This window comes from Lepisosteus oculatus, chromosome 20, assembly GCF_040954835.1.
Source record: "Lepisosteus oculatus isolate fLepOcu1 chromosome 20, fLepOcu1.hap2, whole genome shotgun sequence".
Classification (NCBI taxonomy): domain Eukaryota; kingdom Metazoa; phylum Chordata; class Actinopteri; order Semionotiformes; family Lepisosteidae; genus Lepisosteus; species Lepisosteus oculatus.
In genome coordinates, this window is record NC_090715.1 from 8,480,222 (window position 1) to 8,624,400 (window position 144,179).

The following is a 144,179-nucleotide window of genomic DNA, read 5'->3' on the forward strand; positions in this document are numbered from 1 at the left end:
TGCATAAAGTGGTGTGTTAACTTTTCAAAGGAATTTGAGTTTGTTCCCCATCTGCTTCTTAAGTTTTTTATCTGATTAAAAAAGTCTGCACCTATGTCCAGTGCAGTTTTTCAATTCTCATATTCCAGACAATGTTTGTTATTCATTGTACAACACTAAAGATCCAGCTTTAACTCAACCTTAATTTAATACATATCTCACTGTTCTATCTGAAAAGAGAATTCTAATTAATGCTGCTCTTTAGAGATGTATGAAGATTTTTTTTCCTTAGTCTTACCTTTTGGAGATATGTTTAAAATGGTTGTTTTTATTGACTGTTTTGAGCTTTTCACACCATTGATATATATTTCTACAAGTATCTGTGGTGTTCTAGAATATGCTTTTCATAAATTGTCTGTTTTCCTTACGTCTGAAATCTCTTACGGACATTATACATTCAGTGGAATTAATTCTTGATTTGAGCAAAGTTTCTTATCTTCATTTAATAGGAAAATGTAAATATCGCTAAATAAAATTTCCAGACTAGATTTTTTAATTCATTATGCTGCATACAAAACCTCATGAGAAGAATAATATTTTAAGCCAAGCCTAGTTACATCTATATATTTACAGTATATTGTAACCAAACAACTTTGTCCTCAAACACTGCTGCTTTTGGTTAACCTATTCTTACTCCAAAAAAACATCATTGCCATTTCCCAGTGCTACTAATCCAAGACGTCTCTTTTGCAAGAATGAGGATGAAAAAGTAAAACATGGCTCCATTTTAAACCTCTTAAACAAATTGCAGGTGCAATAAAGCAGCACAGTTAATGTCTGCAGTGCTGGTGTCAGAAAAGCCCCATTGATGAATGGTTTCTTGGGATGATTCTGACACTTTTTTTATGGATCAGAGAGATAAGAGACGGACAGTCTGTTGAAATGCATCGTTCCTGAGCAAGAAAAAAGACAAAGGTCAGAAGTACAGCGGAAATCCAGGGAGAAACATTAGATTGCAAGTATCCTCAAGGGCAAGATAATAGCCTGTGTTGGGCTGCTAATAGAGTGAAAGATCAGTCTGTAGTGCTCTGGAACAACAAGAGGGGAGACAGGGGAGCTTGGGGGTTCAATACAAAATCTATAATGGGTGATTGTAAGCAACACCAGCTGTGGGCAGGCACCATGTGACCTTAGAAATTTACTGCTGGGTTTTAAACCATCTGCCTTGCTCAGTTAGATAACCTTGCGGAAGAGCAAGAAGTAAATCCAGACACACATAATTCATAAAACAGAAACAAGTTATTGGGTGATTTAATTGGTGCATTGGGTGAAAATGCATTATTGTGTGAATATCCATTCTCTCTGGAAATTGTCTTTTTCAAATGGATAATGATTAAATAATTATTATGATACTATTAGTTGAATGTATATTCTTGATCTTTTTGTCTCCACTTCACTAGTAGTTTAGACTGACAGGAAAAACAAACTTAAGCTGCTAAAAGATATTCAGCAAAAACTGGGCCTCGTATCGGAAAAATACGACCTTCTCAGTGCTTGACAGGCAAAAGAAGGGCTGTGATTATAAGTGAAAAGCCACATATGGGTAGTGGTATAGACATTTTCATTTCCAGAAATTAATGCTGATCAGGAAATCTGCCACATATTGGTTTGTTTCTGTGCGTACTATTGATAATAGTACTTACTATAATGTTTTTTTAAAAACACTATGCAAATCATTAACAACGTCTTAGTCTGGCTGTAATATTTGCATAACATAGAAGAAGACACATAATATACCTTAATTCGTGTGCTGCAGTACAGAAAATAATATTTCCAATTATATAAATGCAGTTTGTTATATAAAAGCAAATGCCCATTAAAATGAGGAGGGGGGTTGTAGAGAGAGACCATTTCAGGGCTCATATTTCCTAATCCTTGCAGCTCTATAAGGGTTTAAGTCTGTGATATAACATTCCTTCATTAAACTTCACATAAAGCAATAGACCTGACTTTCCTGATTATGAGAAAACAGGATTTAAAGGAAACAGGAGAAGACAATTCACCGAAGATTACTGTTACATGTGTTAATCTGAATATAACCCACTAACCATTGTTCTGTTAAACATTTAACAATATGGCTGTAGGTCCAGGATGAAATAGGTTTTATTTCTTTTATTTACATCTTTTTCCCATGGCAAAAGTGATTTTAAACTGTTTTCCTTCAAGCATCAAATAGTTTAATTTTATTCTCTTTCCACTCCATTGTTTTCAAAGTACCTAAATGAAAAATAATAATTCATTGGAGAGGCTGAATAAGTTCTTTCTCAAAATGCTCAGTTCTTTGTTTTTGCAGTTAAAAGTCACTGGGGTGATTAAAGTGTAACATTTTTCTACAATATCAGCTTTTTGAATACCCTCTGATTTTCAGATATCTGACTTAGATCAATGTATATTAATGCCATTTTATTGTATTCCTTTCAACTTGTTCAGGACAATACAGGATACTGTACCAATACAGGACACTGGATACGGTACAAACACTTGATTTGTAGTATACCTAAAAAAATATGAAATCATCTTGTTACTACATATTTATTAGCACCACGGTAAAATTATTTTTATAAAAAGGGCATTTATTTAAAAGTTTTTGCTTCTTAGAGTGAAGCACATATTAAAGCAACAGTACAATGTTCATAAAATATAAGTGTGATGTTGTAACATTTTCTTACATGTTGAAATACTGATATCTGTATGTATACTAAAATAAGAACTTTTAAAATTGTACAAATAGGTACCATAAAATCGACATAGAAATTAGGCGTCTTTCACTGCGACAGGACAGACTTGTTTTTTTCTCTCTAGCATATGTGAGAGTATAATGTATGCCAGGAGAGAAAAAAAAGAAATAAAGAAACCTAAATAACAATAATTATTATAATAAAAAAGGAGATTTACAAGAATCAATAGGCGCAAGTTTGATCCTCAAGAGACATAATTTGCACATTGTACTGTACAGACGTTATATGGATTTAAGCTTGCTTCAGGATAATATTTTTCAAGTTACAAAAAATACACTGCGCTGCAGAAGAGTCCATTATTTAAGGCGATATTTGAGCTCACAGCTTGTTCATTGTGATTGAAAATTTATTTGGTGGGAGTGGGAACTTTGTCTTCTGAATTTAAAAAGAAGAAAAAATGGGAATAGTCCCAGTTTCTTTTTAATCCAACTTCAGGTGAAAGAAAACTCTTAGAATGAAAGGGTACTCCATATGCATGATGGAAGTACTGCAGAAGCGATCAATATCATTCTGTTTTTCTGTTTTTTTCTGTTTCTGTTTGTTCTTTTTATGTAAGGCAACCATTTTTCCTTTGTGAGCTCCTTCACAGTATCAACAATTCCTTTTCCTTTTGCAATTTGAATTCCGCCCACAGCAAGCTTCATTAAAGCCGAGCCTATATTAACCATAATCTTAAAAAGTGACATACTGAACTTTTCTTTGATGTTATCACAATGTCTCAGATTTGTTTGTTACATATCAGTACATCCCACTGAGGTTATTTTTTTCTTCATTTTTACTTATTTTGGCTTCCCCTTAGAAAGTTCAAATTCAGACCCCTTATCAGAATGTAGCATACTACAAGTATACTTAAGAGAAAAAAATTGTTTACTATAAATAGATGAACTAGTAGTATACTTATAGTGAACTAAGACTACGCTTCCTGTAGGGGCACTGAAGGAACCTTCCAGCCGTTAAGAGTCATCGTTATCGGCAGGGTCTTTGGTGCCATAGAGATCAGCAAGCTTCTTGAATCTCGGGCCCCAGCTCTGGAGGTAGTCGTAGTCCAGGTCTGAGTCTGTGGTGGCTGATTCGAGAGAGCTGAGAGAACCAGCAATGGATCCTCGACCTTCATAGCCATAGATCTGGATGGAGTCATAAGGGGGTGCAGTAGGGTCATTGTCTGCGTCAGAGATACGAGTCTTGATAAAATCATCCACATCAACGCTGTTGGGCACAGGTCGCACTCCAGGACGGAGCGGGTACTGCATCTCAGGCTTGATGTCTTTGCGTGGCAAGAAGCCATTGGCACCATCAGGGTTTTGCAACGTCGCAATGTCGAAGGCCTCTGTGTCCTCCTCACCTCCACCCTCATCATCATAGGTGATGATGTTCTCTCGCACGTCCTCCTCCTCAAACACGATGAGAGGCTCCTTCTTCTGTCTCCTCAAAGCCACAAACAAGACTACTATCACTAATAGGAGAGAAAGAAAAATGTTTAAATTAAATTTCAATAATCTCTAGTACCGACATCGGTAAATACTAACGTTAGATAATAATGTTGTATTATGTCAATATATGTTTATGTCTCATACAGTGTTTGTAACAAATAAAAAATGCAAAAGCAGAAAATGAAGCCTGAATCATCTTTCCATTTTCAATTATCACTCCAATGCAGGGGCCACACTCTAACAATGTGCAGAAGGCAGTATTCACACACACACAGGAACCATACAGACAAAATCACAGGACAATATAGAGATGTTAATTAACCTAGACCTTTGTCTCTACACTGTGGAAGGAATGAAACCAAAACTCCCGATGAACATACACATGGCTATGGGGATAAAAAAAATATACAGAAAATGATGTAAACCTCATACAAAAGGCACCCCAAAACAGAATCAAACCTGGGACCCCACAGCTGTAAGGTAGCAATGATGCCCGCTTGCCAAGTCAAAAATTTTTTTTACAACATTAATTTATTTACTTAATTTCTTCCTTTTCCCAGAAAGTTTATTTTAATTATTTAGACAAAATTGCTAAACAGTCACAGGATCACAGCCTATCTTGGCAAGCAAAGACACAAGGCAGAGCACACGCTTGGTGGGAAGCCAGTACATCACAGGGCAGACAGATAACACACATACTGTACCAAGGCTAATTTTCCCAGAAACCAATTAACCTACAAGTATGTCTCTTGGCTGTGGGTGGAAACCAGAACACCTGGAGGAACCCCACATGAACTTGGGGAGAACATACAAACTCCAAGCCGAGAGCACCCCAGGGCTGGAATTGAATCCAGGGCTCCGGCACTGCATGGCAGCAAAATGGGCCCTGGAGTGAGTGGGTGCATGTTTGTGTCTTTGTGTGCCCTGTGATGCACAGGCATCGCATCCAGGGTGTATCTTGCCTTGCACCTGTTTTGTTGGTATGATCCTGTATTGGATGAAGCAGATCAAAAATAGATGGACAAGAAGGGGTTGAATAATTTTGAAAAGCAATATATGTGATTTAAGAATGAAAATAGATATAGAAAATGTTTAACAAATATCACCCAAGATACAAAAAATATGTTGTTCACTACTGTTTCCCAACAAAAATCAAAGGGTCTCTAAAGTTGTTTCTGGGAGTATTGAAGGGATGCTTTGCGCAAGAGCTCAGAGAAATACTAGCATTGTAAAAGGGTGTTCATATTACTTACCTAGCAATATTACAATGCATGCCAGGATTGCAATAAGGGCTCCAGTGCTCAGTCCTGCAGGTAGGATGTGGGGCTCTGCATTGCAAGATAACACTGTTCCATCGCTGTCACATCCACAAACACGGATAGTCAAGGTGTTGGTGCTGCTCAGTGAGGGGTTACCATTGTCAGAGATCTCAATCGGCAGAAGAAAGAGATCCTGTGTCTGTCGGCTGAAGCCTTTACGGCTCAAATAGATGTTTGCTGTGTTATCTAAAAAATAGAGGATATATCAGGTTAGCGTATCCATTCATCAGTGCACATACTGTAGACTGACAAACATGCAATGCCAAAGGTAAACTTAAAAAAATGGCAAAGACTTACAATTTGTGTATATAACAAAATCTTTCCCTCGTTTTCTTTCATTTGTGTGCACGAAATAATGAAATCATTCCTTAATTTTCTTTAATCCGTGAGCATAAAATAATGTTTTCTCTTTGCTTTGTTTTCTTTGTGTCATGGTAGTCACATGCACATAGAAAGTTTCTAAAATGCCAGCATTGTCCCTAACTCCTAATAACAATGCTATCAAACACTAGTTAACACGTTACTGTGTCTTTATATTAGTACAATTAAGGCTAACTATCTGACACTGCTGTAGATTAGGATAATGCATAGAGATAAACTGATTTTTATTTTGGTTTGGGGATGAGTTATTAGGGTACTGTAGCTACTGTAGTCTTGAACTACTAGTTAGGAATGCGCCTCTCTTTCACTGCTAGTGCCACACCTGTCCTTGTGAAGGAAAGAGTTAGAAACTAAATAGGGAACTATTTAGTTATTTCATGCACATTAATTATAAATTGTTCCCTCAATAACTCTTTTATCCTACTGATGACCCCTCCCTGGCTCTGTACATAACAGAACCATAGTAGTTTAAGTTAACTTGGCCTAGCTGTAGTCATTTTTTTCAGTCTCCGTGTTGTGATGCATGTTATCTTGTTTTATACCCTGATTTAAATGTCTGTTAAAATCAAAACACTATTATTTCCTTCTTATTATTATTTTAAATTAATTTTAAGTAATTAAGAGAATTAAGAGACCCAAAGGATAAACCAAAATATCTGTGTGAGACCTAAAATTGTATTTTTTTCCAAAACTTTATGTACATCTGGTATATACCCATCATTTTTCATTATTTGTTTTTCGTCATATCAGGACAAATAAGCTCTTTAAGAGTTTGTCATTCATTTGTTCAATGAGAAAACTAGTGTAAAATGCATACTGCATATAAATCAATCGTTTTCTTTCATTAAAAGTTTAAGGGAATGAATCTTGTATAGCAGTATAAATGCGTTTACGTACTTCTGGTCTCTACATTTTAAATTTCAAATTCTATGCTTAAAATGACTTCTCTTTAAAAATATTGCATAAGATACAGGGTATTAAGAGAATGCACATAATATAATTAATAATGCAGCTATGACAGTGCATAATTACTTTTAGTTATTGCATGATATCAACAAAAGAACATTACTCATTTTGGTGTTCAATGTAAGATGTTTTTACACATTTAGATTAGATGTGAGCTGGACATATTAAGCTAGGGTACAAATCATTTACTAGTACTCTTGGACGCTTATCCTCTTTTAAGTTTTCAAAGGTAAATGTTTTATATTTAACATGCCTTGCTTCTTATTTATTTAAATTTTATTTTCAATTTTTTTTGGTTGAAGGTTGAAGAATTAGTTTTCTGAATATTTTAACATCTTAACAAAGCGTTTTTCATATACTAATAATTTCAAAGCACTACGCTTCGCTCTTATGAAAAAAGATGACAGCTTGTATGAGTCTTGTATCATCCCTAAAGCAGCAGGTGGAGACTTAAAAAATGTTGAAATCAATGTTTTAGTCACTGCTCCCTTGGACATACCAACAAAAGGTAAAAAAAAGAACGCCTATTTTAATTAGAAAGTTTTTAAACTATGCCAACTGATTTGCTGGTAGCAAACCAAAGTTCACGCGCTTGCCAACACCAAATCTGTCATAAAAAACATACACCAAAATATGCATAGAAAACATAGATGGTAAAAGTGAAATTTGCTAATTTAATTCCACTTCCTAATTCCGGTCCTAATCTGTGTGATTATTTCTCTTAAATCAAAATAGATTAAGTAAAATATAAAATTATTTCAACACTTGTACAAAAAAGTCACAGTTCAGAGCAATGTTACACTGACCTCTGTTATTTCTAAGGGTGAAATTCTGGTTGTTACTAGCCTCTGGAGCAATACTGAAACGTAGGTGCTGTCTGATGCTCATTTCATCCTTGTCCACAGCACTGATTGTCTGAATAAGCTTGAGAAAAAAGAAGACAGAACTTATTTAAGCCAACAATATTCATCATTGCAAATGAAAAAAGCTTTATATTACTTTTGTGAGTTGAGTTTGGAAAAATTAAGAGGAAGAGAAACATATCTTACTGTCACTAAAAGAACCCTCCGGTTAAACTTCCGAGTTGTTTATTTCTAGTTATTTGATTCCTTAGAAAATGATTCAATTTACATCTGGAGCAGACATATTACAACCTATTATCTACAGTCATATGTTCAAATCACCTTGAGCGCCTTATTTTAAGATGTTTTATTCTGTGCAGGCATATATTATAAATATGCATTTTTATCTTCATATCAACTATAGAAATAAAGAAAAAAATGAACTAACTTTCTGGTGATAGTTTAAGGTAATGTAAAACATATTTCTTACATCAAAGTTTAATTACTATTGGCTGTATTTAAATGTTTCTAACCCTGGATGTAGTTTACCTTATTTTGCTTACAATGAATGTAGTCTTACCTTACCAGCTGGGGTGTTCTCACAAACAAATGTTTCATACTGGGTGGCAAATTCTGGGGCATTGTCATTAACATCTTTAACCTTAATGGCAACATGAGCTTTGGCTTTTTGTTCAAAGTCATGTGAATCTAGCAAGAAAAAATAAAAATTGTATTTTCTTTGTGACTTTCTTTTGTTTGTGACTTCAAAAGCAAAAACATTCCCACATTGTAATAATAAAATATAATTTAATCAATATCATAGCTTTGTGATAAGAGTTACATGCCATGTAAATACAGTATTATTGCAGATCTCCTTTTATCAAATATTCATGGTGATACCACACGAAGTTGTTTCAGTAACACAAAATAACAAAACTTAATTTTAGATTTCAAAGTTGTTAACAGTAATAAAGAGGTGTCTCATCAACCGTCTTTGTAATTCCTATAAAATGATATGAAGTACACAGATGTAATAAAAATCTGTTGCCACGGAAAGCATTTATGAAGATCACTAAAGATTATTTGATGAATGAAGCTGAAGATATGAATTTAATAATCCCAGATAGTGTAAATAGAGCACATTGGATAACCAATAAAGTTATAAAATGATATCTATTCTCAGAGTATTAAAGTAGCCCTAGTGACAGAAAACAGTAATAGGTTTTCAGACTTCTGTCTTTGTAATCTATAAACTGTGATGTACAATAATTACACTGCATCTAAGCTAGACAAGAATAACCATGTATGGCATATTATATAACAAACGATGAAAAGGAGAACTAGCTTTTGCATTTGTATTAAGTAAGCAGGATATAATACATGTAAAGGTAGGAAATTCTAAAGCAAAACATGATGGTTGAGGAAACCTTTTTTTTTTTACCAATTTATCCACTGAATGATGTTTATTAATTATCTAATGGCTTAAAAGCTACATGGGTAAGTGATGCATATAGTATACTACACTGAAATGCATCACAAATATGCCTAAGTGTTGCTGAATTGCATTTAATGGGTTTAAAGTGAGTTCCCTGCCTGAATTATAGCTTTGCTTGATTTCCTGGCACACTGCCTCTTCTGTTCTTCAAGGTAGTAATCTTAGCAGAAACAATAACACAGAATGATGTGAAAATGCATAATACCAAGTAATTTACAAACGAAGAAATTGTAGATTAGGACATCTTAAATTCCAAAACACTTTAGAGATGCAAAATACTTGTTCATCCTAATTATTAATTATGCATCACTACATTATTGAACTGTTTGAGTATGGTCTTCTGAGAAGTAGTGATATGCTTGTAGGAAATATTTTATTGGGCTTCTCAATACCCCCTAAGGATGAAGCTACAAGAATTGCAACTACACATTCTAGGTACGGATGTATAGAAAGTTGCTCTGTGCATTCTTTAAAGTCATGCAGGCTTTCCATCCTGCAATTATGTTGTAGGATTTTGGAGGGATCGCTTTCCCACAGCTACAGCAAATCACCATGGCTGTTAACAAAACGTTGTGGAAAACCCATTAACTTATTGAAGTCGACAGATCACTCCAAACTGCTAGAATCTGTGCAGATGGAAGCATCACGATTTAAAGTCACTGGCCTATTCCGCAGCAGTTTGCACATCAGCATGCACACTCCCCTTGACTTCTACAGGTTTTCTAGATTTAATCAAAGCAACAATCTCTGAAAAGATGGAAAATTATGCTAAATTAGTTCACTTAGGCTAGTATCTAGCTGATTTAGCTTGTTCAGTTACAATGAAAACCAGCAGACAGAACTGATATATATATACCAGCATATATAACTGATCACAAATATAATCTGTGTTGTGGTACTTCGTATATAAACTAGAATGTAGTTCATTCCACATTTAAAATGTGAGCTTAAACTTTAACATTGTTCCTTCTTATTAATTTTCTTCTATTTTGGGTTACAAGTTTTTAAGTATACATTAGTTCTTTTACAGTTTTGTAATAATAAAAACATGAAGACCTACCAGTTTCAAAGGCTGTAACAGAAATATTGTGCCAAGGCATGAGCTCTCGGTCGAGTGGTCTCGTTGTCCTAATGATACCATCTTCAGAATTAATGCTGAAGTACTTCTCAAGGTCAGTGTGGCGATCAATTAGATAGCTGAGGAGGTAGAGAGTTTGTCACGTGTTGAAAATGTTGTTACCATATTTCAAACTACATGTAAGATTTATGAATTAAGTTTTAAATTTAGTGTTGTACTAAGTCAAGAATAGCAGTAATATTAAGTACTAACATTGAGCGGTAATTAAAAATTAACAGTATAGATAGATAATCATAAGCAAAATCAACTAATTTAATACAGACCTAATGGCTGTATTTAAAGAAATGCTATGTTTCATAATATCCTCTTACTTAATAGGAACTTTGGCAGCATCTGTGTCTTCAGCATGAACACGTCCCACGACTGTGCCAGCAGGAGAGTTTTCTTCTACCTCTAGGATGTAGTTAGGATGTTTGAAAACAGGGGGCTCATTTGCATCCTCCACCTTAACTTTTACAGTTGCTGTATCTTTGTATGGACCGTTGCTCATAAAACGTGGATCCAAGTGTAGATTTGATGCCTCCACCCTAAGGATATAATCCCTTTTGGTCTCATAGTCTACAGGCTGCAAAGACAGATGGAAATGATTAGTTAGTTAGTCTGTGATTGTAAAATTTAGAGCTTGAAGGTATTTCTTCTCAAGATAGCTACAGCTACTAGCTAACACTGTTACAGATGTTAGGGAATACAGGAATAATCTTAAGAGCCTGGTGGTATACTTTTACACAGAGTGAATCTCTATAAAGCAAGAAGATTTGCAAATACTCTGGAAATGCCTATTCCTTCAAAAGACTTTTGTTTAATTAGAAACTGAGTTAAAGGAAAATCAAAATCAAAATGTTAGTCTGTGTATTAGCTTTACTACAACACAACACGGGCATAGTCTCCTTCACTGAAGTCTATCAGAAGGTCAGTGGGTCTGGTGTTTTTTGGAATGAAGAAAGGAGAAATGCAGTGAATGGCAAATGGAGGAAAAAGTAAACTCTTATAGTTAGTAGACTCTAAAAGTGTACTGGCTTAGAAAATTCAATTAATTTAATAAATGTGTGTCAGTGTATAATAGCAAAGCTTTTTGTCTTTAGTGGTGGAGACATTCTTCTCTTATAAACAGGTAAGGCTGATATGTTTCAAAAAAGCCCAACCACCAGTAGTCATGTTTGTCTACGGGAAGCACTTACTATTTCATTTTTCCTACATCAACTAAGCCCGGAAACCAAAGGAATATGGAACTCATAGGCTGCCTTTTCTGTTTTCTTATTTGAAATTTTAATGTCTTCTGACATTCGGATACAGAGAGCTTTTGTTTGCGATTGCAGCAGCATGTTCTTTTGACTAATATTATAAGTTATGCAGAGATCAAAGTAATAGTAAAAGGTAGACCTATCTTTAAAACGTTTTTTGTCTGTTTCTAGAAAGTCAATAAACAAAATAGTAGCACATCTAATTAAACCGGACAAGGTACTAATAAGAAAAGTTAAAAAGACATACATTTATATAATTTCGCTCACTTACTTTTACTTTTAGCATTGAAAAGCATTCACATTTTTTTCAATATCTCTGTTTACTTTCACAAATGGATTTTTCTCAATTGGTATAATTCTTTAAGTTTTATATCCACCCAATTCTTTCCAGTTTTAGTATAACAAATAAAAAAAAATACAAACTCAATTCATTTAATATCTATCACCCAAAAGAAAGACTCAAAAAAGTGACTGAATACTCTTCTGGATCACATAGTCTTTATGTACAAAACAAATTAATTTCTGTCATAAAAAGCACTGAATATATATACAGCTGAATTTAAAAAGGTTTTTATTTATTTTTAGTTGCTTGTAGTATATATTTATGAGATTTAACTTTTATACAAGAAAACAAAAGGTGGTTCAAAGAAGAGACAAATCATTTTCAATAATAAATCCTGTTCCTGCCATTCATGTAATTGCTTGTTCAGTGTTTTCCAATTTAAAAGTCTAGTTGCCTTTCACTTGCAAATTGCGAAGTGAGAATCAAGGTTTAGGAGGGAGGCACTAAAACATGTATTGCCTTGATTTGTGGTGATTTGTTAAGTTTCTTTTCTGTTTCAGTCTTGGTAATAAAGCTGCCAACACTGAAAACAAGTGTGACCCAGTTACTTCATCCAGCAGGTTTAAAGCTGCTTTCTCCCATCTCTTGACAAAAGAGGTCCTCAACAATCCTTTATTTCGGCACCTAATAACTTGTTCCCTGAAACTAATCAGCACCAGATAATATCCACAATAATGTGAGGCCACCTCTTAATATTCACGTGGCACTGTCTGCCTGAAGTTGAAACAGAATACTTGATTAAAACCCCAGCAATTCCGTCAGTAATTTCGACTTTAATTTTCAACATGCTTTGAAGAGCAAAAGGTGATGATTTCCCAAGAGGTATATCAGAGAGGCATTATGTTATTGAGTGTAGCATCTTGGCATCAAAGTGATTGTTGCCAGCATGCTACATTGTCTATGTCATCATCATCATCAGCTGTGGTAGCCTGTACTGAAACAGAGAGTATTGTCTCCAGTGGCATGCCAAGTCCTGCTGTCTATCACATTATTGCTAACAATTTCTCTGCTTCCATTCATTATCAAATTATTTCTCATTCAGTATTTGATTCTTCGCCTATTCTATATATTTTCCAAAATTTAGAAGAAAAAAATATTTTTTATCATACACAACCCACTTTGAAATCATCAATTTTTAATCAGCCTTTGAACCAGTATTGGGATAGATAAGGATCATGCACAATTTTCTTAAAAGCATGTGCTGTCAGAACCATCCATTTCCTCCTCACAATGTAAGATGCCCACAGCTAAATTATCATCATTTGGGTTAGTAATGCAGCTCTAATTGACAAAAATGGTCTCACATAAACCCAGAAAAACATATGGGTCACTCTTAACCTAGCTGATTCATGTTATTCCACAGCACTTAGGGAATTCCTATCATAGTCATCTCATAACATAGTCAAAATTCACAAATTCCAGACTGTAGGGCTCATAACAAACTCGGATATAGAGCCCTTTACTGGTGGAGTCTTGGAAGCTGTCAGTGGTGATTGTTTTATATCACAATGTCCATTTTTATTTATAGTGTGGGAAAAACTATACTACAGTAAATGACCCTTAAAAGGCTTGCAGACAGTGATGCAGACAAGTTCCAACAGGACATAGGCAGAAACATTACCAATTTTAATTTTAATTGGTGTTTTAAGAAGGCTTGAATGGCCCAGACAATTTTTAACAAAAACCTGTTTATCTTTGGAAAAAGTAAAGGTTTATTCCATGCTGAAAAGAGAAGAAAAAAAGCACAATGTTTTGGCTGTGGAGCCTTCTCCAGGTGTCTCACTTTTACTTGTTCCTTTGCAGCCTATGCTTGCTGACACAGCTACCTACTTGAACTGTTTATCTTTGTTTATGTAAGGTAAATTATTTTCTTATAGGGAGAAAATTTTACATTCAAACGAATCAAGCTTAAAACTAAAAAAGGATGTATTCTGTATGGTACCATTAATAGATGTGGACATAATAAAAGAGTGAAAATAAAAGGGGTTGTTATAGATCTTCAACCCAGGGAGGTAGAGAAAAATCTACAAAATAAAAGCATTAAATGAACATAATCCACCAGGTGGCATTGTATCATCTTTTGTGTTGCAGTATGAGTGGACTGAGGCTCATTTTTTCTATACCATGACAGTGCGGCAGCAGAGGCTGAAGCCTGAGAAATTCCTTTACTGAAATATAGAGCCAGTGGTTCTGGATAGAGCAGGGACATCATAAAAAAGTAAAGGAGTATTCCTTTACTTTTTTATGATGCTTATAGCTGCTTCTGTGCATTACCTACTGCTTATAGCTGTAGGGTATGAAGAGCAGCAAGCTGCTGTGATGACCATAGACTGGATCCTTGAAAAATGTCGATGTTTTGAAATTCCTCAAACTCTACATGCATTCAGGTATACATACTAATTCCAGAGTACATCTTAATTTTTGTATGTGGAGGAGTGGTGGTAATGATTTTTCATGGTTTCAGTTTATGATCACAATAACAGACACACATGCATATATCACCGCAATGATAAGCTTCTTTTGTGAGCACATATGGTTCATATACTGTATACTACATTTAAGGAGGTTACTAGATAATCTTTTAAAAATAACACCATCCTAAAATTGTAAAATACTGACAAGACCTGCTTTTGTCATTTACCTTTCTGAGTTTCAGTACAGCCTCCCGAGTCTGGGAATCAGTAGTGATTTCAAAATTGCCAAACTTATCCTCATCAATCAGGCGATATGAAACCAATCCATTCTCTCCCAGATCAGGATCTTTTGCCTTAATTCTGCCCACCTCTTCACCAGGAACTGCATTCTCCGAAACAGACATAGTATATACACCTGGAGAATTGAGATGAGTAAAGGGGATGAGTAATGCTTAGAATTGATTCTTAACAAGTAAGAATCCTTACAATACTGTGCCAGTATCCTAACTGTAATTTCTAATGCCTAAATTGGTCCTATTGTTCTACTTTTCTTTGATCATACAGACTCACAGATTCCGGGATCATGATATATTTCTAAAACTCTAATATGCACTTCATAAATTTGTTGTCTGTTACTTTTTAAGCTTTCAACCTTATTATTTTTAAAGCCAGTATCTAAAAAAGAATGGGATAAAAAAAGATGGATACATTGACACATTAATTCCTGCTAGAGCAGTTGGAGAGGGTGCTTCATACAGTACATACTGTACAGCACCTGTTTATTAGAGCCAATAACAGTACACCTAGCAGAATGGATTCAGACACCTGCTTGCAGCCTGGGCATTGGGAAACCATATGGCTCCGTGCTTTTTTTATTCAGGTGATGAAAGCAACTTACTGTATATTTATTGTACTAAATAGTTGTACAATATTGTCCTAAATAGTTAGTGCCAAAAACTATATCCATGTGCCTATCTGACACCTTGTCTTTTAGATAAGATGGACATTGTCAACCAAACTGCAATTCCACACAGATTCAGTTAAAATGTTTTGTTAAAATTAAATATTTTTCAAAAAGATCACAGGCTGTTTAAAAATGGTGACATAGCTCAGTATCTTTTTTAACTATGCAGTAATAAAACATGTCACCATGATAAATAAATCTGAGACACAGACACTATGAGCAAGATATCACACATATATTTGCAGATTTTTTAAAACAAAAACAATACTTTAGCTACTAACTACTCCTGGTGTTTCAAAAAAGCAATAAAAATAAAATGGTATAATAAATTATACTTTCCATTAACTGTAATATTTATAGACATGTATATAGGTGATGGTAGTGTTTTTATTATTTCAAGAAATAATGATTTAGCACTCTTTTCCTCAAGATTTCCAATAGAAAAAGTACAGCTGAAAAACGTAGGGAAAATGATTTGCTCATAAATCAAGACTAGAATAAATCACTAAAACCCCATCTCAAACATATTCCAATAACTAATTTTTCAGCAGATCTAAGGGAGTTGTTTGAACAATTGCTACTCTTGTAAGCACTGGTACAATGCAGAGTTGCAGTTATTGTACCCAGAAAATGACTTACACATTTTAGTTTGTTGAAGTCAACAGCAGAGAGCTTTTCTGCTGAAATCATGGAAAAAAAACTACCTCTTGGGAGAAAGGCCTCTGCTAGGCATTCAAACACAAAAGAAGGACTGAAAGAAATTGATGAGGGGGATTTTAAAACACTAAAAGAATAAAATATGCCAGCTCAGTATGCACTTTAAGTTCTATATTATGTTTTTAACTAAATAAGTCTTGTAAATATAAAGTATTAGCATTAATTGAACCCTAAGACACATAGTTTATTATATGCATTTCATGAGAAGAAAGAATTATATTATTGCATATTAATCCCCTTGTCTTTGGAGTTTTTAATGGCTATGTTTCTTGTAGTTTGGTTTACATTTAATTTTAAGAAACTGTTTTATCCCTTATGTGTTCTTCCAAATACATGTTAAACATCTATATACCACAAGCTATATTTCTACATGCCTGAAGTCTGCAAAAAATATAAACACTTTTCCTTCAAACCTACATTTCCTCCCAAGGCCTGCAAAACAACATATACAGTAAACAAGCTAGTTGTTTGTACAAGGTAGCATGAGACATCACTCAGCTTCTGGTTTCCTACCATATTGCAGGCAAATGTTCAATTAGAAAACTTCCACAGTCTTTACTTACTCTGAGGAAACTTGGGTGGGTTGTCATTGACATCTGTCAGAGTGATTGTCACTTTTGTTGTCCCTGACAAGCCTCCCATATGTCCACCCATGTCCTTGGCTTGGATAACAACATTGAATTCCTGACGTGCCTCTCTGTCCATGTTGGGGAGTGCTGTCCTGATAATCCCTGGAGAATAAAAACATTCTTAGGAGAGGCACATGACCTTAATCTAACAAACAGCTGGTTTTAGCATGGAAAATGTTAAATGACCTAAGCAGTGGAAGATTATTCTAAAGATTCTACAATTATTTTTTTATTATTATTATTTACCATTATTATTCCTTGACAACTGAGGGTATATAGCATTTTGTAAATGTTTTTCAAGGTTAATTTGGATGTTCAAAATAATTTTGTAATAATTCTTATTTGTATTAATACATAGAAACAAAGCAGTGAGTTTATATTCTGGTTATAGTTTTATATATTTGGAAATATCATTATGCCTCAAGTAAGCTTGTACTCTCCAGAACACCTGTTGCACTGTAATACGTAGCCAAGCTTTAAGATAAGAAATTCAGACAAGCACAGCATGAATGTGATGTGAACATTGGATGTGATAAATTTACATCTCCACCTTATGTTTGGACTACAAAGTAAAGTGAATGTTATTCTGTAAACTAATGATAGAGAATCAGATGAAAGCTTTGGAAATTCATACAAGTATGAAAAGAGAAAAGCTATTGTTTTATTGGTATTTTGACACTAGTAATTTTCCTTTACCTGTCTGTGGCTCAACGGAGAAGTAAGGCTGCCCCTCCAATATGCTGTACACTAATTTTGCACTATTTCCATAGGTGGGGTCATCTGCATCAGAAGCTGTTACCTGTATTACTGAAGTACCTATAATACAAAAGAAAATAGATATTACTAGAAAAACTCTTGACCTTATAAGGTATGAATACAAATCAACTTTGTGTAAGGTCGAACACAAAAGTATACCTCACATGCTATATTTGTCCAACAATGGACTTGAAATTATCTTTTGAGAGAGCAAATTTGTCTTTGTTGCAGTCAGCGCTCAGCTGATAATTCTTAGGGGAGAAAGATCTAAAATAGATTTGCACCAGTAAACAGATGAAAACTGACAGTATTTTTTTAATGGAAAAAATAAATAAATACACATTTCTAATTTATTTAGCTCTAGCTTTTACTCCATTTGTACCTTACAGCTGAATATAGTGGCAAATTAATCCAAAAGTAAAGTTTCTGGTAACTTCATGTTTTCTTTTTAGGATAAAAATTTCTCTAGCTTCATCAACATTGCACCAACAGTGCAGCTTTGTAAACTGTTGATGCAAAGATAAACATGAGTATGCAATGATTCAATGATTATACAAAATATTATCAAATTCATTATATATGGATACTCTAGCCTTTGTACCTCCTATAAAAACATTATTTTATAATGTTACTTAAATACTAATATGAGACTGATGTTAAAATGTTAAAAGTCTTATGTATTGGAATATTATTACTTTAAAGATTTTACCATTATTTGTAGAATCTTGATATAGATTGAAGTTAATGTTTTAACTTTTGAGAAGCAACATTTATCTAACCCGCTTCACTTTTCTGTATGGTGCATGCACAAATATAATCAGCTCAAAACAAGTATTTTAAAACACTCCAAATTTATTGGATTAAACTGCCCCCGTTTCATTAACTAAAATGCATGTTATGTCATTAATATTCCCTCCATGTAACTACTTCTCCTCTAGAGCATGGTTCAGGGTTTATTGGTTGTCCATCAATGGAAAGGCTGAAAGAAATCTAAGAAGCAAAACTAATTCCCCAAGTCTGATCATTTCAAATCAATTTGCCTACAATGTTTACAGCAAGCTGCAGATCTAAATATATTTAAATTGGCCAGGACCAGAATCCTATCCTGAACCACCACAAGAATTATTTATATTGTCAGCAGGCAGAATCACTGAGTAACAGATCGTTACTCTGCGACAGAGCTGCATTAAGGATGATATATGGCTGGGAGTCCTGTGCACAGTCTGTACCAAAAAAGAACAAGAGCTGGATTTCAGTAGACATGACCAGACTGGATCTTTATAGCAAAACATGAAATGCTTAAGAATTTCTTTCTTACATTTTGTCAAACAAATATTTGTTTTACATACCTCTATTGAAAACGTGTACATATCTAAATCCACACAGGAAGAATGCAAATTAAAGTACCTAAGTGTGCTGAACACAAGACCAACAGGAATTTATTGGGTCATGTACTGAAAGAAATGTACAAAATTCGAATTCAAATTTAAATTCTCAAGTTTTCAGAAGATGTCAGTACATACCAACATTGGAATTCTCAGGTACTGTAGCATGATAGGGGCCATATAAGAATTGTGGTGGGTTGTCATTGATGTCCTGCACCTTGACAATAAACTCAGAGGGAGGCTCCAGTGGCTTGTTGGTGTCACGATCAACTGCCTGGGCTGTCAATGTGTACTGAGCTTGCTCCTCGCGGTCTAGAGTCTTTGTAGCATGGATATTTCCTGTTTTGTCATCAATAACAAAAATGGTCCCTGCGCCTTCCCCTGAAAGGATGTACTTGATTGTCCCATCACCAGCATCAACATCTGAATGCAGCTAGAGAACAGAAAAAAGATTTGATTAAAATTAGTTGTGTAGTTTGACAAAAAAGGATACACCTTATGATGCATACAAACCTAACAGAGCATATGTTAATAGTAACAAATTAAACATGAAGACATAAACTTTGATTAAACATGAATGTATTCAACATGAGGACTTTAAAATCTGGGAAATGTATAATGCAAAAAAAAAACCTACATGTTAAATCTTTGTTAAAAGGCTCAAAGAGTTCAAATGTTTTTTCCTTTTAGTATTGATTATTGTTTATTGATTTATACTCAGAAATACATGCCAATGTCAACAATTGATTATATCATTTGGACAAGTTGTCCCTAGGGATTTCAGTGCAAAATTAAACATTTCATGAAAAACTAAAAAAAAGTATTCTGTAACATGTTTTGTTATTTCCTTAAACACGTGATTCAATAATTTAACATTTGACATTTAAATTAACATTTTGGGGGATCATACCACTATTAAAGATTAAATGTAATTTCTATTTGCTTACTGTAGGGACAGTAGGAATTTCAGCAGGGACAACAACATCCAACAATTGAAAACGTGGTGAGATAGGTTTGGTTTAACCCGCTTGGCTAATGGCTAGCCTCCTGGCCATAGGCAAAGGAAGCTCAAACCCCAGAGAGGAGTGAGCCAAGTGGCAGCTGCAAGGGGGATGGAGTGTAGGACGGATGTTTGAACAAATGGGAGGTGACTATATGTGATATACAGTGCAGCATATTTAAGTTTTGACTTCCTTTAAGATATCTGCTGATAAATAACTAATTATGCCTTTAAAATATTCTGTTTGAACATGTGAGTTTGCAAAGAAATACTGATTGGAAAAAGATGTGTATCATTTGTGGACCAGCAACATTTGAAAACTTTCAAAGGGTCTGAATCTTTTGGCAAGGCACTGTAAATAGCTAATTTCCATAATGACAGTGATTAGGTACAGCTGTGTGCAATTGACCTTTTGTTGTTATCCCTCCTGAACTTAATAACTATAATTTAATGTAAGATTATTGTGAAGACCAAGGTGAAGGGGATATTTTAAGAAGCTACCTCTGCAAAAAAAAATAAGATAAGATTGCTTTATTGGCCATATACAATTTCTTGTATTAGGAATTTGTCTTTTCACATACCCCAAGTTGTTCTCCATGAGACATAGGGAGAAGCCTGGGGTCAGAGCGCAAGGTCAGCCATTTATACAGCACCCCTGGTGCAGCTGGGGTTAAGGGCCTTGATCAGAGGCCCAATGGAGTAGGATTCCTCTGCTGGCTATGGGATTTCAACCGGCAACCTTCCAGCCACAGGCACAGATCCTGAGCCACAGAGCCACCACTCCACCGCAATAGCCATCTCTCACTCAAAGCTAAATAAAAAAATTAATTTAAGGAAAATCACCTTACCCTGCCCACTAGTACGGGATCTGGTCCGGTGTACTCCTCGATGACAAAGAACTGATTCCAAACCCAGCCTCTCTTGGATCTGTGGAGAACCTGGCCCTCTTTTCCCCTTTCTCGGTGTCTTTGCATTGAAAGTCGTCGGTGATGACTGTGCTCAAAAGGTGCAGATGCATGGCTGCAAACTGCCACGCTCAAGCACATAAGAAACACCTGGAGACCAAGGCCTTCCCACATCCTTCTGTTGATTTTCTCTCTGAGTACGTGTCCCTGGGAAACTGATAGACTCTTGAAGGCGAGTTCCAATCCTGCTGCTACTGCTGCACACTCAAACCCAAACCTCACTCCTGAAATCCAAAGCCTTCTCTGTGGTTCATCTCAGCTCTCTTCTCTCCCACGTTCTGTTTCTCGGTGCACTTTTCCAAACCTCGCTCTGAAAGGTCAAAAAGAGAGAATACACTTTAAGCCACAGGAGAGAATCGAAATTCCAGTTCAAATATAAACTTCACAACAATGAAGACATGATTTATTATTGAACATCAGATTGTATTCACAAGACAGATTGCGGAATTTTACAGTTTAAACCCCAGCTAGAGTTAGGGTTAGCATTCCCAGAATACTTAGACATCTTCTAACCTTAGGGATGTATTTTGAAGTCCAAGTGAACTTTTTTTCTCCCAGCTTGTTTTTTTTTAGATAGATTTGGCTGCTTACATTTTATTGCACAATTGAGGAATTATGATTCCAAAACTGAGTCAGAACAACATTGTCATTTCAAGTGGAATCAGAAGTATAAATAGAATCAAAACTGGATGGTTCTTGCAACCCTAACCCTAAGCCTGAAATGCATCGTCATTCAGGTAATTGATGATAACCATGTTAACATTGTTTTTCATCTGATTAAAACTTTGCCTGAAAAAGATACGTTATTGAAGCAGATGTATTTTCAGGTTCTCAATGGAATGGATTGTTTTAGGTTCACCTTCTTTTTTTAGGAACATTTTCAAATCTGATGAATGGAGGGCTTCATAGACATATTACAGGATTGCTCAGTTTAAACCCCAGCTAGGGTTAGGGTTAGCATTCCCACAGTAATAGGACATTTGTTGACCTCATGCTTTTTTTTTGGAGACCAACTGAACTTTAGGAAGAATGATTCTTTTCTCCCTACTTGATTGTTTGGGATATATATTACTGCTTGCATTTTATTGCACAGTTCGGGAATTGTAATTCCAAAACTCAGCATGATAAAAAATATTTAAATACCCATTCCATTGGGTTAACTGTCTCAACTTTGTCATTTCAAGTGGAAGCAGAAGTACAGAGTTAAAATTGGATGGCTTTTGGAACCCTGACCCTAAGCTGGCCTGAAGTACGTACATGGTCAATGAAATACCAAGTTAACAGTGTTTGTCATCTGATTTAAATTTTCCCTAAAGAAGATACGGTATGTACCATTACAAACATGGCCTGAGATGGTCTGGTGTCCTGTCTAGGGTGTACTTCCACCTTGCTTCCTGTTCTTATAGGATAGGATTTGTAGGTTTAGGGTGAATGATGACTGGCATAGTACATGAAGTCTATGAAAGAGCATACATGATAAACAGATTACAAATTTCTGCAACAAAAGTAACAAACACTGTATTCCCTGCACTAAAAAATAAAGAGCTTATCTGATTTACATGCACAGTAACCTTAGGGCCTTCAAATACAATTAATTTCACTTTTTCTCAGAATTGCCAGTTCTGAGTTGCCTACCACAAAAATTAAAATGTCAATTAAAAAAAATCATTTTTAAGCAAAGGCACACTTACAGTATGTCATGCTTTTCTCTGAATTCTTTGTGCAATGAGTATGTTTCTTTGCTTGTATGATAAATATTATTATTTAATGAGACACATGGTCACTCACATTTTATTTGTTGAAAAGGTCAGCTTCGGTATTCCATTTTTAAAATAGTTCATTTTGCATTCTGTACATAGAACACAAAATCTTTATTTTACATGAAACCCACTGCTCTTAAAGCTCAAGATATTGGCTTGTTAAACATTTCAGAATATTATTATTTATGACCAAAGTATTATTTATCCATGAATCAAAAAAAAAAATAGAAGATATTGTATTGTTACACTGCTGCTGGTGTTTTTCACCTTCAGACCATTCATACACATTCAGTACGCACACTTAATAAATATTCCACTGCTATATACTTCAAATCAAGGGAGGTTGAGATTTTGAGTATCTGGCAATAAATTTAACATCCAGAAGATTTATTATTAGCTTTATTTATCGTATCTTATGTATTCAAGGTATGTATATTTTCTCCAACACTGAAATTAACCAAATGGGTGATTAATACCAGTATCATGATGTTTTTAATTAGTTTCTGCTTCGCCAATCAATGATCGACAAAAGGGCAAATGAGCCTCCAGAGTAGTTTCGTATTCAGTGAACATGAATTGCAGATACATTAACTTCTGTGTTAATAGTTTGTTATCATCTGAAGTTTAAAAAGTGCTTTGAGCAAGAACCAACCTCAGTCATCTTACTGCACAGCTTGCAAAGAAAGCCAAACAAACTGTCATCATACTGGTAAATCTGACCATATCCAGCAAAGGAACTAAATTAAAAGATGAAATACTTCCAACTCATAAATATTCATTGACCTTGCATTATTTCTTAAATTCTAGTAAAATCATGTCACTTCTTATGTATTAATGGAGGATCTACAAAGGTGTTCTAACAGCAAAACAGATGTTTCATCATCAATTTATTCAAATAAGGATGTACATTAATATGATCTTAAATATGATAAATAATGTGCTTATTAGACAGTATGTTGGCAACAGTCTTTAAATGTGTGTTGTCAACTAATGTCCAGAATGTAGATGAGAGAGACTGATTTTATCCTCAAGCAACATTGTTTTCTTAATTATAACTTTCTCTTAAATCTTCACTTTTAAATTATAATGAAGTGAAATTTAAAACAATGATGTTTCTATATAAGCTATAAGTTATAAGCTTAAGTAAACTTGCAACACTAGTACTAGTACTAGTAATCAATAAAGATATTGTTGTAACCAGGTCTGCATGTACAGTATCCATATAACAAGACAATGACATATTATTTGTTACTGTATCAATATTAATAACAGTACAACAGAATCAGATTATTAGTGACAATGAAAGGTGAGTCAAATAATTACTCTTCTTAGCGTGCTGTAATTGAGTTTAGAAAACATCCCCTTGAGCTTTTATAGTTGTGTGTAAATGAAGGACATTACTGTCACACCAGAAATTCTTTTGCCACAGGCACAGTCATCACACTGAAATCATCTTTTTATCATTTCTATTTTTTTTTTACTTTATCTTGTTTTCATCATAGTGAGATGTACACCGCTGTAGGAAAGCTAGTCCTGAAAGAAAGCTATCAACCTCATAATGTGAAACAATTAAAATGAACCCACTGGTTACATATATTTACAATGTTCTGAATACCATAACTGAATTAACTGAATACAAAGTAGACAAATAGAACTACATTTTGTCTTTGAATTACTATAGACATATTTGTGAAGCTATATGAAAAATATAACAAGGAATCAGTTCTTTTTTGACAGCAAATTTCATTTTCTAAAGCATGAAGTCAACTATGCTTGACTGACAGTATATACTGTAGCTTCATATATATGATTATGTTATGAAAGCATTCAATATTTGATTTGCACTGGGATGCTGCTTTTTGGCAGCAAAATTGGTTCTGGAATGCTCTAGTTGATATTGATCTAAGCTACACATTTTAAGTATGACTAAGAATTTCCACATTTGGTACACCACAAATATAACAAATTCATTAATTTTATCATTTGGATTGTCTTGCTAAATTGGCACTATATACCAAGATTCGATTTCTGTTGCCTGATACTTTACAAATATGTCTCTTCAAAGGCAGTATTTAGTGCAGACTACAAAACCTCATAGAACTACAATACATTGTATTGAAAATACAGCATTTCTACTTCATTTTTATACTCTCTTTATACTGTATAGTTTGTACATATTGCCAAACTACCATATTACAATACATACCATAAATATTCAATGTACATCGCATAAGCAGTTTTTAACAATTCCTTTTAATACTGCATTATTTTTTATGTGAAACAAAAACAAAAAGTATTAATTTGTACAACAGAAACCAATAAAGACAAGATAAACAATTACAAAGTCTGTTTTAAAACATAATATATTATTCACATGTACTAAAGTATTTCTTATGTGAAGAAGAAATATACAGTATTGACTGTATATCTGAAGCCTAGATCAGAACTTCTGTGTTCTATATTAAACCTTATGGGGGGAAAAAAGATCTATCTTTTGATTCCCAGCACATAGCAGGGAATACCTGTATTAAGAATGTAATGATACATTTTTAATTTGTTCAGGCCTTTGACTTTGTTTATTTTTTAGTACTGTACCATAGCATGTTACAAAACCAGCCTACAGAACCTTGCACTCTTGCACAGCATTTAAACAAAAATTGTGCAGAAGGTACCTCCCTTGCTAATCTAACCTCAACAGAGCTTTGATATAGTTGTATTGATTCTATTCACGTCGCATACTACCATTTAATTAAACAGTGCCTATAATCATTGCCATACATTTACAACTTACAAAATCCTCTCACAAATGTAATAGTAGTAGAGAGATTAAGAATAAAAAATATAAACCAACTGAAAAGCATGTATTTACTTGTCTAGGTAGTAGAGAATGACTTGGAACATTTGTGTTAAATGGAAATGCAAGTGTGATTCTTTCAGGAGCTTATTTTCCCTCTGTGATTATAGTACAGTTGAAATCAAAACTGTCAATCACATGTTTTTTGCAGAACTTCTTCCATGCCAATCACTAAAAAAATCAGCTACAAATCTACAACAGACACTGTCTAAAGATCTTCTCACATATATTCCTGTTGATTTAATTCAGCAAAATGATCAATTTAACTGGATAAAATTGCTCTAAAGTAATAAACAAGTTTAATTCATGCAGAACTAAGGCATGTCTGTACTTTTAAAGATCCACTGGGATCATAATGTAAGCATTTATAGCTTTCTGTTCACATAGGTAAAATGGATGCAGTTGTTGAGAGAATGTTTGACAGAAAGTACTTTTCCATAAAAAAGCCTTCATTTGCCTTGGCATAGTTACCTGCCCCATCAGACCTAATACCTGCTGCTTTAGAAAAGCAAAGGGGAAAATATTAAGAGCTCATACTTATAGTAGAGCTCTGCAGGCACGAATGAGATTTTAATATAACTAAGCCTGATATGCTTCCACCCTGTTGTTCCATATTAATATTTTCACAGTTCATACTTCAGACTTGAGACTCATCAGGGCAGACTGTTCATGGTGTGAAGCAGACATAGAGCTTAAGACTCCCCCTTAGATGGGAAACCAGTCCATTGCATAACATACTAGATATGATATACTTGATTTTTAGTTAGCACAAATCAAATGCTAATACTTTTTTTCTGTTTCTCTCCAATTGTTAATTCAGCTTACAGTAAAGCAATCATTGAAATTAAATTAGGCAATGAGGGGAAATATCTCTTTAATAATATAGATGTTTAAATAAACCCACTCTTCCATACTTTTCTAACAGATTCAGTAATAATTTGAAAAAATATAAATATAAATAGTGCCAGTACGAAACTTCTGGTCACTGCAGAATCCATCCAAAATAACATTGAGCATCTTTTTCAAAGTACTCCATGATGTCAGAAAGTACCTATGAGTTACAAGTTGACACACAAACATTTCATTTTACTACATTCCATCCTGTAGAACTATTTCTCCGTGTAGATCAGATTTTCTTCAGCATCTAACATTACATTTAGAAAATGCTGCATTGAAAAGAAAACAATTGAATGTATTGGAATAATATTAGCTAGAACATATGAAAAGCTTGGAAATCTAGTCTGGCAATTTTCTTTTTTCTTTGAAAATGTCTTCTTTCTGTCCAAATTGAAAAAATGCTGCTCATCTGATATGTACACTAAGAAAATAAGAGGTCTGCCCTTTACAAAATAAGATCTTGTTTGTGTTTTACTTGATAATCAATGCAAGGTACTTAACTACTAAATTTAAATGCACCTCTTTATGTTTAGACTAATTAGGTGTTTCAGAAATATGTTATCACACAAGTTATACCTATGCAGACCTTCCTGAAATTTCTAATGGTAACTTTGAGAGCTAGGGCCAAAACACAAAGTGTTTTATTATCCAACTGATAATAAACCATGGCGCAATAATCTGGGCAGTAAAAAAATTGCAGTTTCTCATTACCAAGGTTTGTTTCCAGTAGCCGCTAATAGAAAAGATATTGATTGTGCTCATACAAAGGAACCTGAAACTTAATTGGCATTCAATTACAAAGACTAATCGGTATAGGTATTAGGAAGCAAAATAATGGAGTCTAGGTTTATGCACTGCAGTCCTGAAGACCTGATTTGTATTCAAACAGGTGACTGATGCAAACTGTTTCCCAGTGAGCAGGATTCATAAATATGCAAATGATTTCATCATAGTCTGCAGGAGCAGCTACAGGTGAAGACACGCTGTTGTTGTTGCTTTGAGAAACAGACAGCAGGTTGACTGCAACTGAAGCTTCAGTAGAAGAAAACTGTTAATTGACTAAAAGAAAAAAATGTGACTCACTGAGCTGAGAGCAATGGTACAACTTGTGTCTAACTATTGACACTAGGTATGTACAGAATATAAGTAAAACAGCTTTATAGAAGACCACTACTTCAACTGATGTTATTTCTGAATTACTTCTCATTCAATGCACGTCTGCTGATAAAAATTGTCAAAAATGCCCTTTGTTTTCAAATCTTTACAGTTACGTGATGCTTTAATTCATCACGTGATGCTGTGTAGAGAGTATGTTTCTCTTGGTTAAGTACCACTAAAAGTATTACTAAACTGAAATTACAAATACAAATAAATAACACATGGTATGTGTGCAACAATGTTCATGTCTCAGTAATGTTCCCTCTTTACAGTACATTATCTCATATATTTTTAAGCAGTTTTACCGTATTTATGTGTTATATTTATGTGATTTTGATGTGATAAACAAAGCTTATTGTTCCTTTGCACATATGACTATGTATTGACTTGAGTCAGATCCTACCAAAACACACCTTAGTCTTTGCACCACAAACCTGAGAGAGCTTTGCTGATTACCTGACATAAAGTACCATTTGTAGGCCACCATCAAGTAATCTGAGCACACAGGACAGAAGATTACATAATACACATTTTGGATCAGAAATGGGCTGCAATACCAGACCAGACTTTCTGATTTAATCCACAAAAATATGTACTGTAAGTGCATTACTGCCTAGCATAAAGCAAAGACCCAGCATAATAGAAAAACTACATTTGGAGTGGAGTGGAGTATTTTCTCATAACACTCTCATGACCATAGTATAAATATAAACTTTTTGTTTGAGCATTATCATCAGACACTGAGAAATGCACAAGGCCAGATCACCAAATGCTGCTCTGGTCTTCATATTGAAAACGTACTATTGTGCAAGGGTGGAAAAGACAGTTTGGTATTACCAGTGAAGCAGTGCGAGCTGGTATGCAAAAATCCCCTTACAGAGCCCTGTGGGACCCCTGTTGACAAGCTCTGTAATACAGAAACCATACTTCCCTGTGACACTTGGCAGGACCTTCCAGAGAATTAAGATGTGTACCAGCTTAGGGCATTGATCTGTCAAAGGGGATGTCAAGGTTGGCAAGCATGTTGAGGAGAATCTGGTGATTCACTGTACCAAAAGTTGCACATCACAATTAAATAAGCAGTAAGGATTGTTATTTTCATTAAATACCTTACATCTAGTTTTATCAGAGCTGAGTAGGAAATGTCATTGTAAAAATACAAGACAATTTTGTAACTGTGCAATTAAATATTTTGCTGTATTAGAAAACAGTCTACTGTAACAAGACAAAGTAAGACTGAACAAAGATAAGAGCAGAATTGTAAGGAAACATATTAGTTAAAAGAAAAAAAACATTGTTGCCTTGTTGGTCATGTAGGGCGAAGACTTATAGATGGTTTATAATTCATTAATTAAATGGCACTTTTCTTCTTTTCTAGAAGTGTTATTTATTTAAGAATTGCTACTTATTTTTGTTATAACTACCCAATCTGAAATAGCCTTTTTTATGTTTTTCTTGTCTTGGGTCACAGGTAGAACCCTGTGATTACACACGGGGGAAAATAAGGAAGTGTAGGCAGACTCCTCCAACCCACTCAATTTGGAGCCATTCATCTTTAAACATGTCATGTTTAAAGATGAATGACCCTGAAACAGCATCAGTTGGAGAATAGGCGTATCTCTCCCTGACAGAATCACAAACCTGCAAACAACCAAGAGCTGCAAAGAACGCTGTGTTGCTGAGAGCCGAAAGAGCCCTGACAGACGAATACTTCCCTACCCTCAGTGGTGCTCAGCCAGGTGTGCACTGCTATTTGGGATATCCCAGTCACAGTTGGCTAAACTCAAATTAAACCAGGCTCAAATGCACGATTATAGAGTTCAATCTGTGTGAGGCTAACTCATAATGTGTTAAAGGAAATAACTTTGCTATTTGCACATAATCAGGCAGTCATCTTTAGCAATATAGTTTTCAACACAGTCATAGTCAAATAGACACAGTCTATTTATTTTTTTTTAGATCTGATCTTACAAATATATACTGTATAATTATAATCTATTACAGTACATCTGGCTCCAACATTTTTCCAACATGCACACAGAAAGAAGCATGAGTAAATCCTACTGAAAGAAATTTGTGAATAAATATAGTGTTCTTAATACTTAAATAAGAAATAGCCATAGCAAAAACATTAGAAAATATTGAAAGCTACAATAATATGACACTACCAGCTATTACATGATTTCCAAACAGGAGTAGTAACAGCAATCTCTCCCTTTTTTATTTCAGTTAAATAGCACAGGTTATATAATACAGATAATACAAAACCTATTTTCTATTTTGTTCACGTAAGGCATGCCACAGAATATACTCTAACACTGTTGAGTGGTGTAGAAAACTAAAATAAAATAATTCCTCCTGTATTATTTCTGTAAGACCATAGCACAAAAGACATGAAAATTATCTATAGCTCCTAGCATTTATGGAATTATCCTGCTATATCTCTTAAAAAATATAAAACATCCCAAAAGTTTTAAAATAATGTTGAAAGTAGATTTAGGAGACACTGGGTTATGATCAGAAAACTAAACATAATTCAGCTTCATTGTATGAAGAAATGTTAATCTGAGCTAGAAAAACTTAATTTAATTGTTTAAATTATTATTTGACACTATAAAAGTTCTTCTATGAATGTTAAAGATTATTCTTCTTTTCAGTGTGTTTAAAAAATCATATCTTTCCATTTCAGATGAGTTTTGTTTATTTAACAGCGAAAAGGAAATGACTGAGTTTATTTTCCAACTATGTAAATACATTCAACATCTCTCGTTTTTCAAATGCAGAATCACAAAACGTAGGTTTTCATTTCCTTGTAAAAACTGGAGCAGCAGTCTGTATAGCAGACAACCCTGTGGGATAAGAGTAGCAGGAAATGGTGGGATCTGGAATTGATCCTACAGAAAGGAAAAATAAAATGCCTAGAATTCTTAAAGCTTGGGACAGAAGACAAAGGCCCATAGATTTAAATGATGGGGGATGGAGAGACGCAGAGCTGGGGTTGAAAAAACAACTGGAAATAAGAAGGCTTGAGCTTGAGGGCAGACTTTGGGTCTTTGAGGTTAATGAAGTGCTATGGCTCTATTTTTTTAAGCTTAAATAAGCAACAGACCTAGTGCACTTCTGAAGTTCGTAACTTTCCCTTCACTAAACAATGCCAGACTAAACATACTGTAAAATGTCTCCCAACTGAATTTCATTCCTTTTCTGATACAAGTATTAGAAATACACAGTTTTCCACTCTGTAAGGTTTCCTGTAAAGAAATTCCCCTGGCAATCCTTGACAGCTGAAAATGACTGATGGCTCTGTTTTATGAGTTTTGCAGGTATAACTGAGAATCAAACACCACATATTAAAACACTCACAGGTTCTCAACAGCTATTCTACTGGCCCTTGTCTCTAGAGTAATTCCACTCTCTGAGTGGTCAATAGCAATATGGAATGTATGATGTAGTTTTCATATTGATGACTCTATTGGGAAGAAAGTAGATAAGAATCAGAGCACTGAAGCCCTGAGAAATGGCTAAAGGAGATTGTATACTTGGATTGTATTGCGTTTTTAAGGGAGTTGCAAGGACATTTGCTTGAAAAACCAAGAAAGCAATGAAAGCATTTTAAAGCTCTTCCAATATCATAGTATTATTTCACAGCTAAAGTGTAATTGCAAAGCTAAAATAAAATATTCTAATCTATATTCATATTTTTACTAGTGATTGCACATTTACAGGACTGAGTCTGTCCATCTTTTCTGCCTCAACTAAAGTACAATGCATTTGAGCCTAATAAAATACTGCACAGAAATAAGATTTCACAGCAGATTCACGAAGTACATTATTTACAATACACAATGACAGTGATTCACTGTAAATGCATTTACAAAAGAAACAAAAAAACAAATAAAGATGTTACAAACTCTCTGTGTTTTGCAGTGTAACATCCATTCAGAGACAGAGATAGCGCTGGGATGAGCACCAGCATGGCAAATACCTTAAGCCAGCCTAGCTGTCAGCTCACTTGATCCAAATCACTCATAATGATGTTTAAGTGAATATCTTCCATGTTCAGAATTTTTCATTAGGTCCAAGAAATGGCCCTTAGAAAGGGGCAACCATGTGCACTGTTAGTGTCTATCTTATAATCTGGCCTTCCCGTGTCATAAAAAGCAGTCTAAAGCCACTATTTCATAGCCAATGAACCGCTCATATCCCTGACAATGTACAACACACCTTTAACTGACTTCAGGTTTTTAAACAAAATAGATATATAACTGAGGAGAGACAGAGAAAATAAACAAGACAGAAAACACAAAATGCAAGACTATACCAATTTACTCTTATCAGTGATGAGGACAGAAGGCAGAAAAGAGTACAGCCACCTTAAGAAGGAAAACAGCTGTTCTCTTTAGTGTGTGGTACAAAACTTTTCTGGAGGCAATTTAAAAGGCCTCACTCTGACTTTGCACATTCTTAAAATGGATCAGTTTAGTAACTCTGTAGAAAAGTGTCACCCCCCAGGATTTTTCTCATTAATGTAGGATAGGGATAAAAAAAAAAACTCTGACCTCAACAAAAGAGTATTTCATTGAGTAAATCTTCCTGATTGTGCCTGGAGGTGGTGTCTCCAGAAAATGCCACCATAAGCTGCTTTTGGAAAATTTCAAAGACCATCAGAAGAACAGAACTGCTTTTTCCAGTCAGGCACATTTGATTTAAGCTTCTATCTTATTAAAGCTTAAACGTACTTGTGAGGCTTCTTAAACAAGAGACCTGTTATTACCTTTTTCTTACACTGCTGGTTGAACAAAGAGACTCTGTGTCAGTAAAACATCTGGTGACAACAGATGAAAGCAGGAATCAACAAAAAAAACTGATGCATGGATGCTTTGTAAAACTGTCCTGTACAGGAACAAATGCAACAATGATCACTTTACTCAACTTCAAAATACACGATAGGCATGCACACTTAGCTATCATTTTTGCACATTTTTTAAAACATTAAAATTCTTTTTAATATGCACAAACAATGAAAATCTGGCTCATGGTTCATTCACATCTTAGAATATTTTGAAGTACAATTGAATATAATCTGGTTGTTTTAGTAAGGAAAAAGGAGATCATTTTTAATTAAGCAGTTAAGAAACTCATACAGATTGTGTGCTTCAGATTTTTGGCCAGTTACTTTAACAGCAAATATAATTCAAAATTCTATATTACATAATATGATGAAGTAAAGCTACAAGACTGGAAAATCTTTATGTACTTATTATGGTTGTTCCTGGAACTCACTGTTCTATACAGCAAAAACTTAATTGGCTATACATTGCACGTTCAAACCTGATATGTCTATTTATGAATAATAATCCCATAGATCACATACCATCAATTCCAGAGACATAAGTTGATGAGCCAGAATACAAAGTCAATTAAATCCACCTCTAAGCTTTAGGAGTCTCATTTGGGGAAATTATCCATCACACTGTACCTTACAGTAAATTATTGTTAGGTCTAATTGGACACAAATGACTTATGGTGCATTGTAATTGGCGTCTCTAAAGATGGCTTTTAGATAGGGTACCATAATGATATCCATCCATTTACACAAGCTAAATATACTGTGCTAGTTTCCCTCTTCAGGAATGTATGTCTTTATCAAGATTGTTTTTTTTCCAAAACTATAGGAGAAGAGTAGTAGAAATGGTAATAGTAACTGCAAAGGGGATCTCCTTTCCCTTGGCCTCCCACAGGACCAAAGTAAAAGCTAATGACCTCGGTGCATGTGCAAAGCACACTAAATCAAATGTACAGAAGTGAACCGAAAAAACAAAAGTCATTATAAATCATCTGTGGGGAAAAAAACAACAACATTATATATTAGTTTAAAAGCATGCATTGTAAGAAAATGAAGTGGCATTGTGAGATTTCCTGCTTATTCCAATATTTTCACACTGTTTACATATCTAGCTAAAACCTGCAATCAGTTATAAGTGATTGGTTCAAATATAAAAAAGCACAAAATATGAAAAAAATATATAAAAAGTGTAGGAAAATGTATACAACATGTAATACTTTAAAGGCGGATACTAAATGTTATTGTTAATAATAGGGGTAGTTTTACTACTGTTAATATTAAAGGCAATATAATTGAGCACTAAATGTATTATACCGGAGAATTATGATAAATCGTTAATTTGTGGGACTTTTGTTGTTCGAGGCCCTTGGGCTTCATATTCTTTGGGTTTCATCCTAAATATAGTAATTGAATACAGCTTCAGTGTGGCTATTTCTCCTCCTTGGATTTATCCTCCTCTCTTTTCATAATGGTTCTTTCTATAAGAAAAGTTCAAAAACACTGTATGTGTTAAGCTTTTGACCTTTACTGGCACTGTCCTCCATTTCAGGATAATAAAGGAGAGAAGAAAAGAAGCCTGCCCTGCTCAATTAGACCTTAACCATCGAGGCCCTTCTGTGGGGCTGCTTTTCATATAAATTGTTGAAATTAATAAGATATTAATGTGACAGATATCAAAGAAAGCTGGAAAATCCTCTTTTCTATTCTTGCGAGCTGAGAAATGAGATCGTTAATCCTCCAGGGTTTACATTTGTTTTCCCTATCTCAGAATTTGATTCCTTTGGGATTTATAAACCATGGTAATCCCTCAGAAAGAGACTTTTCTGCCAGGCTAGTGTTGGCATTGTTTGCTGTAGTGCCACTGCGTATTATCTCGAATATTACTTGGACATTCTTGAAATATTTACATTTAAATGAGTTAAGAAAAATTGTTAAGAATGACAGCAGCATTGACCCAAAATTGATCAGGCAGCCATTAAATTAAATTGTTTTCACATTAGTTTAAGTTTAAATATGAGAATCTTTCATGTATATGTTCAATCTAAAATTGTGAACCTACAAGTGTTCAATTCTTATATAGTGAGAGGTATTAAGATACAGCAAATAATAAAAGTTCCAATACTCATTTTTTACATTTTAAAGCATATCTGTATATATTAAATTAACTGATTAAATGCACAACATATCAATACAGAAGTTCAATGTGTTATCCAACAATTCCTGTAGTTTAAATACATTAAAACATTGAACAAAAGAATCAATGATGTCCTGTATGCATGTAAAAGAGCAAAACAGCTGGTCTTGGCTACTAACTTTGATTGTATGCACAAAACGGCAAAATCAGAAATCATACGGTGGTTTGTTCTCCTTTAGTGTTGCTATTGGTTGAAATTGTATTTAATATGCATATATGCATAGTCATAATGCATTGTCTCTGGACCTTTAGACCATTTTGTTTAGGACTTGACACCTAAATCAGATATGTGTTCATTCTAAGATACATGTTCATTTAACCAGGCTCAATACCAACATTTATGCCATCAGTAAGTGAAGATAATAACACTGTAGATTGAAGAATGTTGGCAAACCTCCCTTTGACACCTCTATATGAGAGCCACTTTAGATAAATGGGGGACAGTTTATCTACACTTAGTATCAGACTGAACACCAGCAAGGAGAAAATGGGTCTTATTGAATGGTATGGTGATTTATTTAGTAATTTCACCAAATTGCCAGGAGTAAACCCACAATCAAGTGTCTGCTTTCAAAAATGTTTCTCTTTAGCTCTTGGTTTTCGTTTTTACAATATTAATGCTCAATGTTTATTTTCCCTATTGAAAACACTTTTTTAAGCTTCTAAAATTAATTAAGGTCAAATTTGATTGTATTGTAATCTCAATACCTTATTAAGATAAACCTGTTAGTTTCAGATGATGGTTAAAAGTGAAATTCACAAACATTAATATCTGGAGTTACAGTATTACTGACATTGTAAAGTTTAAAATCCAGATGTTCACAATAAACTGAAATTAACATTTTTAATATAAGCTGGCACAGAATTTTTCACACTTTTTAAGGCTCCAACTTTGTCATTATACATAAAAGACAATTCTTTGGTGAATGCTAATAACAGATTAATGTGTAACAAACACATGATTTTATAACAGGAATGCTCCTACCTTTTTTAATCATGAAAATCATTTTTTAACATGATTATATTGATGTCTATAATGGATAGATTAGTTTTCTACATCCAAATCTAGTGTTCTTTGGTGTCAACATTTAATACATGAAATGTATTTCACAATAAGGGTTTAATACACACCTATGTGAACATTACTTTTTTTACATTACCTATATTTTTTACAATCATAATAACATGACAAGCTTTTTAATTGCAATAAAAGCTAAACAATTTGTGTTTCATGCTCTTGTAGACTTTTCCCTCTTTGATATTGAATACATAAGAAGGATAGAATCAGCTTCGATCATGCTTCTGTTTTCTCCCTACACAATTTAGACTCTGAGACCAGTAAGGCTGTCTTCAAGAATAAACCAAATCTTCTGTTTCTTGCTTAATTACCACTCATTTAATTCCTAACTGTCAAATAGAATCCACTATTGTTATCACTCAAATTGAAGAAGTATTCCTTTTCATTCGAAGAAGAGACACCTGTCATGAGGTATTGGTTCCTCAAAGCCCACTATTAAATTAATCCTTTTGGAATAAAGAAGTGAGGCTACAAAATAAGTTACAGCTGTTTTAAAGACACAGTATTTTATGCAAAAGCACATTTGTATCAATGACGCAGATATTCATGATGTATTTTTTTCATAAACCCTTAGACACTGACAAAGCTGGGGAAGGCATGTGCATTACAGTATGCTGTATATAATTGCATCCAAGGTTCATTTCTTATAATAATACAGCAGTGGTGAGCAGGAATAAATCCACTGAACCATTAGACCTTACTTCAACATCTGCCAAGTTCTTGTACCTCAATAACATCAAATAACTTGATTTTTTAAAAAGAAAGCTTATATAATATGCAACCTCATGTTTCCTACACCAGTTACACACATCCTGATTCCCTGTTGCTACTTTTAAATTACCATTTGAAGTGGCTAATATTTCAACAACAAATAGCTACTGCATCTCAAAGTTGAATAACAGAAAATGAGATCAGGAAACTTATCAATGTTTGCAGTGGCTGAAGAGCATAATATAAGCCTGTTTCTTCATAGCAACACTAACACTTTTAAACTAGCTTTCATTCTGATTTCATTTTTACTGGAAGTGGTTTAACAGCAACAAATCATAAAAATTACCACAGGAATTATACAACTTCTTCTTCTTCTTCTTCTTCTTCTTCTTCTTCTTCTTCTTGCTTACTAAAAATTACCAATAAACAGGACCTAGCCGGAGGCTGTGAGATGCATAAAATCTGCATTTTAATTATCATATTTCTGCACAGCTCATTGTTATTCTATCAGGCCTGTTATTTATCTCACTATTATTATATTGTTATGGTGTGTTTTTAGGATGGTTTGTGAATGGGTTGGGTGGATTTATTCTATTATCAGCTTTATGTTGTAAAGCTTACAAAGGTAAGAGCTAATAATCCATGTTAAGGTTGCACCTCAATATTAATCTCAGCTTGCTTATTGTCACTTATGAGTGAAACCTGTGTTTGATAATAAAATGAAAACTTAATATGAATACCTTTCACCAGGAAAATACAAAGTTCAGTAGTTCTTTTTTAGCAGTTCAAGTTTTTCTCTACTAGTTGAAAGTATCTACACTGCCTAAAGGACAGCAAACTCTCTTCTTAAAATCAACCTTTTATATTCTCTAAATCAACCCAAGGCAGTACCCGAGAAGAATTTGTTTTGGGTTTTTTTCCCAAAAGAACCTCAAGCAGCTCTGCCTTGACATTATTTGCTATCTTTCTAAATTTGTAACTACTAAATAAAGTAATTTTCCAAAGGACATTTTTAGCATATAACTTTCTTTAAAAGAAAAGAAAGTAAAAAAGTTAATGAAAATAAAAAGGCATCATGATTTTTTGTTTGTTTTATAGTACAAACATGTTAAATAGAGCACTAAAGAGTTCACAAGAAAGAGGATACCAATACCTGAAACTTAACTGAGTTGATCTTAATTTAATGTTAACTTGCATCTTTTAACTTTATACTGTATATTATTATAGTACAGCTTACAGCTCAGGATCACTCATGAAGCCATTTTTATTAGTAGCTAAGTGATTTAGGCATCTAATCAAAGAATATTTAGTTCTGTTTTCTAATCCACATTTTGTAGTTGTCAGTACATTTCATTATTAAGTCTTTTTTTATAACCTTTCTCTGTATAATACTAAAGAAAACTTCTATGTGAAACAAAAAAGGCAACTGCAGTCCCAATTTCTCAGACCGGGTTTGAAATCTCGGTAAAAAAATACATTTATTGATGGTATAGCAAACTTTTACAAATTTCGAATTAAGCACAAAAAGTACTGTATGGTCATCATGTTGTTGCAAACTGCTGGTCGTGCCATTGGCAAGAATGAGAGTTTGTGCTGTGAAGTAAAAATTACCTTTCTTGCTCACTAGCTCACTAGAAAACACAGTTGTTTGGTCTGAAAACAATGTTAATCGTTTTCTGACGTTCTCAACTCATGTATCTATTTTAAACAATGCCTCACTGTGAAGCATTTGGTAGTGTAGAAAACAGTGGTTGCACACAAAACATAGGACCGGATCAGCAGGAAGTTAAAATGTTTCCTTTTCCATGGGATATTCAACTAGCCAAGAGATGGGTAATAAATATGGGCACTGATGTTGGTCCCGTTGACAAATTTCTCCATGAGATTCAGCATGATGTACAATAGTACAGCAGTATTCATTGGCAAAACTGTATCAACGTCGATGTGTTCACTTCAATTCTATTGCACTCATAAAGTATCTAAAAACACGTCACCTTGTACAGTAAATGGATTGTTTTTCAAATATTGTCAATTTGGGATAAGATGTGTTTTGAAATGTTCTTAATAAGATTATGAAGCCCAACGCTTTGTAATTTTTTTTCAGATACTGAACCAATACCTGCTCAAAACAGGTGTCATTCCTACCATTATTGCCCATAAAAAGCAACTGATGAAAAGATAATTCAGTGAGGGTGCTTGACAGAAAAATAGAAACTGATAAAAATCTATCTTCATGATTTAAGTGATCCTTTTTATCATAATTATGTTTAAAACCCAAGTTAAGATGCACATTTAATGGTTTCACAACTAATACCAAAGAGGTATTTACAAGCCTTCTTGTTTACAAAGAATAGGGCTATTTTCACATTACCATAGGTTTTGTTGTCTCATTCTAAATCACAGACATTGACAGCTGAGCATACCTGGACATTTTGTCTATTTTCTGACTTAAATTGGAGGTTTTACATGTTACCGTGTACTTTCATCATGGTTAGAAAATGCACTCATCAGTGCTAGTTCTTTAGAGTCCCGAAATGTAAAAATAGCGTTGCAGTTCCCCTTTAAGTATTACTCAGAATTCCCTTTGCTCATCTTTGAACTGATTTCAGAGCAGCAGTATCTTTTTCCACATAAGTGCTTACAAATAAAATCATTTATATTTGGTCATAAAGTATTCACTACACATACAAACAACACTACGAACTGCAATTAGACTGTAGAGGTCTGCTCCTTAAAAATAATCACAGAAATATTGTTCTGGTTTTATGTCTTTGAGGCTGTTGAGCAAGTACTATCTGTTTTATCCATCACTGCTACCATGTAATCCAGGAGTGGCACTAGAGTATTTCAGTTCTTTCAATACGTGGTCTGAGTATTATAATTTGATGAAAAGTAAAAATCAATGATGAAGTGACTGAACATTGGCAATGGCACATCTATGTTAACCTTCTTTAACAGAAGGAAACAAAGGTGTGATTCTTCAGGTGTTCAAGGAAACATGATTGTTTGATGGAGCCATGTGTCACATTCAATTCACATTATCTTAACAATTCTCACAATGCATACTGCTTTGGCAAGGATGTTGTTTTTCATTGGAAAGGATGAGGTGGATGTTGTGCAAGTAACTGCCCACTTACTCATAGGTATTTTGCATTGGCAAAATGGGGGAAAATAGAGAAAAAGCCAACTGTTTTATTCACGTCTACTGTACTATGTTGAGTAAATAAGTTAGTGATATTAGAAGAGATTTGAAAACTAAGTTACACATTGCTATATTCCATTCAAAAACAGCTGTACTTCAGTTCAAATGCCTTACAGATCCTTTAACTGCATACTGTATATGATGATCAATAGCAGAAGGTTAAATTCTAAAGTGGAAGACTGCCTAATTATCCTTATAATTGCTGTTAAGTGAACTTGAGTTCACTCACTAGATTTTTCATTTTATTGCTCTTCTTGAATTTTATGGATTGTTTCAGGATCTTACGTATGAGTTCCAGGATTACTTCCAACAGAAACATCATAGAATTATTGCCTATCTGAACGCATGGAGCACTTTTCACTCACAGTATAAATAAATGTTGGACTAATATATCAATAAGATATCAGTTAAATCTACGAACAATTTCAGAATAGTGCTTTTTTCTCACCCTCAACAGTACTGCTCTGGCAACAAGAGTTGTTAGAGTAATGAAAAATGGGTCACTCATTTACAAGCATAAGGGGGCTAGAGAGCTCTTAGGTCCCATTTTTTTAGGATGGGGTGGCTTCTATGTAGAGGCTGCATTTTCTCTCCATATCTCTTCAGGGTAGTGTTCCACCTCATGCCCTGTGTTTCATGTATCGTCCCCAGGTTGTTGTGACCCGTACAGGAATAAGTGACTTTCTGATAATAGATGGATAGATGGCTATCAAGATGCTCAGCTTCCAAAGCCACTGCTCATGGTACAAGTTTGGGCTAGAATTCCAGAAAACATCCCTAGGATAGCACAAAGGTAACTGAAATACACTTGGGATGACCGTGTCTAAAGTCCATCAGGCTTTCTTAGACTCAACCAAAACCTCCCTCTGTATGCCTAGGAGACAAGTTTGAAGTTCTATCAATAAAAGCTGCATGAGGTAAAGTTGTTTATCAGCCTGGCTGAAGCACCAAATAACAAACACTGAACTAACTGGGTAGTTCTAGGTCAAGAGACAGAAAAATGCTGCAAAGGAAAATTGAAAGTTGTGCTGTCTCCTGCAAAATACAAAAAAAAATATTAAATCATAAGATTCAAATACTCCAGATAGTCCAAAAACTTTGCCCATTCCAATTTTAAATTTGTTAATTAAAAAATATATATTTTTGCAGTAGCAATAATAATAGTAAAGAAAAGGGGGAAAAAGGCATTTCAGCTGTGTATCCTTCTTCAGGTGTTTTTTTCTTCTTTTAAGTATGGAATTAAACTCTACTTCTTCTTTTGAAGCGTGTGTGTGTGAGATAAACTTGCTGCAAATGCATTATAAACTCGGATAATAACTGCAGAGAAAATGATTGAACAGAAGTAATTCTAAACATAATGATCGATGTAGAAGTAATGGTAACAGGGAAATTTATTTCTAATTTATTTTTTTTGTTTTCCCACTGAAGAGTGCTTTACAAACAACTCTGTGCTACACAAATTCAGTTGTAATGGGTAATATAGCCTGGTCACAACAATATTTGGCAATATGAGACATATCACCAAATATTTGATACTAATGTATTAAAGGAAAAAATAATAATGAATTTGTCTTGCTTTTGGTGGATATTACTGATGTCTTATACAGAATCAGCTGAAGGCCCCAATGACAGAAGCTCGCAGTGTATATACAGTATATAGGCCACAGATATGTCGTACAAACTGCAAATTCTGATAGGGTTCTAGGCAGCTTTTTTTTATATTGCAGACACAGCAAGAGGCCTAATTAAATTATGCCAGCAGTGGCAGTCTTGCTGTATACTTGTTCATCTGCGCTTCAACTCAATCATACCTTCCAACTGGTATACCACTTAAACGTCCTGCTCTAACCACATGCCAGTCTTATCTGGCATTGAACCCCATTTCTATGTTACATAACTATAATTGCAGTACCTCAATTTACTGATCATGAGTGATATAGAAAGTCGAATATGAATACCAACATACTGCAGTTTTGCATGGGCCCACTTGTAACCACTCTTCTATTGTGAAGTATGGAAACATAATGTTTTTCAGTTTTTGCCAGTGTCATTTAATTCAAAATAAGATGCAGATATCCTATATGCCATGAAAAGCTTTCTAAGAATAGTGTTAACAGAAAAAAAGCTCTGTGCAATAGTATAGACATAAAATATACCAAGCAAAAAGCATCAAACAGTGACTAAAATGACCTAAATGAAGTAAAGTCAGTAAAACACAATTAAACAATAAAAGCCATAGTGCAAACATTAAGTTTTAAAAATGTCCACTGTTATTTGACACTGATGGAGAATACTCTATTGAACCTTAGGTAATAAATCACATCTCAAATTAAGTTTTGACTGTACTATACAGTCCTTAACATATTCTGTGTCTTATTTGTAAGCAGGAGGACTTTAAAAACCTACTCTGAAAACTATACTAAATACTAAAGATGACAATTCAATTTACACAGCACAGAAATTACATGCTGAGGCAGAGCAGTTTGAGTTATTACATCAGCCACAGGATCCTGGACACAGTAAAGCCTATTTAGTACCTTGGTAGATACCCCAGTAAGTAAAATATGACAGCAGTCTAATCTGGATTAAATAAAGGCATGTATCAATTTAGATAGAAAAGCAATGTTGCCCAGAAGGAAACATAATACCCTACTGATATTTTTAACATGAGCTTTGACTGACACCACAAGATCTAAAATAACACTAACGTTTCTAACTTCAGTCACGGGTGTAATTTCAGCAAGGTCAATAATGAAATGGAAATCACCAGCTTTGTGTAGCTATTGTTGGAAACCAATCAGGATCACCACTAAGTGAAGAGAATCTGAACCATCCTTATCTTAATATCAAACAGACAACTGTATGGTTAAAAGGCGTCTAATCACAGCATTGTTGAGGCCTAAAAACAACAAAATTATAACTGATAAAATTACTTGTTTTATATTTTAGGAAAGCAAAATCTCGACAGAGGTTTGAATAGAAACTGGACAAGTAATAAGAGAATGAATGTTTTAATATGTGATCTAAGTAATATAATAATTTGTGTTTTATAATTCATGGTAAAACGTTGAACTCCTTGGTAAGATACTTTTAGTATAGCAACTCAGTGCTCTCTGTCACAGGTTGATTTTCAAGTGTAAATAAAACAAATAATGTGTTAAAATTCACATTATGTACAGTATAGTATGTGTAAATTTCAAAAGCCGAACAAAACATCAATATCACCCTCAACAAAATAACTGCAGAACAGCCTTAAAAATCAAGGTGACAGTTTCCATACAAAGATAACAATGTGAAAGGTCAATGCACATCTCATGAAATATTGTGATCAGTGCCATGAACTGTATGTAATTTTTTTTTAAATGCCACTTAATATAGTTATGTGATTGTACATTTCTTATGAGAGATTTAGAGAATGTTAATTAATACAATAATTTGTTATATGGCAAAAAGAAAATATCCATAGGTGCCTGATCCATAACAAGAGCTAGTCTTCAGCTTTAGATTCCACCATAAATCTAAACACTCTTAAAACTTAGTAACAGGGAAAAAAGGTAATTTAAGAAAACCTATCTGCATGCCAGCTTTGACAAACATCATTCACCTTCTTCCTTCAAAAGCTGCAGGCTTTGATATAGGACTACCCTTTCTGTGCTCTTTATTTAATAGATTCATTGAGTTGTTGATAAGAAGAAATTAGATTATTCAAGTCTTCTCAGTCCATCTTTTTTTGCTATTTTTATTTCTACCTAAAGAACGTTTAACATTTCAGAGGGCTGAGGCAAAATGATTTTTTTCAAAACCTAAGCACCTTTTTGAGATGAATCTTAGAAGAAGATGCACATACCCAGTAATGAGTTTTTTTATTCTCCTTATCCAAGATATTCAGCGTTTTTCTCTCAGTCAAATAAGAGATTACCAAACCAAGGTGAGTGAGAATGAGTGTGGATTGTTGGCGATGGTGAGAGCAAGAAAGTGTGATTGCACAGGAAATAAATTTGTGAGTATATGTGTGTGAGAAGCATCCCATCTCCTCAATCTCTCTTTTTTCTACTGTATTGATATGCTAGGCACTTCTTCCCATGGGTGATGTTTATGGATAAGCTCTTGAATATTTATTTGGTAGATTATGAGTTTTATCACTGAATAGCCATCCTTTATTTCTCCAGAAAGAGGTCACAGACCTCTGAGTTGGGTGATTCATAGAACTCACTTCAAAATTAAATCAGCCCACTTCTGGTTCTTGACTGAGATTTAGTCTGAAGAAGCCATAAATACACCACATAACCTGCATGAAAACGCTGTTGAGAGGAATACATGAACAAAACACGTTCTATACTGTATGTATGTGGGTGTCACATTTACTATGTTTTATACAATTAAAATATAAGCACTCAAATGAAAAAAAAGTTATTTATCTTATTGAAAAAGGCACAGTTCAAGTCGACTGTAATTGTTTTGCAAAAAATAGTATTATTTTCTTTGCTATGCACATCTAATTATGTTTACATTTAAACGGGAATATCAAATAGCCCTTTTTACCCTTTAAACCTTTTTTAATTCTCTACGTACACTTTACTAAATCAACATTTTACAGGTCCAATTAAGAAACACAATCTAACATTCTTAGAATACTGCTCAGATCTTAATTTGTACAATTTTCTTTAAAAATCATTTAATGAAAAAGGATTAATAAATATAATCATATAATGCAGAGCAGTGAGATAGACAGGCAGATTGCATTCAAATAAAATCTCTGCTCTCCTTAGGCAAAGATATCTAACTTTAATGAGCTAAATTCCAGCTTAATCTGCTGTAGTTTAACTTCTTGAACTTAGCAGTATTTGATTTCCAAAGTCAATATAAAGCTGGGACTTAATTAGCATTAATGTATTTGCAATGTCCATTCAAAGCATTAAGCCTTAGAAAAATTTGAAGCATAAAGAATTATTAATAAAAGATAAGAAATCTCGGTTTGACTAGATCACTAGATGGAGAAGTCATTATTTTGTGTTTTTGGACCTGATCAGCTGTGAAGCAAACTTTAGTTGCCAATTTATGCAGTTATAAAAAATGTTCTGAATTTTGATATTGATCAGATTTTTTTGCTTGTCAGTAAATTCTGTGCTGGTTATGGCCAAAAGAACCCGTCAATACCAAATGACATGGGTCAGACATAGTACCTTCATAAAAACAAGCTTTTCATTAGGATTGCCTTCTAACTTGCAAAAGTATTTTTAGAGTATGTTTGGCAGGTGGATGGAAGATTACTTACTTGCCATCATCTGTGAATTAGAATAAATGTCTGTCTAATTTATTAACTTTAAAAACAGTACATATCTGCATTATGTGATACACTGATGACTAATAGTGCAATTGTACCCAATCACTGATTTAAAAAATGAAAATATTTGTATTTGAATATGAAGTAATATGTTATACTCATATTGGTGCATTGGTAGATATAGTATCAATAAGTGCAAATCAAAAGTAAAAAGAATTTGACACTATTTTTTACAGATATTAAAAGCCAATGGTGCAGACAGCCATGTAGCTGATAATCAGCTTATGTCTGGCCACTGAACTGTGCTGAGTTGTAATGGACATAGTGCTTACTAATCAGATGCTGTTGAGAGGAATTCATCAATGTAAGCACCTCTAACCTCTGTCAGTTTCACTACCGCGGGGAGAAAAGGGACACAACTTTCTCAGTGCATGGATCTGTACTACTAGTAATGACTATACCTGTAATTGTCACCATTATAAGTATTTCTGCTCATTTTTGCCTACAACTCCATCCATGATGATTAGTTCCACTGTACTAGATCCACTGTGAAATGAGATTCTCACTTCAAAACTTGACCTGTTCTCTCTCTCACTTGATTTTAATCCCTCTTATTCTGGGCTCAGAGACTCCAATGTGGAAATGGGCTAATAATTCGTAATATAAAGAAATGGTCTGTAAAGACTCTTCTTCTTTTAAAGAACAATTCTGAGGTTATTATTTTATCATTGCTATACATGGACACTCAGAATCTTGATTTCTGACAAATCAAAATGTTGCTTTATAATTTATATTATCTTAAATTAAATTACTTGGATAATTTATAACAATTTAACTCTAATAGATTGTATATTATGAAAATAATCTATTTTTAGAGCTAACACACCAAAATGTTGTATGCTCAGGTGAACACATTCACCATGCCTTTTATTTAAATTCTAGACACAAGATAGAAGTATGCTCAAACATTTCATAGACATGCCATTTCTTGCTGTCTTTTGATGGATTTCCTGACAGGGCCTACTGCAATCTGTCAATGATAGGTGATCAAAAATGATAAATTATTAAGTGAAAAATTATGTCTGAATGTGGATAAAAATTATTCAAGTCTTCAAGAACATACGTCTGTAATGAAATTTGAATAAATTAATCCAATGCATATTTAATTTTTTAATTTTGTCTAAATGTTTACAGTTACTGATCTTACAGAATATTCTCAGATGTAGGTTAATTTGGGCTTTTAAGTTTAAAGTTTCAGGTACCCAACAGCCATGTAGTGAAGAGAAAACCCTTTTTTTGTTGTTGTTGTTGTTGTTGTTGTTGTTGTTTCAATACACGGATTTAGGTAGCTGCCACAGGCCATCCATAATCTGTTATTGTTTTCCTGAAACCATGTGCTATTAATTTCTCTTTTAAATGAACTGTCCAGGCTGTTTTAGCTATGGGAGTCATGATGGAGCTGCAGTATAAATGGTTTATGTCATAGCTTTTGTCAAGCGCCTTTTCCCCTGCAGCCCCACTATATAATTGAAAAGCCATTTCAGAATAAAATAAGGTGACTGGCTGTGTTTGCTGCATGTCAACAGCGGAGTGAGGAAAACAGCCATTGGATTGTGCCAGCCAACTAGATTTAACTTATTAACAAGTCCTGCGTTGTTTACTTGTGATCTTCTCCATTTCAAAATCCTTCCTTTTGCATATGGTATTCTTCTATATTTGTGTATAGGTTAGAGGGAAGGGACAATGTGCAAAAAGCTGTTAGTTTTATTTTGCTGCGAGACCCCCAATGCAACATCCCTGTTAAATGAAAAAGGAAGTTTATTGCTAGAATGTAAAATGTGTCTAAAGCAGGGTGCAAGACAGGCTCGCTAGTATAAAAAAGGTCAGGTCAGGGACATAGGAAGTGTCACTGCAAATCTAATTCACGATCTGTGGTAAAACCACACAATTTCAATTCTAAGTGCTATCACAACCATTCAGACTCCTTCCTTTTTCTCCCTCTTTCATTCTTTCTTTCTCCACTCGGCCCCTGAACTGCTGATTTGCTTTCAAGACAGAAGGCTATGATTTATGACTACATCTGCCCTGCCATTATTGCCACGTGCTATAGAAATTCTTACTGTAATGATGAATACTGCAGCTGAGGCCCTAAAAAGTAAATTAGCCCCTTAACATATGCAGCTGATTTGTCTGCTGACATATACAATATGATGCCAAGGAAACTTTAGCAAAACACAGCTATGTCCAACTTAAAGTTCATATTTCAGCACTCAAGCATGCCTTTATTTTAGAGTGATTTTCCAATGTGAATAAAAGGTCTGCCATTTCCATGAAGCATTGTATTCTGAGCATAGATGTTTAGAAGCATATAAATAAAAAAAACACATACTTCAATTTAGTTCCTGCACTACTCTTTTTAAGAGTTTACTTCTTATACCACATTTACCTGAGGGTAGATTTCATGGAGGATTTCGAAGTTTATGAATTCACTAGAGTAAGAGTCTGATATGTTATAGCTGTTTAAGAACTCTTAAGATTTATTTATCCCTTAACTTGTCTGCAGTTTCCATGGCAACCTGACTAGACCCAACAAGAGATGGAGCAGATAAGGCTCTCCAAGGACGACTGTACATGTTAGCACTTCCTCCGAACACAAATCTAACAACACATAAAGGACTACATTCCAAATGTTTAATAAGTTTGGTCATTTGTTTGCAGACATAATACTAAGCTGAATGCAATTTAGTGCGGATGAAAACATAGAAAACAGTCTTGCTGGAATTATGTCCAACAACATCATGATAATCTTATGTTTCTTTCACTGCTGGAATATAAATATGATCTTTTATTTCTCACTGAATTTCCCATTCACTACTAAGTACATAATGCACATAATTGCTAATCAACCACTTACTGTTTTACACTACTTTTCATCCCAGAGGATCCCAAAGTACTTCACTTGTAGGTGGGGATCCACTTTATCCACCACAGAAATGTAGCATCCATCTGGGAGATGCACAGCAGACATTATGTGCCAATAGTACATAATGCAGAACCGGCTTATATTTTATTTTGAGGATCAATTTATCTTCTTTACTTTTGTTTCCAAATAACTTTGGAACCATTTAGGAAATGAGAGAGAGAGAGAAATTATAGATTCCTCTTTTCCCCGTTAAACCTGAGACAATGCCCAGGTGCCAATTCTGAATGAAGAGTTGGTCCTTTCCCCACTGGGGACAAACACAGTAAAATCTCAGATGATATAATGTATTATTTATAACTATTTATACTGTTTATGATATAGACAAATATAACTCTAATATCAATACAGTGGCTTAATTTTACCAAATAATATCCCAGTGATTCTGCATTACAAAACTCTAACTGCAGTATAATTTTTTTTACATACTTTCCAGAATCCCTTTAATCACTATTCTCCATCAATCCATTTTATCCAATACAGGATCATGGGGAGCTCAGGCTTATACAAGCAAGGAAGAGGAGTAAATCAGGATACACCCTGAGTGGGATCACAGGACACATGCAGACACTGACATGTATACATTCATGCCAGGGCCAATTTTCATAGAAGCCAATTAAAGCACCAGTATGTCTTTAGACTGTGGGAGGAAACAGAAACACCTGGAGGAAACATATACAAAGATGGGGAAGACAGACAAACTCCATACAGACAGACCTCAGGTCTGGAATTGAACCCAGGGCCCCAGTGCTACAAGGCAGCACTGCAAACCACTGAGCCACTATGATGCCCAATTACTATTCTTGCTCTCCAATTTTTCTCGGTCATTTTTACAAGTAGCTTTTACAATATAGTTGATATAATATCTGCAATAAAAATCACCTGACTGAAACGAAAATTTACAAGAAAAAAGCACAGTGAAACTTAAACCAGAGGACACAAGGGAAAACTACAGAATAGAATGCACTTCTTTACACGAAGGGTTTTAGGTGTCTAGAAAAAGCTACCCAGCCATATTGGTGAAGCTTATATCCTGCCTTCTTTCAAGAAGAGGCTGAATGGTACTGTCATTTGATCGTGTTTGCAAGCTTTCCTATGTATTTAAAGCACTAATTTAAATAAACATGAGCTCCAGATATGAAAACGTAAGTGATTTTAAAATTACAATCCCATTTTCCTGCAAGACAAGAAGCCTTTTGTAAGGTCCCTCCCAAACCATTTATAGTCAATGCACAACATTCTATTAAATATAAACCACTAGAATACTTCAAGGAATACATTAAAATTGAATTTTCAATGTGCAGTAAATGTTTACTGGAAAAGAACAGTTTATGACTGACAACTGAAGGATGTTTTCTCTTTTTTTGGTATGGACAAAGCAATTATGAAAGCATTACACTCCCACTACTGTATAGAGCATCCTAGTGTGCTCTGTACATTACACACTTATCATCTTAACTGCCACTCTGCACTGCAGAGAAGATCGGATGTATCCAGATAGAAATAGTATAAATGGGAGCAGCTGTCAGGTTTGCATTGATGCATTTAAGCAGCAAAGTTAAGAGGGAATTTGTTTTCAATGTAATAAGCGGAAAGGAGAAAAAAAGAGGAAAGAGATTTGTTTAAATGGTGAGGGGCCATTTAAGGGCCATATGGAAATACACTAGTTTTTACATGACAGTCAACAAAAGCCTAGCATGTTTGTCCTCTGGGGGTCTTTAAAAAGGCCTGACAGAGTGGATAGTCGAAAGTTGCCCAGCAGGGAAGGTGCTTGCCTGCAATGTTTAGTCCCAGGTTTATGACACCCTCTTAACTGTCATGCTAATGAATGTGCCCCAGGTCTCTAAGGATGCAGTGTCCTTGTGGAAATGCATGCATCTTTCAGCCTTGCAACACTATTGCACTTTCATTATTTTCCATGCCTTAGATCAATTGAATTGCTAACACTGAACAGCTCAATAAAAAGGGAAAGTGATTGGTTTCTTTAACGAGAACCAGCACACAGGCCACCCAGATTCGTAGATAAAAGATATCATGTGTGGTTCAGACCCCAGATCATCTGCCCACTATTTCAGGAAGTGTTTTACCTCCTGTCAAGAAACATTCAAGGAGGATTTTATTTTGAAAAGTTGGCTTTAGTTCTGTCATACCCAGGCACAGGTGAAAGTGTTTTTTTATATATATAATCCATAATATGTATTACTGAATTCAAATCAGATTAAAACGTGGAAGCTACAGCTGTTACAACAAAAAGGAATATTTAAAAAGATGGAAATGCATATAATGATGGCAGATATTCTTTCATTAACACCACATTAATAAAATATTGGGCACTTTAGTTTATCTTTAATTTTTATTTTACTCTATAATCCTGGCATACATTCTGTGTGCCATGGGTTATGCTGAAGTAATAATGTATTATTAATTCTAGCCTGTCTTTCTTATGTTCTCTTTCTTTCATTTCATGCCAAAAGCAATGGAAATTCTCCCCTTTCACAATACGGTAAACTGCTCTGGTAACAAATCAAAATGGCTCTCAACAATCACTGTGGCATATTGCAAGAAGCTTCTATTAGACAGCGTTTCTTGCAATTTGAATGGATTTACTGATGCAAAGTTACTCTGACAGTCTACTCCAAAAATATCGGGCAACAATAGATGCAGGGTAAACTCTAAAGAAGTTTATTTTTTCTTTCTTTCTACTTGTTTTACTTGCATGCTGTCTTTCAGCTGCATTGAAAAAGGAACTGACAACCTGAAAATTTTTTAAAGTCTTGCATGTTGTACGGGGGTAGCCTATGGTCACTACAGACAATTTCTCCTACAATATTGTGCATTAAATAGTCAGCCCTGGGGATGCAGAGTGGGGTTGAATCCTCCATTGTTGCTGTCTGATAAAGAGATTAGGATCTCTGAAAAGAGGGGGGACAGAATCTCACAGTATCTAAGATTCTAGGCTGAATGGCCCATTGTAGCTTTAGTACACATCCTGCCTTCCCTAAGCACTTGACAACCAAAACAGCGGACAATAGAATTCTTGTGTCAAACAAAACTCTCCTTGTCTGCGCAAAGGTTTATCTGCCTCATTTACAAATGTATGCCTTTGTACCCAAATAATTCCCTATTAGCAAAACTATTAGAAGCAGAACTAAATAAATAATTCACAGATTTTCTGGCATATTTGACAGTGTTATAGTAAAACCTCACTCTTAGTCACAGGATTGAAAGCCTCTACTTAAAAAAAAAGAAGATCAATTAAATAAAAATAGCAATATGACATGACTTTTTAGTTTAATGTGTTGAAAACACAATCCATAGCATTAACGTCTTTATGTTTTCTTTCCTGTACTTTTTTTCTCGCAGAGCTTGTAGTGTGAATGGAATCAAAAACATATAAAAGGAAGGAAATGAGTAGGCTACCAGATGTTTCAGTGCAATGTCTTTCATATTTATTAAGTCTGTGTTTGCTGGCTTTTTTACAGCTTAATGGCTTGGTTGCAATTTCCTCTGGATGAAAAGCCTCCCTTGAAAGTTCTTTGTAAATAATACTGATAATGGTAATCATCTATTCCCCTCATTAATTTTCTATTTAAATTAAAGTTGAGAACTTTAAAATAACACACTTAAATCCATAGCTTAGTCACTTTCTGACATACTTGTGATGAACAAAAATGTATACTATTTAAAGACAGGTTTTGCTTAACCCAACTGTTTAATTCATATTAAAAAATAGCTCAGCATTCATTATATTTCTTTAATAATTAAGCTTATGTGTAAAGTGTTGATGACAAACTGTAATTTTAGGTGAATTTAAATAATCATTTGGCAAAAAATATTTTTTAAGTTGAAAAATGTTTTATCTTTCTAAATTAAATAGTTTAATTAAGCAATTACACTCAGATGGATCAAAACCCCTAAATATCATTCACTATACAGGATTGCAGAATACCTTAACTTTCAAAACAGCAGCCTAAAATTATATATTTTTTGTTAAAAAATGTTTTCCCCACTACTACGTATTAAACATTATAAAGCACATGACAAATTATACATCATATATACTGTATATATAGATAATCATATATTATACATAAAGAACATCAGACCTTTAAATCACAAGTCTGGATTTGTTTTTGAATCTCAATACATCCCCATTGTACAGATTATAACTTTCAGTGATTTATACATGACCTTCAGTTCCTCTTGTAGAACAAAAATGCCCAGCAGGCATTATGGAAAATGAATATGGGTGAGTGTTCAAACTTAAAAGCATTAGTATTAGGGGATAAATACATTAGTATACATTAATAAATCATATGAAAATCATATTATTTCTAATCATATTACAAATGCAGAAAGACCAGATTGCCTGTCACTATTTGTCATCTATGGTTTACATGCAAGGCCCTAGCATGTGTGAAACCTTTCCTGTGTGCCTGCTTAGATAATCATATCAACAAACTCAATCTGCCTTCACTATTATTAACAGAAAATGAACTTCTAATGATTCAGGACCAGTCAATTGCAAGTTGAACAGAAAGCTGAAGTTGGAGAAATGTAGTGCCTAGAATTTACTCAGGCAGAGTGGACATTTCAGACTGAAGCAGGATATAAATTCTGATTCAAATTCAGGGGGACCAGCCAGGTAGAAATTGATGGGAAAGTTCAGAATCATTCATTATAGCTCACTGACATTTAGATTCTACCTCTGAAGAGGGTTAGTCAGCCGGTGCTCCTGACCTCTTCTTCATTACAAGCCCACAGACCCCTCCACAACATTAAATATTGAAAAGGAATGAATTTCAAGCTTTATGAAGAAGCTGTGAATAAGACAGACAAAATGAAAGATCTGTTGACCTAAGAGGGTTTCATTGCTCTTTTCTCTCAGTATCAATCACTCAGACGTCTGCCAATTTAATAACCAAAATGCATGTTAACTCCTTTCATACAAGCCCTTTTAATTATTTGTTTTCACTATCTTTTTCATACTGACTTTCCCCATCAATGACTCAGGTAATGCCACATTTAAGTATACACATATATTTTAAAAAGTTAAATTAAAATGTTACAAAATCAAAAGCTATTTATATGCAGCCTATAGAGATTCTTAAATGAGCAGAATCACATTCTTTAAGACTAAAGAATGATAAAACTTTGTCATATTTCCTAGATATAACAATTGTAGTTACACCTAAAAGTTAAATAGTATACATATACCTTTGATTTTGTATAGTGCCAATAATGTATAACACTTGGTAATGAAGAATAAGCAATTTATTTTTTGGTTTGCAGTAACCACTCTATGTTTAGTGTTTGTAAACCATTACATTAACATTCTCCTCAAAATTCAAAGCCTTATCCGTACATACCCACCTGAAAACCTAACCTCAAATTATTTTAAGTGCATGTTATATGTTGAAAATATACGTGATTTAAGTGAAGAAACCACACATCGTGTAAAGGCTTTTTTACGTCAACACACGTTTTCAAAGAGAAAATCATATTTACTAAACAAACATTTTGTTTAATCAAAATGTCTATAAAATACTTTTAGCATTCCATGTTTTCTTAACCAGTGAAGTGATGAATATACAGAGTTTGAACAATGACCTAATAATCATGATGGGCTTTTTAACATTTAGGATAACTTTGAAAATGTATCTAAAAATTACAAGAACACTGTAAGAGGCTCCAAGTACAGTTTCTTTCATTATCCTCCAAGACTTAATTAGGCCACAGAAAGATGAATACACATCTCTCTCAAAAGTTTAATTGCACTGAATCTAAAACTGCCAATAGCACATTGAAGGATAAAAGGGAGAATGGAAGTAAGCCTTAGCTGATTATGCAAATGTATCACCATATGCCACCAGATAATGAATAAACCTTGTGCACTTAACACTATGATTGCAGTCTATAGGCAATTGTAGATTTTAAAAAAATGCTGGTGCAGAATAAAGGTGAGGAGGGGAGAATTATGTAAATGAAAGCCCAATTTGATTGATTCCACTAAAATGAATGCTGTTCTACTTGAGGTTTTGGGGGGAAGAACTGCAATTACTGTGATTGCGGAAGTACAGAGGTAATGGAGCATGTTATTGCTAATCAATTCATCCTCCCTCCGTTACTATTCAAGGTAAAGGGCCAGTGTAATACCGGCTCCAGATCAGATCAGTAACATGTACTGTAAGTAATACCACACACCTGAAAAAGGCTCCACAGACAGAACATTGATGTTTTTTTCTTTTCAGCTGGACCTATCCTTTACTTGTTACTTTTCATCTTGACACTACTGCAGCTCCCCACTACATCATTCAAAACAATTAAACGATTAATACATGTGAATGCATTTGAACAAAACGCCATTGGATGGGCCAAGTTCATTAATGCATAAGAAAACAAAAAAAGCATGTGCAGAGGTAACTTAGGAAGAAAGAAAGATGTTTTGAGCTGTGACTGCCATTATAAGCTTAGTAACCGAATAACCTGTTTCATGTAGTGTAGAGGGTCAATACTGTTAGTGTTACAAGGAGGACGATAACCAGGATACTGAAAAGATGGGATGACCTTTAGTAGTGAACCAGTGCAAAATGGGAATGGGGTTTGAGGCATGATTAACATCATAGCTGACTCTGCTGTGGATGCAAGTGGAGAGTACAATCCATCTACAACTGTTGACAAGTGGGCCAGGTTGTCTTCTAACACCTACCGAGGCAACTCTGCTGTTTCATTATATTGTCATATAAAATTCAGAAAAATCCAAAAGGCCAAGTTCTGAGTTTCTCAGGAGGAACCTCTATTCCCACCTCCATAACAAAAATGCCAAACACAAATGGCTTGTGTGATACACATTGTAGAATCATTGTGTTAACCAGTCGTATAAATTATATTCTCACACAATGTGTTTTTCCCAAGCTAGACATACTGATGACAAACAGTCCTGCATTAATCAGAATGTGTACATTTTTTAGTACGTTTTCCTTTCAGGTGTAATTATTACCAATGTACGCAACGTTGGTTGTCGCCTACATACTTGAACAGTAAGAATGGGAAAAAAAAGCAAAGTCCTTGTCACTAGTTAATAATATAGCATAGAATTTTCATGTGATCAAACACACTGCTAATATATGATATGGAAATAATGTCATACAGTTCCGAGAAGAAAAGTAACCGAGGCAACCATCTCAGTTGCCTCTTTGAATAGTATGTTTATATCTTGTAGCAAGACAACAAATTCTAATTCAAATGTAGTCAATGCTCATCATAATAAAATAATAAAACAACAACATATAATGCTTGGGCATAGATCTTGAACAGATCTTGTCGGATCTTACAAGCTAAGCAAGGCTGGGCCAGGCCATACTGTATGCTGCTTTAACTGGTGGTGGTGAACAAGCAGGTGACCGGGAACACTGAAACGTAGGAGGTGCTGAACTTCAGATGAAATGGATGTTCTGACTACTTGGTCATTAAAGATCCCATGGCTCCCTTCTCTTTTTTCAAAAGGGTAAGGGTGATAAGCATAGTGTCCTGGCCAAATTTCTACTCTGAATCTCTAAAGTTCCCCATTCATTTGACTGGTGAAGGAATTTCTATCTTGTCCTTCTGATCTACTGTGTTGTGGGGCTTCTGGTGCATCACAATACTCGTGTGTCTCCCAGATATTTGCTGCTCTTCAGGAGTGGATGAAGCAGATCTCCCTAAACATAATGCACTCAGGGATCTTTTGTGATAAAAACTGCTATATACAGTAAATGCAAGATAAAATATTTCTTCTTATTATAAAACCATTCTTGACATACACATATTATTCCAACAGTAAAGGTTCCCATTTATGCACATTATATTACCTTTTCACCACAATGTGGAAGTCATGCAAATACAGTTCAATTTGCACAGATTCTGACATTGTCCTGATAACATGTAAAAGGTTATAAACTTTAGACTTCTAAACATGGCACAATGAAAGTCACTTTTAATTTGGAGTTTTATTCAGAAATCTGATAGCAACTGACAGCATGTCCAAGTACATCTTACAAGGCAAGAATCAAACAAACATTTTATCTGGCCTAACAAAAGTATTTTTTAAACAGTTCTATGCATTCATTTTATTTTTATAATATTTCTTGGCTAATCTTTACTATTAATATAGTATTATATATATTATATATAATATAAAATACAATGCAAATATATATTAAAAAAATATGTTATTCTTTTGTTACTGTTAGAAGTATGGAACTTGCTGAAAAAAATTCTAAAGCCTGGTAGGTGAGAAAAAACCAAGTAGGTCTCAGTTGTAAAACAGATTTCATTTCTAATTATAGTAATGAGTTTCATGTGCATGTCACAGTTGATTTTTTTGACAGCTCTGTGCTTGCCTTAAATATTAAATTTAAATATTGCCTTAAATATTGAACCACAAAAAAATTAGTTTCTACATGTAAAATATATGCTATATAATAATAAAGAATATAGAAAAACGTTTTGTTTAATTTAGTTTAAGTAACTTACAGTCACAAATCACAATCAGTAATATTGATTTTGTACAGTACAAGTTACAACTTACGTTTTGAAACACCTGACATTTTCAAGCACATTCATTTTTAGGTGAAGTCAAATTCGTTAAGTTGAACTGCTATTGATGATGAGCTCAAAGGACTATCAAGTTTTAAAAGAAAAGAGAGTTATAGATCTGAATAATTCATTGCTATGAATCTTAAGTGAAGATGGTGGTTGTATTTAAAAAAATACTGAATGATTTTAATGAATAAAACACTAAATACCCATAAAAAAGAAAATAGTATTCACAGTAAAATTCACATTAATTTGAAATTGTATTTATTTCTTTCTGTAAATCAGTCCATACTGCAAATATTTCATGACAGTATAGCGAAGACTGATTTAAATGATTCTTACAGATGACTTTGCTGCCATCTTTTAACTTGCCATGGTTCCAGAAACCAAAGAAAGAAGCATTTGTATGCTGAGATGTTGATTATTCTGTAGCTCTTGATGCATGGGTTTGTTTTTGTATAAAAACTCATTTGCACTCACACAGCAGATCACAGTACAGTAATGCCAAAACTTTGACCAGACTTCTGTACTTCAACATTTAATCAAACACAGGGAGTTCACATCGATGAGAAAAATGGTGTAATCAATTTGTGATTTTTTGTTATACAGTATTTACCATTTAATGACCACATGATTCAAATTTTATTATAATGCAGTTTCACGTGCCTTTTGCTGATAAACAGCATGAAGAAAGGCAGATAGCATGTTAACAGGAAGCTAGATGTAGTGGACAAAATTAGAAAACTGAAACTTGAAACACAAGAGATATTTTCTTATGTCACAGAATCTAAATTATATATATACATACAGTACCTAAAAGACACACAGACATTTTCATGGTAAGACTGACTCCAAAGTGAAGTTTCATCAGTGAATTCCACTCTAGTACAATATTATGAGCAAGCAGAAAACTTAAAAAGGTGTTTCAGCGCTCAACTTGATTTTAAAGAAAGAGATGGACTTAAGGTATTTGTAAGGATTTTAGGATTAATGGAATTAAAAGATATTAATTATCATCAGTTAACATCTTAACTGGCTCCTTAACCTCCAGGTGGAAATCAATAGGCATGTTAATGGTGGCTTAAACAAAACCAAGCTTTAATGTTTACTTTATTTAAATACATTTAACACTAGACTACAACGTAAAGAACTTTTATATCTGCTGTTATTTTTTGTAGTAAAAATAAGTATGGCACATTTCAATTGTAAATAATTTGGATTGTTACTTATTTACAGCTTATCATTCAAACATACATGTTGTTTTTTAAATAGTGGCATCATCTTCTATAGGTTTCTGTTTTGAAAAGGCTATTCATTGTGGACAATGCACATTATTTTAGGAACAAAAATATAATAACTGACAAAGTGCCATAAAAAACATATAATTCAGTCTCAGATTTCTGGCTCCCAGCTTCCGTGTTATAATAGGGTAATACTACACTGTATATGGTGCCCAAAGTAAGAAGTATTAGTTCTTATATTCAAAGTATAGTTTATAATATATATGTTGTAGAGTACAGTGTAACTGAAGTTTGCTATTGTACTTCACATTTAGGATGAGCTGCATGATGGCGGTTATAAATCAGCACTGATGTTGCAAAATCTCCCCTGGAGAAGGATGCTGACTTGGCTATAAAAGGTTTGACTAGGTACAAATCATCAATTCCTATGTCTGTCTCTTAGTCAAGCCTAAAATTTCACTATTGTTGTTTAATGCTTTCTGAATTAAAAGAGTATTTACATGGTTTATCTGAAAATACTGACCAAAAAGGTTATTTTCCAATTCACCCTTAAGACCCACAGCTCAATCTGTTTTCAGAGACTATACTTCCATGTACTAAATCATTTTGAATACATTTTAATTGTGGTAAAAATATGACTTTTTTACAGTCTTTGGAAAACAGCTGTTTATACTTTTATTTTTGACTGAGAAAGTAGATTTGTATGCCCCTTGAAATTATATTTCATAAGGCTTGTACAGTACCTATTATAAATCAAGCAAGGGAAACGTTATACTGTTTTTTTCAAGCTGTTTGCTTTTCTAAAATGCCACAGTATTATATGTTGTATGAATCTAGACAGCAAAAGCCAACAGAATGTATCTAAACCTATAATTTTGACTACAGCAAATCCAACAAACAAGCAGAATAAAACAATTATAAAATCTTAGCAAACCTATGTCTTTTCAATAGCTTTCCTCCCTCTTACAAAGTATGTTTATACTCCAGTGGAATAGAAAAGAAATGACAGCACACATATATTCATTGCAAAGATCATATATAATACATTACAGATGCCAGTATTGTGAAAAAGTAAATCACCATGACCTACATGCACAGCTTGAAGAAATGCATTTCATGACAAATGTTCATGCATAGTTTGATCAAAGTGTAAATGTGACATCCCTTTAGACAAAGAATACATGCACATGGCCGCCTCCACTAAATACATACCACTCTGAATATTTATTTCTAAGTAAAGGGAAAAAGTTTCATAAACTTGCTGAAGATCTTAATGAAACTTAGCCAGAAAACAGGGATAGTGCAATTTTAACTTTCACCCTCATGTTCACCTATAATTATTTTCTTAACACCAGTAAGGCTTTTTGTCCTGTTTACTTATATGCCTGAATGCTAGGCCTCGAGTTTTAATATATTCATATATGTCATAAAGTTTTAAAAATAACAATTTTTACATTTAAAGAGAATCACTAAAGCTCTAGGCTGCATATACAGTATATAAACTACAGATAGCCATATCACAATATTTTCTCATCATTCTCTGGAACTTGAAAAGAAACTCCATCCCTTTCATCTCTGAATCGAAGGTTAAGGGATTAGAATTGAGCTACATTTTGATTTACTAGCAAACAGCTCATGTTGAAGTTCAAGTGCCTTACAAAATGAAGTCATTGCCAATCTGCACACGTTTACTGTCCTTGACATTATCTAAAAGTTAATACACTCCAATCATTTAGCATTTTTTTAATCAGAGCTACCTTGACAGCTTTAAAATGTTAGAAGTGTGGGAAATCTCAAGGAGTGATCCAGTTTATAAAACTTAAAAACATATAAACAGGATTAGTTCCTTTGTCAGAATTGAGTTTAGGTTTTTTGGGTTCAGAAATCTAACTGATGACCTAAGAATAGTGTTTTAAGTTATTATTATTCTTTTGAACTAGCACTGATTCATGCAATGCTTCAGAAGAGATTAGTCCTTTGTGTTTCATGATAATTTGAAGAGATGCCTTGTAAAGACTACTAAAAAGAACAGCTGACGATAAACATGTTGATGATCAAAGTATTATTTTCTTTTCTGTGTTTAGAAAAATAAATAAGTAAATAGACAATATGTAAATGTTTCGTAAATTGTCACTTCTTGGTGTGACTGAATTTATTTTTTACGCCCACACCATGATTAATACTGCATGGCCATTTGGTTACCACAAGGCTCTATTGAATAAAAAAAGCATCATGTTTTTCCCATTTCAGACTCAGGCAAACTATTAATAATCCTTCTGGGAACAAATAATAAGTTAAATTAGTCTTCCTAAAAGGGATCATCTTTAACTGTGAAGCATATAATATTGCCCTGAAGTAATGATATTACATATTCATATGATTTATATATATAGTTTTTTTCTCTAAAATGTTAGTTACTGTAGGAATACATGCATGTTAAAAGTAAAATATGTTTTAAAATACATGTATAACAGTAAAATACATTGTAAGGATAGCAATAAATAAAATAGTTCACATTAATAGATTTCTGTAAGCATTTCTACAATAACAAAAGTTTTTCATGCTTTTGTCAAAATGCATTAATACTTTTTAGAAAAAAATGGATCCTAGATAAAAAAAACAGATGCTATGTAGGTATTTTATCATAATATCAAATATGTTTTCAAGTTTTTTTAAATACATTTGTAGATATTTTTATTCTTAAGTATGATAGTGCAAACATAAAATATAACCTAGTTTCAGGGGCATGATTTGTACAAATGAATACTTATAATTGGTAACACTATTCACGTCACTACATTTGCTCTATACATACTAGAAATAAATATGCTACACCATCACAAAATACAAATTGAACATTTGAATACACTAAACTGAATGAATTTGAGTACATTTAAAATGTGCGGCCTCTAAAATAAAATGTTCGAGTGGGAAGCTGCATCAGTGTGCATCAGCTGCAAAGGAACAAGTAAAGGTTAATTCCACACTTGAAAGTAGAAAAAAGAAACACAATGTTTCGATGAGGTGACACCTGAAGAAGGCACAACATCTGAAACGTTGCATTTATTCTTTCTACTTTTCAGTGTGGAATTAATGTTTAATGGCTCCATTATTGATCTAAAAAGAATTATGAACAAATCATGTTATCAAACACATGCATATAAAATCACAAGCTGCTCAATATTCATGATATTGTCTTTCTGAATGTCCTTTTCTCAATATAGCACATTAAATATGTAGTTAGTTTAAGTGTATCCAATGTAATTGCAATATATTGGTTACATTCAAAATATAATTTTCACATGAGACTGAACGGAATACAGTTTATTCTCCAGGTACTACAAGGTCTAGTGACATAGGGCTCTATATTCAAATCACTTAGCCACTTAAATCCCCATAGGAAGCAAAGAAAATTTAAGTGCTTAAGTCTCTTGAATATAGAGCCCATACAAGTGCAACCTCTTATGAGATTACACTTGCAGCTATTCCAAAAATAGGTAAATCAGAGTCACATGAAGAGCCTTTCAATTGATATGTTGCATGATGTGATTCACAAAATGGATAGATGAAAGCAAAAGTTATTCATCTGAAGAATCTCCCATGATGTGATGTGTTGTATTGAACTGGCTAGACAAAGAAAACCATGTAAGATTGCTGAAAGTGGAGCATACAAAATAATGACTGACAAGCACACTTTATAGACAGCACTAATTAAAAAAGAACTTCTCAAACTATAGCAGTCACATCACGTAAATGAAAACACGGTGAGCAAAGAAAGTCTTTTTAGAATCATACATATGGAAACTAATTAAACAGATTGCAAGTTTAATCCCAATTACCAAAACTAACTGAAACTACAGTCTGTGTAGTGTCTGTAGCCAGCTATCACCACTCCTTCCACTCCTGCAAATAATTAAAAAAACAGAAATAAAATGTGAAAAAAGAATACCAGAGACTGTTTTAATTTCATTTACTACCTACAGTGGATATACGGAAATAGCAACATGAGGGTGTGTGGGACTTGTTTGCTTGTTCACTGTTCTGCTCAGGTATAGTATAAGCACAAAATCAATAACTCATGTTTAAACAACACCTGGGATCTCTCGGCTCATTTTTCTGTACCTTTGGCACTGTATAGCACTATTGTTTCCAATTATCAATTAACTGTTACAGCAATCTGTGTATTGTATTTGCAGCAAACATGAAAGACATACCATGCTTTTTGCTTCCACTGTCTTTACACGCTCGATATTTCTTAGTGGTTACTTTTTATGTTGTTGTTTTAATTTTGTAACACACTGCAAGCTATACTGTGCTTGTCTTATTGCAATTTTATTTATTTTAGTCTATTTTAGCTATGTGTTAACATACTTATTGTATTTAAACTTAATATATGCCTAATATTTTGTATTCCGTGCAATTTTTGTGCATTTTGTACATCACCCTAGATAAGGGGATCTTCTAAGCAAGTCAATACTAATAACAAAGTTTTCAGTAAAGGGACTTACAGGTGACATTTTTCCCAATATGTTAATGACAGGGCCAGACTACATATCAATTACTAGGGAAGAACAATAAATTCAGGAACTCCTACATAGCCCATAAAGATATGCGATGAGCTTGAGAGGAGAACGGAGAAATGACAGCACAACTAGCACGCAAATAGCAGGAACATGCTGTTCTAGGAGCACTATACTGTATATGATGGTGAGAAATGGATTAGCAAGGTTTTTCCACCCTGGGACAAAACTGAGAATTCAATGAAAGAATTAAGACATACAATAAACTATGTTGTAGAAACTGTATGTATAAAAAAGTAAAGACAAAGGGTATTTTTCTCCTTTCTCCCCTCCTTTCTTAATGCTAGCCAAGAAAAGTAAGGGGAAAGGAAACGGAATTATAAAGTAAGCTTCCTACTCTTTTCTTCACCTTTTGTTATTCGCCTTCTCAAAAGATCTTCACCGAAAACACAAAACAGTGAAGCAAAAACACTGTCATTTGTTCTTACTGATGGAGTTTTCCCCTTTATCAACCCAGGTGATTCAGAAATTCAGATTGGAAAATAGCACAAGAGGAAACAGGAGCTTCATTTTTAACTTTTTTTCTCGAGTTCTCCAAGGTGGTAATGTGACACTGAAGGTAACAGAAGCCACTGACTAGAAAGATGTTAATCCTGACAAACTGCCAGAGCATTAGCCTGAGCCGCAGCTAGATTGAATTCTGCATCCCAGGGGACAATGGGCAACACTGGTGGTAGCGCTCCATCTTTTTGAGTGCCCCTTAGAGACAGCTGCCTTCGCTGAAAATTGAACCTCTCAGTGAAGAACAAGAGCACCCTCTATTGCAGCCCAACAAAATTACATTCTGAGTGGGGGCATGTCATCAGGTCCTGGACTTTTGATGTACTGTAGGTCGTGAATTTTGAGGTTTAGAAAAGTAATAACAAAATAAAAGTTTGTTTAGAGAACGGGAAAACTCTGACAAACACACCAGCCTGTGAATTTGTATATGTGTGTTTAAATGGTCTCAGTTAAAAACTACTCCCGTCTATTCTAAATGTGTATATGGTTTAACATTTATTTTGTCACATTCAAAGACATTTTAAGGACTAGTCTTAATGCTTAAAGTGAGGCAAGCATTACAAAGTTGTGTGTATAGTCAAATGGCCTACACCCATTTTAATTCATTCACACACATTACAAAATATAGAACCTCTTTTATTCCTCAGTTACTTTTTTACACTTGTAAGACTTTATACTTTAATTTGGGTGATAGATATTATATGTATACTTTTTATACATAACTTCATTTTTCAAGGGTGATCGGTTATACTGTTATACTGTACAACCTGTGCCCTGTGCATGAAAAACTGCATCAGAAAATAGCACAAAACGAAAATTACATGAAGACAACAACATTGCACATTGCTATTTTATCATTAGCCTATGGTGCCACATACTTGAATACAGTCTTTAAAAGCCAGGGGTGTCTTTAAAATTTGAATCCTCCTTTTCTTGTCTGTTTTTTATGCAGTCAAGTCACACAAAGGCCCATCGGACCGAGGTAATGACTTGAGAGAAATCAGCCTTTCAAGTGAGTCATTTCCCATAGCTAAAACCATGGTCTCTTAAGTATCTTTCATCAAAAACTAGAAATCAGACAAGGGAAAACCAGAGCTAAAGATATCCAAAAAACTGTCAAACTGAAGGTATATTTAAAGAGAAATGTATCAGCTTTTCTTAAACACCTGTACTTTTCAACATTCTCTTACCTAGAAAAATGCACTTGTTTATATATGCAGTATATGATTTTGATGCTATATTCCTAAAGACAAAAAGTTAATTTATTTATATGATTTTCAGTTTTCAATGTCGATTCTAAAATGTGATTCTCTTAGATTTTACTGAAATGTTTTTTTTTACCCTGTATTATTCTTAACATATATAGCCCGACAGGAGAGAACCGCATGACTTAATTAAGCAATGGTCTTGCATTTGCAATTTAGCTGCCATTTGAAAGTTAGTTCTTCAAACGTGCAACCTTGACCAGTGAGAATGAGAAAAGAGTTTAATGCAACCCTTCGCTTCAATGTTTTTAAACGCAAACACACTTTGCCGTTCGATTAAATAAACCTACAAGGTGTGCCACAGTGTGTATCTACTGTACATCTGATTTGGAGTGCGGCAGCGTATGTGCGAAACATCTCAAGGTGATACTGGTGTTGCGCATATTACAATTTTAACTTGTATATATCATATTAGCATTTCCTTAGTTTAATCTCCGTTAGTAAGATATCTTCCAGTATAACTTTGGACTTGTGCGTCGAAGACTTGCGAAGTTACAATGTATGGCAGAGTTACACTACTGCTAGAAGAAACCGGGGAGTACCACAGTATATTGTGGAGTGCATCCATACAATACAATATATAGAAAATTCACCACCAGTTCAAAGTTGCCGTACACGACATAATCTCTAAAATATATAAAATGACCAATACCACATAAACGTTTCTGAAATTGTCAGATTATTTTTTTTTCAATTAAAAAAAAGACTATGCGTGTTCAGCAATTTAGCTGCAATGGTTCGCCCCCTTTTTATCTGGCCAAACAAGACGGAGGCATTCCTACAATCTGGGTGTTTTCGGATTCTGTAAATGCGCTTTTTAAAGATTGTAAAGTTTCTTTACAACCCGGAATCTTTAAATTCTGATGTTATTATTAAGTCTTGAATGGCTTCCACTTCTAAGGGGGGAAATCTGGTTTATTATTCTAAAATGTTGAGCAATAGAGAATCGAATTAATCAAAATGACTGAAACAGAGTATGCTAATGTATATTGTGTTTAAAAATTATTGTTTAATCTATTTCACGGTTTCAAAAAGGACACAGCGCGAAAAAGATTGCGAAGTTGCGGCACTGATGCCTCCGCACTTCACGCCAATTATGTTGCCTTGGGGCTACTTCATATTTATTGCAGTCTTGTTAAATGAAGACATCTGCAAATTACCCCTTTTCAGTATCTGTGTTTGCCGTTGTTTCTTTTCAGAAAAGTTTTCTTAGGAGTTCCCATCGCTCGCTAGAGCTTCTGGTTTACAAAAACTAGACCATTTTTTGAGTAAACCATCTTTTGCTGCGAGTACCAGTTTCAGCCCACATCTACTGGTCAAATGAATTAATAACTATACATCTATAAATGTTGCAAGGAATAAGAAATAAAAAGGGTTAACAAGAACACTTTATTCAAACAAATACAAATATAAGCTCTATGTAAAGTAGTTAAAATGAAAAGTACTTACCTTTATAAACTGCCAGATTGCGTTCTGTCACCTCTGTGTTAAAACAAGCAGTCCCATTAGCAACTACAGCTGTGACTACCTCTCTATGACACGGTAAGAAAAATCCTACACCATCAGTCTGTATTAACACTCCAGTTAACGGGCTTGTCTTCTGTGCGAGAGATGTACAGACAGATCTAGCTAAAACAAAACGGGCGAGAAGGCGCTAAAGGCGAGATAGGGCAGAGGAACAGAATTGTAGCATCCCCGATCAATCCTGTGCAGCCTTCCCTAGTACGCGTCTTCTTCTCCTCTTCTGCAAAACGAAAGGAAGCTCATTGCAATGTAATGCAAGCAGTTGTGCTCTGGCGTTGATGACTAAGTAGAGTCTGCCCCCTTTTTTTTAACGTTTCCAGATGGAAGCCGTTTCTCATCTGTCACAAGAACCAAGCCAGCACAGAAATAATAGCTTGAATGGTTAAACTGGGTTCAGGAGGCTTCAACCAATCAGAGTATGAAGATGGAACCAGGAACCTCCCCGGCAACCCTGCACTCTTCAGCGGAGAAGCCCGTGACAAAATCTACATCTACTCAAAACATACGTTGGAGATGGGTGCGTGTTTGTTATAGTACTCTGTTCTGGAATACATAAATAAAGTCTTCCACAGTAGATCATGGGCGTAAGTCAGTTTAAGTTCTGGTCAGCATCATGTCTATTTTTTATGTTCATTTTGACGCATTCTGTGAAACAAATGTTGATGAAACAATAGGAATCAAGATCAACTAGTAAGATGTATATAGTATAGCTCTATAAAAGTGAAGTTTCTGTATGATGAGGTTAGATTTAATCTTACTGGGGGATCAAATGTTGGCGTATTAAGTAATATCAGTTACTAGCCGTCCGTTATATATTCGTAACGAGATTCTAATCATTGGGCTGTAGCCAATATATATATATATGTCTGTTATTACACAGGATCTTACAAATGGAAATATATTTCTTTGTATGACCCACAGACACATCTATTGGCTTACATCCAGTATGATGAATACCTGTCATGAAGGGACTCAAGGCTTGAATGTTAAAGAGATGCCGCACGCACAAAGCCCCATTGACTTTCCATCAGATTTCGTGCGCGCATCTACTTTAAAGTCAAGCCTTTAATTTCCAAGGGCAAAATGGAAGTGCAGCTTGAAAAAAGTGTGCTCGGGGTCTCCAGTCAGTGACCGGTTTGACCCGTCAGTACGGGGTGTCTGTTATTAACAAATGCGGTTACAATTACCAATAATTATACAGGAGACAAGGCGAAAAAGACGAAAATTGATCGTATAATTGGGTTTTGCGTCTTAAGTGAAAGACCCTTTTAATTTTAGAAACAAAAGCCGACAAATAGAAAAAATGTATGTAATAAGGTTATAGCGAAATTTAAACATGACCAGCTTTGAATAGCTAATATATAGCTTCATGGTTTGTGTCCTACGGCTCTGTTGCACACAGGTTCATAGCGACTGCTGCCCAGTGGCTGTTGTGCCCAATTGTTACTGGGTGCGCTTAGTTGAAGTGATATAACGCATTTTTCTTCGCTGTCACGACAGGTGGATCAAAAATCACTGGGGATGAAAACAAAGGATTTGGGACTTTTTCAGCTCAGCTTATTATCTGGACTATGGGATTGTTGTTTTCTTCCAAAGACTTCTGTAAACAGCTCTTGTATAAATTTCCACATAAAACACCCATCTACAACACAGAAAAGGAATCATAATAAACTGTGATGTAAATGTTGCTATATTTAGCAGATGAATGGGAATGCCCTTTAGTAGCATGTCATGTTTAAATCTCCATGAATTGAGTGTTTCCTTATTTTAACATGCTTAAAGAAATATACAAAACACAAATTTAAATACCATAATTATAAAATCTGTTTCCTAGCTGGTGCTAGCAAATTACAACAAAATAAAATAATTAAAAAACAGAACACTTCAATTTGATTGCAACATTTTGCATTGCAGGAGTTTGCTGAGCTTTATTTACCATTAGAGGGGGATTGAATAAAACAGTAAGTGTTCTTCATGGATATGGCCATTCTAATATAAGTTTCTAAATAGGTGTTTCTACAGCCAATCTGTTAGATTTAGGACAAAAGGAGTTTGATCCTTTTTTTATTTTGCTCCTGGTTGGTGAAACCTCATATTCAGCTGTGAACTGCTATTCCTGTCATAAAGCCAGGGAATCTCACACATGATCCTTCTCTCATTAGCCATTTGGCAGAGGATATAGTGAACAATCAATTACGTCAGATTATTAGCCTGTCTAATAATTGAATCAAGCTGTCAGTGGAATAATGGATTCACTGATCACAGGGCTGCACAAAGCAGTGTTCTGTCTTTCTATAAAAGACACTGCAAGATGGCACTGCAATCAATAGTTCTTCAGATTTTAATCAGATTCCTATAGGCACAAATTAGACAAAAGGTATAGGCAATGTCTTGTTCTAAAGCCACTTCCATTCTGCTGGAGTTCTACATGTATGAGCTATGTATTATATATTTTGCTTTGGCTGGAAGTACAGGCAAACATCAAACACTACCACTGTTGTCATAAATAACACTGACAGTGACAGTTCAGTAAAGGTAAAAATGATGTGCATTTTTCTCAAAACAAAAGATTTAGAATACAAAGATTATATTACAGAACTCAAACTTGAAAAATGGTTTCTGAGGTCTTTAGCGTAGGTGTAAATGTCAGTGCTCTTTAAATTTTTTTTTCAGCTTTTGTTTTGTCTTATGAATCAGAAAAGATGTGGCATTTTAAACCGTAAACCAGGACTTGTCAAATTAATGTCCCATTTTATGTAAGTAATCTTTCTAACACCTTTACATAGACATACTGATATGGAAGCTATTTTTCATAGTATGATGATGTATTTTAGATTTTAAAACAGATTTAATGTTTCTGAAATAATTTGGATGCAATTTATCTATCCGTCTGTCATTTAAATGGATTGAACCACAATTATTTAATGGAAAAGTGTAATTATAATTTCCAAATGTAACTCAGCATCAGCCTGTTTCTTATGAAGAAGAGATCAAGCATCTGAGTGTTAAAGAGCATTACAAGACCCTTGTAACATGTCAGTATTTCATTAAAAATGTTTGCCAAACCTTTGGTGTCCAAAGACACATTAAAAAGTAACTGCAAATTGCAGGCTGAGAATGCAAAGTTTGAAATTGCTTTATTTGACTAAAGGATCAAAGAAAGTGGAGTCTGATAGAAATAATCTAGATATTGTATTTTTCAGAGTTTGTAAAGAAAATCTTCAAAACTGGAATGGAAGAAAGACAGCTCACTGTCTAAGAGACACTTTCTTAACTCCTATACCATTGATCAGTCAAGCAGATACCTGAATAAGAAAATCCCTATTTTATTGAATTTTGTAAAACTGAGCTGAATCACTTATTCAGATCGCTTATCAAAAACAAAATAATTTAACTCAATTTTTTTTTTATCTTTGAACTACCTTCACTGGAGTCTTTGGAAAGCACCAGGGGAAAAAAAAAACAATAGTAGCAATGACAAAAAGAGCACTGAACATTTTAATTCCTTAGCACAATTTGCATATTGTTTAAATTAACCTGTATGTTTCAACATTGCCTCTTTAGATGAAATCACTTGGTGACTCACTCCCAAGGCATTCTGTCAGCTTTAAAATCATCATTATCCAATTATAATGAAAAAAAAAACATATTCTAAAGAAAACTGATGAATAATTCAATATAAAATGTGTTTTTAAGAAAATCTGAGCAGTATTTTTGATACTCTATTTCCAGCTCTTTTGAAAAAATCAGTTAATTACTTTCACCTTGCTGATGGAAATGTACTCACATGTAAGTGCCTTTAAATGTATCATTTTCACCTGTGATAAAGTAACAAAAAGTAAATATTGCCTCCAATAAATGCTTATTAAATTAAATATCTTTAATATAATTAATCATTTTAATATATAATACTGTGTAATAAAGTATAATGGTATACAGTGCCACGCCACCAAAGAAACACTGAAACTAACAATGATTGTAATTAGCAAGGAAAAATATGTATTGTGTTTCACATACATTGAAGAGCTATATTTAATTTACTTGATAGTAAAAAAATCAAGTATTCAATGTGCATACATTGATTACTAATGATTTGTTATATCTATGTTTTAACACATCTCTTTTGAACAGACAGTTCAGACATTTGATTAGGGACTTCCCACATTTATAGTGATGGAAATAATTTAATATTAAAAAATTCAGTAGTTATAATAAATTACTATGATAGCATACACTGAAAGTGCAAGACATTTACACAATGAGTTTTTGTATGCAAAATAAGGCATCTTTTAATTCAACTCAAGCAAGTTGGTTTATATATAGACAATATATATATGTTTATCACCTGTTTTAGAAAGCTCTTTTGACAAAGTTGTGTTAAGTTAGGATTGAAACAATAAGATAAGAAAATGAAAGGCAAAGAGATGAGGAAACACAAGAAACAAAAAAATGTTAATATGAAAATATAAAAGTAAAAGAAGAAGGATGACTATAAATATACTGTATGACTGGGCTCAAATTAAGATTATCTAGGATTATGATTATGAAAATAACTGTAAAGAAGATCTGAGAAGAAATAGTTTATTCATGTTATATACTGTAATTGTAGGAAAACAATTGACATTTTACTGTATTTCCCAGAATCATATTATTATATTACATGTGTAGTTGACATTACTGTTAATGCAAGCCTTGATAAATCATTGAACTGAATACAAGGCAACTCTTTCCAAAAGCAGGGGACAAATGGACCCATTGGCTGGTAGGTGATATAATCAAATACTAGTTGAGATATACTGCTCCCATTAATTGAAATGAAAGAGCCCGCTGGCCTAAAATCTGAAACTCAGATCCCATATGGAAGAGCCTGCTGCTCCAGTGTTATCAAGTAAATAGGATTCTCTCCTGAAGGGATATATTTAATGAAGGACTGGTCAAGAATGAATCTGAAAATGGTTGTTTTAAGATGACCAAACTGATAGTATGAGAGACATTGTCTAACTGTGCCTCATTTATTGATATAAAGGAACATTTTTGTGATCTATAATAATATACACAGTAAATATGGCACAGGCATTAAAATGTCTTAGTTATTCATTAAATTGATTAATGAATTCAAAGGACATATCGGACATAAACTAATTTAGTACTCACCCATGATGGCTGCTCTCTCCCTACAGGTACATGTTAAAAATCAATGCATAAGAATTACCCATTTAAAACTGTAAATATATAACATTTATCCTTAGCTCAAGCTCCCAGTAATCAAAGGCTAAATCAATACACGCGTTTGCATGGAACTGAAAGTAAGCAATAATTTTGTTTTTGCTTACTTACTACTTCAAAACAGAATGATATACATTTGAACTGTGGAATCCTCTGTTTCAGTTTGTGTTGTGTATGTGGTGAGGACAAAACAAAGCAAAATCAATCAAATATGTAATTGAGCAAGAAAATAAATCCAATCAACCTTCTCTGAAAGGTATACAATAACTGACAATGTGCTTAACAGAATGCATTGATTTAAAAACGTAACTTCACTTCTTAAACTCTCAGGTAACAAAATTAGACATTTGGGTCAAAATGTTCTTTTCCTCCTTTTTAAACTTGCTTTGTTTTTTCTATGTACTGTATGTAATACGCTACTGATATGTTATTTCTTCAGAATGGTGCAATGCCATTTGTCAGTTTAAAGGTAGTGCATGATAATGCTGTAGTCTCAATTACCTTCACACTGCCCTGTTCTTCATGTCTTTCATCTAAGGTTGCCTAGGTTACCACATTCTGCAAGTCAATCAATGCTCCCATTACATCCTAGTTTTAAGAATTTTTTAACAACAAATTTAGAGGTTCTGAAGTCATAAGTATAACCTTACCTAAATATAGCTTTCTTTTTTTGTACAGATATTATACCATCACAAAGGAAACAGACAACAGGCAAAATTGTATAATATGAATAAAATACAGCAAAAATTATTGACATTAAAATCTATAAACCAATAACTGTAAACTCCACACTAAATAAATATATATAATACTTGAGGATACATTTAGGCCTTCTTTCACTACATGTTCTTATGCAGTGAAGTGCACACCTTATCCCTCGATTAGCTTAACAATCTTGTTCTCATATATATAAATGTATGCACAAAAGGGCACTTAACTTGTTCCACAAATTAATGTATGAAATAAAATGACATATTCTACATAAACTAATTTAGTACTCACCCCCTATGCCAGCTCTCCCTATGGATGAAACAAAAAATATATCCTAAATTTTTCTTTTTGCCTTCTTGTCAGAGAGCTTAATAATTGAAGTTACCCATTACTTTGTTATCTAATGTATTTTGTTAAGCACATTGTCACTTATTATGTACCTTTCAGAGAAGGTTGAGTGGATTTTTGTGCTTGCTTTTTGTAATTACAAATTATAAGAAATACCCATTTAAACTGGAAATAAATGAAGTTTATCCTTAACTCAAGCTCCCAGCAATCAAAGGCCAGATCAATACACACATTTGCACGGAGGTGAAAGAAAGCAATCATTTTACTTTTGCTGCTTTCTACTTCAAAGCAGAATGATATGCAGTGGCATCTTCTGTTTCAGTTTGTGTTGTATATGTGGTGAGGATGAAACAAAGCAAAATCAATCCAGTATGTAATTAAGCAAGCAAATAAATCCACTCAACCTTCTCTGAAAGGTATACAAAAGCTGCCAATGTGCGTAACTTACGTAAAACTTACTTAACTTCAGTTAATAAGCTCTCAGACAGGAAAACAAAATGAAAAACTCTGGATAAAATATCAGTGGATAAAATGTGGTTCGTTTTTTTGGGTATGTATGCAATAAGCTACTGACATGTTATTTTCTTCAGAATGGTGCAATGCCATTTGTCAGTTTAAAGGTAGTGCATGATAATGCTGTAGTCTCAATTACCTCCACACTGCCCTGTTCTTCATGTCTTTCGTATGAGGTTGCCTAGGTTACCACATTCTGCAAGTCAATCAATGCTCCTATTACATCCCTGTTTTAAGAATTTTATTACAAAAAAATCGGGGGCTTTGAAGACATGTTTATAGCATCCCCTGAATCAGCAAAGTTTTATTCTTTATACAGAAATTTACACCCTTACAAAGGAAATAGTAGAAAACAACCGGCAAAATTGTATAATATGAAGAAAAAGATTATTAAAATGCATAAACTAAAAACTATGAACTCCAAAGTAGATAAATACAGATTTTAAAAAGTTCTTATTAAACAATGATAAATACAATGTGAGCACTTTTCTTGTTATAGGACCTATTACTGAACACCCCACCCCAGAACTTGACATGACTGCATTCATCTGTACAAGTTTTCTTAACAGGTTTATAGTGTACAGGACAGTACCGGTTCACTTTAGTATTGCCATTTTAAACATTCACCTTAACTGCTATTTTCAATTTCAGCTAATTACATCATCATATCCCTTGTCTGGGAGTCATTCTTCTATTACAGCTCAAATAAAACTAGCATTTACTAAGCCCTTTGGTCCCACAGGTTGTTGGTACTAAATGCAATACTGTGCTATATTGTAGGTGTTTCTCAACCCACTACAGCAACACAATGGTTTATATTTGAACTAACCAGGGAAAATGCTAACCCACTCTAGCCTGTCAATAGCACTTTATTAAGTGCACTTACACTTTTAAACCCTGGTCTTCTACAGTATATGCATGTTTCTTCCTTAATGAAGGATGCACAGATTGAAAGGGATTATTTGTCTTGTCATTTTGAAAAAAAAATAGAAACATTTTGAAATAATGTATATTATATGTATTTTAGGCGCATTAACTTCTCTTTTAAAAATATTTATGTGATGGAATTGTTTATAATTTGTCTTAAATGACACTACAGGAAGAAATATTTGTCATATGTCCGATGAACTGTTATTAATTTACAATGAAGCTTGGTTATATTTGTTTTATTTTATTTTGCACATCAGTTAACAACAAAAATGATGCCAGAGGGTGCTACTTACATATGCAAGAGTCCCAGAAACCACCCTGATGGGAGCAAGCAGCCAGATGACTTGAAAAAAAAAACATCCTTACTGTCAAGGAACACCAGAAACCCTCTCATGACATGGCACAGCCACTGCATCCCCCTGTAGGATGACTAAGATTGGATAAAGGGACTTACATCAGACAGAGTGAACCTTAAACCTCTCCAAAAATATAAGCTATTTCTGCCTTCAAAATAAATGATGTTTTCATTAAAAAGCTGAGATATTGTGCACCCAGAAAAAAGAGACACTTTTTCTGTGACTTACAATAAATACAGTGTACAGTTCTTTATACTTTATTTTAAGTTAATGAAAATAAACTATTTAAGCTTCATACTTTATAATACCATAAGGCATTAGCTTAGACTGGTGGGAATCTGATTTCCTCATATTTTAACTAAATGAGAAGCATATTATTTTTTAGATATCTTCTTTAATAAAATCTCAATGAAGAAATCCTGTGTTGTACTATCTTTCTGTGCTTTTATATACAAACCCTTCAATTGAACAATACAGTAAGATTAAGATATTGATTTCAGGTTTGCATAGGCTAGAAAGTGCTGGACAACTAGGTCTCCATTAACAGTATGGTACATTAGCAATATGATATAGTAGTTTTTGCTACTTGTGTTTTGAGCAGCGAGAACAAAGGAGTTTTTTTAGGAGTACTAAGAGTGGAGAGTGAGAGACCACATTCTTGACCCTTGGAACAGAGACAGAGCGTTTCATTTGAGAAGAAGAGTACTTCCAACTAAGGGTTTGTTTAACAAACTAACAAGATGTGAGACATTTTCTTGGATTGTATGTACACTTAAATTTGGAAAAACTGGACAAGTTCCATTAAATAAAGACACTTTTGTTTGATGTATGAAATTGCAAAAGGCCTTTTTTGCTGTTAAACCACAAATATGAGTGATGTTGCTCATATTTTCTACCAGAAGTGTGGTCTTGGTGCCACCAAAATGGAAAGGTTCCACGCAGAGCAGCAAACAGCAATGGAGAAACCAATGTCTTTAGATCTGCTGCCCATAATGGTGGTGGTCTTGGTGAAACAGCAACAACAGATGGGACTGATAACTCCTAATCTGCAGCAGGTCACCCAAACAGCACAAGCACCGTAAGAACAGCAAGGGTCTTGGATTTCGGGAGAACCCCAAGTCATGCACAACAGAAAATGACAGATGCTGACAAGCCAGACTGCATTCGGTTGGTCTTTGAAACAGATGCTGCACAGGAAGTCTTGCCTCAGGACAGCAGGGGTTCCATTATTGCTCCTTTTGTAACAGGAGAAAGTAAAAAAGGTGCTTTGGGGTTTTGTTTGCTACTGAAGCACTACATTATAAAACTCAAAGAAATATTAGTAGTATTGGTCATTACAGGAAAGGAAAGAGTCCAGTGGTCTGTAGTGTTGAGGTACAAAGCAGATCAATCAACTTAATAAAGACATTTCTCTCTTAAAGACAAAACTTTCATTTCTTTCATTGGCCTTCTGTGGACTGATTTGTTTGGCATCAAACCCCCATTACTAGCAACTCACAATATAAATAGTCTGTACACTGTACACAGATGTTAAAATCCACAAGTAAGAGTAATGGAAAGACTAGGAGAAAACAATAATGGAGTCTACTAATGTATGCAGCTCACCTCTAAACAGCTGGGTTATTACAAAGAAAAAATTGTGTACTAAAAAAATAAAATAGGAAGATTTGGGTCTTCCAGTAAATATTGTCTTAGGAATGAAATATGAATAAAGCACAGTGTATTTATGATTTCGTACTCCAACTCATACATTAAGTATGCTTTAAGGGAGGAAAACAAAATCCAAACTTAAATAATATATAGAGAATAAACTGCCGGTCACAGAGAGGGAATTATGTTAAGTTGAAGATCAGTTCCGGAATGCTGACAGTTGACAAAGTGTTACTGGATCCCAAAGTACAGAATCAAGACAATTATTTAATAATGTATATATATTCCACTCATTGTTTAGGAGCCTGTTAAAAATGCAAGCATCCTCATTCCATGGTAGTGCAATGTAATATAGATGTGGGATAATGGATTGAGTTTTCAGTCGCCTGAAGGCTGTTTACACTTGTGATAAACCAACATATGCTAAAAACAAGTATCCTCTTAAGTGAAGCATTAGCACTTGTGTAAGTAAAAACCATAATAATCTACAAAATCTCTTAAAATGCATAACCAGTAAAACAACAAATATTGCGCTGATGTTTCAACTTTCCTCTGTCATAAAAGTACTGTAGTTCAGATCTGTAGTATTTTAATTGTTTACTTGCCTGACTACTTGTAGCAGGTTCAGATTAATATCATATCCATCAGCACTAGGTTGACATTTTGGTGCTCTGAATCTGTACGCAGGTAGAACCTACTCACAGGGTTCAGCTGTTTCTTTCTCCAGATAATGACATACTGTAGCAAGTCAAAGAGTGAGAACAATACTACACTATACTACATGTAGTGCAGACTACACTAGTCTACCTGTTTTAGCCAATCACCTATTAGGCCATTTTGACAGACCTCCTATTGGGGTATAGTTGAAGAAGATACTCCGAACCACACCTCAACTTAACCTGGGACTCTACTTTTGCAAAGTTCACCGGAAAAAAAAGTAGCAGAGCCACCAATCTGTTTGTGCCCCTCCATTGTTTTTCAGTTTTTCTTTGTTTCTCTGGCTAATGGTGCTAAATGAGAAATGGCTATTTCACAGTTCCTGTTGGAATAACCAGTCTACCCTCCAACATGCAAAAATATCAAATATTTTTGTAACTGATTTCTGATTTTGTATGTATTGTACTGCAGATATTAGAATGCAAGGTAGCTTTCCTGCCTGCATTTAGGATTGAATTTAGCATAATTGTCACGTTTAATATAGTTCCCTCAGGATAAAATAGCAAAAAAAGCTACAGGCATCTCTTCAACACAAGTTTTATGCTACAGAAGCAGGGTTACTTCAGATCTGAATTTTGACATTTTTATATTTTTGTTTATAAAAAAGAGCATATGCTCCACTACATATTAGAAAAAAAAATTGTTAAAACCAACATATTGTGTAGCTTAACAAGGAGAAAGCATGACAATAAAAATAACCTTTCAGCAGTGCTTCCTCTATGGTTTGTGCTGTTGCATCTTCAGCTTTATTTCTCAGCTCAGCACTTACTTTACCTATGTTTGTCAACTAAATTGAATTTCAGAAGGGTACCATTAAGCACCTCAAAATGATGGCACTTTGGATAAGCAGGTTATAAATACATATGATAATATCCTTATACATAAAATGTGCTCTTTTAAAAAAAACACCTCTTTCTAATAGAATACAGAGTGAAATCTTAATTTGCATAATTCTGTACTTCTCCATGTCCCAGATAAGGAATAACTAGATATGTGTGGCAGAAGACAGTGCTTCAACCAGGTGAGAAGACGGTCTAAAAAGGATAATTAATTTCAAATTTTACCCAGTCATGTGTCAACGGCTTGGGTTATGTGGAATCTTTTGACTCAGCATTTAGTGACAGATTGGACTCTTAGTCACTGTGTACAAATAGCTTTAATATAGGGAATTTGATTAGATTTGTTTGTGGTTATCAAGTCTGAATTTATTTTGTACAGTGGGGCCTAGTGACTTATATTGTAAGAGCACAGTCGGTCCAGATACAACCAATTGTCTTCCAGCAACTTCCCGGTCAGATGACTGGGAGCAGTAGCTAATTCCCCCTGAGGTTTCTGGAAAAGTGGTCCAGGCAAGACTGCTATGATGTCTGAATTGGCTGACAATATATATTTTTTTCTGTGTCTGAAAGCAATATTTAACACACTGTCCCATCTACTCTACCACATATGGTGTTAGGTGGGAGATTCTATTTTCTGGCAGGTGGAAACTGATTGAATTTACAGATGATAGAGATGAAACAGATGCAGAAATGACTGGTTGAACAGTAACATCAGCCTCAACAGGCCTAGTGGTTTGCACAGCATCTTTTGGGAACAATAATTTGAAGAGCATTGCCATAAGTAGGCATTATTATAGAATTATTTTAGACTGCTATGAACTATGATGTTTGAGAAATATTAGAATGCAAAGTAGCATTTGCCTATCATTTGGTTATCTAGAGGGGATTGGCTGTTTGTCCTGAAGAAGGCTTTTGGAGAGATGAATCTGTTCTCAGGTTAATTCTGTAAATATGCCCTTTTTAGTTCTATTGTCCTAAAAGAATGTAATATGCATTTTGGCATTTCTCTGTCTTGGGAAGACTCCAGCCACTTGTAAAGCCATTAACCAGGAGGGTCAAGTTGATCATCTAGTGAACATTAGATATTGCCAATGCAACTTTTATAACTATACAATACTGTAAGACAACTCCTTTTTTATTAATTACAATAGATATTTTTTAGGTTAAAAGAGTCTGACATAGAAGATAAGTTTAAGAAAAATTGCTATCATTATACAGCCAAGTACAAGACCTTTGATGCTTGGTGGCACTTGGGAAGCTATTTCTTATAATGGAATTATAATTCCAGGTGCATTTTTGCTGCAGAGGAGAAGACAATGTTTAAAAAATGTACCACGACATTCAATATAGTCTATAACACACACATTCCATTCTTTGGAATCAGAGAATATGAAGCTTTTAGCAACCAGTTACTTACTTTGTCCATTAAAATAAATTTTATGAAGCACAGTATACAATCCAATATTTTAAAAATTAATTCTAAAAAATGCTCTTAAAAATATAAGCTCATAAAGTGAGGCCCGTTTTTATTGGCCAAATGCAAACAAAAAAAATTGAGACAGCTAGCTGACCTTAAATGCACATGGCCAGGTTAAATTAACAATTAATCATCCCTTTGTAACCTGAAAAAAAGACACTCTCCCAGCTGAGAGGCTTATGTTCCAGGTGTATAGCATGTCTTGTGCTTCTTAAAGGTGAACTGCAATGCTATCTTCATATTTCCGGGCTAGAAAGAAACAACAGTGATAAGTGCATTTCAAACCTCAATAACGTAAAATGTACACAATAACTTGTAAAACCTCCAATTTGCATCACAAAATAGATTACATTTCCTGGTAGGTACAGCACCATGTTCTGTGATTTAACAAAACCTCCAGTGAAGTGTGTGGCTCTATGATATTGTAAACAAACAGGTTTGGGAATAAATTTATTTTAATCCAATAGAAATATTGCTTTTGATGTCAAGACAGTTTTGCCAACAAATAGAACTTACTTATGACTGTATATATTTAATACTAAATTTAATGAATGTTTTAGCAACATTATGTCCTAATTTAAAGTAAACTAATGAAGAGTACATTACGAACTAAAAGTGTATACATGTATCTTCTTTGACAATAGCTTATTGCTTTATGATCTACAAAATCCTATTCAATTGACATTTAATTTAAGACATTAAATTTGAGTTAACCTATTTCAATAAGCAACATTTTGTATTTTATTTTCTTGTGCAGGTTATTTTCACTGTAGTAATTTAGTGTGAGAGAAGTTTAAGTTGACCTCTGACCCAAGGGGAAGTGTGGAGATAAACACAGGAGACAAGAGATACGCCTATGCGGTGTGTCCATTATTTTTCTTGTTTTTCTTTATTTTGTCCCCAATAACTCACCAATAAGTTTGATAACTGGCCAGCTTTGAAAGCTTTGTTTTCCTTTATATGAATGCCTGCAACCTTAAACTGGACCCAAGTGTAAAACTGGACATCTATGCTACAACAAAGAAAAAAAATAGATTTCTACTGTTAGTAGTAGAACTACTGTTTCACAGAGATTCTGGTTCAAACCTGTTGACACAAGTACATTTGTGTACTTTCCTTATGGTGTTCACTTTGAGTAAACTCTAGACTGATGCTGTTTACAGTTTGAATCAGAGGTGATTTAGATCTCAAGCAGAAACAAATGAATCACACTTGTATCTCATCAAATAAAAGGCTCAAGACAGCATTGGTACACATTACAGTGATGATGATTTGAAACATCTGAGACAGGCAAACAGATTTGTTGACATTACTTGACTTTGCTAGATCGGAGGTTTTGATTTGCCAAAGGCTATGTCTCAGGAACATATCAGTGATTTAGGCAGTGACTATATTCTTGGCACAACTTCAGTGAGCGTTCAGTAATGGTACTAACTTTAGTAAGTCTTTCTGAATCTCTTTTCCTGTGGATAATCAATACCAACTGATTTTTTTCACTATGCTGTGCTGAATAGAAGCCATATTTCTCTTGATGTGAGTCTTCTACTGTCCTTATTTGTTTGCAAATGCCCTCAAGTTAATAAAGCCACATGTACTGTACTTAGTTAATATGCAGCATGCACAGATAGCACAATGCTGCAAAAAAATTTAGGGCTGGATGTGGCATCATTGTAAAACAACTGACTGTGAAGTTTTGAGTGCTCTGCTATTGCACTAGGGAGGAAACATTTTTGTACTGCTGCCACAGTAATTTTTGCAATTGCAACTTTGCAATTTTGGTACAAATGATTTAAAGTGGAACAGATTTAAAGGATAAAGTATTTTAAGCAGTAAGGCCTATATAAATACACTCTACTTATGAAAAAAAATCTTATCAACAAAAGAAAACAACCAAATAAAACAAATTTTATTTGGACTTTACACATAACACAGAATTATTAATCATTATTAAAAGTTGCTTAATAATACAATTGCAGTAAAAATTCATAATCATTTCATTCGCTAGATTTAGATTAACTAACATTCCGTTCTTGTTGAATGTATAGGTATCAGGAAGAGAGCTGAAATGCTGCATTGGCAATGGACATTTGTTATGCTCCAAGAATTGTATGGTGTCTTCCCTCAGTAGAAGAAGGTGCAGTAAAGGTGAAGAATATTGTCCCTCTTGTAGCAGTTAAGCAAATGTTGAGATTCACAGCACTTTGGAAGGACTTGGAGATCTTGTAAAATTATAATTTTAGTTCAACAAATGATTAGAACATGAGAAAACATAACATAACATCACTTTATTAGCCCTATACAATTTCTTGTATTAGGAATTCATCTTTTCGCATAACCCAGCTTGCTCTCCATGAGACACAGACAGGGAGAGAGAGGCTTAGGGTCAACCATTGTACAGCACTCCTGGAGCAGTTGGGGTTAAGGGCTTGCTCAGGGGCCCAACAGAATAGGATTCCTCTGTCGGATGCAGGATGTGAACCAGCAACCTTCCAGCCACAGGTGCAGTTCCTTAGCCACAGAGCCACTGCTCCGCCCAAAAAAACTGTTCTTCTTGCTCCACCTGTAACGCTACTCTGGAGAGGAGACAGGGATGCTACGCAGACTCGGCAACTAGCAATCCGAGACGGCCAATCGGAATAGTCCCTGTGAAAGTCACTGATTAGTATAGGGTCCAAAATATCCTTCTCCGGAACCCAAGATCTCTCCTCTGGGCCATAACCCTCCCAGTCGGTTAGATACTGAAGGGTACCACGGTTCCATCTGGAGCTGATGATCTTGTGGACCGTATACCCCGGGCGCCCCTGAATGCGACGAGGAGGTGGCGGGAGACGTTGGGGAGCCGCAAGGGGCGAACGGTAAAAGGGTTTCAGGAGGGAGATGTAGAGTGAGGACTGGATTCTGAGGGTAGGGGAAGAGCAAGATGGAAGATAACCGGGGTGATCCGGGAGAGAATCCAGAAGGGGCCGATATACCTAGGCCCAAGCTTCTTGGAAGGCTGATGTAGAGGTAGGTTCCGTGAAGATAGGCAAACAAACTGTCCTCTCTGAAAACAAGGGGCTGGTCTGCGGTGTCAGTTGACAAATTTGACGTGGCGCTGGGTCGACTTGGTGAGAGCTGTCCTCGCCATTCTCCAGGTCCTTCACAGCTTTGAAATATAATGTCGCACTGACGGCACTGTCGTGTCCAGAGGTGTGACAGGGATGAGAGTGGGTTGATATCCTAATGAACAGAGGAAGGGAGAGAGACCTTTCGAGGAGGAGGTAAGAGAATTGTGGGCATACTCCACCCAGGGAAGCAGCGGTGACCAATCATCCTGTGAGTTGGAGGTGAAGGCTCTCAAAAAGGTCAGGTGGCTTTGTTTGGTGGGGAATAATAGACTGCTCTTCCAAGGGGATTACTGCAGCAGCAACCTTGAGCGGTGGGCGACAACAGTTGTCACGACAGGCGTGGCTCCAGGCGATGATCTCATTCTTGGCCCAGGAGATGTGGGGATCATGCTTCTTCTGCCAGGGAAGGTCCATGATAACCGGGTAAGCAGGGGAATCCAGGAGAAGGAGTGAAATGTTCTCCACGTATGTGACACCAACAGTAAGGGATAGAGGAATGGTCTGCCAGGTAATACGTCCAGGAGCAATCGGTGACCCATCCAAAGCTTGAATGCAGACCGGGGGTGAGACTGGAACAAGAGGAATATCCCACTTCTTTGCAAAAGTGGCATCCACAAAGTTCCCCGCTGCCCCTGAATCCACCAAAACCGTAAAGGGAAGGTGTGTGTCCATCCATGAAAGCTGGGAATAAAGGCCCCGAAGAGGATTGTGAAAAAACAGCACTACTGACTCTAACAGTAGGCAGTGGGGGAGCTCGAGATGGATATGGGGGTCTTGAAGGACAAGCAGCAAGAAAGTGATATGATGCAGAGCAGTACAGACACAGCCCCTCCCGACGGCGCCTTTCCTTTTCCTCCAAGGACAGGAGTGCATGTGGCAGAGTGGGCGCCAAGGGGGGAGGGCCCATGGGGCACACAGGTCTGCTTCCTGGGTGTCTCTCTGCTCTCCGAAGCCAAATGCGGGTGTCCAATTCAACCACCTGAGCGATCGCCACCTCTAGAGACCAGGTGGGTAGAGGCATGAGCACCAGGTGGTCCTTTAGATACTCAGAGAGACCCTTAGAGAAGAGGCAAACCAGGGATTCAGGGTTCCAGGTAGACTCTGTGGCGAGGGCTTGGAATTCAGCCACATAATCTTGAAGTGGTCTGTCGCCCTGGCGAAGGGAGAAAAGCCGAAGGCAAGTCAAGTCCGGGTTGCTTTGAGAAAAACGCGCCTGGAGACGATAAGCAAAAAGCTGAAAGTCAGAGAACAGCGGATCTCCCCTAGCAAGCAATACTGCTGCCCAATCCAATGCTTTGCCTGTGAGCAAGGAAAGGGCGAATATGATCTGCTCCCGGGGAGTAGAAAAGCGCTCAGGCTGCAGCTTAAAAGCCAGGGAGCATTGAGCAATAAAGCCCCTGCAGCCTGCAGGGTTGCTGTCATACTCCTTCGGGAGAACAAATGGTAAGGTTGTGGGAGTGGTGGGCGGGGCCTCGGGGGTCGGAGCAGGTGCTTGTGCAAAAGGCGATGCGGGAATCGGTGAGGGAGCCGGCAAAATGGGGGGAGAAAAAAGCCAGGTGACCTGTTTAGTGAGCTGTTGGTGTGAAGATTGAAGCTGGGTGATAGTTTGGGAATGCTGCGGGAGAAGGAAACGAAGAGCTTGTGCGTCCGTAGGATCCATAATCAGGCTCGGTACTCTGTAACTCTGTATTATTATCTGTAATAATATATGTTACATACCTGTATTGTGTACAGATTTGGTAACCAATATAAAAAACACATTGCTGCTGAATCTTGAGAAGAGGAACAAGATATTTTCTCTAGCTTAAAGGAATGCCCTGAAAGACTAAAAGAGTTTAACATTTCCAGTCTTGAACAGAGAAGACTACAAGTTGACCTAATCCAAATATTCAAAATTATCAACAGCATTGAGAAAGTCTAAGTCTCAGAGGACATCTTCAGATTTAACAGTGAACATTTACCAGAAGACAGAAAAGAAAACTATACGGAAGTTCCAACTTTCATCTATCACCAGTTAGGAAACAGTGAACATCTTTCATGCTGTTCAAATGCTGTTCTCATTGTTCAAATGAGATCTATCCATAACCACCTGTGGTTTAAAATTAACCATAATGTTAACCTTTTGATTTAAAATAGACAACATATAAATGTTTCCTAAACCAACATAATGTACAAAATTACATATTATTGTGAAGGATATTATCCATGGATCTATTGTCCCTGTCTGTTGATTTACAGGAACTCAGGCACTCTATTCTAATCTCAATTGGCTGTACCTACAAAAAAAACAAAACAAAGTTTTTCTTGTGACCTGAAAATTTAGGAGCTCCCACAATGTAAAATTGATGCAGAAGGCTGATGCTCTGCGAGGTAAATTCATTTAAATTATTTAATTGTAGCTGAAGTCTATGAGAATACAAAATCTATCTTTTTGGTTTTTTTGTGCATAAATATGCTGACAATTCATGTGCAAGTCTTTGTTCATTTTTACTGAGTAATTATTCATGCCTCTCCTATATTCTTATATCATTCTAAATTTGATTTAGCCTTCTACCCAAATATGTTTTAGCCTGAATTTTTCATAATGATAACTACCTAGACAACAGCCTATATCATCTCAAAACATCAGCATTAATTTAATTTTGCTCGTTTTCAAAATGTCTAAGAAGATGATAGATGTGTTAAACTATTTATCTTGGTCAAATTTAAAAACAAGGGGCAGTGTTCAGCCTCGAATTACAGAAGCAGGGTCATACAATCACAATAAAAGGTATGTGAAATGGGTATTTTTATGAGTCATTCAATTTTTATTTGATAATAATTTGTTAAGATGCAAAGTCATTTAAAATTGTCATGCTACTGTAGAAAAATGAGTAAAGAACCTGTTAAAAGGGAAACATTAAAATTGAAAGGTGAGCAGTAATATTTAAAAAAAAATGCATTGTGCCTAATAAACATAGGTCAGATAACGTCAGGTTATGGATATACTAGGGTAATATTTGCAGTCTATTATTCAAGGCAGATAATATTAACAATTCTTAACAAAGCAGGGCAATCATTGATTATACTTATGTCAATATCACAGTGGTTATAAGAAAATAAATAGTTAAAGACTTATTTTGTTTCTGTTGTAATATTTTGATAGGAAGCTGGTGCAGCTGAGCAAGTAAGAAGTTCCCTTTTAAGTCTTTATACTGAGCCAGCTGAAAAAACTTTTTGAAGATTGCAGTGGAGCATTGCAGCCCGGGTCAGAAGAGCTTATGGTGTGATTGTGGATTTCAGATACCGGAAAGGAGACAGAGCTTTCCAATGTTTCAGAGACTGCTGAAGAGGAGTTTTTCAAATTGATGAGGTGTGTGTCAGAAGTTAGAGCATAGTTCAAGAAGCCTTTTTTAAGTTTTCTCCTGTAGAGGATGTAAAGAAAAAAAAACTGAGCAGCAAAAAATTGTGATCCTGAAATTAAGACTTTAAATTTACATTTAAAAATATGTATTAATTAGAAGATGTACCTGTTCTAAATAAATTCAAAGTAGCACATACTGTATGCATCGAAATATGCTATGCAATAAAATATCCATCAATCTATTTTCTAACAGCTTTATCCAATACGAGGTCACGGGGAGCTGAAGCCTGTCGCAGCAAGCAACAGGCTCAAGCCAGGATATACTGTGGATGGGGTGCCAGACGCAGGCAATGCAATATAGCGTATCAATCGGAATTTCATATCTAACAAATTTCTTATATTTAAAATAGACTATGTGTGTAAATTGATGACCTTTCCATAGATGTAATGCCCTGGGTGGGGCTGACTCGCGTTCTGCTTTCGCCTCTGGCAACAGCAACATTCCCACGAGCTCTCAACCTGTCATTCAAATTAGGTCGGGACGTCTTTCAGTTCAACCTTCAGTTTTCAGGCACCGGCTCCCGACCTGCAGTTGTTCCCAATCACGCTAATTAGTTTCTTTATTTAAGTCTGTTCAGACAGTTGAATTTTTGCTTCGCATTAGAGCCTAAGTGTGTGAATCTAGCCGTGTATTCAACTAAAAGTCTTGGTACTACGACTAAGAAGGCTATTTCTTTCCCCTTTCGTTCAGTTTCCAATTCCGCGTGAGAGTGAATCCAACTCGCTTATTTTCTAATGACCACTTGACATCTAAAAGTGTAACGAGTCCTGCGTTTGGGCTTCGACAGCGTCTACTGCTGCAGAATCGTTTCCGATCTCCTGCAGAAATACAATAATACAGTTTCTTCTATAAATGCATTAATACGATTATTCCCTCTAAACATTTTTTTTCTTATACTACGAAGTATTCTGATTAAAGTGTGAACCATCATAAGTATAAAAAAGGCAGCCCTATGGACTTAAATGATAAGAAACATGAACTAGAGGACCGAAGTGGGAACTAAATTAGTGCACATGAGGCACTTTTTTACACAATGGGATTGAGTCTGAAGAAAGTCATCTAGCTATGTTATCAAAGGTACAGCCTAGTTTCCCCTAGTTTCTCTTCAACGGTATGATGAGAAGCTCTGACCAACTGGCTACTGAAAAAATGAGCTGGATGAGAAGAGTCCTTTCTACCTGTTTGTACTGTACATGTCCTTAAGTTCTAATAACAGAACTGCCTCATTAATTATCAGTTATTAAGTTGTATGTAAACGTTTTGCAGAGGCCATTTTGATTTTTTTTTTCTTACAAGATTACTAACAAGCTGCAGCGATGCCTGATAGAAAAAAATAGAGATGATATGCTGGTCAAAACCAGATTGGATCCAGGATCAATAAACACAATGTGAATGACCTTTCAATGAAAAGCTGCTTCATTTTTTTCATATACTATAGTAAAATGTGAAAAAATGAATTTGAACACAATAGTAATAATCATCCTCCTCCACATGTTCAGGAAGCAACTTATTCCTTTTAAGGTTAGCAGGAATAGGAGTAATAGTCTTTTCTAGACACCTTGGGCCCAGGGTGAGTGTACACCAAGAACAGGATGTGAGTCCAGCACAAGACACAGGCAGAATGTGCCAACTTACTACCATACAGTTAATTCTGCTCAACACAGTGTTTTAAATGTAATGCGAACTGTACAAAATTAAACTGATCAGTAAATACTTTTGAAAATTCTTTGTGTATAATCAGGTTCATCATGTATTTCTTTTCTGTACCATGTAAATATAGCAATGATATAAAAAGCATGTTTTATCACTGAGCCCATTATGAGCACATACAACAGATACACACAGAGCGATGCATGATTAATTTAATAGCAATGAGGCTCAGTCTTGTAGTTTTCTTTGTCCATAGTGTACCATGACTTCATCTGTTCTCAAATGTGAAGTAGGCTTCTTTGAAGCCTTATTGCTGGAAGAGCTGAGACTGTCCCCATGCTATTCATTCAAAACAGCAAACCCCAAAACAAACAACTTGACGCTGTGGGTAATATCCTGAGTTTGAGAATATTTTTTAGAGACATCCATGAGTGCAATTGATAAATAATAATGACGTTAAACTAGATTTGATTATGTAGTACCAACAGGGGGTGGAATATCAATAATTAAAAGCAGAATTTAGCCTGCAAAAGAATTTAGTAAAATTCACATAGTAAAATAAGTTCATGAAATCATTAAAATAAAAGTCTCACCAAAACTACAGGCAGTGACTTAATAAATATTGGTGACTCAGTTTATACTAAAGTAATAAATAATATTGGTCTACACAACAGATACACAAACATCCTGACATTTATACCTTCATAAAAAAATATTTAGTAAGCTCTACTAGACATTGTCAGGTATTGAACCTTTTCGGTGTTTATCAAAGACATCAATGCATTTGTTCCATTCGAGAATAGTACACATTTAATCATTTAACTTCACAACACATTTATTGAGAGGTGTAATATATATTAAGGTCGTACATCAGGGTTTATTAACATTATCACTTAAATTATATAAATGCATATTTATTTATGTGACTGTTTTACAGTTGTTTTAAGTTACTGTTTTCCTTGTATGCCTTTTTACAATCAAGAGCATAAGTCCCTCTCATTCTGTTGTGATTTGCAGTATTTTTGCATCTTTAGAAAGCACGTATAATAATTTTTTAGAACCCAGAGATGCTTACAAGTTATAGGGGTTATGTAAAATGGAAAGGGAGATGATTTTGGTTGATTGAGGTATAATAAAAACTGCTACCACCTCTGTAATCCCTGTTCATTGACTCATGTAAGCTACATGTTTTACCCGTCATCCATGTTTAGAATATCATGGGTTTTACTATAAAAACATACATTTTCAGAAATTTTAAATGTACTTTATTTCATGCACTTGCGTTAATGTAAAAGCATAAAGCAAAAGAAGGAAACCGAAATTGAAAAATTACGATTCTCTAAGGTGTGCAGTCATTATGCAGTGCAACAGCAGACAGTGCACAGTTAGTGCCCAGGTTCAGCCTCCCACAGAGGATTATAATCAGTTTGTTCACGCAAGGAGAAAGCTTTTTGCAGCCTGGCACAAGACATGTCACAGTTTTCCTGTTTCAGATTTTATCTGCTGGTTAAAAAAATAACATGCTCACTCTGAACAACATCATGTGGTGACCACAGGGAGTTCTCTTTTTTTCTTCTTTTTGTTCTTACAGCATTTCTTTTAATCTTACAAAGAATTGAGATTTAGATAGGTTGAAGACAGGCACAGAATGGAATTTGTGCTGTTTGTAGGTAATTCCTATATTCTACACCTATATGCACCAAATATGATTTTAACTTCACATTAAGGAAGTTACGGTGAAACACTTGAAACACTCGGTCTTCAGCATCTTCTAACTCCCTGCTAACCTTCACTAACTACCCAAAACCATACAAGACAAAAGGCACTCACCTGTCCTAAACTACTGTTACTAATACAAAGACCAACTACATGTGCAGAATGTACCCGACAACCTAAACTAACCCTTTACACAAACGTTCACACAAATACACAAGTAAATTGCGAATACAAACAAGAGGAAAAGAGTAGACACAAGGTATAGGGTACAAAAGAGCACCGAGGATGATATGACACGTTTGGGCAAGGTAATGGCGAAATAAAGGAACATACAAACAAACGAAAGTACAAGGAGATGAACACAGACCAACAAAGCCGAAGCTATACGGAAACACACACAAAGCAAAATGAACAAAAATGAAGAGAGATGGAGACGAAGCAAAACTAAAGCGAAGCGAAGCTGAACTGAACCAAAGTCGAGTGAAAGGCCCCTTTGTTCTGAAAACCTCCAAGTTAAATACTGAAGAAGTTGAGTTCTGATTGGTCAAGAAGCTGATTATGAATGACGTATTACAGCAAAGTAGATGAATTAATGAACTAATGGGGAGGGATAACAACCAAAGCCAGGAAGGGTGGAACATAACATCAAAATAAACACAAGGACCACACTGGGCCCTTGTAACAGTTAATTTTGTATGCTATCCCTGTGTATGCGTGAGTACCCATCGGGTGCTTAAGTTTTCTCTCACAGTCCAAGGACATACTGGTATGGCAGTTATCTTCTGAGAAAATAGTCCCAATGATGGACTGGTGTCCTGACCAGGATATATCCTGCCTTGTGCCCATTGCTTCCTGGGATAGGCTGTGGTTCCTCTGAGACCCTGTATTGGATAAAGTGGCTAGAAAATGGATGGATGGATTAAGGAAATTGTACATTGTTTTATTTTAACCAGTTGAAGCTGCTATATTGCATCAAATCATAGACACATATGTTTAGAATGAATATACTTCCTGATTTAATCACTGACCTGACACTATAAGGTAAGAAGAAACTGGTAAATTATAAATGAGGTAATTTATCATAATTACTTGATTAGGTTATTAATTATTATTTTCCTCATCTAATATCATTTAAGTGATATGTAATATCTCTATACTGTAGGTTTCCTATTAATTGAGAAGCATTTCACATTAAAATAGAACTTAGCAGTTGTAAGATGAAATCATTACTCAGTGTCTTTTAAGAAAACATTTGCGAAATTCTGGTGATATAAATGTGTATGTGTATTTTCTACATCTTCTATCAGTCTTCCTAATTTACTTTATCATCACTTCATTAGAATGATTATCTGCTGTCAAACAGGTGATGAAAAATAAATGAAAAAGTGATAATGAAATAAAGCTGGTGATCTTAATTCAAGTTTGGATTAACCCTATGAATTTTTGCACAACAATATGTTACGCACAAGTTAAGTCAAGATTTTTACTTAGTGAAAGAACTCCCACATAACAGGAGAGGTTCCTTCATAAGGACTCCTTGTCACTAGAATAAAACAATGTGAGGACTTTTGAAGAACTGTCTCTAGCTCTTCATCAATAATCTCAAAATGCTTTGTGACAGCCAGGTAAAAATAGGGAATGACAGTAAGGAAAAAATCTGGTTTGATTCTGTCATGCTCAGCAGTTAGCCTCTGTTTATGTAGTCCTCATTTAAGAAAAAGTATCTTCATTCTCCTGTGAAGAAGTAGATGCAATGCTCATTGAGAGATTGTTAGTGAAGACCAAAAGAAGCATCTCTAAATTGGATGCTAAATTATTCTGTCATGAGCGGCAGACCAGCATCTTCATTTATAGTTAAAAGAAGAGATTCTATTCATATTCATTCATATTAAGAAAACTAGAAAAGTAGTCAGTTTCTCAAGAGAAAAGGCTTTTCATTTGTCACCTAAAAAAAACGTATTCGCATAAAAAATCAACAGAAAATAATGACAGAACAAGAAAAAGAGAAATGCAATAAAGTAATAACATCATTCAGTTCCAAAGCAAGGTGTAGGGAATGACTTGCCTATATGTTAGGTGTAACAGCCAGCAAGAGTGAAACATTTCTCTTTCCTTTGATCAGCTCTGCAGGTGGCTCTGTTGACAGTGAAGTGTAAATGTGATGTGAAAGTAAGCCAACTGAAGCACGCCGAAGTGGAGACTGAACTGAGAAAAATTAACATCTTTGCAACAAATAACAGCTGTGATCATTTAACCTTTGTTCTTTTTTTAGCTTCCAAACAAGATATTTTGCTGATTGAGTGGGCAACATTCTGAATATCTAGATCCTAGTATTACTGTTTTTCACATACAGTAAGTATATTTAAAAGAGGGGTCATGTGAAATTATGAAAGGTATCCAAAAGTACCCTGGATTTTTTATCTTTAAGTAGATCAAAAGGGAAGTTTTAATTAATAATGACTAAAATTTGATTTTATATAAAACTAATTATTTATAGATTTAAAGGATTCTAAAGAGTAACCAAGAACAGGGTTTTTCCAACATCACTATAATAAGTAAAAACGTTTAATTGAAAACATAAGAAAATGGATGACTTGTCAAATATAATGAAATCAGAAATGTATATGTAGAAGTAGAAGTGGTTATCATGGGAGATTTTAATTTTCCTCACATTGTGCTAAATCTTATGGAAGCCCGTTTCCGCCAGGGAGTAAAAAAAAAACGCGCTATGGTATCTCAGAATTCCGACTTAGTAAGTCAGAATTCCGACTTAGTAAGTCAGAATTCCGACTTAGTATCTCAGAATTGCGACTCAGCAACTCAGAATTGTGACTTAGCAACTCAGAATTCCGACTTAGTAAGTCAGAATTCCGACTTAGTATCTCAGAATTCCGACTTAGCAACTCAGAATTCCGACTTAGTATCTCAGAATTGCGACTTAGCAACTCAGAATTCCGACTTAGTAAGTCGGAATTCCGACTTAGTAACTCGGAATTCCGACTTAGTAACTCGGAATTGCAACTTAGTAAGTCGGAATTCCGACTTAGTATCTCAGAATTGCGACTTAGCAACTCAGAATTCCGACTTAGTATCTCAGAATTCCGACTTAGTATCTCAGAATTGCGACTTAGTAACTCAGAATTCCGACTTTATATCTCACATTTGTGACTTCGAAATAGCCATATTTCATTGTCTGTCCTTTTGTTATTGTAACGGATTCGGGTTCTAGGGCTTGTGCCCTCGCCGCTCCCACCCTAGTTCGTGCCTCGCCCATGAAAGCCCAGAAAGCAAATTATTTAATAAATTAGAAACTTTCACTGTACCTCACTAATGGTTTTCATTATCAAATTTGTAAAGTAACTTGCCAATCACTGTAAGCAATTAATGAGTTATATTTTCATAGAATTAATTAATTATATTAATATTTAATTAATTTATTTTTCCTTAATTTACCCACGTGATTGTTCCTTCTATAGATACGTAATCTATGTTTGCTGTATTGCATGACACCTGGTTAAAGGCAACTGTTAAACAAATACAAAAATGTATTGTGCTTGCCAAAATAAATAATATAATATCATATACTCTGACTTCACAATGAAGCAGTTTAAACAGTGACTGCATACATATTTTCAAAATGTCTCAGCTCCTCAAGTAAGTATTTTTCTAGTCAGATGACACAGAATGTGTTTTCATAGAGGGCAAAAAATGGAATAGAGGGAAATTGTATAAAGGTTCTATTCATCTGAGTACCAGTAAGAAAGCCCAGCACTTATGTTCTTATGTTGCGCTTAAACAGTTCCCGGTGAACTTAATTTATAGCCTTTCTATTATTTAACAAAGAAAATATATAAAAAAAAACGTTCCTTTACATTATTCAAATGTGATTTTAACATGGTATTTAATTAAAGGCTAATTGAGGTGAATTCATCAAGGGTTTCAAACTTTTCCAGTAAAGGAATTCTGAAAACTAATCTATACCACCCCCAACCCCTTTTGTTTAATCTATAATGGCAAAGGCAGAATTAACATTTTATTCTCTAAAGCAAAAAGAAAGCAATACTAATTGTACAAAAATAAAAAAAAACATTATAGCAGTTTAATAACTCATGAATCGGTCGTTAATATTGTATTGTATTATTTTCTAATGTGAAGTATATGCAGATGTGTATTTCTTCAAACCTCTCTTAGAAGAAGAGAATCATTTCAAATTACACTTTGAATTGCACACTGCATAAGCTAAGTGGGAAATCAAAACAATGAATCTGTAAATATTGTCACTGAATTATATATAGACCATAACACTCTCCAATTAAGAATGCTTAACACTGTGTTCCAGATAATTGCATAGTTTCAAATATTATTTGGCATATTAGAGCACTCTTTCTGATCATGCTAGTTGCTTAAACAATAGTAGAACAATGTTTTTAGTCACACCATCTCCATCTGTTTTATCTGTTACAGTAATTTTCTTTTATATATATTTAAATGTTGAGAGAGATTTGATTTCAGTTCACCTAATTGTGTTCTGTAGACATAAACAGCTCAGCAAAGTAAACCGATTAAATTAAAGTAATTTTATTCTGTGGATCTTGCTAGACATCCGTACAACAATTAGAAAGCTGCTTATCCCTGGCAAGGGTCACAAGGCGAATCTACAATGTAGCGAGGACACATGTTTACAGGATGCACACACAGGGAAACTCTAGTGACCAATGAACATAGCCAGCAGGTCTTTGAGACAAATGGAGACTGAAGCATCTAATAAAGACCACACAGATATGGAATGAGCCTGCAAACACCCCATGCAAGGTACCAAGGGGCAAAATTAGCCCCCAAACCCCAGAACAGCATGGCAGCAGCAATGACTACCATAATACAGATGCATTCTCCCATTAAACAGAACAGAGAAACAGTTTTGCCTGTACTGTGGCCCAAGAGCTTGAGCATTCAGGTTGAAGTAAGGTACATTTTATTTATGTTGTTCATCTCCAATTCCAAATTCCAAGATGACAGTTTTTTCATCAGTTTTCCGTCTCAAAACAAGCAAGTGAGACATAGATGCTTCACACTGCATCGCAACAGGGACACAACAAGAAGACAAAAAGTGTGATATTAACACCTTGCATTGATCCATGAAAAAATGGTTTTGACCATTTTAGCTTTATCTAGCTTAAAATGACTGCAGCACTGAAACACAGTAGGACATTCAGTGAAAATTGCAGACAACAAAATCAACAAACACGTGACATAACGGCCCCATGTGGAATATGTGGCAATTCAGGAGCATGTCTTTCCATTCTCAGGCTCAGGCAGGCTGTGCAAGTAACATAAATCTGAAACATTACATGTTTTTTCATAGAAAACATCATTTAGCCTTCAAATTCAATTTGCTTTATGACAGTGAATAAACCTTTTAACAATCTACTTCAGCCAGATCTCTCTACTTCCCTCTTTTTTGCAGTTCCAGCAATTACTCGTTAAGTAAAAGTGTGGAAAATTAAAGTTGGAAACTCAACATTTCGTTGTTCTCAATATTGATCTTTTAATTTATAGACTGTATACTAACATTATACTGTAGTCTTTATTACTACCTAACACTTGCAGGCACTTACATTACACAGTATATATATATATCATAACATAGTGTTGTAGTGTATTTATTATAATATTAAAAGTATTACAAAGATTTTTTAAATCCCACATAATGAAAGAATGTTAAATCATAATTGTAATACTTGCATCTGTGATATTGAAAGGGAAAAAGGACTTCTGTTCTAAATGAAAATCAGAGTTGTTTTCCCATTATATGGTTTGTGTTACAGGAAATATCCAAATTTTCCATTTTAGTTAGCGTATGCATATTCAGGAATTTTATGTGTGGAAAACTGCTGTATTCACACAGATATATTTTCCTGGTGTATTTATTTTTGTAATCTACACATTGAATTATCAAGTTACTGATCTGTTTCTCTCGTTGAGTAATACTTCCCTTTTTATAAAAAAAACCCATTTAATTAGGATTACAATCATACAAAGACCTACAGATTAAAAGCACAATGAAAGAAACAGAAATAAACCTTAATGGTACCATAAAGGGGTTTAAACTGTATTTTAATGCAACTGATTTATTTTTTGCTTTTTAAAAAAAATGTTATCAGTACAAAGTAGGAATTGAATTGCTCTCATGTTGATGTAGTATTTTGTAACATTTATGGTCCCCAAATGACTTTAAAACAGTGTTTTAACTCAACTGTTGAATGCTACAGACACGTATGTATGCCAATAAAAATCCTAAGCATAGAAGCAAGTCCATAGGGTACACCACTCTAAATATATTCACAGTAAATATTAATTGGGGGTGAGTCATTTTGAATCTAGGCCACAGACATACAAAAATATATTGTGCATCATGGGTAAAAATAATTCAAATGAGCTTTACTTTGCTCACACTTTTACAATTAATTTTCATACTTTTGATAACATTCTAATTAGGGATCAATACATTTAAATAGAGCATCAAATTGTCTTGGCTTTAATTTTCAGATGCAGAATCAGACTTCTCTCTTTAAGTTATGTAATTCCATACATTTTAAACCAACTTACCTCAGGAGCTGTTGCTGTTCACGGAAATTCCCCATTTCCCTAATTAGAGGAAAATAGGAAAATACATTAGATTTGTAGCCTTCAGTATATTTCAAGTATACTGTTAAATTCCATGTTGTTCAACAAGTTTAAGTCTGGATGATGATTTATATGAAGTTCTCAACTGGAAATACTGCCTACTCACATTAACGTCTCAAATAAAAGTACAGAGATACTAGGGGTTTTTCATTTGGATTTAACTGTTGTTTGTGTAAATGTCCAAATGTTTTTTTATGTTTAATTAACTCATTTTAGTTTATATGAAGTTATACAGTATACTTATTTGAATACATTTCAGACAATATAATGAATTCGGGTAGGAATATCCTTCCTGAAACTTTGTTCAGTTCAGCAACCAATAATAATGCTTATGGTTTTTATAATGAGTGAACTCAACATCACATGTGTCTATACTAACAGCTGAGGATTGATGCAGTTTTTTTAATTCTACCTATTATCATTCACTTGCAGATATCATATTTTTATTAGATATTAGATATTATTGATGAGTGTCTTCAGAATTTAGTGTTTTTATGTCAGTAAATGGATCCATCTTGAATCATGTAAGTCCAGGATAAAATATGTGGAAGGTTGGCCACACAGTAATATCTGAACATGTTTTTCTGAGAGTCTGCAACAACTACTGTATATGAACTCAGAGGCACAACACAAATCAAGCTGGGAAATGGCATACTGAAGTACCATGTCCCTGATCCCTTGTACTTTAGTGTCAGGAATAATGCATTTTAATAATGTAGTTGCAGATATGTATAAGCATTATTGTTATCTAAAAAATGCAGAGAATAAAACTACAAAAATATTCACCGTATTAAAATCAAAGGCAAGACATTGCAGCGATCCTCCAAAAAGCTAGGGGCTTCATGTTCAACATGAAGCTTGTTCACAACCCCTACAAGCACAAATATTAAGTATTTATATATTAAGAAATGCATATTATAGGAAAACTACATTACTTGACATTAACAACTACCATTATAACTATATAACATTACATATCCACCCATTTTCTAACCAATTTATCCAATACAGCAATAGTTAATATAATAAGTTATTACATTTTGGTCACCAAATTATAGAAAATGTATTGCTGCTCTGGAATCATTCCAGAGAAGATCAACTAGATACATCCCAGGGCTTGAGGGCATGTCCTGCACTTACAGACTGAAGGAACAGAATATTTTTAGTCTTGAATGGAGAAGATTATGGTATCCAATTGAAGTACTGTATTAACAGATCCTTAAAGGCAAAACAAACTCAGTGGATTTCTTCAGAATGAACAGTGTGTCCAGACAGAAGGACACAAATAAAAACTAGTAAAAACTATGTGGAAGTGCAGAGAACATGAAGAACCAAAGGGTTGTGTAAGTATGGAATGAGCTACTCAGCTATGTTGTTGAAGCCCATACTCTGGCTTCTTTCAGTTGGCGAAAGGACGACATTATGGGGAAATTAATTACGAACTACCAAAAGGCTAGATGTAACCTTTCATACATTCCTTTATATTTATTACACACAAAGTTTATTAAAGGATTAATAAATGGTTTTAGTCTGTAACTTTTATGACGTGTTACTAAAACATTTATCATTATTACAGCTGTGCCCTGCATTAACTATTTTTTCCATTGTTTGTTGTAACATATATATATATATTACTCCAAAATCTAAAATTACTGCATAAACAGTTTGTTCGTATTTTGCAGCAGTCTCAAATGTACAAAAAAGTTGTATAAAACTGTTATCATCTTTTTCACTGCAATAATATGGTACAATGTGAAGGTCCATTTGAGTCATGTACAATAATAGCCACAATAGCTTATTTCCCTGCCCATTCTCAGTCTGATGGCACACAAATATATATATATATCTGTACAATTAATTTCTCACCTGTAATTCTTCAAGGGAGGCCTTCTTGCTCTTCAATGTGGGAGGATGATTAACCTTTTCATAAATGAATCCTTTTCATATTCATTCAGCCATAAATAAATTGTAGCAGTTTAGTCTACATTAATTGACCTACAGCTTGCCCAATACTGTGTGCAGAGAATCAGATCAATATAACAAGAACATTTTTCCACTCCGCTGTAACTAAGAGAACAACCTAATGTAAATAAGGCACCTTATAGATTTTAAAAATAATATCAAGACACCATCCAAAATTGTAAAGATGTCCTGGTTCATTATTTAATTAAATAACAGCTAAGGGATTAAACATGTACTTAATTAATGGAAACTAACATAATTAAATCTATGTTTAATGTCCATAACATCTACAAGTGGATCACCCTAGAGATAAATTAGATATTAATACATAATCAGTTAATTATATCTACTGTGTATATTGACTTTATACATTTATGATATTACCATTTCTGTTTCTTAAGTAGCCAGTACATTGTTAATGCAATGTACTGTTCTAACAGTAATGTTTGTAACAGCTGCATGACAGTAATATGTATTCTATCAATTGCTTCAATGATTATTTTGCTTACTGACCATCATTCATCTGTAATTACTTAGTATTTTGCAGTATGTTACATTACAAAGTTACCTTATAAACTAAAACAAGAATACAATGTTAAAAAAACGCAGTGTCTTAAGTAAGCAGAAGTAAGCAAAGTTTTGAGATATGCATTTCTCTTTATGAGATTTTTTCTTTTCATTTCCCCTATAAAGCAAATTATGTAGAAAATATTTATAGTCCTGAGCAGCCTACTTTTGTGATACATAAAAAATTGCTTTGATGAAATCATATGACAAATGAATCATATCAAAAATTGAATTCAGACTGTTAGAATCACAAGAACACAGAAGCTTTCCTCCATAAAAAAATATAAAAAAATATGTTAAAAGCATTTGTCATAAAATAGATGTAACAACAGGGTGCATAGTGTGTCCTGGGAGATAAACAGTCTTTCTCGCTTGGATAAGCACCACAACTAAAATTGCAGCAATGGTGTTATTAAGAAGAAAAAATGCAGACATTTTAAATGGCTGAAAAAAGGATATTTAATATACCTGTATAAATACATTAATATATAGTCCTATAAGCTGCCTATAACCAATCTATTAATTTTTAAAGGTTGTACATAAAACTTGTTATTGTAAGTTTGGATATGAGGAATGTTTATGAGGAACATTGATTAGAACTTTGTTTATATGCTATACAGAAAACCTGTGATCCTACTTTAGTTCCAAATCAAAATTTGGAGCTTTAAGGAGCACATTGGGTGTATTTTAGAAACAAAAGATATTGCCCCATGCAGTAAAGTGTGCTATTTGTTGATGTAAACCTTTTTATCAGATATCAAAATGGGAACCACAAATATCTGGGCTTTCTGCTTCCTATCACACAATGCATTCTATTTCATGTAGAATAACAAAAGGACTGGATTCTATGTCTGTAATCATGAAGATTATATAAAGAGTGTGAGAAAATAGTGTATCTCAGATAATTTAGTCCAGACAGAAAATTGTATGCTACTGCTGTGTCAGTGTGGCTAAAAAAATGAAAAGTAGATGTGGTGACTCTGCTCTTGTTACAACCACCTGAAGAAATCAGGTTGCACTATTACAGGGCAAAACTAAATTTGCTGCAATATTTGTTATTCATGCCAGAGGCAATACAGACTAGATGTGAAAAACGAAGTGCCAAATCTTTGAGAAAGATCTTTGTCTAAGCAGTTAAACAATTTAGAGGTAGTCTGTTGAAGCTAGACATTTCAAATGTTTGTTTTTATAATCTGGTAATATTCATTAAAAATGTTCTTTTAACTTAATTATGTTTATAATTGTTAATAAAATGAAGGGTACACATAAGGCCAATTCCTTTACAATGCTCCCAAATTGTGTCTTTTAATTGTTTAATAATGATAAATAATGATGGGTATTAAATGTGTTATCTGAAAATCCAGCTCCCTAACTGTTGCAAGAGCAACCAGCAAAATCAGGAAAGAAAAATATGATTAGATTTTTCTCAACACCACCCAAGTCACACCAGCATGTCGTGCTGTCTCTCATGTAGTGTGAAAAGTATATTTTCACCTTAAATAACAGCAACAGTTAGTCATGTACTGTACCTATCTTTAATTGTGTTAAACTATATGTTTTCACACACTTCTCAAGAAATGCCTGTAGCAGTATGGAGCAATAATACCCACTCACTTGGGAATTCTGAATTATGTCTCCCACAAATTAGAAAAATGTCAAGGAAAATTATTGTAATCACTAATGACAACATTTTAGTTACATATTAATGTTAGGAATTTACTCAATGGTATCAGTCTTTATATTGATAATTGCCTTTGCTGGAGGTGTCCTGTCTGTGGAATTCCTGAGTAAGTTAATGCCACTATACAAAGTACAAACCTTTTGAACAGTTCCTAATACAGTGTCTTGGAAGATGACATTACCTGACATTGAAAACGCCATTATAGAATATTTGCAACTTTAATATTGCTTGTTTTCTGACTGGAAGCGAAAGGATTGCAACCACAATGTAAGATCCACATCTGTACAGTATATATGTGTGTATGTGTGCATTTTATGTAGCCTACTTTTCACACTGAAAGCGTGATGTCTTTGCATTTCCAGGACAGAACCAGCTTTTTAATATCAATGTGCTTTTTTGGTTGCATTGAATGAGTATGATTTAACTGTACTCAGGATCCACCCCTGCAACTGGTGAAGAGGCATTTTATTCTCCAAACATTAATCCTCTGCTTTTTTTTCCAAGATTATTTCCAAAAGTAGCTCAAATGTTCTTTTTTGTGCCTTTGAGGCAAAAATCATTTTAATTCTCAAAACATGGGCATACATTTTCCATGTGGATGGAAACGAATATGAACTGTCTCAGTTTTACAGACGGTATATGAAATCAGTATGTAATGAAACTCTAAAAGAGCTGGAAGTATGTGTAATAACAAAATATTTCAAGTGTTCAAGACCATTTTTCCCCAGAACGCAGACAATCCGAGAAGTAAAGACATTTTTTTTCTCTCCCCCACAAGGCAGCAGATGAGAAGTGTGTGGCTTGGAGATAAACCTTCTTGTCTGTGCTCTTGATATCCATGAAATGATAAGATCCAGTTGCTGTCCATCAGGGCTGCTATTGGCATAGCCTGTCACAGACATTGCAGGAAAGCTGTCAAAGCAGTAACTTCTTATGTTGCTGCCATTAGAAGGGCAGGATCCTCAAAACAGGTACTAGAGAAAATACATCTCTTAATAGTTTTGCACTGAAGACTGGAACAGCTTCCTAACTGTTCTAAGATATTCATTTGTTAGGTGAACAACAAAATTGCTGAAGCTGTGTTTTTATGAAAATCTTTAATAAAAATAAATATCTTAACATATAACAGACCTTTATTACTGTGTAGCAAATCAGTTTTTCAGTTTTTATTGCCAAAAATATGTTTACAAATTAGAAAGAAAGGGTTTTGCCAATATATGTTTTTGACATCACGCCCTGCTAGACCTTAATGCATCATTGATACACAAATGGTAGATTGCCAGTAAATTGATGGTAAATCAAATGGTAGATTGCATTCCTAATACCAATTTCTCTGCACTTACGAGACTTCACAACCTGTAAATCATAATGGTTCTATATGTCCTCAGAAAATAAATAAATACAGTAGATTGCAGCAGATTATAAATTGAAACTTCAGTAAAACAGGTCACAAAACATCTGTGAAATGATAGGAATCGATTTAATAATAATCCAAAACAAGATACAGTAACATTTGAACGTGCATCACCATTGACTGATAAAATGTTTTTGCTCATGGCGACTATGCAAAGAAAGTATTAACATGTGTGTCAGTCCTTAATGGCAGACCACAAGTTCCCTTAATGAAAATAAATATATATATTTATGAAAATACAGTAAAGTCTACTGAACACAACAGTGAGTAAATCTGTAGAATTTACAGATTAGAAGTAGAATGATCAAATTAGGTAAGAGATCCCAACTCATGAAAAAATATCTTTTCATAGCCTAAACAATAAATATTTATTTATTTTTGATTAACCTCAATCTTAATTGAAATGCAACTATTTGACTGAAGTACTGGAAAGCAGGAAACTAGAAAAATATTTTCTTGAAGTTTTCATTATAGGTTTTCGATGACAAAAATATGTTAGCTGAAAATACTAACTTAAGGCTGAGATCGATCATGATAAATAACAGCTCAGTGGTATTTTGAAACATTTGAAGGATTAAGACCTCCTATAAAACATGAAAGCCAAATGTGTTGAGAATGTTTTTGCACATGCTGTGGAGCCTTGGCTCCTCCATTATTTTGATATACTTCAAAGGAGACAAACCACGTCCCCCACCTTGACTGATCACACAGATAACACTTCAGTCTGTGTTTTACACGGGGACTAATGGCAGACCTTATGATATCAGAAGGTAAGCTATACACTGATATGCCGTGGTCATGTGTTTTATTCCTGCAGTTGTGATTAGCAGGTGAGATCACCAGCTGTCGCATTCATGCTAGTTTTGGTCCGCTTTTGTTTCTTTCATTTGAGATAATGCAAACACATACGGACTAATTCTCATTGACTGTGGTCTCCCCACATATTATGCACTCCTCATTTCACACTCTTTAAATGATTATCCGTAGGGTTTTGTAATGATGCAAAGAATAGTTCTTTAAGAGAACAGAGTTCTCTTGTTTCTAGTTCTCTAGCTCTGCTTCCTTCATTCCCTCGGGGAAATAGGTCTTCTTAAAAATCACTTTCCCTGCGCCTGAATACATACTTATTAATAGTTAAGCCCCATGTGAATATAAAAGAATAACTGTGTTAACGTCTAATACAATTTAGAGCTGTTTTGGGGAAGGAAATTGATCAGTTTCTTTGTTTTCTCTGTCGTCATCAAATTCATAGTTATTTTTTGAAAACGTTATCCAATTTCTGCAGTTTATTTCATGCACTGGAATTCGGTATTCTCAGTACATATTTTAAGCATTAAACCATTTAACACACTTTATTCATCTTTAGAGATATTAAGGGAAAGAATAACCATAAAATATTTATTTCTAAATGGTTTCTCTTCTAACTATTCTTCCATTCAAATTTAACTTTGAAAATGATAAACTTTTTAAATATCATTTAAGATTTAACTTAATTTAACACACATTCTTAGGTCATTAAAGCACTACAGTATATTTGCATTTTGGGGTGTTTTTTTTTTGCTTACTTGAGCACTACATGTTTATCAGTGTTTTATACCCATTAATACCCATTAACAAAATATAGTTCTATTTTGTATCAGCTCAAGGTTTTTTTTTTTACTGAAATCCACAAGATGGTTCTGAAAGTTAAAAACTTGTTGTGGATTGCTTATTATGCAATTTGAACTATAAACAAAAACACGTTCACCTCATTGAATGCTACAAATACTTTTATAAAAAGTTGAACTTTTATTAAATGTGTAGATGTAATATTATGCATTTCAGGAACTTAATCATCATTATGACAAACATTAATGTAGTTTGCAAAAATAACTGCATGATAGTATGTCCGGCAGGTTGAAAACCTTATTAAAGATTCATATAAGGGTTTCTACTGATTTTTTTAAATGATTAAAATGCATTAATATTTTAACATTTTTTAATTTCTAAATGAAAGCTTAATAGATGGGTTAGGCAACATACAAAAGGTAAGCAAATTTTCAATAATGAAGTCATTAATACATAGTTATGACCAGAGGCATTGTAACTAGTAGGATTGTAATATCTGTCCTGAAAGCTGAAGTCCCTGAACTAATAAGCTTCTATTCCCATATAGGTTGCATTAATGACTTCCCCAGCTGCAATACCACATTTGTTGTCATCACAAGTGCTAAGCTTCTCCTTCTTTAATATGCCCACAGTTCAATTCAAAGGATAGACAGTGAGCACAAGCAAACAGGAGCAATCCCTAGGCATGGGTTTATTGCAATATATGAGAAAGAATCTGTTCCTTAAAAAAAATGGAAGGAAGGCTTATAAAATGTTGACTTTTAAATTCAATTTCCTTTTACTTCTTCAGCTATAGAGCCTTGTTTGAAATGGTTAAAGATGAACTTACATACTGTAACAAAATAGGGGGTTTGAATAATTGGATGAAGGACAAAGGCGTTAATATCATAGAATTAAATCAAATCAAGTCCTAAAACTAGTTTGACTTGCAAGCAAATTCTAGAAGTTAACAAGTTAAGAAGTTAAGCACAGTGTACCAATGTAATATACTGTATCTAGGAGGCAAAATATAAAGAAAAAAATTATTTACAATTTACTACAACTTCAACACACAATGTCTATGACTATTTTGCACAGATATTTACAAATCTGCAAGTACCAGGGACTTGTGTTTTACAAACGTAGGAATCCAGAGCAACTGAGACAATAATATAGTATAGGAAAAAGGACTAAGTTACAATGGATGCTAAATGAAAGAGAACCTTTTTTTCCAGCTTCAAATAGTGCATCACTAAACAAATGAGAGATATCATTTGGAGGTGGAGAAATAGGAAATTAGTATTTCCAAAAATATAAATGAACAGTTCCTTACATAAAGTCTAAAGTTGGGCTCTTTCGACAACATCAATTACCTGGGCATTCTGTAGTCCTGTCTGTAAAGGATGGATCTCATGAGTGTGTGATCTTTGTAACTGCGATCCTGTTTTCTCTCTTGATCCTCCAATAAGGCTAACTTAATGATTTAATTGCAATTGGTTCACTCTTAGTTTGACCATTTCAAGGACATAATCAGATCATTGACAGCTGTGCAAACATTCTTAATGATACCTATTTTATTAATTTAGAGAATGGGGTGCTGAGATGTGAAATTTATACATTTGATAACATATATCAGCATATATACAGTATGTTTTACATGAGACACCTTTGAGGGTTATGGTACCTTTAAAGGTCTTGCAGTCAATATGGAAAAAATGTAATGAATATAAATTAACTTTCACTGAGAGAAGCCTAAACATTGCTTTTAATTCATCAACGTGATTTTGTCCAATGACAGATATATAAGTACATGTTATGAGGAACAACTTTCATGGTTATGGAGGAGCAGAGTATACAATGAATATGTGCATATACATGATAACCTTAACTGTCAGGCACCTAACAACTGAGTTTAATTATAATTAACAATAATCTGATATTTAATTATTTTGATACATCTGAGACTTCAAAAAAACAAGGCAATTAAGTTAATATACACCACCGTAGCAAGTAAAGATTTTTCTCACATTGACAAAAACACTGTAGCAAGTAATGACATTTCTCCTCTCTCTAAAACAAAAAATCTTTTTAACTCAGTTCCATTACAAACAGCAACAGGGGAGTATCAGAACTCAAAACTTGAAAATATTTCATTATTCTACCTCAGATCATTGTTTGTTTATAGAGTGCATATGGTCTGTTAGTGAGGTTCCACAAAGTTGCATTTGAAATGTCTCTTTCTTTCTGCTTTGTTGCCTAGATTCTCCATGCCTATTTTCTATTCTATTGTGTGATTAAATTCGATTAAACCTTTCTCACCTCCAGTAGCCATTCAAAAAGATTACAGACCATTTTTATATGCGTGTGTTGACTGTCTTCATAAGTAGTATTGAAGAGAAACTACCTTCACCAAGCAGTTACCTCTATAGATATGTTAGGTGATATTGCAAAAATTTATTTCACAGACGAATATGAAGTTAGTAAAATTCTCTTTGAGGTATGTTATAACTTACAAGTTAAGAAAGCACAACACAAAAAATAGTTCAAGTACCTGACATATACTGTATTTCAAGTCACCTGTTAACTGCATTCAAATAGCTAACACTTTTTATGGTTCATTGCACTGTTCTACCATTGTTGGAATTTTAATAAAATACAACAGAAACAGTACTATAAAGAACCATTTAAAAAGATACCTTGTGAATGGTCTTTCTTGGGTCTCCATATTTCAAATAACATTTTTGACTCAATGTGGATAAACAAAAGAGGCTGCTGTCAACCAACAATTCTGAAGGTTTTATATGCGTATATAATTTTAAAAATAAAAAATGTATATTAAACATACTAAGTGTGATCTCGACTCTGCCTCTTAACTACAGTATATAAATTCTATGGAATTAATCTTTTAGACAACTTAGGACATGACAAGTCTGGGGCCAGGAATTTCTTAGGCTTCTCCATATTTTCTTATATTTGTGAGTTTCTCAAATGATATATTGACTATTCACATAATTCTATTTGTTTGTAAACTGGCATGTAATAAAACTCAGACTTTTAGTTACATGCTTTAGAGGTGTGTAGAATTACAACAAATAGGGGATGTGCACTGTTTAATAACTGCTTTCTCACAAATGTTATAGAAATGTGCAGAAACCTTTTAATGTGGTATGTAATATCAGAAAGGCAAACTTTATTTTTTATAACATTTTTCTGTTTCCCATCTCATTGGTCTTTAGGTAGATTTCATCCATTCTTTTTCTAACCTCTTCCAATTCACAGAGAAACTTGAGCCTATTCCAGCATGGCAGGGTACACCCTGGATGGGATTCCAGTCCATCACAGGGTAAATACAGGCACAGACATGTCCACACACACATCAGAGCCAAGTTTCCCAGAAGCCAGTTATCCTGGTAAATTTCCATTTTTTTCAGTTTAGCAAGAAAATGAGTAAATTATATATCAATTTATTGAATAACCTTTGAGTGTCAAACTTAAACTTGTTTGTTTATTAATATAGAAATATATATATATTTGACTGTCTAAAAGGAATGGCAACATAAAACAAATACGTCTCTGTTTTGTCCTTAGTTTTTTTTTATTTTTATTGCAAATGGACTATGCAAGTTGGGTTTAGCACAGTAATAGCAAAAAATTGTTCCGTCATTACCCATCCATCCATTTTCTTACCCCTTTATCCAATAGAAGGTCATGGGGGAGCTGGAGCCTATCCCGGCAAGCAATGGACACAAGGCAGGATTCACCAGTCCATTGCAGGGCACACACATAGACACGAATACCCACACACACCAGGGGCCAATTTTCCCAGAAGCCAACTACCCTTTCTGCCTTTGGACTGTGGGAGGAAACAGGAGCTCCCAGAGGAAACCCAAACAAACATGGAGATACATACAAAGTTGATGCACATAGCAACCCAGGAATATTACCCAGAGCTCCAGTACTTGAGGCAGGAATGCTAACCACTGTGCAGCCATCTTCTGTCACTATTTGCATCTAAGTATAAAAGCACTGTGGTTTAGAAATTAATTTATACTGACAGTTTCTTTTTAACTCAGTACAGCACCTGTGATAGTCCAGAATATATAGTGCTATTACTTTATAATTTATTAATAGTGAAAAGCCCAGAAATCCATTGGTTTTGTACAAAATATATGTGTACCCAGTTACCCAATTATTTTTCAGAGCTTTTAAGCTAGTCAAGGAAATCATAATCTGGGAGGCATATTCACTGTGTTAACCTTAATGTATTTGATAAGTGTTTTTTTCAGGAATATATATCATTAAAACATAATAGCTATAAAGTTCATGGTACAAATTGCCTTTCATGGTACTTTAATGAAATGTCTCTCTTGACATAAAATGTATGGGTGCATTTTGACCATGTGTCTCTTTAGAAGACAAAATGAAGTATGAGTAGTTCTCCCTTTCTGTCTTTCTTTAACAGAATAATGTCTTCTTGGTCTTTGAAACTAGACTTTGATTTTTTTTTATTTCAAAGATAATTTATTATGCTTCTGATGCTCTGTTTAAGTACAGCTTTGAAAATTAAACAATTCTCTCTTTTTCTAAACTATTGTTTATTTTATTTATTTCAATACTTCTCTAAAAAAGTTGTGAAGAAATAAAACTTTTGCATTGCCTTTTTTATTATGTGAGAGTGATAGCTAAGATGTATGAAGGAAGACAATTTTAAAACTTCATTGCCATAGTAATGTTTCTAATTCCCTACTTGAATAAATCACTTGCTGACAAACATTTTAATAATGGGAGCCCAAAGGAAATGAATAGAGAATTATGTTTTTAAGATTGATTGGTAAATGTTATAATTATGCTTATTTTATTTTATTGTAGATTTTTTTAACTGATTAATTGGAAAAGCAAATTATTGTGGCAAGACCAAAATGTGCAACTCCAATGAATAGATAATCATTTCAAATCATTTACAGTGATATAAGTGTTTTAGTTCAAAGGCTGCAAATACAAATACAAACAAGTGACTCTTAAAGGTGTCTACCATTCTGAAGTTTTTTCATAAAATATAATCAAATTAACAATATAGCTTGATGTGTGGAAAAATAACTAACAAACTGAGAAGTAATTATGCCTGCTGTACAACAAAGACATTGCTTAAATAAAACATATTACATATCAGTTGAAAGTAGACTATAAAATGCAAGCCTTTCTCATAACTACTCTGCTCCTATCTCTCAGCATGCCTCAATTTTGCTCTTTAATGACCACCCTGTGAGACACAACCAGACACTCTTTTACTACTAGAATTAATAGCACACTAATATATCAGATTGCACTAGGGTGTCACTGTTTGGAGTAAAATAGTCTCAGCATTAATTGTGCACTAACCATAAATTTCAGAAATTATATTAGGAAGAGCTTTTTGATAATCTTTCATTTGCAATAATTTTGACAATGTACTAAACTGTCAGGAAGAAAAATCAGTGGCTTAAATCCCGTTTTTAAAATTCGAAATTTCAGCACAAACTCTGTACTGTATGTAGTTTCTTTAAAAACAAAGCTTTTATGGAGGTCATGTTGTCAAATACTCCCACTTATAGCTCACAAAGACCCCTGTAAAAATGTTTCTGTTCTTGTAAGTCATCATCAGTAGTGTTCTCATGAATCAGCTAGATTAAAATTGCCAGCCCTTGGCTCCATAGGTTCTGAGCTAGCTTTAGTGCTTCACCTTGAATGTGTAACAAGCTTTTTTATCTAGCTGAGCGAAATATGACTGGTCACTTTTTACTATTGAGGTAAAAGCACCTCCTGCAGAAATATAGTATCAGATAACCAGCTTCAGATATCAATTCAGGCAGTAGGATTTAGAGGGTGAAAGGGTCAGGCAGTCCATGCTGTGAGATCATCAGTAATCTTAATAACATTCAAGTCTGGCTCTGTATATAGCCCACAGTTTAAATACAATATCAGACATACCGATACATAAAAGAACAAAGAAAATAAGATTACTTTTTATAGCTTGTGCAGTTGTTTAACTGTTTTTAAGAGAATCTAAAAATATTTTAGAATCACCAAGCAATATGTTATCAATTCTGGGTGCACAGTCTATCAAAATGGACTTTCTTTTTTTCCTGTTGGATGAAGGTAAAATATAGGTCCCAGAAACATTAGCTTTTTGAAAAATGCTTTGCTTGTCTTCTTATATCACATACTATCTAATTATATAATTTTAATACTATATATTTTATATACCTATTTAATAAGTCAGATCAATTACAACATTGATTCTGCATAGTGGCTTTAGTGATACTCAGGAGTTTAAAAAGTGCCCTTTAAGAAACCATGCTCAAATATTTTTGTATCTGAGCATGCATGAACGCAATGACCTGAATGGTTTAGCAGATACACAAAATTTCGGAAGTAAATAATGTGCAACAGGCTGTTTCCAGCAACTGGTCCAATAATTTCAAATTCCTTTATCAAAATAAATATTTTATGTAGACCGAAGAGAGGTCAAGAGTAATATTGCTGTTATTACTTCTTCATATTTTATTAAATGGTCTTTTCTGTGATGCTGTATTTAAATGTAATACACACTCAAGAGGAAGTATTTTATAATATACTGATATGTAATAATAACACCACCAAGTAACAAAATATGCATTAATCCCCCGTCTCTGACATATGACCTTCCCCTTCATTCATGTTTCTATGGTTGTTTGACTGACTAACACTAGGAAACAGCTTACTTGCCTGCAGAATACCTTTAAAATTCTTCATCATAGCTACACAAAAATTGATGATTCCAGGGTTGAAGCAAACTAGAGACTGGGCATAATTAGCCTTTGCAGATTGCTGTGTGGATAGCTGGCTTCCTGTGGGGAGAGCGAGACTTATTCTTTCTCTGTCAAGAGACTTTGTCACCAGGATCACAGTTTCGTGCTCCATCTCTTTGACATGGCTGGAGAGCAGACAGAAACCACTGTTGAAATAAGCCCTGAGGATCTCAGTAAGGCAGCAGTGCTGTGTTACAGAAGATCTACTTTGTCTTCAGAACAAAACACAAAGCTTCTCCTTTGTTTCTGCTGGTTTTCAAAAGAGCAAATACTACATTCCAATTGGTGATCTATTATGCTTATCTTTATAGTTTATAATGAGGCATTGTCAAAAGCAGCATCCTAAATTGCAATCCCTATTTTCTCAATTGCTATGGATCTAGCAACACCCTACTTTTGTCATCATTAAATTAAGCTTTTGGACACTGAGATTATGAAAATTGCCCTTAATGGAAAGAATTCCCTTTTCACTATTTTATAAAAATATGCAAATCCTAGAAGATCCTCATTAAATTCAGTATTGGATAGGCCTTTGGACAATTAAAAAAATGTCAAGATAATCTTTATACGGAATCATGACTTTGACAGATAATGCTATGGAACATATCCTGAATACACTAAATAAAAACACAAACAGTAATAAACTCAACACTGAAATATATAGATCGTTTTACTATGAATACATTTCTTGCTGATATCCGATTTCTTAATAATGTCCAAAATGCAACCTTTGGTTTTCAAGTAAATGCCATTCACATTTAAATGAAACATAATATTCATATTTTTTAATGATATATAAAACATAAGATGAATGAACAAGTTAAGAACAGTAAATTAAAAACAGTAAAAGGACCATGCAACCATCAAGGACTTGTTACTCCAGCCTTTCCTTCTGTCACAACATTTGAATTTATTAGAATGTGAAATATCCTCTCATGAGTTCTGGTTCCATGATTGACAACTCTCTCTCTCAGTGGCCCATTTGTTTCATAGGTCACTCACAATGCAAATATTGCTGTATTAAAAAGATTCTAATGACATGTTTGAAATTTACTCACTACTTATACAGAAACAGCTTTACGATGCAATAACCAAAGACCCAATTCCTAGCCTTGAATTTAAATAAGGTTATGATACAAAGTGGCAATCTCTTTATAAAATAAATATTAAATTTGTTTTCTTTAAGCTTCTCTATGCAGTATTTTTTTCATTACCCAGAAGAATTAGCCTTTGAATTTACTGATTGGATTTTCCGTTCCAATTAATTGAGTGAATTTTTGTTTTGATCTCTTAAAATTAACAAACTCTATATCTCAACTCTATGTTCAAATATATATTTTTTTTATTTTCATATAACTACTGTAGTAACAACCATACTTTAAATAGCACTAACAAACTCCTAATCAATTTTTTCTTGCTTTATCACTGTCACTATCACTGTTGATACGTAATAGGAGCTCGGTGTCAGTTGGGTTCAAACTCCCACAGTAAGAACTTTCATTGCAGTACCTTCAATATTTTAAATGGTAGTAAAATAAGAAGACAAGGTAGATGGAGATAAAGTGTTGTTTAGATTGGGGTTTCTTAATCCTGATCTTTGTCCCTGTGTGTCTACAAGATTTCCATGTCTCCTTGAAAGATCTGCACAAGAAGTGCTTGCAGAAGCCAATACAGTTGTTCAATTGGGCAAGATATTAGCTATTTGAAGTTCTTAACCGTCCAGATGGACTGAAAGGCCATACATTAGAAAACCCATGACCAGAATTGGGGACCGTGGTTTAGATGTATCTTGAAAATCAAAAGAAAGCAAATGGACTCCAATTAAAATCTGCAGAAATCTGAGGAAATAATCCAAATATTTCACATTTATGGGCACATTATTACAACGCTAATATACTGTATATATAAAAATGATAATAACCAATAGCAAAACAAGAAAATACAGTAGCATTAAAGTCTGATCAAGAAAAAATATTTTTTGTGTCATAGAGGAGCTTTGTTAAGACTTTTTCAGGTTTTCAGTAATCATGTAATTAGGATGAAACACTAGTCTGTAAAAGGACAAGGCACATACTGTATGTAAAAGAGTCATAGACTCTATGTAAACATGAATCCAGTGCTTTACAAAAGATTTAACAGAGATGTTACAATAAAGGAAAAATGAAATTGTTTTGTTTCATATTGTGAAAACTGTAGTAAAAAAAACTGAGAAAAGTGTTTTTGAGAATTACAAATGTTATATTTATTTAAAGCTTGTCAGGAAATGACCCTGAATTGGATGAAGCAGTTAGAAAATGGATGGATAGATGAATGGAAAATATTTTAAAATACAATACAAACAAAAAAATGGAAACAAAAAAGTTCTGATTTTTGCATCTTGTAGTATTGAAAAAAAGTATTTAACTGCAGTATATTCTTTGATATCATTGACATTATTGACCATAATGCTACTTATGTGATTGTGGGCTTCTGTTGGATTGCTAAACCTTGAAACCTGAGACTTAGGACAAAATAAATTAATCCAAAAAGTAATTCAGAAAGTAGACTGGCAGGAAAATAAATGGGAACAACTAAGGTATTACCTACCATTAAAAAGATATGCCCCAGTGCTGTACATGAGTAATGATGCTATTTGTTTTTACGTACTGATTTGTTTCCCTATACTATGCAAAGTTGTTCTTAAAAATTGGATATCCTACAGTGCTTTTATCAAGAAGGCCTTTGAATATTGTATGATCTTATCATATTTAGCAACAGCAGTGAACAGCATTGGAGATAAGCCTTTCAAAGAAACAGCCTGACTGGGCTCTGCTTCATGTCACAGAAAGAAGCCTGGATAAAGAAATGTCCTGGGCTGATACATTGGGATCTATGGCAGTCATTGCCCAATGCTATTGCATTCCTTTCCATTTCATTGTTCTTTCCATTTCCCTTGTGCTTTAAATTAGCGTGAGGTTTGGCTTGGGCAGAGCTCCAAACTTTAATGCAATTTAGATATTGGCTTTTAAGTATTCTAAAGCCCAATAATTAACTAAGACGGTGTGAGATTTGGTTTGGAATTAGTCTCAATCTTTCGTGTTATCTAGATATTAGTTTTTTACAATTGCAAGGCCGAAAAGCAACTTGAGTGGAGAGCTGTGTCAGTGTGTACTCTATAAAGGAACAAGTAGAGTTTGTTGTTCCATGCTGACAAAAAATTATTCTCAAGACACATTCAACCAGTTTAACATGATTCTACAAATAAGTAAAACGTACTAAAATGCTGCACTGAAACAACATACAGTAACTAAACTGACAAGAAACAATAACCATACATTAGTATAACACATTACCAATACTAAATCCACAGGGATACAAACTAGAATAAGCCTTTGAATGGGGATAAAGACTGCGTTATGATTGTGCTGAACTAAGGACACTATTCATGGCATTTAAGTAATAATTGCCAATGTGAGGTATAATATTAATTGAAATGAAATGCAGTATCAGCTACAGTTAGCTCTAGGACCATGGTTAGGATTAGAGCATGTATTGCCTAAGGGCTAGAAAAACATTCTAACATTCAGAGCTACCAGCATTAAACTTACATTTCTAATGCCTTTAAACAGTATTTATAAATAATTTTATGTGCTTATATAAGTATTAAAAGGATTAATCATGTCTCACTTGGTAGGAAGAATTAGAACATTTTTATAATACTTACTCTGCATGAAGAATTGCTGAAATGAACCTGTTAATGTGTTGCTTGAAGCTCTGAGTTTTTTAACAGGTTCTACAGATGTATCTTATTTCTGCAATCAGGTACTGAGATATTGGCATACTTAGTGCTGTGTCTTGATTAGATGATGTTAATTGTTTTTTAAACTATTTATAGATTATTAGGGGAGGAAAAGGTTAAAAGAAAACACAGCTGATTAAGCTCTTCATCTTTCTAATGACCTAAGGTGAGCAAACATCGGTCTCTAGAAGACTGTTAATAGCTGTGTGGTTGTCATTTGAGCATTCTGTTGACTGGACAGCTTTCAATGTAATGTTAGAATTTGCCTACCTGGGGAAAGATAAAGAATGAAACATAGAAAAAAGAGGTTGACATTCCTTGAAATTAACAAGGCTTCATAAAATGTGTCTTACTGAGGACTGTATTTTTCATATTAAAGAGTACATAGTTTTGATATGTATTCAGCGTGACAGCAGTTGAAGTGCTGGTTGGAGCAAATACTGCAGTCTGGAGATGGTAATTGTTCCACTTAAGCTCCTTGTGTAGTTTCAGTCTAAAGAAACCCTGACTGAGACACTAAATAGGTGATAAACCTCCCTGTGTTTGTATCATAAAAATAGGTTGTCTTGATATAGGACTGGGTATTGGAGAGACCCAGAGAGAGATAGAACAGAATGTCAGTGTGAGGCAGAAATCCTAAATAAAGTAATTTTCCAGATCTATAAAAGTATAGTGCCTCAGATATTAGTTAACATTAAAGACAGAAGGGAAATTATATAAAATTTAACTTATAAAAAAGTTAGGTGTTTGTTGTTTACATCTCTGAGATGATGTAGAAAAGCAATAAAAAAAGATATATGATATATAGTTAAACACAGAATTTAAATCAAGGGTCATTATGTTAAAATCAATGCAATAGTAGGAATCCATTTAGAATATTGTGTAAACATTTGGTCAGAGCATAACAAAAGATCAGTTGCCATAGAATCAGTACAGAGAAAAGGAATAAGATACATTTATGGACTAAAAAAGGAATGTATTTCTCTTACAGGCTAAAAGACCCGAAACTTTTTAGTCTCTAACAGAAAAAACCTTTAAGAGGACCTGATATAAGTATCCTTAAAGATACTGACAAAGGGTACCTAGCATTCTTCTTCAGAATCAAATATGATAGTAGTGCTAGTTATCATGCCACTTAGGACATTTTTCAGGCTATTATATAATTCATTTAAGAAATTCAGACAAGCATAAATTAAAATATTAAATTACATTACTGTTACTGTTCTAATCTAACGTGTTTGCTCAGTGTTTTAAGAAGGCTAGGTTAAAAACAATTACTACTTTTTTCAAAGAAATGTACAGTCTGACCCCGGTTTTCTATGCTGACTGTTATCCAAGTCACATATGAAAAACATAGAGACTGTCTTCCCATATTAACATATTTCTCAGCCATCCATTTAGAAATAAGTGGTACTACTGTCCTAGCTAAAGCCTGGCTTTTTACTGCACTTCAATTCCAGGACTTTACATATGAATGAACTTTCTGCATTTTATATTTTTTAATAACAAATCTCTATAACAAGTCTCTTTATCTCTAAAATTCTGAACATATAAGAGACACAGCTGGATTTGTGCACTTACTACAGAAAAATATAAAAAAATACACACAGCTGGCCAGGAGAATTATAGCTTTAGGTTATGAATTGAGCCAATACACGTTAATAAAAAAAACTCCCCTTGCTATTACTGTATATGGGATTTTTCAATAAATCACTTTATTTAATGTTTAAATCTGTATCACCTTCATGTTCTACATTTATTCTTCAGTTTCCAGTTTAAAAAATGCAATTCACAAATAGGGCTTATGATCTAACTTCTCAAATGCACTATTTATTGCTAGAAGGAGTCAAGACTGCAGTTCTGCCAACATCTCTATAAACCGATTCCCTCTCTGCATTTTGACCTACGGTGAACAGATTCCATTTTATTAATGGTTTCCACATTAAACATAAACTTCCTGAAACTGTTTCTCTTAACTTCTGCATTACTCAACTCGCATGACTGTAGTGAAAACAGGTTTCGGGGTCTTCTGCCAACTCCATGACCTCTTACAGATGGATTTTACATTTTATGATCACCCATTATGAAAAGGGAGGTACTTCAGATTATTAGGCCTGCTTTAGAGGTGGGGATTTTCAAATGCAGCATAAAGCTCTTGAAAAAGTCAAGGACAAATACTGTACAGCTGCAGCTATATAGTGATGTTTTTCCCTGAAAAGAACGTCGAAAAAGAAAGAAAACCTGGCACCTCTCCATTGTTGAGTTTTATAATGGGGAAAAAAACAGACTATTCTTATTCTACTGAAGGAAACTTCACTTAAAATTACCAATCCTTTCATTTATTTTGGTAAAATCATACTATTGAAGTTCTGTTGTCCATCTCTTTCTTCTCCTGACAACAGCGGTGGTTACTGGTGGATTGCATTATGCCTTAATCACAGTCTGCATTGGTTTCATTCCCCTCATTTAAATACACACCAAGTCTGAAGCCACAGCTCACGGACTTCTGTGAGGATTCTCCACACATGCAGTGAGTGCAGGGATTTCATTATTATACCTGTCATCTCTTAATCAGATAGTTTTAGAAGACAGTGCTATTTTTAGATCTATTTATTTACCATACATTTCCCTCCTTCAGTGTTAACTGTTCATGACAGCAGGGCTCTGCATTCAGAAGTACAATTTTCCTCAATGTCTAGACAGGAAACAGAGATCAAACTTTGAACATAAATATCTTAAATATATTTCTGACTCAAATATGAATCACCCCAGCAGTACACTGAGGCTGTACGGTAGGATGTGTCACATTAAACTGTACAGCACTAACAAAAAAGCTTTTTATTATTACATGAGATCTGAACTTTAAATTCCTTATAAACACTTAAAAAAATCAATGGTGATTTCTTTGCAATTCAGTTTTAAAGATTAAAGATTAATTGTATAAAATATCTGTTTTAGCAGACATTTAAGACTGTATGTACATTCAAGTGTTTTGTTCATCCATTCTTTTTTTTTGCAAAGGAAGTTAATAATCACAAATAACAGCTCCATCCTTCTGTTCACTTGGCTCTTAAAGTAATACAGACTAAGGCTTGGATCAAATTAAGATTTTGATCCACTCACCAATCACTATCTACTTGCCAACAACAGAATGTCTACTCAATGAAACCCATCATCAAATACTGGGAATATAGTATGTGTGATAAGAGTGTCAAACATTTATTTAAATTTCAGCCTAAATCAAGATTACACAAAAGTATTGTTAATTCAAATAGCTCAATCTTTATAAATATAATGTTCTTATTCTGAGCACAACCATAATAATTTCATGCATGGCCTATTTTGTCATTTTTGTAAAAAACAATACCAGAGGCAAAAACTTGTGCCAAAATCATTTTATGCATGTCACAAGGGGAGACAGATTGCATAAGTAATATGTAAACATGAAACATAAAAAAATACAAAAACATTTTGCTACGAAACATCAGTTTGCATGATAAAGTTTTATTTTTGTTAAATCTTTAGAATTGAAGAGACACAAGCACAGTTGAAATAAACTTTTCTAAATTAAAGCTGACCCTTGTCTAATTGGGGTTTCGTACCAAAGCTACACATCAGGCAAACTTACATTGGAAAAAACGAATGTAATCATTCCTAATTAATAAAGCTTATGTAATAATTAGTGACATATGAACGTGGCCAGGAAAAGTCAGCTTTTAATACTGTACATATAAATGTATATTATTACAAATTAATGAATAGTGCTTCATATACTGATCTTTGTATGAAAATAAATTAAATGTATAATGTATAAGCAAAAGCATAACTGTTTATGATATTTGCATATTGTAAATAAAATTTATTAAATTCTTACTTTTGAATGGCAAAGAGACTCATACCTCCATATCACTTATCCAGAATCATTACTTTTTTTTCTCTCCAGTCCTGATTTCATATGCCTTGCATTTTGGTGTTATACTTCTTAGGAAAGGTATTAACCAAAACAAAAGTACAAGAATGGTCAAAAAAGGCAATCAAGACTTCAATAAACTACTTGCAATAACAGTATATGCAAGATTGAGCAAGAGAATGGTGTATTAGGATATGGGAGTGCTGGAGACATACTGTAAGTAAATACTACTTTTGGTACACCACATAGTGTATGGCCTCATATAGTCCGTTGTTTACGTTTAACAGATATTTGTTCCTTTTAATTTTCTGTGTATTATTAAATCCAAATGTCATTGTTTTTAGTTTTTCTTGAATAGTTAATAAAAAATTATTAACAACTTTCTCAATCTCAAGATTGGGTTCTAAAAAAATTGTAGTCTACTCTGAAATATCTCAATATTTTCTCCAGTATAAAGTGGAGACACTGAAAACCAGCTTTGTACACTTATGTATAAAACAGTGTTTCCCTGTAACATTACTGCAAAGAGCTAAAGTTTATTACAAAAAATCCCTCTTGCAGTATTTCCTGAAGTACAGGCCTGCTCATGTGCAACCAGTATTTAAAATCGTATTTAGGCCCCAAAGGAAGCGAGTTGATATAAAGGGATTTCACCTGACAGCATGATTAGTTGGGTCGTTTAACTTTAAATAGCAGCATTTGATACAGTTCTAAAGATGAATTAGCAGTCCATCAAGCCATCTGTGTTCGTCTAGAAGAGTCTGTTTCTTCATACCAGAAGATGTTTGTTGCCCCATGTCAAACCTTTCTTTTATACACCTAGAACAGAATGATGAATATTCCCTTGAATATTCATCTTTTAATTAAGGATAATGCTCATTATTATTTTTAAAATATCCATGATATACAAATAAATCATCTACCTGATCGTTTACATTCTAGCATAACACAGCTGCTTTGGCCAGCTGTGTAGCAAGAAGAAAATAAAAAGAAGGCATAAAATTTTAATTGTAAAATACAAACATTGGTATATCAGCTTGTGCTATTATTGGCATAAAACCCTTTAAGAGCATTCATATACTGTATATTACAACAAAACCAAATGAGATGGGTAATAACTTTGTAAAACTGAGTTACTAAGGAAAGCTAGTGCCAGCAGGATTCAAAATCTATACTTCTGTTTCATTACATGATAAATAATTTGATCAAAGGACTTTTCTTTACCTGGTCAAACTTTCATTTCTTTCTGAAGAATAGAGTTGTCTCACATTCTTCTGCTTCACTTGATATTTTACAGTGAGAAGCCTTATCTTCAAATAACATATTTGCAGAAATGGACAAGGTTTAAAGAGCCTTTTGCAATCAATGATGCGGAGTAAAGGTTTTCTTGGAACTAAAAACATCTTTGTTGTTATGTAGCAAACACTGTGATATTCATTTTGTAAAATTGTAAGACATTTTAATGTTAGAAAGCAACAATCTTTCAGAGCCTTTTGGATGCTAAATACCCCAAACATTTAATAGATACAATTATATATTTAATATTTAATCTATAACATAATTCAACAGAGTATGAGATGTTCCGGAAAATTATTTTCAAGATTAAATACTCAATGTAGAATTATTGTATGTATGAGTGTCTTTACCATTCCAGTACTAGAAGGTGAACATTGGTATTTTCAGTTTAATTCTGAAACCAATGGAGAGCCAGTGAAAATAAGATAAAGCAAGAAAGATGTGGGCATTTTAATTTTAGTTCGGATCCAAGCAGTTGAGTTCTGAAACATGTTTCAGTAACAAATACAGTAGGTACTAAAAAAACATGTTTGGGTACACCAGTATGTGCTGTATTTATATTAAACAAGTCTGGAAAATACAAAAATGTTCAATCACTTTTTTGCACTAAAATTTAATGAAAATAACAGACACAAGCAATGTTGAAGGTGAAAACAAACACCTTCACAACTTTATAAACTTAGTCTTCAAATGCAAGGCTCAGATCAAAGATGACAACAACATTCCTGACATAAGTACTGTACTTACTGATTCAGAAACTATCAATAGTCAAACTTAAACTGACATGGTTGCATTCGGGTGTCTTTTCTAGGAGAAACAGCATACCAAAGAGAGTACAAAGCCCTCTCAAACTACAAAGGTAAACTTTGTTACAGCTGACATTTGTTGAAACTATTTTTTTTATTCTAAGCAGTGCGACAAGGCAAATAGTTCTCATTTTTTTGCTACGTTTTGTGTGATTATAAATTTGGTGGTCATCAACATGAAAAAGAATCTGATTCAGTGGTAACATATACAGTAGGTACTAAAAAGAATGGGACCAAAAACAGAGCCTTGTAGGATGCCAGATGTGACCTACTTTGTTGAGGAAGAAGAATTTTTTTACTTTAACCAATCATTTCTATCATTTAGATGATATTTAAAACATGAGCAAGAAGTTATAGTAATATCACCTAGTCTGAGTACAGTAAACCTTAGGTTTAATGGGCTTAGAGGGGGGAAGATTTGTCTTTTATTCTTTAATGTCCTTTAAATCACAAATTATGTTTTTTAAGCTCAAATCACATTATTATATGAGACAAAATATACATTATATAACATGCACCCTCACTTTGTCAGAAGGCTGCTAATTATGAATTATATATTTCAAACCCAAACAAAACAGACATGCAGGATATGAGAAGAAAACATTACAGGAGTAAACTGAGTTTTTTTGGAATGGAAATAGACTAATGGAAGCTTGTTTACAATATCCGTGAGGACCCTCAGTTTCTGTGATTTGTGGAAAGCTACTAGGGTCAATCTGTGTAAGCCATTTACTGAGATCCTTTCCTTGCTGATTTTACATTCACAATAGGTTTTTTGTATTCACTATACAGTGATGTTTACAAAATTGCCAGAGCGACCTGTCACTGGATATGTCACGCATTTCAAATTTGTTTGATTCGTCTTGCGCGTTTGACCAGCAGATTGGCTGCAGATACCAATTCAACATCACGGACTTACCTTTTGAAGACGAATTCTTCAGTTTATCAGGTTTTGTCTGTTAAACTTGAAGTTGGTTAAAGTGAAGTTCTTTAAAGCGATGGCTTACTGTAATTTATTTGGAGAGATATTAGGATTAATACTAACAGAGATGCATTGAAGTCCTGCAGGACAGAAATGGATAAAAACCACTGTCAGAAGTAAATCACGATAACAAGTGTTTTGCTTTTCTTATATACAGTATACTGTATAACCATACATACAGAACCATCCTGTCCCCACAATGTTTCCCACCAGAAGTTTTTAAATCATTGAAATTGCCAGCTCTGGCCTAGGATCAAAATTAGAAGAACAAAGCCTGGCAGAACTGCATTCTAAATTAATAACAGAATGTTTTGCTCAAATGTAGACAAAGAATAAATGGAGGTACAGGAGGCTAGAATACAAATGTATATTTTAGTAAACTTCCTGAAGGTTAATAAAACTCATTGATCTTTCTGACTTTTGTCTCTTACATCTCAGTGAATTTGGCAATTTCTGCGATTAAAGATCTTGTCACATGAAGTAATGTCATCATTCCCTCTAAGTAAGTCCCATAATAATATATACCTAAGTATATCTCAAGAATGACAGCCTGTAATACAATGCAGCGATTTAATAAAGCTACTGCCACAGAGCTTTTAATGCTCATTATCCCCAAGCTGCCATTTAATATTCATTTGATGATGCTGATGGTAATGTTGACTTTTATGAATTTATTATTTGGGAATGATAATTAATTGTCACTCAGATGCACAGCCACTAATCGCCTGTGAAATAATGTGTGTGTTCAGGATAGAGGAAGTTTAAGAAATCTTTGTTTCAGATCATGCAATTAAAGCCATGTGAATTTTTTGACTTGTGATAATTTATAAGCCTTAAGACATCAAAGAGACCAGTTACTGGATATATACCCAGACTTCATTAAACTAACTTCAGAACTACAGTTGTCTATTTTAATAGCCACTCTATCTTATATACATATCAATGTTCATGTAGCTCCATCACATACCTGTATGCCATTTTGATTTAATACATATTCCTTCATAAAATATTTTTATTTTTACAACATTCAGGATGGTGAAATGGAACACTTCTGATGATCTTAAAAACTGTCCCTTCCAGGAAGACTATAGGACAGGAAGCACTGTGTTGTGTACAAAGCTACAATTACAAGTGTAATTCATTCTGTGTTTATGATAATATGCAGTTCTGTAATTCTAAAAAAATGCTATCCATCCCTAACCACTTTTTTGTAATTAAGGAATCTCCTACTTTGGTTAGAGCAGGTTCCACACATAAAGCTACAAGGAAAATTACACACTCAAGAAAATGAAATTACATCCTAGCGTACATCTGTAATTATACAGTGAATATGACTCTAGAGTTTTAAACATTTAAGACAGCTCCACCAAAGAGGTCTACAAAAGTGACTCATCAGGCAATTTTGGTCTGAATAATGCCATGTAAGTTCCCCTCAATGTTTAGAAATAAATCCATTTGTCTTGTCTGTGATTTCACAGTAAAGTCTTTGAGACAGTAACCATCAGTAGTATTGTTTGATTCATCATTATTTTATTTCCAAGTTAGTTTTTTCCCTTTGAAAAACTACAGTATATTTTGTGCAAATCTGTCTTCTCCTTACATATTGTATGTTTATAGTATGCTTAAATATATATGTATTATAAAAAGACAGACTTTAAGATAATAATTTGTGTGAAATATTTACTCTAACTCTTTATGAGACAATGTTTGACTAAACAGTTGACCGTGTTCTGCTGTAAAACACTTAAAGAGTGCTTTGTACCGTTACAGTAAATAAAGTCATTAAATGTGGGGTTCAGTACTTCAAATATTATCCAATTAATTGAAACATGTATAAATAAAACCACACTCTGTACAAAATTAATTTTTCAAATTAAAGAAAACAGGTCATGTGTGGTTCATCACAAGATAATTCTCAGTATTAACTATGATTAATGAAAAGAAAAATTCCATTATGGCAATGTAAGTTAAATAATATGTGTTAGCTTGCCACATCTCCAAAAAAGTCTCAATGTCAAATTAAAAAAGCAGTCAACTTCTGTCAAAAAAAAAGCAGTCAAATGTAACAACTTCTGAAGAATTTAAAAAATACTGTCATGTGTCCATACTTCAACTAAATGTTGTTGATTTAAAAATCTCTCTTCACCAAACCTAGAAACAGACTTTTGGGAGGATGTTGTGTTGAGTGAAATGAATACTACTGAGAATTTTTTTGTTCAGAATATTTTGATCTATTGGAAACAAAAGGATAAGACCCCCTCTGACTTTCACGTTTCTGCTGAAGAATGTTCACAAAATGAATTTTTAATTTCAAGCCGGACAAATTGTCTTATTCATATATATATTATTAATGCAGAGATTTCAAAACATTATTTTAATTACTTAAAAATCCAATATGTGTCTTTTCTCCATGTTATTTTCCTGCATAGAAAATGTCAGTTGGTGTCAAGGTTAACAAAGTGAGGCTTGTCTCAGTGGATCAAAGATGGCAGTGTGAATCAGATTCTGAATAAATAAGTAAAACTATTATTACTGCTGCCACTGGTATAGGGAATTTGTCTCAACAGCAAGTTCAAAACGGATAGATTCAATGCATACTTCCATCTCAGAAATACTGAAAGTGATAAAAGATTCTTTTTCTTCCTTCATGTATTACTTGATATATTTTATGTGTTATATTAGGTGTGTATTGAAGGCACAAAGGTGATCTGACAAATCTAGGTTATCAAGGGTCAGTCCAGTTTCACTTTGAGTTTCAAATTATAAAAATGGTTAAGTAACTTACCCTACATAATATTAAATTTTGAACCCAGAATCCTGTGAGAAACTAGATTTACCAAACAATCAATTTCACATCTCACATGCTGCATATACCAAATTACTATATATGTTTTGGCTGACTTTCAAGCATTAATGTTTACTAGCAGAAAATGTACAGATGCTTTAGAAACCAATATAATATTAAGATTGATCAATTTGTGTTCATATAACAACTAATTTGTTTTAAAATGGTAATGATTGGTAACAAATTCTTATATTTTGGATCTTTTCAAATACTAAGTTTATATAGTATAATTTTAGTTAGAGGAAAGTCTACATGAATTAGAATTAAACAGGAACATTTGTGTGCATTGTATTTCCCTGATCTCAGTAGAGCATGAAAACAAATCGTACAACTAAAATGCTACAGATGATACAAATGATTGGCGAGTCATGTAGGGGAGTCATTGACTTTTTATACCCCAACCTGGAATTACAATATTTTCTTTTAAAACAAATCCAAATAGTTACAAAATAATTTATAAACTTAAATATATAAGCTTTATTAAATATAAGGTATCCAGATGCCTTCAGAGTATAGTATGATCAATGCCATTATAATAACTATTTCTAGTCGGAGAAAAAAAAGCCTGCAACAACCTCTAATTTGAAATGCATTGATTATTTCTGTAGAAATATCTTCTGTGCTGGTAATAGCACATGCCACTCATTTCTTTTCACAACATTTTGAGCTTCACATTCCTAGAAAAACAGAGCTCAAATTGTAGCCTATATAAATCTCTCTGTGGTCCCTCAGGGTTGAGAATGACACCTGTCAGATTTGGAGGATATTAAGATAATAGAAGAAGCCACTTCTGAATGCACATATCCTTCAGCAGTCAAGGTATGTTGTAGCATAGGGTGTGGGATTTATCCCAGATGGGTCTCTTCCTCCTTCCTCTTGAATACCATTCTTATCATAGTATGATAATCTTTTGCCACCTGTGTTGATTCTTGGCTTGGGACCTTCAGGTTTCAAAGCCTGTCTCCATTGCCAACCCTTTATAATCCTCTGGATAGAATAGAAGCCTGTCTCTGGTGTTTTTAGTATGGGGACTTGGGTCCATACAACAATTACAGTTGCTGGCCATACTCAGCATCATGGCTGATTTCGTTTTCTGCCTTTAAAACTATGGAGCCACAGAAGACTACTGCCTGCTCTACCATAGAGAACTTCTTGGGTTATTTTTTTTGTATGAAACCCCCACCTTGATCTTAGCACTATGGCTGCTCTACCAGGAGTGGGAGCTCAAGATGGCATTAATCTCAAAGGTCATTAGAACTTACTCCACCCCAAAGTGATTAAATATTAGTATCTGGTTTGACTAAAATTCCTAAGCATCAACATGTTGCCTCTAAATGTCAGCCTCTAGGTAGAATAGTGGGATTCTCTGCCACTCTTTCAGTGAAGTTAGTGAAAGCCGATTAATTTCCATCTCAATTTTTCAGATTTGGATCCATAGATGGAAAAAGAGAAAAGATTGACCACGCCAAAACCTTAAAATTATTTTGAGTAACATGTCTCAAGTACAGTTAAAATACACATGTAAACTGCACCAGTGTTAAACCTGAATGGCCTCCAAGCTTTCTAATAATTTTAATATAGATTATTTCTTGCTGGAAATTCTTATGTTGTAGCCACTATACAGATATATCAGATGGATGTGATGACTGGTCAAGCATGATCCCCTCCTGTGTTCTAGGATGTAGCCTGGATTATGTGGCCTAGTCTGCTGATTTATGAAGAATAGCTTCCACAAAGTAAATTCAATTTGACAGTGATGATTACAAAGAAAATATATTGCATAAGATTATCTAGGTTTAATTTCTAGTAATAGAATACTTCTGTCTTAAAATGTGTATTTTATGAGAAATGTGAATGAATGTAAATGAAGATTTATAGAATTTTAATTTCAATGGCCTTAAAAGTTCTCCAATTTGTGTCTCATGTCCCTTTGCAGCCAAAAAAAGAACAATTCATTGTGTCTTAGTGTAATAGTGGCATTCAAATTTTTATGTACTAGCTGACTTAGACTGACATTTACAGAAATGTGTCTTTATTATGAACCACTTATAAATGAGCTCACATTAAATTCCCTTTTTGTTAGAGAGGACATCTGCCTGCCTAACTGTCCATATATTCAGTTTAAATTGAACACCAAAAAACAGTTAACATGACAGCTCTTGGTTTTTATTCACTTTAAATTTCATGCAGCATTCTGTCCAGGTATAACAGAGAGTCAATTTGAGTTTCTTATGAGTGTTGGTGAGTAGACACTATTTTTTTCAGTCTTACACAATAAAGAATCATTTACAAAAAATAGATTTTCACCCACATCTTGTTAAAACAGCACAATTTGGTATTTGGTACAGTCATCATTATCACATGCTATATCAACGATGACAGGTGTCAAACTGATCTGAACCAAAGCTTTAGCAGCCCAGCCCACACAAAATAATTCATTTTCCAAAGTTAGATTACAGAACAGCTTTCTGTGTAAAAGAAATCAGCAATCAGGATCAGATTCTCAAATAATTTATCACTTTTTTAATGCACACAATCACTGAAAGACTTTAATAATATGTTCTCTCAACATTTCTCACAACAGGCCTTTGAGAGTTAATCACGAAATCCAACTTCTATTAGTTTTGCGGTTTGTTTTAAGTAAGGGCATTTTTTATTCAAAAAACAAAAATGCTTAGCAAATAGGTCCCAAACAGAAACAGATTGTTGGGGTAATTAAAATAGTCCAGCCAAAGAAATCTCTATCAGAGGGTCCTTCAAAATCCAAATATTCCATAATTCATGGAATTTAACTTAAAAAAAGTTGATTAAATTGTCAACATGAAGTTGCCTCTACTTCTCTTGCGAAGGTTTTCCTATTATCTTAATATGGTTGTTTACTAGTGGTCAGGCATTGAGTATTTAAATAATAATAGGTACACATATGATTTTTCTGTGCTGATGTACAGTAAATTCAGTTATCTCTCCCTGAGCTTGCATGAAGCTCTGCTTCAAGGGAAAAAACACATTTGTAATTTTATTCAAACACTAGAAACACAGTAAAACTACCTTAATTTTTTCCAGGGAAGAAATGTATTTTGCAGTAGACCCTTGCTGCGAAAGATAAATAAAATTCATATTTGCTCCCCATGTCTCATAATTGCTTTCAAAACGAATAACGGTTTTAGCAAATATAGGTATTCCATCCAGAGACCTGGCTATCTTGGGATATTTTAATTTTCCTCACATAGATGGGAAGAACCATCGGGGACATGAATAGTTTAAACTGAAATAAAGGACATGACTAATTACTTATTTTCTACATGGTTTGTCATAACACCCGCACAAGACAATGTCTGTAATGTTTTGGTCTTCTTAAAGAATCAGACATAGTAAGTAAAACAATGATGAGAAAACCAATAGGGCATAGTTCTCAAACTTTTCAATCCCAGAGCACAGCTAAGTAAATTTAAAGATTCTGTATGACACCACTCCACCTCACAAACACATACATATCATCAACCTGAGCACATTAATATTATAAACAAAACTCATTTAAACATTTAATGAGATTGCCTCAAAGTCCATATTTGCTGTATACTAGCAGAAATTGTTGATGGTGAAACATATTGTAGAGCTCTTGCTAAGCTGCTCCCAGATTCTCTGTTTTTTTTTGTCTGTCAAACATGAAAAACTCACCACCTTACATGAACAGTCTTAGAGTTTGATCTCTGTCTTGTGTATATGCAAACCAACCTTTACACTATTGGTAACTCCACAAAAAATAAGATATACTGTAAATACTGTTTAATTTATTCATTTATTATTTTTCTCATATGTTACTATGATTACAATATGTTATGCTTTGAAGGATATTTTAAAACTGGGCAGGTAGTATGGGAATACAAAATATAATAACATATAGATTTATAATTTATAATAAAGAAAACATATTACCAATGAATGAGACAGAGGTAAGGAGATGTAAAATACATAGATAATGGATGGCAACGTTTGAAAGATATTCTGCTTGAAGGACACAACAAATTTAATCCATAACTAAATCAAAGTTTAGAAAACCCAAATTGTTAAATTAAGAAACTAGGAAAATAAGAAACTATACAAATATAAGGAGAAAGACAGCGCTAAGAAGAATGATTTAAAATACATGTATTTTACACAAAAAGAACATTTGTACTTTTTGAACCCCTTCAATCTGGCTTCCGTCAACTTCACAGCACAGAAACTGCCCTGTTCAACGTTACTAATGATTCTTCTTGATTTCAGTGCTGCTTTTGACACTGTTGACCATGACATCTTACTTTCTCATCTTGAGACTGTGTTTGGAGTCTCTGACACTGCTCTCAAGTGGTCAAGTCTTACCTCACTGATCGCTGTCACTTTGTCTCTCTTGGTGGATTTAGTGTCACGCCCTCTGCAGCCAGAGGGCGCTCCTTCTCTGTCCTGTCCCTAGTTTCCGGTCTGCTGTCCTTCCTGTCCCTCTCTTTCCCTTGGGCTATATATTTCCGGGTCTTGCACTCTGTCCTCGCTCAGCATTGACGTTCGGATGTCCTGAGACCCGCCTAGCACCAGGGCGCTCCACGTCCGCTCCCTGAGGGCATAGGTTTCTATACGGCATTCCTGAACTCTTTGCACGAATGAGCCCGGGCCTTTTTCCCGTCTCGCCGCTACGCATATGGCTCTTTTTCCGCCCTCCTGCTCCCCACGGTTTGTCCCTTTGGACGACCGTGACATTTAGGTCTGAAATTTGTCTAGTTAAGTCTGGTGTTCCTCAGGGTTCAGTATTGGGTGCCCTACTTTTCAGCATTTACATGTTTCCATTTGGTCAGCTTTTAAGATCACATTGCCTCAACTATCATTTCTATGCTGATGATACTCAAATATACATCCATACCAAACCTGGCAATGATGTGGTTGTCTCTGTTCTATCTTATTGCATCTCTTACATAAAAACTTGGATGACTCAAACTTTCCTTCATCTTAACTGTGACAAGACTAAAGGCATGCTTATTGGCAAACCCCCATCAACTTTATAAAGCCGATCCTGTAACCCTGTCTGTGGATAGTACTGTACTTGAGCTTCAGTCTAAATTGAAAAACCTTGGGGTGATATTTGATTCAGGCTTAACATTCGACCAGTAAGTGCAGTATATTATTAAAACATCTGTCTTTCACCTCAGAAACATTGCTAGACTATGCCCTATGTTATCACTAACTGTGGCTGAAAAGCTGATCAACACATGTGTATGTCCAAAATTTGGCAGTCAGAATCCTGACCAGGTTTTGTGCAAGTGATCACATTACACCTCTTGTGGAGTCCTTGCATTGGCTTCCTGTCACGTTTCGTGTCGACTTCAAAATTCTCATGCTCACCCATAAGACTCTGCATGGCTTGGCACCTTAGTACCTCTCTGATCTATTATTGCCCACCTCCCCATCTCACAACCTTCACTCCTCTAATTCTGGTCTCCTATCTGTCCCCCAAGCCCGTCTACACTCTATGAGTGACAGGGCCTTCTCCTGTTATGCTTCTATTATCACCCCAGGTGTCTAGGGGTAAAGGGGTGTAACATTTAGGATGGATTTTGAGGCAGGTGGGTTTCTGGTGAGGGACTTAGGAAGCGTGACAACAAGTTTGGTGCAAAAGTGATTTATTTTAAAAGTGAATAAGTGACTGGTACATAAATAGGACACAATAACACACAGGGAAATGGAACATGAACGGTGCCAAAGGAAAGAAAATAGAGTAGACAAGGAATAGGGTACAGAGGTTGATATAACACATTAGGGCAAGGTAATGGTGAAATAAGGATAATACAAACAAAAGTACACGGATGAGAAGAGCACAAACCAACAAAGCCGAAATTATACGAAAACACCACAAAGCGAAACAAACTAAAACAAAGAGAAGCGAAGCCGAAGCAAAATTAAAGCAAAACGAAGCTGAGCCGAGCAGAACTGAAGTCAAGCGAAAGGCCCCTTCGTTCTGAAAACCTCTAAGTTAAATACTGAAGAAGTTGAGTTCTGATTGGTCGAGAAGCTGATTGTCACAACGGCAAAGATGGTGTAGTGATGGACCAATGGGGGGGTAGCTGAATACAGGAAGTGGAATAAACAAAACAAAACATACGGACACACACTGGGACGTAACAGCCCCTAAACTCTGGAACTCCCCAGGGATATCAGAGACTCAACTTCTCTAAACTCCTTCAAATACAGACTCAAAACCTTGTTCTTTAGAACAGCATTTACTTAACTGGTTCCATTATTTACCCCTCTGCTCCTACTGTATTTAGTACCACCATCTACTGTCTCCTCTGCATATTCTTATCATGTTAATCTTGTGTCTTTTTAATTGTTGCTGTTGTCATTCTATAAAGCATTCTGAGAAGCCCCCTTTAAAGGCGCTATATAAAATAAAGTTTATTATTATTTATTATGACTTAAGAAATCAAAGGATGTTATCCAGTAGACCCTCATACTAGTGGTATGAACCATTGACTGGAAGAATCAGTTTAATCATTTGGTTTAATCATTGACTGGAAGAATCAGTTTAAAAAATCAGTTTAATATTAATGTTTGGGAATAGGTCAAGCATCATCTACTGTACTTCCATCTACCTACATATAAATATCACCCACTTTTTTCACATCCCTCTCTCCACCCATATTTGCCCTTGCAACAGTTCCCTGGCTCATCCCTCATAAAATAAATGAATGGGGGGGGGTTGAGATCCTCACTCTTACAATAAGGTTATCATTCTCTCAGCCAGGCATTTTCAACCAATAAATCATCCCAACACATATTATGCCTCTACTCTGTCATAATTAGAGTTTGACCAAACTAATGGGTTGCTATTGTAGCACTTATTCACTTAAAAGGACAACAAATCTGAACCAAGTCATTACAGACCAATATACAGTATCTTATTTTTATGACATGTAAGGTTAGGTTATGGAAATCATACTGTAGGTACATTTAAACATTCTATTTCAAGGCAATAGAATTCCAGAGGATAGTCAATGTGGATCAGAAAAGGCAAATGTTACTTAGCTTTAATTTTTAATTTAAAAATTATTAATACTTTTCAATAATTAGACTATTATTTACACTAATCATTTTTACTTATGCTCTTGTCTTTTATTCACACCCTGCTGAAAGGACCTTGCTGACTGATTCCATACAGTATCTAAAGCCTGGTTCTCTTGCCCAAGCTGTATCAGATTGTAAAAGCTGTCTACAGCCAACAGACAGTGTGTGGTGTACACTATATCATATGGGACAATTTTCTATGAGAATAACTGACGTCTAATATTAGGAAATTACAAACACACATTTTGTTTTTAAAAAAAGAACAAACTCTTTCTCAAGAAAATTGTATGCAGATTGTCGTCTTTCATGGTAGAATTTCAGTCTTTTTTACATCATGCAGTTTATACTGTTTATACTATTACAGACAGTATGTCTATACTGTCTTTGTACAATAAATAACTATGGTTTCTGTGCTGTGCTGTACACTATGTAGATCAGTATGCTCCAGGCATTTATCCTGAACTAAATAATAATGGTAAGATTCTGTAAGGGCAATTATTCAGCAATTGACTTAGAAAAGAGAGTGATAACCGCTGCCCACTTTGCTTCATTTTTTTAAAAAGGGGACATTAGCTTTTGACCTTTAATAGCAAAACAACTTAGATGAGTAAAAGACTTGGAATTTAATTTATTTAATAGTATATACTTAGTCGCAAGTATTGATACAGAAAGAGCAAAGTAATTGCTGTGTTGGCCTTGAGAGAGGAAAGACAAAATTATATATTTTTTGCTTAACCTAATATAGCATCAAATGTCTGAAGAAAACACTAAAACAAAGTGCTATAGATTGGTTTCTCAGAACCTGTATGTTAGCTGCACTGTAGGATGGTCAAATGTGAAAAAACTAAGACTTTCAAGTAGTCTGATTAAATTAAAGTCACAACGGTCTGGGTTTCAGAATAGACTCCCCTAAATAGAAGTCATGAAGCTAACACTTGATTAAATTACAGAACCTCTAGATTTAGTGAAGTGTGCAAACCTTATTTACACTATATGAGCATCTGACTTAAATTCAGCAATTTAAAATTCCAAGCCATTTGTATTTTTGTAATTATTGTTGTTACAAAACTTGAAGCAGCTTTACATGGTAAGTTCGATTTGAAGAGTTTTTTGCCGTCAGAGACGTTGCCCAGAGGTCACTACGAGGAAGTAGCTCTTCTTGACCCGCAGCTATGCATATAACAGTCAAAATGAAATGTAATATATTTTGTAATCTTTCACACTTTCATGTAGAAAGTGTATAAACTATGCAAACTTCCAAAGCAAATTTACAGTGTGCCCAAAGCACAACATGTGCACTACACATGTACAGGAGTATTTGGACAACAAAATCAAAACATTTAGTTTTGTTTTACATTCTGACTTTTACTCTTCCAAAATGTACATAAAGTGAATGTTGCAGGCAGGAAGGTAGTGCAGTGGTTAGCATTGCTGCCTCACAGTGCTGGGGCCCTCAGTTCTGTTCAATTCTGGTGCTGAGGTGCTACAGCATCTACATGGTGTGTGTATGTTCTTCCCATTTTTTGAGGGTTTCCTGCCAAAGTCCAAAAACACGCCTGTAGGTTATTTGGCTTCTGCGAAACGTGGCCTGAGGTGTGAGTGTGTGTGTCTGTGTTTCTGCTTTGTGATGGACTGATCTCCCATCCAGAGTGTACCCTGCCTTGCACCTGTTGTTTGCTGGGACAGCATGCCCTCCCCCCATGATCCTGAATTGGAAGAAACAGTTAGAGAATGGAAGGATGAATGTGTTCCAACTACTTAGTTAGGTGTGGTGTGGAGAAGAGTTAGAGAGCTTTGTTCTCAAATCTGTGTTAGAAATTCCAAATCTCTGAAAAGGAGCTTTGATTCTGACTCAAAACAACTAACCTTTTATAAGTGAGTAGTATTGCAATTGAATTTCTCTGTCAAAATTAAGGATCAAGCAATATGCCTATTGAACAGTTTTGTGTCATTTTTGTACAATATGACTAGTACATCATGGTTACAATTAAGGGTTTATTAATATTTCCATATGAGAGCTTTGTAGTTATTACTGTGTGTACTGAAACACCTTTCCCTGTAGGCAGAAAGAGAAATGATTAATTTACGATCATATATATGACATACGCTGTATATCAAATTACATCATACATAATTTATATTTTAGAATTGCATGACAGGGTAACTCTTTTTCCTTGGTTGATACAACTGGGAAATCATTGCTCCATTAAACCTATATCTTTAAAAAAGTATATCTTTGCTTTTAGAGTGTAAAATTGAAAGAAAGTGAAACATATCACCAAAAGATATTTTCTAACCTTACAAACTTTATTTTTTAAATGTAGTGCATGCACAAGGCCAAGAAAAGGAATATTACTGAAATATTATACAAATATTTGCACTTAGAATTTGTAAACCTTATGCATTTCGCCTTATGATGTAGTAATTGCATTACTTCGTCCATACCAAAACACTACATTCACTGAAGGAAAACTCAGATTTCTCAAGTAAACTCCACAATGAGCAAATGCTACTAAATGACTGTTTCAAAATTGGTGATCAAGAGCTCTTAACTGCCTCAAGCTTCAATACTTACATTGGGGCTACAAATGTTATATATTTTATTTCATTTAAGATTAAAGGAAAATTGCAATAATTGAACAGCTTTAAGCTGTAGTTCTGGTCAAGGGTTGGGAACAAATTTAATATATCCTAAGAAGTATAAAGATGTAAGGTTGGAAGGACTACACATCTATGGTGAAGACAAAATAAAATGCATTATGAGAAAGATGCTATTATTTAGCTATACTGATTGTATTGTGCTGTACACAATTTATTGTGTTCATGTATACATTTGCAGGTGTTGTCTGAGTGTGGCCTAATTTCTTAATAAAAAGATTAGTATTTTTAAGACTCATAGATAAAGATTTATGAAGTCAACATCTGCTTTAAAAGAATAAATCAAAAGTTACTGGCTAGAAAATAACTGATCCCAATTTGGGTAAAGCAGCTTCAGGAAATATATAATGAGGTGATAGTGAGTAGAAAAAAAACGCTTTTAGAGTTATATTTTGTATTTTAACAGTTCATTGTTAATTACCAATTGTATATTTGATTTATGAGAAAACAATACACATATTACGACTACAGTACGACTGTAGTTGTAAGGGTATTCTCTAATTAGTATTCCATGAACGCGAGCTAGCTATGAAGGATTAGATCGTATGTGAGTCTCCAACACACAGCCATTGATCACTGCAAGCTCTGCCTGAGCACAAACTATTTATATTGAATCTCCCAGCACTGACTCTATATGAATTTCACATGATTCCATTCCCTTCTAGAAGGTATTCCTACAGACAATGGTCTACTTGCATGAGTGGCTACATCACTGTTCCCCCTTCTCTTTGGATGTTTTTGTTTAAAAGTAAGCTAAACATTAGTTAAATTTGTTAAAAGTGTATTTTCTTTGGTTTAGAGCTCTGTTCCTGACAAACAATATAGCTGTTTTTATTTATATGGATGAATGGCACCCTTAAACCTGATCAGCTTCTGAGAATAGGCTGTTCACAGGGTAGATGTGGAGACACTCCTCAGATATAAATGAGATTATTAATAAGGTCTGCTTTCCAAATTTAAAGTAACTTAAAAAACAAAGTGCTCTTAGTGCTTTTAGTCAGCCCTTCTATATGGAAAATGACTGCAATAAATTTAAATTTACTGAGAATATCTATGAAAACTAAAGCTAAAACAAAGGATTTTGTTAGATCCATTGGGGAACTTCCTTGTAAAAGTCTCCACATTTCTAAACACTTCTGTAAAATATAAAATGAATATTCTATTTTTACAAATCCATAAACTAAGATTAAAATAATACATTTCAATCCTGCATTTATTTTATACTTATATTATAGATCTTGAAATTAAATATATAAAATATTATCTTGTTAATAACATAAGGTGGTTTTCATGAAGATTATTTTATAACTGTGTATGCTCTAGACATTCTTCCTGAAGAAAAAAATCAAATTGTCATTCAACAAATGAGGGCAAAAGATTTTGTCATTTAGCTCAGGAAAGAATCATTAAACTTGTGGAAAGGGAATTTTAAAAATGTAGGAGAGGCTATATTTAAGATTTTACCACTTCAACCATGACACACTTAAATTTATTTAGCAATCAGCTTATTTAATCTAGATGGCTCATTGAGCTTCTATTTTCCCTCTCCTATTTTGGCAATTTTTACTATGATTTTGTCCCTGGCTTTCCTACGCAATTCTCATTTGTAGGCTTATTTTGAGTATGTGATTGAGGTTAATTCTTAGAGAAATTTCTAAGTGTAAAAAACAAAACACTAAACATTCTAAACACACTTTTGGGAAAAAAGTGGTTTTGTAATTGTTTGCTCTTCATCCTACTTTAAAAGAAGCAATGTTTATTCAACGGTAATGAACAAAAACTGAATCATGTGTCCCAGAGACTGTTTCATATTGTTATTACGTAATTTATATAATCATTATTTAAAACATAGTATTGTACCATATGGTGTACATTTTTTGCTATTGTGGGATAGCGCAGAAATTCTACCACAAATGTAAGTCATAAACAAAGATCAGGTGTATTGAAGGTAATTTTGGTATAACAGATAAATGTGATGAAAGTGTTAACATGTCTCCCATCGTATAAATATGCAAACAAAAACATTTTTATAATTTTTGGACCCCATTTGTGTAGTTTCAAATTATATTTAAGTTCCATTTACTTCTAATGGATGTTTGTTTCATAGTTCACAGCTGCTTAAAGGTTCTCTTACCTATTTTGTAAACTACACCAATACAATGGGAGAGCACAGAGGAAACGAAGGCAGAGGGAGGGTAATCTCAGAGATATGAGCAGAAGGAAGGATAGGAACGGAACTGGTGGAAGGCAGAAGACATAGGAATGTAAGAAGTGAGGAGAAAATACTAATCAGAACAGTCAAGGGAGATGACAGAGAGGATGGAGAGAAAGCAGCCCCTGGGGAGGATAAGATCAGGTCAACAAATAGAAGGTGGTGAGAAAAAAAGGAAGATGATGTAGAAGTGGGATGTAGAGTGCTTTTAATTTGAAAGATCCCAAAGCACTTTATATTTAAGACAGGACTGAAGTGCAGCACCCACCTAGACGATGTGCAGCAGCCTTTATGCAGTAGCAGCCCTAGTACACTGCAGGTCAGGTAGTGAAGTAATCAGTTGTTTCTTCATTTAAATTAAAAGTTATCTTTAGGCAGGTCAGATTTTGAAAGCCCAAAGTGCAATTTAGTCAGGAAACTATGGTCAACATCATGCTCTTGTTCTCCTTGGATCTTTAATGACTAAGTGCTCAGGAATTTAGTTTGACATCTCATCTGATGGATAGGACCTTTTAGAGCACAGTGTTGTCTTTGTTCCTTACCAGGTTACAAGTCTGTCTTGTACTTGACCATTTCATAAACATTTGTACTGTCAACATCAACTTAAAATCTGTTGATTTGATCAGACTAATTAGAATAAACTCTTAAGTGAGCTTCTTGTTCATTTTGTATTGTGAGTACATTATATCAAATTCATATACAATTTTTGTGAAACATCTGATAGATTCTGATTTTTTGCACTGGCACTTCTTGGCAAAGCCACAACACAGAAAAGATCGACAAGTTGTTTTCGATGATTTCAGTATTATCAATATGTCACACCCTACTTACCATTCCCATTGTGCCAAACCAAAGGACTTTTTACTGTTATTAATAAAGGACATGTCATAGCTATCATAACACCTTTTATTCACTCATGGCTCACATAAAAAGCAGTCAATCATGCATCTTATTTTGAAATTGCCTTTCAAAAATCCTTTTTATGTGTGGCTTTTGAAGTTCCATGAAGGATATATATCACACTGTAACTCTGTTGCATGCAAAAAAAAAACACTAAAAGAGAACAGACCTTTGAAGTTCAGTTGGCTAATATTTTACCAAAATTGCAGAGACTCCCTAACAGCTCTTCTCTATTCTCCCAAATTCTCCACTAGCATATGCATGGCTGTGGCATGACAAAGTAAACATATGTCATCTAGAAATAATAAATAATTGGATAATAGGTCAATTTCAGAAACTCTATAAGTCCACATCTTAGTATAGCTGAAGTCGCAGAATTCCTTTCCATTTTGTAGTTTAGCTGAATTGTCACGTTTTTAGTAATTTCAAAAAGGTGACCTAGAATAACTGATAATGTTCACACAATTAGCTCCCTTAGGGAAGTGTCCTGCAGGACTCCCTCTGATATCACACAGTGAGAGCACTGTGGATATAGGTATTTCTGCCTATCTGCATCTTTATGATGCTTGATGTATGTATGCACAATATAAGGCACTCTGGGTCACTATGCAATTCATCCATCTAGATGGTTTGATCTGTGCAATAGGTCAGCTGTCTTTTAAAGCAGGCTGCTAGTATTAATGTTCCCTTATTAATGACGTAACACAGGGCATGCAAACTAAAAAGAAGACACCACGGTTTCAAATCAAACCACCTGCTAACCTGCTAACTATAATCTCTTTGGGTAAAAATCAAAAGGATATAACCAATAATCAGATATGCACATGTAAGAGGCAACCATTTCTGAACTGTTTTAATTTTTTAATAAGAATAGAATACAGGGCTTTGAATACTTCATAGCTTTAGTAGTTTATAACATTTTAGTAAGTCTTGATGCTGCAGGATAATGGCAGTACTGTAGATAGCACTCCTCAGTAGTGTTTTTACTTTTCATGTACTAGGCAAGGTCAAAGAAGGCTAGATCAGCACAACATCAACATAAATGAGCCTAGCAGACATAAAGATAACCTCAGGGCAGTATCCAGCTGTTTTGTAAAATGATTCTAATAGTTTAGCTGTCTAGTTAAGTATTTACCATGTGTAAAAGACAATGAAAAATTTATCTGGGCTCTTTTACCATACAGGTTTTGTTATAAAACTACACAGCTATAGTAATGCAATACATATTATGTCCAAGATGTAATAAAAATACAGCTCCAACAATAAAATACATATTAAATCCATATAAATATATAAAAGGGTTACAAAACCATTTGTAAGGATTTGGAAATCCACCAATCCACTATCAGACAGATACTATACAAATGCAGAAAGTTTAAGATCACAGTCACTCCAACCAGGGGTGGTTATCCTACCAAAATCAATACAAGAACAAACTGGGAAATCATCAAGTGAGTTGCAAAGAAGCCCTGAGCAATTTCCAAGGAAGCTTATGCAACAATTGGAAATTCAAATATCAGAAAAGGATTGAACACGAAAGGTGTTCTTGGAAGGATAACGATGAAAACCACTGCTTTCCGAAACAATATTGCTCCTCATCTGAAATTTGCCGAAGAGCACATTCTGTAGGTGATTCACAAGGCTTTTGGAACAATGTTCTCTGGACAGACAAGTCAAAGTTAAAATTCTTTAGCTCCAATGAGAAATACTTTGGTGAAAACCAAACTCTTCTTTTCCAACAAAAAGCCTGAAAAACAGATGTCACACCTGAAGAAGGCTCGACTCCCAAATCGTCATCATGTCTCTTTTCTTGTCAGCATTGAATAATCCTTTATGTGTTCCTTATCAATATCACTATTCATATCATCTATCCATAGATGCTTTTGTTAATTCCATAGCGCACATTAGTAATGCCCCAAAAACTGTTTAGAAAATACCATAGGTCAGTGATTAGGTAAAAATAAACATTTCAAATATATGTATTAAGTAGATAAAAATAAAGTGCCACATAGTTAATTTACAAGTTTTATATTAAATGAAACTATAAACATAACTTGTAATTTATCCTTCAACATGATGTTGCTATCGTAATGTGTGTGTGGTTCTTTTTGTATATGTGTATTTCTGACATAATTATCTGGGTTGTACAGTTGAATTCAGTCATGAGTGGTTTTGAGTATGAGGTATTGCATAGCAGATGTGTCTAATATGAAATAATAGTTTAATCATAGTAATGATTAGAATAACCTTTTCTATTATACATTTTACTGTCACTGGCTAAGATAGATTAAGAAATGATTAGTACTAACAGCCAGCCTAAAATATGAGTTTAATTGAACTGAATATCAGCTCTGAGCTGAGGAAGGCTAGGGAACAATATAAAATACTCCATAAACCACTATAGTTTGTAGCACAGGATATGCTTTGAAACTAAAATCTAGACATTATAATTTAAGTTTTTAAAAAGTTAGACATGCAATATCTTCTAGATTTTTTTTCATACCTACAGTGAAATAGTTAACAAAAAACATCATACATCAGAATGAGTAACAGATTGGATAATGTGTTTTCCTTTTAAAAGAACTAAAAATGTTATAAAGTAATCATTATAGCATTGTGCAGAGAAAAAGTCATTTCTCATTAATAATTCATTGTATTCCAGAAAACACAAGACACATGTATCCACACCACTTCATTGAAGTATTCCTTAAAATAAAATCCAACAAAAATGTCCTGCTCCTTGTAATTGCAATGGAAACCTTCTGAACTATATTGATGTCTCTGAAGATTTGTTTCCCAGGAGTATAAAATTTGGTAACACAGAAAACATTCAGTAGTAATCAGCAACCATGATCATCTTTATGGTCAGAGATCTCTCTGAAGGCAGTAGGCAAACAGTTACTGACATGCACAAGTTGGGGGATTGCTATAAAAGAATCTACAAAAAAGTTTGCCAAAATGAATTTGCCAATTTCCACTGCAGTATCTATTATCAGTGATTCTGGAGGCAACCATGAATCCAAAAGCAATATTTAGGGATTCCCGACATAAGCTGACATCTGCAGAATACAATGTGTTAAAAACTATCAGTCAAAGCTGTCCTCATAAATTTGGCATTCATGGCCAGGATGCAAGAAAAAAGCCTTTTCTGAGGGACAAAAAGAGATTACTGTACCTGAATGAGCCATATAACTGACAATTACAATTTATGGTGAGATTAAATGAAAATGTTGCTTTTTGAACATGCAAAGAAGTAAAAAAGAAAAGAAAAAAAGTGAAGCTCGTGTTCATGCCCATACCACAATGTAATATTGTATGAAGTCTATTATGTTTTGTGATTGTTTGCCTTCTATGAGTCCTGGAATCCTTCTTAAGATAAGGAGAATCATGAAATCCAACATGAGTTCTAGGTCTTTTTGGCATAACACCTCGATCCTTCTGTCAAGACGTTAAAACCTGGCTAAAAAGACATTTCAAGATATCAACAATCTTGTTGAATAAAAGAGAAAAAACATTAAATTAATTCAAAACCTAAATCAACAAAGTTGTTTTCAAATACAAAATAAGCACACTCAACTGGATATTTTAATCTCCAGCACTCAGCTCAATTCACAAGTGTTCTGTGGGAGAGTCCAAAGTTTCACGGGGAAGAGAGAAAGAGATACATTTTGTTGGTGGTATGAAGAAATCTGGAAAGCATTGTAATATACTGCAAATTGTAATAATTTGTTTACCTCCTTAAATACATGAGAAGTTTCCACTAAAAAAACAATTGAGAAATATACACAACACATACAGTATATAATATATGAATGGTTAGTATCAAGAGAAAGCCATTTGGGCCATTTCATACAAGAAGCTGGATAGCTGATCTTGAGAACGAGCATGTTTAGCTTGTTTCATAGTCCCTCAGCATAAAGATGTGCTTTATAATCCCAATTTTAAATGCACTTCCAAATCATTTGTACATATACCACATTATGTTTCTCTCATAAATCAGAAGAATGGTGAGGTAACTTTGACAATGCAGTTAAGAATTTCAAATAATTGGCTCAGGTCCCCTTGTAGATTTCTCTGTTCAAGACAAGCTGTTTTAGCCTGTGAGTATAAGAGATTCCTTTAAGTCTCTAAATGTATCCAGTGGGTCTGCTGTGGACTGATTCCAGAGCAGCACAATCTTGTTTTTTGTAATGTGGTGACCTAAACTGTACACAATGTTCTTAATAAGATATTACTAGTACATTGTACAAATTTAACATTAGATCCCTTGGTTTAAATTCTACAGTATGTTATCAGCTATATATCCTACCTTTATCAAAAGCTTCCTAAAAATCTAAACATACCATATGGAAAGTTCTGTGTCAATTACTGTTATTGTAACAAACAACTCTAACATGTTAGTTTAGTAAGATCTACCTTTTCTAAATTCAATTGACTATCCTCACTGAACCTCAAAGGATAAAAGTGATTACTGTATAATATGAAAACCCTGAATACAATCACTGTGATTACTGTACTGTGGTTAATTTTTCCTAAACAGATTAAGGACTTTTGTCTGAAACATCCTGAAACAAATTATTTTTAATCGTGTAAACCTTGTGTACATCATAAAATCTTTCTTTTCCCTTTCAGTGATTACTGAATATATATAATGACGTGGCGTTTCAGCCATGTGGATTCAATTATCCAGTTCTCCGTCCAAGTTTTAGTTACCAAACACAGGGGAGGGACTTCTTTCAAACTGATCTGAAGAATAAGTAGGAGGCCTCATCCAAACTGAATAAACACTTTCATTCAGCCAACAGTCTGTGGTCAGACCATGATAAAAGTCAACTGAGAAAATGCAATCCAAACAGAAATTCCAATAGCCTCCCTTTGTGTTTTTTTATATATGGATTTATATCCATAGCTTATATACTGATAACTTAATTTCATTAAAACTGAGTATCAAAGAAGACAAGCTTCTTGATTTTACAATTATTTATGATTTCACTGTGACAACATTTTGTCAAGTTCAGCTTCTCATACCTTGTTTCTATCTATTGTTTCTAAAGGGCATTTTAATCTGCACCTCAACAGGACTGTTTAACTGACATGTATTCTAAGGTGCCTGCATACTTTCTGCTTCCATACTTTTATTTTAAATCTCTATGTTAAAGTCAGACAAGATTCTGAAACCCGTTTTCATAATCAAATCTGCCTCAAAAATACAAACATAGTTGTACATGAAGAAGTCAAAACATTTTTGCTCCCATTGTCAGCTATTAAAATGCTACAAACTATCAGATTTGGATAGTGTGAAAAATTGTATCACTAGAAAATAAATGTAGGTAAGATAAGATCACTTTATTAGCCATATAGAAATTTTTGCATTAGGAATTTGTCTTTTTGCATACCCCAGCTTGCTCTTCATGAGAGACAGAGGCACACAAATGGGAAGAGAGAAGCTTGGGGTCAGAGTGCAGGGTCAGTCATTTACACTGTGCCCCTGGAGCAGCTGGAGCTAAGGTCCTTGAACAAGGGCCCAACCAACCAACCAACCAAGCTGGACTCATGATTTGAACCAACAACCTTCCAACCACACCACCACCCTCATCATGAATTTTACTTCTAACAAGTTTCTCGGTTAAAACAAAGATTGTAAAACAAATTTCCCCTAGGGGACATTAAAGCTTGAATTGAATTTAATTAAGCCAAGAAATATTGACAAAAAGCAATCAAATCCAGTACCATGTATTTGATTTACTTACAGTATGGTACATACTTTTGGGTGTTTTAAGTTATTCTTTGTTAATTCATAGTATTAATATTCTTTTAACTTGAGTTTGAAAGACCACTTGTTTACGTTTTTCATACGGACACAACACATGCAAATTAGAAATGCTTTACTTTATTTTTAAAAATCATACTTTGCTCTTATCAAAAGAACATACCAAGACAAATGCAGGAAGTTCATTAAAGATTGAAATAAAAAAAGTAAGGAAGAAAATAAAATCTGTTTATGGAAACAGATCAAAAAGGAAGGTTCAAATTTTCTATGAAGTGGTTCTTATTCAGTGTAAATATGTTTTTCTTCTTTAAATGACACATACTTGAAGAAAATGTCATTAAAATTATTGGCTAACCTGGAGATTATAAGATATTTTGCCTACTGTATTACTTTTTTTGAAAATGGAAAGATACAGAGAATTAGAAGAAATGCATCACTCTAATTATGCTTGTATGCTTTTTTAAAAATAAGCAATTCTGCATACAAATTACATTTTTGGGCATCGTTTTGATTAATTGACCATTCATGAATGACCGTGATACACTCAAGTGACTTTGATTGCTGCATAAGCATTAATTTACCTCATTAGCATGTGTGCAGGTGATGAGGTGACTTAACCTTTTGAATGTTAAGCCTCATGAAAATCAAGAGAAACAACACAAAGGAACCAATATGCCTTGCTTTTCAAGCAAACGCCTTCATGCCATCTGTATGCTGGAGTTGAGCCAAATTTTATTTAGTAATGAATAAAATTTTGTGCAGAGTATGGCAATGTCTTCATGCAGCTCAGGTAACTGGCTTTTTTGATAAGATGGCAGTCAAGCCACAGTGAACATTTGTGGGATATGCTGTGGAATCTAGTGCTCAGACACCTGTGAATAGGCAAATGCTTGTCCATATTCTATACATTTGATGGGATCAGAATCCCATAAAACAGTGTGCAATCTGGTGCAAAGCAAGTATTGCAGATGTACAGCTTGTATATTACTTCCAACAGTGGCTACATACCCCTCTAGATTGTAAATTTCACAAACTCGTTGTTGATCAGCAAATCTATTCAACATAATGAATTTATCTGTGTCATTTCTGTGCAGTAAAATGTCACTGTGCCTGCTAGTGCTAACTAATTTAACTTTGTAAATGTATTTCAGTTGATGGAGTTTTTAAACAGAAATTGAGGAGGAGGTAAAATTTTAATTTAGCAGTTCTTCTGAAGACGCTTTCGCATCTTTTCTCACATTCTGCATTTTGGTCTTGTTTTCATAAAGTAGCTATATTTCTTCTTGTGGTGGCTCAATCTGCATGGTATTTATTCTCATTCATTCAGTCATAACTAATGGACAGCTTAGTGAATTCACATTCTGTTCATTAAGCTCAATTCCACTATTAGCTTTCTGAATTTCATTATTTTTATTACTCTTCATGCCTCTTTTCAGCAAGTGATTACTCTCTACTGGCTCCAATACTTTCTTGGTTGATCCTATTTGGGTTGCAGCAGCTTCTTCCACAGCCCACCATGGAATTTCAGTATCCACCAATCTAGGCTTTGTTGGATCTTTTGCTACCTGTTCAATGACATGCATACCACTGCTGACATTGCATGTGATTCATATTCATTTCATGCCACAGAGCACATTCTTCAGTTGGTGTTCCTCTGAAACCTTGCAAACCTATCCAAACCACCTTGATCCGATAGCTCATTCACTAAAGACGTTTACAGTGCTATGGATTTGTCAGCCTTGATCTTGTGGTCAAGGTTAAATATTTCAAAAATAAGTATGCTGTCCCCAAGGTTTAGTCATCTCCTTGCATTAATTATTATTTAAACAACTGAATAAGTAATAATCTCAATATCAATCTTTTAATATTGGCTTATTTTTTAAAAGTCCTGTTGAATACTGCTTGGTGCTCAGCAATTCTATTATGTTTGGCTTTTTGTTATTTCACAGGCAGCAGTGCAGGATTTTAAAAATCTTTCAAGTGCATTCAACTTCTAAAAGCTCTTTATTTCCAGTTTTGGTTCTCGCTTCACTTGCATTTATCATTGTGATAAATACAATACAAAACACATAGACAGATTTTGTCATGTTCCTTATGATAACATTTTAAATTTGAGTTTGCAATCGAAAGCAACAAGCTTCATTTGATGCTCAATATAGTGTCATTAATATTTCAAGTGAAATTGTTATGTCTTTTAGAGCCTTCTATAGCTTATTTTCAAATGATGAATAAAAAAAAGACAATTCATTGAATAGAGTTCCTTTGTCAACATCAGCTTTATTGGATTGGTCATGTCATCTGGATGTCAGGCTCTAAAAACAGTTCTCATCTGCCACCCCAGATAAGGAAATCATACACTGGGACAACATTTGTTGAAAGCTGAAGAAAAGCTACATTGATATACCTCCTGAAAGATTATGTCCTTTGACCAAACCACATGCATATATGGGACAGAAAAAAACAAAATCCTAATAATGAGGAAGCAAAATATAATCATCAATGGGAGCTCACAATTTTCAAATTGCACAGATCATGGACAAATATCTCCCAAGATATCACCTGCTCAATCTGCCAGAGTTTGCAGATCCCATAGGATTCATCAGTCCCTTTTGCATTAAAGGAAAGAGAATCATCCTAGACATGAAGAACAGCCAACAACAATGATTTGTAATGTTTTATGAATGTAAAATTGGGATTGCATATGGGACTTTTCCTGGTTTAATAGTCTCCAGATCAAGGAGATTTTTATGTGCTCATATTTTCTCTCTCACAAGCAAAAAATACAAGATTCAGTCTTCTGAAATACAAACCAGAGAATTATTTTGTAAGGATTTCTTAACACACTAAACTTGTTCTTCTGCCAAATTCTCCAGATTTTCACTGAAGAAGACAAAGGTCTATCAAATGTCAGTTTGTATGAAAGTATGAAAGAGGATGTCTTTGAAAGTGCTAACCTTCTGAACAAAAAGCATTTTACAAAAGACATCTGAGTACCAATTATAATGCAATTGTAAGATGGAAGAAAGGAAAAGTCAGAGTACTGCATTTCCTTTTTATATTAATGCATCAGTTGCGATGCATAAACTCATTACATCCAAACACAAAATAAAGATACCACTACTGTACTATGCTTTTATGTATTGTATGCAA

At 34.3% G+C, this 144,179-nt stretch overlaps 1 protein-coding gene across 1 annotated transcript; it reads right to left on the reverse strand.

Moving 5' to 3' along the window:
- Positions 1-2,427: 2,427 nt before the first annotated feature.
- Positions 2,428-65,777, reverse strand: cdh11 (cadherin 11, type 2, OB-cadherin (osteoblast)). The gene is made up of 12 exons (XM_006641367.3): positions 65,340-65,777; positions 20,646-21,072; positions 18,936-19,230; positions 17,353-17,472; positions 16,591-16,758; positions 14,574-14,761; positions 10,660-10,913; positions 10,271-10,407; positions 8,296-8,423; positions 7,680-7,797; positions 5,461-5,712; positions 2,428-4,230 (listed from the first exon to the last, which is right to left on the reverse strand). Exons 2-12 carry the CDS (start codon positions 20,874-20,876, stop codon positions 3,731-3,733), a joined length of 2,391 nt encoding a protein of 796 aa, XP_006641430.1. The 5' UTR covers positions 20,877-21,072; positions 65,340-65,777; the 3' UTR covers positions 2,428-3,730.
- Positions 65,778-144,179: the final 78,402 nt, after the last annotated feature.

Coding starts and splice junctions, on each gene's coding strand:
- cdh11 (XM_006641367.3), bottom strand. CDS start 20,876: ATGTGGGAAGGCCTTGGTCTCCAGGTGTTTCTTATGTGCTTGAGCGTG. Junction 10,914..14,573: donor CTGTACTGAAACTCAGAAAG/GTAAATGACAAA, acceptor CTGTCTTTGCAG/CCTGTAGACTATGAGACCAA. Junction 5,713..7,679: donor CACCCTTAGAAATAACAGAG/GTCAGTGTAACA, acceptor TCTATTTTTTAG/ATAACACAGCAAACATCTAT.